We start from the raw sequence: 144,179 nt of genomic DNA, 5'->3' as shown, positions 1-144,179 counted from the left end.
AGTAGGGGCAGACTGACACCTCACATGGCTGGGTACTCCTCTGAGACAAAACTTCCAGAGGAACAATCAGGCAGCAGTATTTGTGGTTCACCAAGGTCCACTGTTCTGCAGCCTCTGCTGCTCATACCCAGGCAAACAGAGTCTGGAGTGGACCTCCAGCAAACTCCAACAGACCTGCAGCTGAGGGTCCTGACTGTTAGAAGGAAAACTAACAAACAGAAAGGAAATCCACACCAAAACCCCATCTGTTCATCACCATCATCAAAGACCAAAGGTAGAAAAACCACAAAGATGGGGAAAAAACAGAGCAGAAAAACTGGAAACCCTAAAAATCAGAGCCCCTCTCCTCCTCCAAAGGAACGCAGCTCCTCACCAGCAACGACACAAAGCTGGACAGAGAATGACTTTGACGAGTTGAGAGAAGAAAGCTTCAGACGATCAAACTACTCCAAGCTAAAGGAGGAAGTTCGAACCCATGGCAAAGAAGTTAAAAACCTTGAAAAAAAATTAGGTGAATGGCTAACTAGAATAACCAATGCAGAGAAGTCCTTAAAGGACCTGATGGAGCTGAAAACCACAGCACGAGAACTATGTGACGGATGCACAAGCCTCAGTAGCCGATTCGATCAACTGGAAGAAAGGGTATCAGTGATGGAAGATCAAATGAATGAAATGAAACGAGAAAAGAAGTTTAGAGAAAAAAGAATAAAAAGAAATGAGCAAAGCCTCCAAGAAATATGGGACTATGTGAAAAGACCAAATCTACGTCTGATTGGTATACCTGAAAGTGATGAGGAGAATGGAACCAAGTTGGAAAACACTCTGCAGGATATTATCCAGGAGAACTTCCCCAATCTAGCAAGGCAGGCCAACATTCAAATTCAGGAAATACAGAGAACACCACAAAGATACTCCTCGAGAAGAGCAACTCCAAGACACATAATTGTCAGATTCACCAAAGTTGAAATGAAGGAAAAAATGTTAAGGACAGCCAGAGAGAAAGGTCGGGTTACCCACAAAGGGAAGCCCATCAGACTAACAGCTGATCTCTCGGCAGAAACTCTATAAGCCAGAAAAGAGTGGGGGCCAATATTCAACATTCCTAAAGAAAAGAATTTTCAACCCAGAATTTCCTATCCAGCCAAACTAAGCTTCATAAGTGAAGGAGAAATAAAATCCTTTACAGACAAGCAAATGCTGAGAGATCTTGTCACCACCAGGCCTACCCTAAAAGAGCTCCTGAAGGAAGCACTAAACATGAAAGGAACAACTGGTACCAGCCACTGCAAAAACATGCCAAATTGTAAAGACCATCGATGCTAGGAAGAAACTGCATCAACTAACGGGCAAAATAACCAGCTAACATCATAATGACAGGATCAAATTCACACATAACAGTATTAACCTTAAATGTAAATGGGCTAAATTCTCCAATTAAAAGACACAGACTAGCAAATTGGATAAAGAGTTAAGACCCAACAGTGTGCTGTAGTCAGGAGACCCATCTCATGTGTAGAGACACACGTAGACTGAAAATAAAGCGATGGGGGAAGATCTAACAAGCAAATGGAAAACAAACAAACAAAAAAGAAGAGACTGCAATCCTAGTTTCTGATAAAACAGACTTTAAACCAACAAAGATCAAAAGAGACAAGGAAGGCCATTACATAATGGCAAAGGGATCAATTCTACAAGAAGAGCTAGCTATCCTAAATATATATGCATCCAATACAGGAGCACACAGATTCATAAAGCAAGTCCTTAGAGACCTACAAAGAGACTTAGACTCCCGCACAATAATAATGGAAGACTTTAACACCCCACTGTCAACATTAGACAGATTGAGACAGAAAGTTAACGAGGATATCCAGGAACTGAACTCACCTCTGCACCAAGCGGACCTAATAGACATCTACAGAACTTTCCACCCCAAATCAACGGAATATACATTCTTTTCAGCACCACACCACACCTGCTCCAAAATTGACCACATAATTGGAAGTAAAGCACTCCTCAGCAAATGTAAAAGAACAGAAATTATAACAAACTGTCTCTCAGACCACAGTGCAATCAAACTAGAGCTCAGGATTAAGAAACTCACTCAAAACCACTCAACTACATGGAAACTGAACAACCTGCTCCTGAATGACTGCTGGGTACATAACGAAATGAAGGCAGAAATAAAGATGTTCTTTGAAACCAACAAGAACAAAGACACAACATACCAGAATCTCTGGGACACATTCAAAGCAGTGTGTAGAGGGAAATTTATAGCATTAAATGCCCACAAGAAAAAGCAGGAAAGATCTAAAACTGACACCCTAACATCACAATTAAAAGAACTAGGGAAGCAAGAGCAAACACATTCAAAAGCTAGCAGAAGGCAAGAAATAACTAAATCACAGCAGAACTGAAGGAAACAGAGACACAAAAAACCCTTCAAAAAATCAATGAATCCAGGAGCTGGTTTTTTGAAAAGATCAACAAAATTGATAGACCGCTAGCAAGACTAATAAGGAAGAAAAAGAGAAGAATCAAATAGAAGCAATAAAAAATGATAAAGGGGATATCACCACTGATCCCACAGAAATACAAACTACCATCAGAGAATACTAAAAACACCTCTACGCAAATAAACTAGAAAATCTAGAAGAAATGGATAAATTCCTTGACACATACACTCTCCCAAGACTAAACCAGGAAGAAGTTGAATCTCTGAATAGACCAATAACAGGAGCTGAAATTGAGGCAATAATTAATAGCTTACCAACCAAAAAAAGTCCAGGACCAGATGGATTCATAGCCGAATTCTACCAGAGGTACAAGGAGGAGCTGGTACCATTCCTTCTGAAACTATTCCAATCAATAGAAAAAGAGGGAATCCTCCCTAACTCATTTTATGAGGCCACCATCATCCTGATACCAAAGCCTGGCAGAGACACAACAAAAAAAGAGAATTTTAGACCAATATCCCTGATGAACATCAATGCAAAAATCCTCAGTAAAATACTGGCAAACCGAATCCAGCAGCACATCAAAAAGCTTATCCACCATGGTCAAGTGGGCTTCATCCCTGGGATGCAAGGCTGGTTCAACATACGCAAATCAATAAACATAATCCAGCATATAAACAGAACCAAAGACAAAAACCACATGATTATCTCAATAGATGTAGAAAAGGCCTTTGACAAAATTCAACAACTCTTCATGCTAAAAACTCTCAATAAATTAGGTATTGATGGGACATATCTCAAAATAATAAGAGCTATCTATGACAAACCCACAGCCAATATCATACTGAATGGGCAAAAACTGGAAGCATTCCCTTTGAAAACTGGCACAGGACAGGGATCCCCTCTCTCACCACTCCTATTCAACATAGTGTTGGAAGTTCTGGCCAGGGCAATCAGACAGGAGAAGGAAATAAACCGTATTCAATTAGGAAAAGAGGAAGTCAAATTGTCCCTGTTTGCAGATGACATGATTGTGTACCTAGAAAATCCCATTGTCTCAGCCCAAAATCTCCTTAAGCTGATAGGCAACTTCAGCAAAGTCTCAGGATACAAAATCAATGTGCAAAAATCACAAGCATTCTTATACACCAATAACAGACAAACAGAGAGCCAAATCATCAGTGAATTCCCATTCACAATTGCTTCAAAGAGAATAAAATACCTAGGAATCCAACTTACAAGGGATGTGAAGGATCTCTTCAAGGAGAACTACAAACCACTGCTCAATGAAATAAAAGAGGATACAAACAAATGGAAGAACATTCCACGCTCATGGGTAGAAGAATCAATATCATGAAAATGGCCATACTGCCCAAGGTAATTTATAGATTCAATGCCATCCCCATCAACTTATCAATGACTTTCTTCACAGAATTGGAAAAAACTACTTTAAAGTTCATATGGAACCAAAAAAGAGCCCGCATTGCCAAGTCAATCCTAGGCCAAAAGAACAAAGCTGGAGGCATCATGCTACCTGACTTCAAACTATACTACAAGGCTACAGTAACCAAAACAGCATGGTACTGGTACCAAAACAGAGATATAGACCAATGGAACAGAACAGAGCCCTCAGAAATAATGCCACATATCTACAACTATCTGATCTTTGACAAACCTGACAAAAACAAGAAATGGGGAAAGGATTCCCTATTTAATAAATGGTGCTGGGAAAACTGGCTAGCCACATATAGAAAGCTGAAGCTGGATCCCTACCTTACACCTTATACAAAAATTAATTCAAGATGGATTAAAGACTTAAATGTTAGAGCTAAAACCATAAAAACCCTAGAAGAAAACCTAGGCAATACCATTCAGGCCATAGGCGTGGGCAAGGACTTCATGTCTAAAACACCAAAAGCAATGGCAACAAAAGCCAAAATTGACAAATGTGATCTAATTAAACTAAAGAGCTTCTGCACAGCCAAAGAAACTACCATCAGACTGAACATGCAACCTACAGAATGGGAGAAAGTTTTTGCAATCTACTCTTCTGACAAAGGGCTAATATACAGAATCTACAATGAACTCAAACAAATTTACAAGAAAAAAACAAACAACCCCATCAAAAAGTGGGCGAAGGATATGAACAGATACTTCTCAAAAGAAGACATTTATGCAGCCAAAAGACACATGAAAAAATGCTCATCATCACTGGTCATCAGAGAAATGCGAGTCAAAACCACAATGAGATACCATCCCACACCAGTTAGAATGGCGATCATTAAAAAGTCAGGAAACAACAGGTCCTGGAGAGGATGTGGAGAAATAGGAATGCTTTTACACTGTTGGTGGGACTGTGAACTAGTTCAACCATTGTGGAAGTCAGTGTGGTGATTCCTCAGGGATCTAGAACTAGAAATACCATTTGACCCAGCCATCCCATTACTGGGTATATACCCAAAGGGTTATAAAACATGCTGCTTTAAAGACACATGCACACATATGTTTATTGCGGCACTATTCACAATAGCAAAGGCTTGGAACCAACCTAAATGTCCAACAATGATAGACTGGATTAAGAAAATGTGGCACATATACACCATGGAATACTATGTAGCCATAAAAAATGACGAGTTCATGTCGTTTGTAGGGACATGGATGAAGCTGGAAACCATCATTCTCGGCAAACTATTACAAGGACAAAAAACCAAATGCTGCATGTTCTCACTCACAGGTGGGAATTGAACAATGAGAACACATGGACACAGGAAGGGGAACATCACACACTGGGGCCTGTCATCGGGTGGGGGGAAGGGGGAAGGATAGCATTAGGAGATATACCTAATGTTGGATGATGAGTTAATGGGTGCAGCACAGCAACATGGCACATGTATACATATTTAACAAACCTGCACGTTGTGCACATGTACCCTAAAACTTAAAGTATAATTAAAAAACATAAATAAATAAATAAAAATAAAAAAAAGATTTTGGTGGTCAACATGGTTTGGCTGTGTCTCCACCCAAATCTCATCTTGAACTGTAGTTCCCATAATCCCCATGTGTTGTGGGAGGGACCCACTGGGAGGTAATTTAATCATAGGGGTGGTTACCCTTGTGCTGTTCTCATGATGGTGAGTTTTCATAAGATCTGATGGTTTTATAAGGGGCTTTTTCCCCTTTTGCTTTGGTACTTCTCTTGCCTGCCACCATGTAAGACATGGTTTTGCTTCTCCTGTGCCTTCCACCATGATTGTGAGGCCTCCCCAGCCATGTGGAACTGTGAGTCCATTAAAACTTTTCCTTTATAAATTACCCAGTCTCAGGTATGTCTTTATCAGCAGCGTGAGAACAGACTAATACAGTGGTTAAGAACATAAGCTTTAGAGTCAGACACACCTGGTATTTATTTATTTATTTTTGAGACAAGATCTTACTCTGTCATCCAGGCTGGAGTGCAGTGGTACCATCATGGCTCACAGTACCCCTGACCTCCTGGGCTCATGCAATCCTCCCATCTCAGTCAAGACTACAGGCACATGCCACTGTGCCTAAATCTCACTATGTTGCCCAGGCTGGCCTCTGAACTTAAGCTATCCTCCTGCCTTGGCCTCCCAAAGTGCTTGGATTACAGATGTGAACCACTCCACCAGGCGCTACACCTATGTTTTGAACCCTATTCTACTGCTTATGAGGTATACAAAATGAGGAAAGCTTTTAAAAATTCCATTTTTATCAGTTTTATTATATGTAAAGTGAGAATAATAATATCTGTTGCATAGAGTTGTTAATAGTGGTTGTTGAGAACCCCTACATCAGAGGGCTGTGATTAAATGAGATTATATGAAAGGAAGCACTTTTCACGGTACTCAGTCTAAAGGAAGTGTTAAATGGTGGTATTATTACTTTGATAAGAAATGTTGACTGTTGATGCATTTACTACTTCATGTCTTGAAATCATTGATGACATGATTGAACTTTTAAAATGGAGGTCCATCTTCTTACATATAAAAATATATCTGTGATGCTGGGCACGGTGGCTCACGCCTGTAATCCCAGCACTTTGGGAGGCCAAGGCGGGCGGATCACGAGGTCAGGAGTTCGAGACCAGCCTGACCAATATGGTCAAACCCTGTCTCTACTAAAAAATACAAAAATTAGCCAGGCATGGTGGCAGGCACCTGTAATCCCAGCTACTCGGGAGGCTGACACAGGAGAATCACTTGAACCCAGGAGGCGGAGGTTGCAGTGAGCCGAGATTGCACCACTGTACTCCAGCCTGGGCAACAGAACAAGACTCCGTCTCAAAAAAAAAAAAAAAAATTCTGTGATAACTGGTATGTCCACTCAAATACTTATTATCTCCTCTATAAATGCAAGAAAAGTTTCCTCTCCTCTCACTTGCCTCATTTCTGTGATTGAGTAACTGTTGCCACCCCTCCAAATACCTTCACAGCAGTAAAGATAACTTTACATTTTTATAGACTTAAAATGTGACGGCATTAACTCAGGTACACTAGTTCGCTTGTCCTTCACAACTGCCCTGTAATGCAGGTATTATTCTCATTTCACAGGTTAGGAAACACCCTCAAAAAGGCTGGATGACCTGCCAAAATCATGTAGCATGCCAATAGAAAAGTTGGGGCGGAAACACAGGCTTTTTCATTCTTTCCCACCACATGAGTCTTTGACAAAGCAGGAAATACATGGTTGAATCTTCCTTTGACTTATATCTCCCCTTCCTGGTACATAATGTCATCAGCTTCTGCAAAAAGTTGCCCAGTGCATGTATGAGTAGGGAAGCATCCCGTTTTCCATGGATACCAGTGCAGGAAGCAGTTGTTAGTTCTTCATTCTAGACTGCCACTGGGCAGTTGTGGTTTTATCCCTTTTATTTAAAACAGGGAAAACAGGCAGCTGTAATTCAGCATTTGTTAAAAAGGAAAACCGAGTCATTTGTTTTTCACTGATTTCCATTCTAACCTCCCTCTGTGCTGATAGAAGGCAAATAGCTCCCAGACCTTTTGGTGATTCATCCACATATTGGCAGCTAGTCTGGGATTCCAATTCAGTTCCAAGACCACTAATTTCCTATTTTCTCCTTGTTTCAGAAATTACCACAAAAGACTTTAATTACCACTGTGAGCATCCAAAGAAAGGATAAGATCGGGTTGGTTTTGCAAACTGCTAGGCTCTTTCAACCCTGAAGATGGGCCTTTTGGACTGGAGCCTGCAGGTGAAATGCATCACCAGCCATCTTTGTAAAAGGTGAAAGAACCAGCTTCACGGGGACCTGGGGCTCAGACTTCACTCACACTTCTGAGAAGAAGTAAGGAAAATAAAAAATGGAGAGGAAGGAGTGAAGAGGGGAAAGACTAGAAAAGTTAAAGGCAGACAGAAGGGGAAGCCACTAGCTTCGGGTCATCCTCACTGGTTCCTTTCCTTGGAGCAGGGAAACTCACAGGTGCAGGGGCGCTGGAAGTGGCTGTCTGCCTTCCGCCTCCCTCCTCCTGTCCCACAGAGGCTCACAGCCTGGATTGCCTTTAGCTGAGCACTTTCACAACATTGCTTACCAGCTGCTTCCCACTGTAGAGGATGTTGTCAGATTACTTAATATTAATCTCTCTTGATTAGATTGCAAATTATATGTGAAGTTGTTTTAGTGAAGTCTGTACTCTATTTTCATTTAGATTAAAGGGTAAGATTTGTGAAAACATTCCCAACAGCTTTGGTAAAACAGTTTAATTAATTGGATTTGAAAACATTGGCTCCAAGACTGAATTTCAGCCAGCAATAAATGTCTCCAAGGGGCATATAAGATTCTTTAGGGTTCAAGTACATTTGTTAAAAAAACTCTTTTAAATAGTCTAAGACACGCCTAGTGCAAGTAAACTCCCATGATGGCCTAGGTTGTTAAGCCCTTGCATCAGTTTCCTTCAGCTACTGGAAGTAAGAAAAAACAAAGTGCACCCCAGAGCAATCTTTCTGCAGGTGTCACATCTCCTGCATCAACCTGGAGTGGCCATTAAACATAGATTCCCAGGCTCCATGGCTGAACTACTCAATGGGAACTTCTGGGAGTGAGGCCCAGGAATCTGAATGTTTAGCAAGGTTTCCAGGTGGCTCTGATGCACGCACCTAGCATTTGAGAAGCACTCCAGAGGAGATCAGAAAGACAGGCCAGTTTTCCACTGGAGTAAGTGCCAGGGTTTGCCTTCAGGCTCTCTTGTCCAAGTCCAGTTAATTCTCACAGCTTCAGGATCACTACAAACCAATCACTGCTGGAGGGAAAGTGGGATTGGTTTACACGAAGAAAATATAACACTGGCTTCTATTATATCACCAAGCATAACACACCAAAACCAAACATGCAAATGTGGGGGAATTTTCACTTATTGAATCATGTAATAGCTCTGAAATCTTTTATGTGATGCTCTCATTTGACTGCACAGTTATTTATCCATTTTTAACTCAAGGAAAAAGACTTCATAAATATAAAGAATGTTTTATGACAACAAAGGCATATTCTTTCTGCAATCTTAGATTGTTAGTAACCAGAATCTCCTTACAAAATATATACACATATATTTTTAAATTACAAAATAGGCTGGGCCTGTCTGGGTTAAGTCAGTAATTTGGTGGGCTCAAACGACACAACTCAAGCAAGTGCAGCTGTGGTTTTGCCAGCATTTTATTTTCTCAGTCTCTTTGGACTTACCTGATGCAATGATTCTGTCAAGGCTGCTGCAGTGAAGGAAGACATCTCATAAAGCTTCATCTCAAACCAGTTTACCAATTATGTAAACAGTTTTTGAAGGTTGTCTATGTGCCAGACAATTATGCTGGGTACTTATGGATAGAATTAAGCATGGTATTAAAAGAGTGCCTCTCAACTTTTAGCTGTGTGTCAGAACTACCTGTGAAGCTTTTTGAGAATACTAAAGTATGGGCCTTACCACACACCCACTGAACTGGAACCTTCAGGAGCAGCATCCAGGCAACTGAATTTATAAAAATCTCTCCAGGTGACCTTAATGCAGAACCAAAATTAAAAACCACTGTGTTAAATCCTACAAAGAGCCTTCCCCTTCTGAGAAGTTTCAGTCTATGGGAGATATACTGATGTAAATCCATCCACAATAGGACATGTAGTAAGAACACATTTTAAAGAAAACACATCAGTGATAGATAACATCAAATATGACATAGAAACAAATGTATAGACAGAAGAATAAATAAAACTTGACAGAAGTTAGGGAAAGCAAGGAGACATTTCCGGGCAGATTCTATCGTATCTGGTTGGTAGGAGAAATAACAGATTCTGCTATTCATTTTTTTGTAATACTAAATTAAATGCTCAGCAAAAGTTTCCAGTTTAAAAAGCAATGCTTTACTTTTTCAAAATTCTGATATATTTGAAACTATATACAAATTTACAAAGAAATTATCTAGAATATATATACTTTTTATTAAAAATATACATCTTAAAATTTAGGTTAGATTCTACAGATGACTAAGTCCTACATAAGACTGTGTATGTTGTCCAGGAAAAGTAAAAGACTAAACTAATATGCTGTGAATATACATATGAACATGTATCACATCCATGTTTAAATGAATTCCAGGCAGTCGTATATTAAATGAAAAGAAATCAAAGGTTTGCAGTCTGGCTAACGAGAGGTTCTCTGAAGGGCATTCTGTGGAATATGCATTTCTCTTGGCAAGTTGCTGTGGTGGACTCAATTCAATTCTAAGCAGATTTCTTTAATCCTTGTTTCTAAGTGGGTCAGCACCATCTGATTTTAAGTATTATTGCAAGAGACATAGGCACGATGATTGCTACAACCACCCTTCTCTGGAAAGTTGCTTTTCCTTTGATAATGCTTGGAAGACCCAATTCACACAAGTTGAAAAGTCTCAGGTAGGACCAGCACTGTCACAGGAGAGGGGACAAACCGAGTACAGCTGGTGGCTTTCAGACGATAAACATGCCAAAAATTCCATCGAGTTTTTTTTTTTTTTTTTTTTTTTTAAATATGCTGCTTAGGAAAAATGCTTAAGTAGCTTGCTATATTCTTTATATTGGTTCAGGAAGATTCTGTTGGATAATCTGAGGACATGGTCTTGAAGAGAATATTCAGAGTTGGGAGGATAAACATATCATTTGAAAATCAGAAAATCTAAACCAGTTAATTGTGTGGTTAGTCCTTACCAGAGACAATTATCAAGACGAGGGCCAGGGAGACTGTTTCAAGATGGCTGCTGGGTGCTACTCGTCAACTTGGGACCCTATGTGTACACCAGCACTTTCCTGAGTTCTCTAATTGTTTGTAGTTTGTCAGTGATTCTCTTTGGGTTTTTATGTTTATTCCTTTCCAAGTTTTTTGCCTCTACATTCTTTCACTTGTTTAATTGTATTGGCTGATATTTCGAATACAGTGTTAAATAGTAAATTGTAGGAGCGGCGGGCATTCTTGTCACGTTTCTCTCTATCAGGATGCTGCCAGTGTTGTGTGCCCACTAAGGATGCTGCAAACTTTTTAGGCTATGATGCATTCCATCCTCAGATAAAATTACATTTATAGATTTTATGTTATGGGACCATCCATGCATTCCTGAAAAAAATTGCAGAGTTTACAAATGTAAGTGGCATGAGGCCAGCTGGGCCTAAGAAAGCCGAAGTACGAATTTCCCAAGTAAATAAACTAAAAAACGGAGGATCTTATTTCATTTGCTCTTGGGATTTCTCGACTGAAAATTCACCACAGCAAACATACTGTATGCATCCCTGTATCCACAAATATTCATTGCCCAAATGTGCCCCGTTTGAAACATTTTCCAATGCCCTTAGTTCTTTTTAATTGGGTCTTCAAGTCATAAAGCCAGATTACCTGGAAGAGATCTCCAAGCCCTCAGACACTGTCTCTCACAGACGCCCCAAGCACCCCCATCAGGAAGACTTCTGGCAGTCGGCGGGCCCCTAGAGCTGTATGCGATTGCCCTTTTCCATCAGCCCCATCTCTCTCTGCCCGTTTGCAGTAAGTCACCTTCCCGATTAGTGATTTCCACAGTAGGACAGCAGCATCTATTCTTGTTTATTGGGCTTCAGAAACTGAGAAGTGTCTACAGGCTGAGGTTTATACAGAGGACGAGACGCCAGAGAAACCTCGAAGGCAGGATTTGTGACTCACCTGGGTATGCAGGTTAGGGGTATTGGGGAATAGGAAAGGGCGACTCGGCAAGAAGGAAGGAATGGCAGCAAGGAGTGAGGCTCCCACTGAGCTCTGCCAGTAAGGGGAGGCAGAGACATCAGTTTACCAGGTAATTCCATAATATTCTCTGGTTCGATGGTCTTATGTTAAAAGACATGTGAAGGTTTTTTTTTTTAAATTGTAAATCAACAATATCTATAAAATATAATGTATAATTGTATATGTTTATGAGTGCAAAGTGATACTATAATTTATGAATACCATATGGAATAATTAAAGAAAACTAATTAACATATCCATTACCTCATGTGAAGGTATTTTAAAGTACATAAATACTAGCACCTATTATTTAATAGTAAGATAGTGATTAAGAGCCCTGACTTTGTAATTGGACAATTCTATGTGTGAGTTCTGGCTCTGTCAATTACCAGTTGTGTGATCTTGGACAAGGGTCTTAATTAAGCCTTAGTTTTCTCTTTTGTAAAGCAGGGATAATACACCAACCTGTTTCTTAAGCTTGTTGTGCAGACAAAATGAGAGAATGTAGGTAGAGTGCACAGCACCACAGAAGCTCAGTAAATGTTAGTCACTATGATTTTCTCTTTAGGGTTCTATAAGCTAATAGGAGGATTCTTTTTATATTTCACATTGTGAGGACTAAAAACAAGACCTCAGGGCAAAGAGGGCAGCTATTCATATCCCTCTAGTTCTTAATGCCATTTAGAACTCTAATACAACTTCCCATAACATGTATTTCATCTCACAGCCAAGGGAAATATGGCTCAGAATGTTGAGAACCAAGCATATGGCTCACAGACTCGAATAAAGTCTAAGAGGCCACGATTTCATAGCAGCCATGAGTCCCTGAAGTAGGTTGCAAACCTGATATATATATATGAATAGAATAATAGCTATGACATGGTCATACAAAGCAACATTTAGTACAAATGAATATAAAATGCATATGCATGTACTAATGTGGACAGTTAGGCTATTTTGGCCCATCTTATATTATGTTTTAGACATATTAGTGAAAACCCAGGAGTGGGAATTCCTGTACGTAAAATAGCAAGTGAAATATTTATCTCACAGTATGACTCATTCATCAAATCCAAGGATCAGCAAACTTTTTTCTTTAAAGAGACAGAGAGTAAAGATGTCCCAACTCGTCAACTCTAATGTTGTAGCAGGAAAGCAATCAGTCATAGACAATGTGTAGACGAATGAGCACGGTTGTGTTCTTAGTCAAAAATCACCCTAGGTAAAAATCATGCTATCAGTGATTCTTTTTGAGTTTTTAGTTTTATTTACAACTTTACAAAAACAGGTGGCAGGCCTGATTTGGCCCATGGGCCATAGTTTGCTGACCCCTGCTCTAAACCATATATCATACTCCAAATAACATGACTTACTGAACTATTCAGAAACAAGCTAAAGTAAATCTGGTTTCTGTACTATTTAACAATTTGTGCACTATCCACAAATGAAGATACTTAGTTATATATTTATATACTTATGTATGTTATATGTAATTGATATGTTATAAATATTTGATAATTTTTAAATGTTTTATATAACTGTGAAAAAGCTTAAAACTATTGTATTTATTTTTATGTCCATATTTTCAGTTGTTGACAGTTTTATATGGTGTTCTTTTAATAAAAAAATAAATACAGTTAAGCTGGTCTTTAAATTGTGAGGTCCTAGGAAGTCATATTATTTGGAATATGGTTTAATAGTTTTAAAACAATAGTTCATCTCTCTTCCAATGTTTCTGTTTTGTTGAATGTACAGTATAATTTTTTTAATCTTCAATTCAATTCTGAATTTCTTTCACCGTTACAAAAAATACTCAAGTTGTTAGCACTGAATTTGACTGGAAATTTATAATTTACATATGTCAAAGCCCAAGTCCTGCAAGACAAACTACCAACATATTCTGAGATTTTAACTAAACCACACGATTCAGAAAGAGCCTTAAGTACATCTTCTTTGTGCAATCCAGTTGATGATCACTAGTAAAAACTGGTAAAAATGAAAATTCTGGTATAAAAATATATAAATATAGATGATAGGTTTTGGGTACTACAGAAAATATTGGAAAATGACGCTGTTAATTGTCATTTGGAAAATAAAAGCTTATGTTTAACAGAGGGCAACTGTTAAAAAAAAAACCAAAACCTGTCAGCTCTTTTTACCACCCTACACCCTATAATTTATATTGGAGAGATTTTTTTTTTAACCATGATAGTCAGAAACACTGCACTGCACTATTTTTCTACTTAAGCACTTGGTTCCACTATAGGAAGTGAAACTGTTTCTTGCTGATTCCATCAAGCAGCTTGACAACTGTACTTTACTGAAGATAGATTCAAATAGATCATTTTATGGGAGCAGAAAATCAATAGAACTTTAAAAATTTTTAATTAGCATTTAGTATTTATAAATTCCAAAACACAAAATATAATGATGTGCATGTGGCTCAGACGGAGCTGTCAACAAAAAAAGTCAAACTCTGCAAAATATTCAAAGAGATTTATTTTGAGTCAAATATGAGTGACCATGGCCCATGACACAGCCCTCAGGAGATCCTTGGAACATGTGCCCAGGGTAGTTGGGGACACAGCTTGGTTTTATACATTTTAGGGAGGTATGAGACATCAATCAAATACATTTAAGAAATACATTGGTTTGGTCTGGAAAGGTGGGACAACTCAAAGCAGGGGCTTCCAGGCTACAGGTGAATTTAAACATTTTCTGATTGACAATTGGTTGAGTTTGTCTAAAGACCTGGGATTGATAGAAGGGAAAGGTTCAGGTTAAGATAAAAATGTGGAGACCAAGGTTCTTTTGAAGTCTTATAGTGGCTGCCCTTAGAGATAATAGATGAAATATTTCCTATTCAGATCTTTAAGAAGTGCTAGAATTTTAGTTAATCTCCTTAGGTTTGGGAGGGCCTGGAAGAAAAAGATCTAGCTATGTTAATAGAGATTCTTTACAGAGGCAAATTTTCCCCCACAAAAGATAGCTTTGCAGGGCTATTTCAAGACATGGCAAATAAGCATGTTTTGGGGTAAAATATTTTGATTTTCTTCCTTGTCTCATAATGTTATGCCAGAGTCAGGTTGGCAAGTAAGTCATGATATATAGGGTTAAATAAAACCCATCTGATGAGAATTTATGGTTTGTAGGCCATGACTCCCCAGACCCCTTAGATAGGAATTTGGACAAGATTAAGAAAAAAAAAATCAGAGCTTAGTCCTCAGAGTTCAAGAGGCTTATAAAATGCCATTGCATGTTTGGGCTACAACAATCTCAGTACTCTGAAAGCAGTTCAAGAATTTGGAGCTGAGAAAGATCTAGATTTTTACTGAGTTGTTTTTGAGACATCTTGATCCAAGGCTAAAAACCTGGTGTCTTCTGAAAAAAAGAATGAAATGTCAATTAATTTTTTTACAAACCAAACTTGAAGGGAATTTAATTAATAGCCAGTGTGATTGAGTTCATAGATGCATAATCTTGTAAATCAATAAAGAGCTCACTAAAATTTGCTGAGTGAGAGATAGAAGCAAAGTGCTTAGAACAGTACCTGACCTAATGAGTTCTCAATACAGGTAGCTATGTTATTAAGATTAGCATTTCTTGTAGTGTACACCATGTCACGGGATAACAGAAAAATCACAGGCTTAGAAGTCAGACTGGCCTAGGTTCACATCCTGACCAATCCAAATTACTTAACCTTCCTTGAATAGTTTCACCATGGGCAAAATGGAAATATTCTGGATTCTTTGGAATAACACTTGTAAAACTTGTCTTAATTTTCATTTCCCCTATTTCTGCCATTACTCTCATTAGGAGGTCTTGTAAGAAGTCATCTACATACAGGCAAACTTACAGGTTTAGTCTTTACGTTTGCCTTTCGAGTATAGAACTCGAATTGGGCTAGCTTCCCAATTGGGTTTCAGAGAAGTAGATTAGGAATTTTTCCCAGACATTTTTTCATTTGTGGGAGGAATGATGTTTTGAGCTCTTGGTCTTCGAATAGGAATATAATGTCATCCGAAAAAAAGAAACAAAAAAACAAAAGAAATAAAGAAAGGGTTGTCACTGTATGTACCAAAACCAAATTTGTGTGACACTTAAAAAGAAAGCCTGACTGATTAGACAGATGAAATCACTTTCAAATGATAGGTTATATAATTTTTTTTCTTTTTTTTTTGAGACGGAGTCTCACTCTGTCGCCCAGGCTGGAGTGCAGTGCCGCGATCTTGGCTCACTGCAAGCTCTGCCTCCCAGGTTCACGCCATTCTCCTGCCTCAGCCTCCTGAGTAGTTGGGACTACAGGCACCCACCATCACGCCTGGCTAATTTTTGTGTGTGTGTGTGTGTGTGTTTTTAGTAAAGACAGGGTTTCACTGTGTTAGCCAGGATGGTCTCGATCTCCTGACCTCATGATCCGCCTGCCTTGGCCTCCCAAAGTGCTGGGATTACAGGTGTGAGCCACTGCGCCTGGCCAGGTTATATAATTTTTGAAACAAATTATTCTCAGTCTAAAAGATACAGGGGCATTAGTGAATACTTCTTTCTGTTTTGCAGAAAAAAATCTGTTGACTTTTTGACAGAGGTACAGATCTCTGAAGTTACATTAAAAGTACACTTTGAGGACCTTTTGTAGTTCATAAGTGTGATGATTGGGGTTTCACACTCATGTGTAAAATGTGCCTCCCTCAAACCTTGTTACAACATCAGCACATTGCCCATGTGACATGAGGAAAAAAGAGTACACTTTGTGTATATATATATATGTGTGTGTGTGTGTATATATATATATAAAACAGTACACTTTGCGTGTATATATATATATATATATATATGGTTGTGTGTATTTAAATTAGCATAATAACTTCAAACACAGTTAGTGTTTTAAAACTTGCAAAATCTATTTATGAAAACTTTAGCATTTCCATAAGATAAATTCAAAGAAGTAAAGTAGCTGAGTCAAAGGACGGTCAAGATTTCAGTGGGCAGACACTGGAAAATTAACCTGAGAAAAGTGACACTAATTTACACACCAACCAAATGTAAGTGTGCCCTGAATCCCAAGGATTTTGCCAACTCAATTTGCTTTTGAGTTACACTCAACCCAGTGAGAGCATATCATATTAGATGCCTTAGATGCTCTCCGTATCTGATCAACTAATAAAGCATAACGTCCATTCTGTCAAACGAAGGCTGAATGCTTTTAAGTTTTAAAATGCCATTTTTTTCCCATCTGCTCCCAGATTTTCTTTTTTTTTTCGAGACAGAGTTTTACTCTTGTTGCCTAGGCTGAAGTGCAATGGCGCAATCTCAGCTCACCACAAACTCTGCCTCCTGGGTTCAAGCGATTCTCCTGCCTCAGACTCCCGAGTAGCTGGGATTACAGGCGTGTGCCACCACGCCTGACTAATTTTGTATTTTTAGTAGAGACAGGGTTTCTCCATGTTGGTCAGGCTGGTCTCAAACTCCCAACCTCAGATGATCCTCCCACCTCGGCCTCCAAAAGTGTTGGGATTACAGGTGTGAGCCAACTGCACCCAGCCTGCTCCCAGATTTTCTTTCTTCTCTAGTCTGAACCCATGGTCCATGTTTTCTCACTCAGAACCCTTGGTTCCTCAAACTCTAATTTTTTGCTGTGTCTATCCTAAAAAATTCCAATTCCAGGAATGTTCCAGTCCTCCACTCTCCTGCCTTCTTGTTCACTGCTGAAAAACATCCAACAATTCCATGCCTTGCCACTGTCCTGACTTTGAGCTGCAGCCGGCCCTGAGCACCAGGCCCCACCAGGGTCATTTTACGGTCATTGTCTCACCTAACCTTCTTCCACACCTGGGACTGCTGGCCTGTCTTCCCTGGGTTCCAAGCCTATTTTGATTTGCTTTCCCAGGTCCTCCATACATTTGTAGACCATTCTAAGTGACCCGGTTCCTTGCAGTTGGACTATAAACACCAATGTATATTCTTAAATTTCTGAGGGAAAAACTTAGAGCATAATGGAGAAGAGCACAGACTCTGAAGCCTAGTTGCCCAGGTCCTGGCTCAGCCCTGCCTGCCACTTCTGCACTGGGCTAGGCAATCTCACTGTCCTATGTGTCTTCATCTGTGAAAAGAGACTCCTGTGTGTATCTGTGTGATCTAAATGATCTACTGAGAAAAATGCTTAGATAACAAACACTAGAAAATGGCATTTATTATTATGATTCCTAATCAGGAGCCCTAGATCATGGGACAGCAAAATAAGTACAGATATAGAAATAGACTGGGTTCAATCCTGATTGAACAATTGGGCATGATTTGGGCATATTATTTGGGCAACTAAGCTCAGCTTGTTGGACTATGTGTTGAATAGGGCTAATACTATTTTAGATACCAGAGTTATTATACAAAGTAAGAAAAATAGAATGAAGCAGCTTGCACAATGTCCAGCATAGAGCACGTAGGAAGTGACTGATTTTTAGTTGCCATTATTTTTAGACTTTGTAATTATTGATACTAGATTGTAGATCAAAGATGACATACAGGGCTCTGTTTTGAAATGTAAATTGGAATTTAGCTCTACTAGTATGTAGAGCTGCAGTGGCAGTATAGCCTTTTTCACCAGCACCTAAGAATTCCTACAACTAGAAAAATTACCATACAGAAAAAACGGTCAATAAAACGGCTACAGTTAATACAGTAAAAAACACGCATACACATATGTGCACACGATGAGCTGAAGGCAGGCCACTGTCAAGGCTCCCGAATTTCAGAAGTCTAGTTCAGCCCCTTTTGAGCACTTAGACCAATATACTTAACTGTTGAGCCAGAAGTTCAAAAGAATTTTAACTTTATACAACACATCCTTTCCTTGGCTTTGCTTCGTGGCAGAATTTATAGTCTGTTCTTTTAGGACTATGCCAATATACATCAGATAAATTAGTTTTGCTGGTTATTCTTTTTTTTTTTTTTTTTTGAGACAGAGTCTTGCTCTGTCGCCAGGCTGGAGTGCAGTGGCGTGATGTCAGCTCACTGCAACCTCTGCCTCCCAGGTTCAAGTGATTCTCCTGCCTCAGTCTCCCGAGTAGCTGGGACTATAGGCATGCATCACCATGCCCAGCGAATTTTTTGTGTTTTAGTAGAAATGGGGTTTCACCATGTTGGTCAGGCTGGTCTTGAACTCCTGACCTCACGTGATCCACCCGCCTCGGCCTCCCAAAGTACTGGGATTACAGGTGTAAGCCATCGTGCCTGGCTGGTTATTCTTATATTTGTAACATTTGATTCATACATTGTCAACCCATATTTGTACACAACTGTTGGGATATTTTTAAGTCATTATGATGCCTTTGGTATATACACAGCAAAGTGGCCATATTCTAAATTGAACTATCTTCCTAAGGTATCATGAGATGCTCTGACTCAAGTGGTTCAGTGAGAAAGTCATCTTCTGATTTAAGGACATCCCCTTCGGTTCACAAAATGGTAAGATTTTTTTTTTTTAATCACGAATGGGCATTAAACTTTTATCAAATACTTTTTGTTGTTGCTTCCCAGCTATAGGATCAGCTTCTGGATGTGATGGCCCCTCTTTTAATCAGTGCTGCCCAACAGAACTTCCTGCCATGATGGAAATGTTCTGTGGCTGCCCTGTGAAATATGGAAGCCACCAGCCACATGTGGCTATGGGGCACTTGGAATATCACTAGTGCAACTGAGGAACTAAACTTTAAATTGTATATAATGTTAACTCATTTAACATAAATAGTAACCTGTGGCTTCTGGCAGCTGTATTGGACAGCTCAGATCCAGATCAGCAGCAGAAGACACATTTTAGATGAAGTTCACAGTAGTTTTGTATTAAAGTCTCCTAAAAGAAAATCATGGATACGGCTCTTCTGATTATTCATTGTATTATTTTGGAAATGGGGAATGACAACATTTTCAGAATAATATAAGTCATACTATTTTAGCTTTAATTTAAAATTGGCTTCTATTCTTGGACTTTTTATACAGGGAAATTCTGCTGTTCATTCTTGGAAAAAAATGGTATGTAACCAGATCTGACTTTTCCAAATAAATCTGATAATATAACTCTCTGAGAGGACCCACTCACTAACTGCCAGCTTCTGATAGTATTATGTTCTATGCTCTACAAGGATAGGGAGTGTTTTTTAATTGCTATTTTGTGTCTACTATCTGGTATAGTGATGGCACATAGTAAGTTGCCATTAATGTTTGTTGAATTAAGTTATAAATAAATGTATACAGTGCAACCCCTAACTTCATGTAAGACACAAAAATCTTTGAATATAACAACCCAGTAGTGATATCACATTTATGTTTCTAGTAAGACAGGAGACTGGAAGCCAAGAACAACAGCCCAGTGATCCTGGCAGGGAGTTGAGGTCACAGGATGTAAGCTATTTCAGCAAAGGACACTTGTGTGTCAAAGCGTGTTTGAATGCAGCCCAGCTGGGAATCAGGTTTATTTACTTCCTTTCCCCAAAAATATTTTTCTTCACAATATGCTTAAAGGTGGTTTCTATGGTCTGAATGTGTCTCTCCAAAATTCATACACTGAAAGTTAATCGCCAATGTGATAGTATTAAGAGGTGGGGCCTTTAGAAGTTGATTAGGCCATGAGGGCATCATCATCACCAGCAATGAGATTAATGCCCTTATAGAAGAGGCTTCACACAGCAATCAGCCCCTTTTGTCCTTCTGCCTTTGACCATGTGAGGACATAGCATTCACCCTTCTGCCATGTGAGGACACAACAGCAAGGTGCCGTCTTGGAAGCAGACAACAAGCCCTTGCCAAACACCCAATCTGCTGGTGCCTTAATCTTGGACTTCTCAGCCTCCAGAACTGTGATACACAAATTTCTGTTGTCTATAAGTTATCCAGGCTGTGGTATTTTGTTATAGCAGCAAGAGTAGACTAAGACAGTGGTCACGTAGTTTTTGCTTTGAGTGTGTCCCTAATGACTGATAGATCACAAGGTCATGTGTTCCATTTTGAACTGTTCTAATTGTAAAATGAGTTCTTTATATAAAGCAGAAATGTGCCTATTAATCTTAGCTTTTGCTCGTATTTTTTCCCAAAGGAGCAAATAAATAGTCTAATTTTAATCCCTATTTGCTTGCAGTATTTGAGGACAGCTGTCATGTCCCCAATTTTCCTCTTTTCCAGGAGAGGCACCTCCAGTCTTCACCTATTCATCATGTGATTTGGTTTACAGATTCTGGCCCTTCCCTACCTTGTCCAACTCCAGCCTCACCTTTCCCAATTCTATATTCACAATAAGTCACTAAAATTTTGTTAATTATAGTTCCTCAACATTTCTTGAACAAGTTCTCAGTGCTCCATCATCACTGCCAACTGGTATATGTCTACATTCTTCTTAAATTACACATTTAATTATTACACGTTATACTTCAAATGTAATCTGACCAATGACAACTTCAATGTAATTCCAAGGGAGCCTGGTAACATTGGGGAAGCTCTGAACAGTGCTGGACACATTATTTTATGAGGAGCCTTATCTGATAAAAGCTTAGCCCAAATAAGTTTATGAGCTTTAAAAAAAAAAACACCCCTCTTCAGCATCAAATGTAACTTAAAAGAGGGGCAAGTGGTGAGGAAAGAAAAGACCTATTCAAAGGATAACCAAAAGAATGTGTAACTTACACAACCCACTCAACTCCCTCATGCTAGAATATTTTTGTCTTTATCACATGAAGTCTTACAGGATCCCAAAATAATGTAGGGCCTTCTCTAGATTAGGCATTAAATTCTGGAGCTAGCTAGAACCACTTTGTTGTTACAAAGCTAATTACAAATATTCAGTTAAATATTTAGTCTCACATCTCCAGGGTGTCCCTTGAATGGTGCTGGTTTTGAAGGAGGCAACAAAGTCTGACAACCAGTCTGCAAACCCCAGTGCTGGGTGGAAAATTTTTTCTAACTTTAAATTCAAGGCATTTATTTAAATGAATAAATTTCCATAATATGTAGCATGCATAGTTTTTTTTTTTTAAAGACTTTAATTTTGAGGTGAGTTAAATCTGACAGTGTATTCCCCAAGGGATCTTTGCGACCTTTTGAGGAAGGATCCTATGAGGAAGGGATGTAGCCAGGTAGAATAGGACTGGAATAGTCTGTGGTATAAAGTGAAAAAGAGGCTGGGCGTGTGGCTCACGCCTGTAATCCCAGCACTTTGGGAGGCCGAGGCAGGTGGATCACCTAAGGTCAGGAGTTTCAGACGAGCCTGGCCAACATGGTGAAACCTTGTCTCTACTAAAAATACAAAAATTAGCCGAACATGGTGGCGCATGCCTGTAACCCTACTTTGGAGGCTGAGGCATGAGAATTGCTTGAACCCAGCAGGCAGAGGTTGCAGTGAGCTCACACCACTGCACTCTAGCCTGGGCGACAGAGTGAGGCTTTGTCTCAAAATAATGATACTACTACTACTACTACTAATAATAATAAGTGAAAAAGAAAGAATGTCAAAGTAAAAAGTAACTTACAACAAAGAGATACTGTTCAGGTGCCACCTTCTCCTACTAGCTATATGGCAAGTCTTTGAAGCCACTAAAAGAGAGTTCAAAACATCTACTCTGCCTTTCTGAGGATCATGAGACAGACTATATCAAAGTGCCTCAAAGCACATTTGTAAAATACTTAACAAGAATAAATAAGACAGTTGAATGTATATATCAACTTGGGAGAGAACTGCCATCTTTATAATTCTGAACGTTTCAATCTACACAAATGATATATTCTATTTGGTTATTTAATTTATGCCAAAAATATTTTGTATATCTCAGATGTACATCTCTCCGTATCTCTCCTTAGATTTCCTATGTATTTGATGTTTTGATGTTATTTTAAATAATATCATTTCATAAATTCCATTTCCTGTTTGGTGTTAATATAAAAGTGACTTGTGAATACTGAATTTTAAGCAGTTTTTTTTCTAAATTCACCTCTAATTCGAATTCTAATAGGTTATAAATGCTTCTAAATTTTCCATGTAATAATTGTATCATTTGCAAACAATGACTATTTTATTTCTTCTTTTCCAATATTTATGCCTTTCATTTCTTTTTCTTGCCTTATTTTATGGCTAGAATCTCTAGTACAATGTTGAATAGAAGTTATAATTGTAGGTATTCTTGTGTGATTCCCAATCTCAGGGCCAAACCTTTAAATATTTTACCACTAAATCGTTGCCTGAAGAGTGTTTCTCTATCAGTTTAGGGAAGTCATATCTACAGTTTGCTAAGAGCATTTTTAAAAATCATACATAGCTGTTGAATTTTATAAAATCTTTTTTAAAATTTGCATTTATTTATTGAGATAGTTATACTTTTCTCCTTTTAAGAAAATTAATGTGGTAAATTATGTTGACTGATTTTTCAAATGTTAAACCACTTTTGCACACACAAAAAAGTCACCTCACTTGGTAGTAATATACAGTTATTTTAATATACTGAGAGTTGCTTTTCTGTATATTGTGATGTCTTTGTCAGGTTTTGGCATCAAGGTGAGGATGAACTTACAGAGTTTGGAAGTATTCTCTTTTTTTATTTACTGGAAGAATTTGCATAAGATTGGGGTAATGTGTTCCTTAAATGTTTGAAAGGATTCACTGTTGAGGCTTTACATTTTCCTTGTGGAAATGTCTTAAATAACTGATTCAATTTCCACTAGTAGACGGGGACTCTCCAGATTTTTTGTCAGTTTATTTTGTTCTTAATTTTGTTCTTATTCAAATTTTCAAATTGGTGTTGTTGTTCATTATATCATTGTATCTTTCGATGTTTGTAGAGTCTCTAGTAATGTTTTTTTCATTCCTGATGTTATTTTTCCTCTTCTTTGATTGATTAGTTTTACTGGGGGTTTATCAATTTTCTTAACCTTTTCAAAGAATCAGTCCTTAGCTTTATTATTTTTCTTTAATTTTGTTTTGTTTTACTGGTTTCCAGGTTTCACCATGTTGGCCAGGCTGGTCTCAAACTCCTGACCTCAGGTGATCCACCCACCTCGGCCTCCCAAAGAGCTGGTATTACAGGTGTGAGCCACCGCGCCCAGCCTCTTCTTGCTTCTTAAGATAAAGTTTAATTGATTTTAACCTTTCAACCTTCCAAGACATGTAGTGAAGGCTAAGAATCTCTCTGCAGGCATTGCTTTAGCTGCAGCCAATTTTTGATATGGCACGTCTTCACTACTGTTCAGTTTGAAATATTTTCTAGTGTCTGTTATTTCTTCTTTGATCCACAGATCATTTAGAAGTGTGTTCTGTTTAATCTCCAGGCAGTTGAGGATTTTCTAGTTATCTTTTGTTACTGATTTCTAGCATAATTTCCCTAAGGTCAGAGAGCATATTTTGAATAATTTCAACCCTCTGAAATGTTTTGAGGCTTTCTGTGTAGCCTGCTTATTGTCAATTTTGGTAAAATTTAAATATGAGCTTAAATGAGATACGAATTTTGTCACGGTTGACAGGGTTCTCTGTATGTCAATTAGGTTAAGTTTATTAACTGTGGTCTTGATTTTTATTTTTTGTTTTTTATTTTTTTGTCTGTTCAGAGGTGTGTTAAAGTAACCCTTATGATTGTGGATTTGTCCATTTTTCCTTTTAGCTGTCTATTTTTGCCTTATATATTTTGAAATAATCTTATTTTGAATTTTGAAATCTTCTTCGTGGATTGACTTCTTTATCATTATGGAATATCTCTATCTCCAGTAATCCTCCTTGACTTAAAATCTGTGTTATCTGACATTAGTGTGGCTATACCAGTTTTTTCATTGGTTGCAAGGTGTATCCTTTTCAATCCTTGCACTTCCTGTGCACCTTTATTTAAGGCGTGTCTCTTCTAGACAGGATGTAGATAGATTTTGTTTTTTTCCTAGTCCAACAACAGTAGGTTAATACTCAGAATGTTTGGTCGATTTTCATTTAATGTGATTACTAATTTAAGCAGGTTTATATCTGCCATCCTACTATTTACTTTCTATTTAACCCACTGTTTCATTTACCTTTTTTTCTTCAATCTTGCCTTTCTTTGAATTACCCCAGTATTCTATTTTCCCCTCTTTTAACTTCTTTTTGATGTTACAAAACACATCTTGATAAATTTAATACAAATTATTGCTTTTACCACTTTTTTGATAGTGCTAGAACTTTATAATACTTTAACTCCAGCTTTTTGCCTTTTCCATTATGGCTGTCATGCATTTTAATTCTGCATAAATTTTACACTTCTCAGTATTAGTATTGTTTTGTAACAGTTGATGTTCATTATATTTACCTTTCCTAGAGGTCTTCATCCTTTTCTTTCTTTCTGTTTTGTTTTTTTTTTTTGAGTTTTGCTCTTGTTGCCCAGGCTGAAGTGCAATGGCATGATCTTGGCTCACCCGCAACCTCCGCCTCCCGGGTTCAAGCGATTCTCCTGCCTCAGCCTCCCAAGTAGCTGGGATTACAGGCATGCACCATCATGCCCAGCTAATTTTGCATTCATCCTTATCTTCATTTCTGTATTTCCACCTGGGATTATTTTCCTTCTATCTAATGACCTCCCATCAGAATTTCAATTAATGTAAGGCTGCTGGTAACTAATTCTCCTTTCTGTCTGAAAACATCTGTATTTCACCTTAATTTCTGAAGGATATTTTTACTCTAGATAGAATTCTTTTTCCCCCCAGCACTCTAGAGAGGTCTCCTAGGTAATGGGGTTTAAATGCTTCCTTGCTGACATTCATAACAGTGACATAATAAAAATACTGCAATTGCTTAATGCAGTGATTTTAGATTTTCAGCACCTAGAAACATCTTTTTCATTTTAAATTCAAAGGCATAGACTCAGGCTCAGAACTTGAAAGATTGTACAGACCATCTATCTCAATTTCCTACCTAATAATAATCCTGGTAGATGGTTACTTAGTTTTTGACTTAACGCTTCCCGGTTTTGAGGGAATTCACCAAATCAGAAGATAATGTATCTAAAAACAGTCCTAATCATAAATGGCATCCTTCTAGAATACTAAGACGAAACCTGCCAACCTTTACCTCCTTCTGTCCAAAGGAGCAAGGAAGCTGGGAATCCTTGTTTTCACTTATGCTATTTGTCCTCAGGTTTCCATGGTAAGCATCCCTTTCTCTACGCTTCCCAACGCCACATTCACAGTGAGTCACTAATCCCTGTCAATTGCGTTTCTAAAAATAAACTGGAATTTAGGTCATCATCCCCACAGAGGGTGGCTTAATGAAGGACCTATTTCTCACCTGGATTGCTGACCCTTTTCCTGATTATGCGTAGAAGCTAAGTGATCTCCTTCAAGCTCTATTCCACATGCTTACGTCTTCAACAGCTCTCCATCACAGCACTGTTTTCTAAACTGTTCTTCTGGGACAGAGGGTGGAGGGGTGGACTTGTTAATTCTGTCATCTGTTGTGTTGTTCTCTCATTAACAAAATTTAACCTACAAAACTCACTGCAACCCAGAACTTCAGCAATTTTAGACACAAAGGTTTTAATTAAATGAATAAACTTTTATACATACACACTAAAAATGACATTGGAGTTGGGATGAGATAACCCTTAACTTCAATTTCCTTGCAACTAGAATGAAAAAATACAATCTGAAAGTATATGATTTATAGCAGCTCTGGCCTAAAAATGAAGATGAAGGAATTTAGAAGTGATACAGAATTTATAATAAAGACACCTGAGTTGAAGTCTTATCATCCTTTCTTATTAGGTATATGACCTATGGTAAGTTATTTAACCTCTTTGAAGTCTATTTGCTTGTCTGAAAAAGGCAATTAAGAATACCTGCTGTATTAGTCGGGGTTCTCTAGAGGGACAGAACTAATAGGATATTAGGAGAGTTCATTAAGTATTAACTTACACAATCACAAGGTCCCACAATAGGATGTCTGCAAGCTGAGGAGCAAGGAGAGCCAATCTGAGTCCCAAAACTGAAGAACTTGGAGTCTGATGTTCGAGGGCAGGAAGCATCCAGCACGGGACAAAGATGTAGGCTGGGAGGCTAGGCCAATCTCTCCTTTTCACATTTTTCTGCTTGCTTTATATTCGCTGGCAGCTGATTAGATGGTGTCCACTCAGATTAAGGGTGGGTCTGCCTTTCCCAGCCCACTGACTCAAATGTTAATCTCCTTTGGCAACACCCTCACAGACACAGCCAGGATCAATACTTTGTATCCTTCAATCCAATCAAGTTGACACTCAGTATTAACCATCACAAGTCTGCTGCTTGTCAACTTGAACCCATACACATCTCCTGAGATCATACATAATCTTCAAATAAAGACAATAACAAGGTCATAATTACACTTCACATAATACAACTATCCTTCGTACAACCGGAAATGCACCAATCCCCAACCCAAATACTATTACATAAAGTTAACAATGCTTAAATGCTGATATGAAGTCAATAAATCTTATGTCACATGACAAAGGAAAAGGTTTTTGTTTGTTTGTTTGTTTTTGAGACGGAGTCTTGCTCTGTCGCCCAGGCTGGAGTGCAGTGGCGTGATCTCGGCTCACTGCAAGCTCCGCCTCCCGGGTTCACGCCATTCTCCTGTCTCAGCCTCCCGAGTAGCTGGGACTACAGGAGCCCGCCACCATGCCTGGCTAATTTTTTTGTATTTTCAGTAGAGACGAGGTTTCGCTGTGTTAGCCAGGATGGTCTTGATCTCCTGACCTGGTGATCCGCCCTCCTCAGCCTCCCAAAGTGCTGGGATATAGGGGTGAGCCACCGTGCCTGGCCAAAATAAAGATATTTTCTTAGTACAAGTGCATACATTTAGCAAAAGAAGGAGGAAATACTCATGACAATTATAGCCTTCCTTCTACAGCTGGTCACATGGTCATAGCTGATGACTATCTTTTTCTACTACCCATTCTGTATTCCCTTGCTTTCAGCAAGCACCTCAGCAGGTTGTGTTTTTTTTCCTGGTGGAGTGACCCAAACCATCATTCCTGAGGGGTCTGAGCCATTTGTAGTCCTGCCTGGATTGGGCTGCTGTAGTTTCCTATTGACCTTAATCACAGAGCATGGTAATACTAATGGACGCCCTAATGGATCTCTTGTGTTCCATGCATACTCTTTCTTACTTCTGTTGTGGAGTAGTAAGACTGATTTCATCTTGATAGTCCAGGTCAATCACCCCAGCCAACATTGTAACTCCTTTCATAGCCTGTTGACTTAAAGGCAGGAGGATCCCAAAGTGTCCAGGTGGCAATCTTAACTTCCAGTTTAATGGAATTGTTGTTGTGTCTCCTGGTGGCAGCATTCCTCCCTCTGGAACTAAGACCTCTAGGCCAGCAGAACGTAATGTCGCGGGAAGAGGAAGCAAGAATATTGCTAGTGAGTCACTAGGGGTGATGGTGAGTCGTGCCACTTCCAATTCCACCCCTTGATTCCTGGACCCGTGAATCCTGGCTATGGGAGAAAGAGTAACATATATTGGGTGCTGATTCAGAGCATACACGGCCTTCTGGAGAACTTTGCCCCAGCCCTGCAAAGTATTGTCACCTAGTTGGCATTTTAATTGTGACTTCAAAAGGTCATTCCATCATTCTATCAATCCAGCTACTTCAGGATGATGGGGAACATGATAAGACCAGTGAATTCTAGGAGCATGAGCCCACTGCCACACTTCTTTAGCTGTAAAGTGAGTGCCTTGGTCAGAGGCAATGCTGTGTGGAATACCATGATGGTGGGTAAGGCATTCCATGAGTTCACAGATAGTTGTCTTGGCAGAGTACTGCATGCAGGATAGCAAACCCGTATCTGGAGTAGATGTCTATTCCAGTGAGGACAAACCTCTTCCCTTTCCATGATGGAAGAGGTCCAATATAATCAACCTGCCACCAGGTAGCTTGCTGATCACCCCAGGGAATGGGGCTGATCATCGAGGGCTCAGTGTTGGTCTCTGCTGCTGGCAAACTGGGCACTCAGTAGTGGCATAGCCAGGTCAGCCTTGGTGAGTGGAAGTCCATGTTGCTGAGCCCATGTGTAACCTCCATCCCTGCCACCATGGCTACTTTGTTCATGGGTCTGTTGGGCGATGAGAGGGGTGGTTGGGGAAAGAGACTGAGTGGTATCCACAGAACGGGTCATTCTATCCACTTGATTATTAAAATCCGCCTTTGCTGAGGTCACCCGTTGGTGAGCACTCACACGGGATACAAATATCTTCACAGTTTTTGGCCACTCAGAGAGGTCCATCCACATTCCTCTTCCTCAAATATGTCACCAATTTTCCAATCATGCTTCTTCCACTGACTCAAATGTTAATCTAGTGACTTGATGACCCATAGTCAAATATTCAGTTTCCACCAAAGCCCAGTAACAGGCCAAGAGTTGTCTCTCAAATGGAGAGTAGTTATCTTCAGAAGATGGCAGGGCCTTGCTCCAAAATCCTAGAGGCCTCCACTGTGATTCACCTATGTGGGCCTGCCAAAGGCTCCAAGAAGCATCCCTATCTGCCACTGACACCTCAAACACCACTGGATCTGCTGGGTCATATGGCCCAAGTGGGAGAGCAGCTTCCACAGCAGCCTGGACCTGTTGCAGAGCCTTCGTCTGTTCTGGACCCCACTAAAAACTGGCAGCCTTTCAGGTCACTCGATAAATGGGCCAGAGTAACACACCCAAATGAGGAATGTGTTGCCTCCAAAATCCAAATAGGCCCACTAGGCATTGTGCCTTTTTCTTGGTTGTAGGAGGGGCCAAATGCAGCAACTTTTCCTTCACCTTAGAAGGAATATCTCAACAGGCCCAACACCACTGGACCCCTAGAAATTTTACTGAGGTCGAAGTTCCCTGAATTTTAGTCAGATTTATTTCCCATTCTCTGGCACACAAATGTCCTACCAATAAATCCAGTGTGTTTGCTACTTCTTGCTCACTGGATCCAATCAGCATAATGTCATCAATGTAATGGGCCAGTGTGATATCTTGCAGAAGCGAAAAGCGATCAAGGTCTCTGTGAATAAGATTATGACACAAAGCCGGAGAGCTGATATACCCCTGAGGTAAGACAGTAAATGTATATTGCCAGCCTTGCCAACTGAAGGCAAATTGCTTCTGGTGGGCCTTATGGACAGGAATGGAGAAAAAGGCATTTGCCAAGTCAATGGCTGCATACCAGGTACCAGGAGATGTGTTAATTTCCCCAAGCAATCAAACCACATCTGGTACAGCAACTGCAATCGGAGTCACCACTTGGTTAAGCTTACAATGATCCACTGTCATTCTCCAAGATCCATCTGTCTTCTGCACAGGCCAAATGAGAAAGTTGAACAGGGATTTGGTAGGAATCACCACCCCTACATCTTTCAAGTTCTTGATGGTGGCACTAATCTCTGCAATCCCTCCAGGGATGCAATATTGTTTTTGATTTACTATTTTTCTAGGTAGAGGCAGCTGTAATGGCTTACATTTGGCCTTTCCCACCATAAGATCGCTCATCCTACCAGTCAGGGAGCCAACGTGGGGGTTCTGCCAGCTGCTAAGAATGTCTATGCCAATTGTCCATTCCGGCACTGGGGAAATGACCACAGGATGAGTCTGGGGACCCACTGGACCCACTGTAAGTTGGACCTGAGGTAAACTCCACCTGATCTCCATAAGCCCCTACTTTAACTGGAGGACCACATGACGTTTTGGGTCCCCTGGAATCAATGTCAGCTCAGAGCCAGTGTCCAGTACTCCCCGAAATGTCTGATCATTTCCTTTTCCCCAATGCATGGTTACCCTGGTAAAAGGCCAGAGATCTCTTTGGGGAAGGATAGGAGAAAGATTCACTGCATAAATTGCCAGTGATGTAGTGGTGTCCTTCCTCAAGGGGATCTGGCCTCCCTTTCATTCAAGGGGTTCTGGGTCTGTAAGCTGGCTCAAGTCTGGAAATTGATTGAGGGGCCATGATTCTCTGTTTTTATAATTCAAATTAATATTTTGTCCATTCAACCTAGAAATTTTCTGCTTGTATAAATTAAGTAGGAATGCAGTAGGCTTCCTATCCATTTCATTTCTAGGAACACCATGATTAATTAGCCAAGGCCAGAGCTCTAGACACGTCAGACTATTCTGATTGCCGCTTTGCCTCTGCTATCCATTATGGTAACTACACCCACCTTGCTTTTGATGGTTGAGTGTCACCACTTCGCCCCCACCACCTTGGGATCCAATTATTCCCATTGTATTTAAATTTTGTAGTTGAGTGACTGCAGTTCCCATCATTAGATCTGATATACAGAGAAGAGCAATTACAGCAATTACAGGGCTCTTCAAAGATGCAGGTGCTGCACTTATAAATCTATTCCACAACTCAGTGTCCCTAGTTTCATCAGGGGGATCTGGTAGCCCCACATGTCCCCATTCCAAGTTTCAGGGTCCCATTCTTTTCCAGTAAATGCCCTCACTTTAACAGTAAACACCTGGTGCATGCATCTTTTGTTACAAGTCAGCCACTCACATGATAAGAGATTGTGTTTGTTTTTCCACAATTTCAGCTCTTTTTTTCAGGAGATAAGATTCTCACTCAGGGCAATCTTAGCAGATTTGAGACTCAGTATCTGTTTCTGAAGCTGGGAGACAGAATCCCTGAGTTCATAATTTTCTTTCATCACTTTGTCCACTGAACATAGGAACAACCAACCAGCTTCATTATGTTCCTTGGTTCTCCACATATGGTGAAAAGTATTATGCATAGAGTCACTAAACTCCTTGACTGTCACAAGTAATGAATCAGGAGGGTCAAATGCATTTATTTTGCATAACTCTCTAAACAGTTCACACCAAGGACTATCAGTGTTCTCCATACTATTAGAAGTAGAGTCCTTAACATTTTGGGGTCTAATCACATTAAGCAGCCAACTCCAGAAACCCCAAACCAATGAAAGAACTCCATTCATAATATTCTGTTCCTCTAGAACCACTCCCAGTACCAAAATCTGTATTAGTCAGGGTTCTCTAGAGGAACAGAATAGGACACACACACACACACACACACACGGAGAGTTTATTAACTTACACAATCACAAGGTCCCACAATAGGATGTCTGCAAGCTGAGGAGGAAGGAGAGCCAGTCCAAGTCCCAAAACTGAAGAACCTGGAGTCCAATTTTCAAGGGCAGGAAGCATCCAGCATGGGACAAAGATGTAGGCTGGGAGGCTAGGCCAGTCTCTCTTTTTCATTTTTCTGCCTGCTTTATATTCGCTGGCAGCCGATTAGATGGTGTCGGCTCAGATTAAGAGTGGGTCTGCCTTTCCCCAGCCCACTGACTCAAATGTTAATCTCCTTTGGCAACACCCTCACAGACACAGCCAGTATCAATACTTTGTAACCTTCAATCTAATCAAGTTGACAGTATTAACCATCACACCTGCCTAAGTAAAGATTAAGTAAGATGATCATCACAACGCATATTTGTTGTTGTTGTTTTTTAAAAAAGTGAATGGGGGGCCAGGTGCGGTGACTCACACCTGTAATCCCAGAACTTTGGGAGGCCGAGGCAGGCAGACCACTCGAAGTGAGTAGTTCGAGACCAACCTGGTCAACATGGTGAAATCTTGTCTACTAAAAATACAAAAATTAGTGGGTGTGGTTACGTGCATCTGTAATCCCAGGTACTCGGGAGGCTGAGGCAAGAGAATCGCTTGAACCAGGAAGGCAGAAGTTGCAGTGAGCTGAGATCGTGCTACTGCACTCCAGCCTGGGTGACACAGCAAGACTTTGTGTCAAGAACAAAAAACAAAAAACAAAAAAAGTGAATGAAGGGAAAAATAGATTAAGTTTTCAATGTGACATTGTTCATAGTAGGAAGAAAACCTGAAAGCCACCTAAATGCCCACCAACAGTGGGATTAATAATACATTGTAGTATAAATACCCAGTAAAATACTTCAGTTTTTTAAAAAAGGAAAATAAACTATAGTTACACTTGCATAGGTAGCTTTTTTTGTTTTAAAGCCAAGGAAGGATTAATATAAAATTCAAGATAGTGGTTACACCTGCTGTGAGAACAGACAGGCATGTGATCAGGAAGGGGCATCCTGGTGGTTCCTTAACATCCTGATAAGGGTGTTAGGGTCAAATGGGAATTCGTTTTATAATCATTCTTTAAATGATACATGTATATGTACACACTGCTGCATTTACAACCCAGTTTTAAAACAAAAAAATCATTTAAAACTCTCATTGAATCTTAACCATGAGACTTATCTATCTATACTTGGAGATGGAGAATATGTAGACCTTGGTTCACCGTCCTAGTCTCCTGTGTTGAATCACAACACATTCAACTGATCTTTTTGGCAACTACTAGACGAACTCTTACAACTTTGATTAAAATAACTGATACAGAAAATTTTTGATTTTGCTGGCAGTAGATCTCAAAAAGCAAATTTCTGGTATAAAATGATCTACAGAGAATTTGGCAGATGGCAACTATTGTATGTCAGGTCTGTGTCTACAACTGTAAATAAGATCTTGCCATTCTTATAGTCAGGCCGTGTTACAGTCATCCTGATTTTTAATTTTTTTTTTTTTTTTTTTTTTGAGAGAGTCTCACTCTGTCACCCAGGCTGGAGTGCAGTGGCGTGATCACGGCTCACTGCAACCTCCGCCTCCCAAGTTCAAGCAATTCTCCTGCCTCAGCCTCCTGAGTAGCTGGGATTACAGGCATGCACCACTACGCCTGGCTAATTTTTGTATTTTTAATTGAGACGGGGTTTCACCATGTTGGTCAGGCTGGTCTCGAACTCCAGACCTCGTGATCCACTTGCCTTGGCCTCCCAAAGTGCTGGGATTACAGGCATAAACCACTACGCTCGGCCTGATTTTTAAATTTCAGTGCTGTATTCACTTATCAAGGAGCAATGCCTCATTGGTAACAGTCACTATTCATCTCGTTTCCAATTCTGTCGACACTATAAAAGGAAGACTTACGATATCCTGTAACGAATGGGCATGACTGCATCCAGAAATCTGAGACAGGTTTTCATATCATGTACAGCTTTTTCTTAATTGTTTAAAGCTGAACTCAATAAAACTTGTAACTCAGAAGCATAGTCAATTAGTCATTTAATCTATTTTCTGAACTGCATGCTTATTTTATGTATGCAGAGTAGACTGGTTGAGTGTGAGGACACTTAAAAATAGCATGATACAGTTATTGTAGGAAGTATTAATATTTAAAAATTGTGTTACAGCCAATACCAAAAAGTGAGAACCATAATTCAATATTTTCTATAAATTTCATAAATGTCTATGTTTAAACATTCCTGGTAAATATGTATAATCGTACATTTTTAAACTTTCTCTGATGAATTCAGTAAGTATTCAATAATTGCTCATTATCAAAAGGTTGTGAATTTGTCTCTCTTCCAGCCAGATGACAGGAGCCTAGGATTCCAATGGTGTGCTCAGGACTGACATCACTGGGGTCAAAGATTCAGCTGCATGGTCCAGGCTCCAGGCTGGGGAGGATGTTAGGGACTGGTGTGGTCAGGACCAATGCTGCTATGACTGGGAATTTATTTGGCATATTTGGGACTAGGTGTGATGAGACAGCAGCTGGCCTTGTCAAGAGGTTGAGGGAGGGAGGAAGAATGAACAAATTATTTAGGATTATGGGAGTCAGGTTTCTATGAGAGAAGGAAGTTACAAAGATGGAAAGGGAGACTAGATTAACCCCAAAGGGTTGAATTGAAGGGGTCAATGTGAACTCAAAGTTTTCAATACGTATGTATATAAATACATATAGAAGTAGGTGACTATTCTTGAATGTGTGTAGACACACGTTTTTCTTTGAGCTGTTCACCAATAGGGCAGTGAGCCTTTCTCAGGTCTTCATTTCCACATACCATTCCCCATTTAAAGAAACTAGGGCTCCTTGGAAAAAAATGGCTAATTCTAGAGTTGGGGTAGGGAGTAGGAAAAAGTGTAAGATGAGCTCGTAAAAAAAATAAGAGGCGAAAAAGCAATGAGGCATCTCTAAGGAAAACAAGTCAGCTTGAAGAGACTCCCAAAAACCAAATCGGGGAAAATTTCAGCATGAAAATAAGTGACAGTAATACACTGTCACTGAATAAAGTAGGCATTCATGAGTCTGTATTGATTTAAGTGAATAAAGGAATAGAGAAGGAAGAGTTCCTCCTTACAGTAGTAGAATGCCAACCAAGGCAGAAGCCACGGACTCACCATTTGACAACCAAAATAGTAATTGGTTCAGTCAAGAATTGTCAATAGACTCAAACTAGCCCACGACAATTCGATGAGAAACAGTACATTTACAATCTTTAAGAATCTCCTCACAAAGTACTTCCTAATTATAATTTTACAATGGAGAAACCTGGTATATACTATTTGAACCAAGTGACCAAAATTAATACCATCAGGTATAAGACAAATTGACATTGTGTGCATCCTGGCATGACACATTTGAGTATAGAGCATCACTTCTGTAGTATTGGACAAAAATGTCTGTCCTAAACCTTATGGGTCTTATCTAATGATAAACCAAAACTGAGGAACTTTCTACAAACTGGCCAATCCTCCTCAAGTGTCAAGGTCAAAGACAAGTCTGAAAAGCTGTTCTGGACTGAATGAAACAAGAGATAGGACAACTAAATGCACCATGTGGTCCTGGATTGGGATGCTGAAACACAGGAACATTACTGAGGCAATCAGAATCAGCAGATTGAATGTGGTCTATGGATTAGATATCATGATATCAATGTCAATCTCCTAAGTTTGACGGTTGTACTATGGTTATGTAGGAATGCCCTTGTCTTAATGAAATACACAGTAGATAGAGGTAATAATGGGATTACATTGAATCTACAAATGTAAATGAACATCTCTACATGACTGAGTCTTCTAATTCGTGTACATTACGGAGTGTTACATTTATTTAAGATCTCCTCAAATGCTTCCTGACATGGTCTAACATTTTCTCCATGAAGATCTTGTACATCTTTTGTTAGACTTATTCTTAGGTAGAGTATTTTGTATTTTTTAATGATATTGAAGAGATCTTTCTAAAAACTTCCATTTCTGTTAGTTGCTGATATCCAGGAATACAACTGATTTAAATACTGATTGTGAATGTAGCCACTTTGCTAACTCCTAGATGTTAACTGAATAGTCTACATATATAATCATATCAACACATCACCATAATTTCCTGCCTGTAGGAAAGAAAAACCCACAGAATTCCACTGACTATAAGTTACTTAACAATATACAATGGTTGTCATTTAGAGAGATGTTTCCAGTTGTATAAACACTGTAAGTAACACAACGATAGCTGGGAATAGTGTAGCCATAGTACCATCTTTAAATCACCCAAATAACTGAGGTACAATTCTACCTGCTTATGAGTTCACTAGGCAACAAGTCTCAGGGATCATATAGTCTTTGTCTCTGTATCAAAACAAATACACTGCCTAAGGTACACTAAAAGTAATTTAACATACTGTACTCATAAATTCTAATTAAGCTCTCTGTAGGTAAAACATGGCTAGGGAAGTTATGATCAACCCTTCAGAAACAACTTCTTCTGAGTCGTTCGGACAATACGCATCGTCTTGGACAATACACCTCCCACGAGGCTTCCTGGTGTTCTGGCAGCACTAACAGGGCTCCCGCTGTTGCCCTTTCCTTTTGCTCACGTATCTTTCCATGTCGCAAAAAACAACTTCTGGATAAATGATTTCCACCCCATTATCAGATAGCACAACACAGTGCACACTGGGATACTCTAGAAATAGAAACCTCTTCTCAAGAGATACTTGCCTCAGGGCCCCAGGAAACTAGAAAGCATCTAGAGGCTTAAGGCTCTAAGCTGGACAAAGTGCCAGGGAGCCCTAAAGGCAGAAAGGACCCAAAAGTGAAATTCTCATTTTTGAGCTGTGAGGGAAAACAGGGAAATGAGTTTATTACACAATATAACCTTTGGGTGGGCTCCATATATTAAAAGAAAACTGAAGAAGTTTAAAAGTACATTTTCTAAGTTTTAGTATAGGATGATGATAATGTTCTGGAGATGAATAGGTGCTCATGGTTGCAAAACAATGTGAATATACTTAATGCCACTGAACTATATGCTTAAAAACGGTTCAAACAATATACTCAGAAATGGTAAATGTTATGTGTATTTTACCACAATAAAAATTTTTTAAAGTTGCATTTTCTATTGTTAAAAACTACCAGATATTATTTAGTAATCACAGTCATTAAGAGCACTAACCATCAAAATCTGACAGCCCTATGTTTGAGATTTGACTCCACCTGTTACACCTGTGGAACATTGAAGCAAGTCATTTAACTAAGCCTTAGTTTCCTTATCTGTAACACAGAAATAATAACATGCTTACCCACCCATTATAGGTTGCTGTGAACTTGAAATAAAATAATCTATGTAGCAACTTGGCAAAGTTCCTGGCACACAGAGAAGGCTCAATACACATGGGCTCTAATTTTCTTTTTAGGTATTCATAGCAATATGATTATTTTATATTTTGTACAATGAGGAGTAAAAACAAGGCTTCAGAAAAAAAAGGACTGGTTATTGCTCCCTAGACTTTTACGTCACATAGAACTATAAAACAGGTTTCCATAAAATTCATTCCACATTGTAGTCAACGGATGTATGATCCTAGATGTTGACTTCTAAGCCAATGGTTAATAACCTTAAACTCTCGTACTGTAATAGGCAACAATTGAAAAGAAGCCATGAGAACGTGAAATAATTTAACAAGTTGATATATATATATATTATCAAGTATAACACAGTCATACAAAAACATTTAGTAGAAATATAATTCACACATAAAAACAGCCTACTTATTTTTTGTCCCTTTTATATCCTATTTTAGACAAAATGATAAAACTCAGAAAATAACAGGAATGTACTAGTCCTAAAAACTGGACATTTTATAAATGAAACAGATCCGATCACCTATACCTTCTCTCAAATTCCAAATAATGAGGCTTACTGACCTGTACTCTCAGAATCAACTTAAATAAATTTTAGCTTGATTTGGATGGAATATATACTTTCAGTTGTTGATAATCCAGGTAGAACAAGTACATAAAATGATTCACAAGTCAAAACATTTCATACAAAAGGAATGGTTTTAACTCGGACAAATCAAGAGGAAATGCACTGAATTTAAAAACTTCTGAAACAGGCATTTTTTGGACCATTTATAAAATACTAAAAAGTTCAGAGCTGCTGAAAAACAAAAGTTTATATAAAATAAAGCCAAGGGGTGAAAAACTACCAAATGTATTAAAACCATCTAAAGCCAAATATAATATAACTGAATATATAATTTAGAAACAGGTTTAAGTGCATTTTCTTTGTACAATTGACTATCACATGTAAAAACTGGCAATTAATTAAAATGCAATTAAATACAGATTTGCAAGCCTTCCGGCCACTATGTAAACATTTGAAAATTAAGTGAATTGCCAATTGAAAAATAAGAGCTTACATATGTATCTTAAAAAAGCACAAATGGTAAAAGATGCACTATAAAATTGTGTGAAAAAACATATTCACACCAACAAAGATCTTTTTAGGCACTTGCATTCAGAAACATTCCTTTTATAAATAAGCACTTATAATAGTTTCACTCCAAAAAATAAACCTGATTTTCCCAAATTGCACCTATTAGTTGAGAACTATATCATATATTAGGGATGCATTCAAATGGACCATTTGGTGGGGAAAGTCAACTGAACTTTAAAAAATATGAATCCACTATCTTATTCACAACTTCAAAAATACAGAATTTAAAGATAATTCCAGTGAGGCACAAACGTGACCCTATCAAAACATTCTACCATTCAGTATTACCGACAGAGGATAATACAACAAAAGGCAAAACCCATGATTTGGCAGTCCTATACAAAAGGGGCCCTGTCAAAACATTCTTTCACAAAACAAGCACAATACCACAAAGTAACACAACAACAACAACAAAACCCTGAAATTTGACAACCCTACACAAACTGTGGAATTTCATCTTCGAGGTCTTCAAACTGTTGCATTCGTTTTAGCCTCGGTCTCTGACACGTTGGATTCACATCAGGCAAGCCAAGCTCCTCAGAGTCTTCTTTAGGTTGACCAGTTGCTTGCCCAGGACAAGCTGATGCTTTGTCTGGGTCTGGCATTGACTTCACCATGAGACTCTGGGGATCGTGAGCTGTGCCAGGAGGCACTGCTGCTGAGGGTGAAGCTGGCTTCTCCTCATTCCCCCTGATACTGATGGTGGGAGCATGTGGTTTATAAAATGTTGTCCAATGTTGAGGCTGCAGTGTTCTGGGTGCTCTGACAGGAGCGAGAGGGTAGGAATCCGAAGACCGTCTCTCACATGCCTCTCTCACTGACCTGACTGGCTCTGCATATGGCTTACTGGGTTGAGTGGCATTGACAGAATGGTCCCCACTAATCTGGAGGCTTGTTGTCACTCCTTTTTCCTGGAGTGCACTGGGCATGATCATTGTAGTCTTGGCAGTTAGGCTGTTTTGTTCATACTGTTTGTCCTGAATTTTCTGTAGAGTTTGCTGGTCAAAGCCATTAAATTTGGAACAAACAGTAGTAGCAGTGTCTTTTCTATTAACTCCTTCAAAGGCAGGATTCTTGCAAAACTTGTCTAAATTTACATTTCCCATATTTCTGCCATTTCTCTCATTAGGAGGACTTGCAAGAAGTAGTCTATCTACAGGCAAACTTACAGGTCTAATCTTGGTCCTTGGAGTATGCCTCTCCACATTGTTTGTTGACCTATCAGATTTCAGAGAAAGTGGCTTAGGGGTTTTACCATCTTCTGTCTTTTGGGATGCTGATTCAACCTCTTGGTCTAGAAGCAACTGTGCTTTGTCTGAAAATGAAAGAAATCTATTTAAGTTCGTGGCACATGGTTAATAAAGGAGTCTGAATGAGTCAGAGATGAACACTCTATCAAGACAATATGAGTCTTACATATTTTTTCCAAAATAATATTCTCAGTTATCTATGTGGAGGAGTTAAACATCTGCACAGTATTAAAGGCGTATATTGAATTTAAAAGTTCAAATTTTTCACTCATTTAAATCAATATGAACAGCTACAAAATACAAAAAAAAACACTTGCTGAGTAACTTCCTTTTAAGTGCTGTGCATGAACAAGTACTTTCTGGGTCAAAAGACTATCACAATTTCAATAGGCAGACATTGGAAAATTAACCTCAGAAAAGTGACACTAATTTACACACCAACCAGATATAAGTGTGCCCTGAATCCCAAGGATTTTGCCAACTCACTCAATCTGCTTTTCAGTTACACTCAACTCATGAGAGCATATCATATTAGATGCCTTAGATGCTCTCCATATCTGATCAACTAATAAAGCATAACGTTCATTCTGTCAAATGAAGGCTGAATGCTTTTAAGTTAAAAACTGCCATTTTCCCCATCTGCTCCCAGATTTTCTTTCTTCTATAGTCTGAACCCACAGTCCATGTTTTCTCACTTAGAAGCCTCAGTTCCTGCATCTATCCTAAAAAATTCCAATTCCAGGAATGTTCCAGCCCTCCATTCTCCTGCTTTTCTGTTCACTGCCGAAACACATCCACCAACTCCGTGCGTTGACACCATCTTGACTCTGAGCTACAGCCGGCCTCAAGCACAACATGTAATCCTTTCTCTGCCACCCAGTCCTTCACCCACATCTCTTAGGCAGTGGTTTGCAGACAGGTGCCCACCAGAGTCACTTTTTGGTCGTCGTCTCATCTGACCTTCTTCCACACCTGGGACTGCTGGCCTCTCTTCCCTGGGTTTCAAGGCTTTTGTTTTGTTGTTTATTGAGACAGAGTCTCACTCTGTCACCCAGGCTGGAGTGTAGTGGCATTATCTTGGCTCACTGCAACCTCTGCCTCCTGGGTTGAGGTGATTCTCTTGCCTCACTCTCCTGAGTAGCTGAGATTACAGATGCCTGCCACCATGCCCAGATAATTTTTGTATTTTTAATACAGACAGGGTTTCACCATGTTGGCCAGGCTGGTCCTGAACTCCTGGCTTCAAGATCCGCACACCTTGGACTCCCAAAGTGCCAGGAGTACAGGTGTGAGCCACCACACCTGGCCCAAGGCTCTTTTGATTTGCTTTCCCGGGTCCTCCACACATTTATAGAGCATTCTAAGGGACCTGGTTCCTTGCAGTTGGACTCTAAGCACCAACATATATTCTTAAATTTCTGAGGGAAAAACTTAGAGCATAATGGAGAAGAGCACAGACTCTGAAGCACAGTTGCCTGGGTCCTGGCTCAGCCCTGCCTGCCACTTCTGCACTGGGGTAGGCAATCTCACTGTCCTATGTGTCTTCATCTGTGAAATAAGACTCCTGTGTGTATCTATGTTGCTGTGTGATCTAAATGATCTACTAGGAAAAGCGCTTAAAATTATCTTGTATGTAATAAACACTGGAAAGTGACATTTATTATTATTACTGTTCCTAAGAGCTTCATAGGATAGTGAAAAAGGTTAGGTTTAGTAATCAGAACTGGGTTCAAATGTATTAACAACTTTTGGCATTACTTAGTCTCTTTCAGACGGTTAGTTATGGGTTGAATGAGAATAATGCTATTTACTTTATAGCACAGAACTATTATGAAGATCAAATAGAATCAAACAAATAAGCACAGTGCTTAGCACAGAACAGGCAGGTACCTGGTGAATGTTAGTTCCTTTCCTTTTTTTTTTTTTGAGATGGAGTTTCACTTGTCACCCTGGCTGGAGTGCAATGGCACATTCTCGGCTCACTGCAACCTCTGCCTCTCGGGTTCAAGTGATTCTCCTGCCTCAGCCTCCCGAGTAGCTGGGATTACAGGCGCCCACCACCACGCCTGGCTAATTTTTTGTACTTTTAGTAGACGGGGTTTCACCATGTTGGCCAAGCTGGTCTCAAACTCCTGACCTCAGGTGATCCACCCGCCTTGGCCTCCCAAAGTGCTGGGATTACAGGCGTGAGCCACCATGCCCGGCCTTCCTTTCCTTTTTAGACCCTATGATCACTGATACTTGATTACACATTAAATTTAACATATATGGCTGCAATGTAAAAAACTGGAATATAGCTTATAACAATGTAGAAATGACAATACAAATGGAAGCTTTTCCACCAGCTTAACAACTAGCAATGACAGCAACTAATATTATAAAGAGAAAATAAGTGAACAAAATGACCGTAGTCAAGGAAATAAAAAAGACATACACATCTCTGTGTTTAATGGGTTAAATGTAGGCCACAGGTAAAAAGCATGTCAAAAAAAAAAGTAGGACTCTAAAGTTTTTGAATTTCAGGAGTATAGTTTGACTCCGTATGAGCAGTTAGTTCAATACACTGAACTGTGGAACTGGAAGCTGCTAACAAATATCACATTGCTCAACACATTTCTACCTTTTTTTTACATGGCTACTCACCACTGAGACATGCATCACATTTTTCTAACGCATTTTGCTTGCGTTCTGATTCCTCAAATGATGTAGCTCGTTCAAAAATTTTGCTTTCACTCTCTGAAGTATGGATATCCTGTTGATGCAAGATAATTTTTTTAAATGGAAGAAGTAAAACATAATCTCAAAATAAACAGTTCAAAGATCTTTAACTTATTAACATAAATATTACAAAGTTCTAATATAATTCCATAAAGGTCAAACTCACTTCCTTTGAAGAAAAAAATAGTGACTTCATGGAACGTTCAATGTCTCTTTCTTCTGGTGATAACAGAGGCTTTGGAAAACCGCCTTGATCAACCTGAGGTGAAACACCACCTATGCTACACATAACATCTTGTGGTTGTAGGGACCCATCAAAGATCTTCTGTGAATAAGTAATGAGGAACTCTACCAAGCGTGCTTGATTTGAATACTCTGCAAGGGAGGAGATGGTGATAGGAGCAGTTGTGGGCCTTGGCCTAATGAGACTTGGTCCAAATATCACCCCCAAGTTTTTGGAGTTCATCTTGTTTTCTTCTGCATGATCTACTACCCTGCAAAGTAGAACACAGAAAGTTGTATGAGATTTGCCTATTAGAGTTCCTTGACTGTAGTTTACTATGGAATAGAGAGGGTGGAGGGAAAACGAGCTGCACAAAAATACTAGGGGGAAAAAGTCTAGGAACAGGTTATATTTATTTGATTAAAATATTGACCACATGCCAAATAGAGTTTCACAGTTTCACAGTATTGGAATAAATTTCAAGTAAGTAGAAGGAACTACTACAGTTTTACCAGCAGAAAGAAAAAATACCCCTAAAAACTGCTCCCATCTCAGTATATGGTATATCCTCCCAAGTCCTTACACTGGGAACCTAAACATCATTGTCAGTTCTCTCACTACCCATCTCCAGTCTTCAAGTCTAGATGATTCTCCCTTCTGAAGATCTCAGTTTCAACACCATCCTCACTCCTCTGGCCTCACTTCAAGCTCTTACCACCTTTTATTTCTATGATTATTCAAGGAGATCTGAATTGTAATAAAGGCCTCCTCTCTAACCTAGTTTCCATATTGCTGCCAGAAATATCTAAAAGGCAAATCTGAGCCTGTTAAATTCCTAGCTCAAAATTCTTTACTGGGTACCAAAGGAAGATGGTCAGCGCACCTGCCAGGCATGCAAGACTTTATCAGGCCTCTACCTGGCTCAGTTTCTGCTACTGCTTGCTGTATTGCAGCCTAACCAATTCACTTATATTTCTCAGATGCACAATGCGCTCGTGTCTCCATGTCTGTGACTTTGTGCCTGGAATGCTCTTCTGTGTAATTTTGCCCACCAAGATACTACTTGGTTCTGTAAGTCTGACTCAAGGGCTATCTCCTCTGATTTATGCCTCCACCACACAATCTTCCTCTGCATGCTGTGCATAGCTGTTAGAACAATGATGCTGTACTCTGTTTGTCTGCAGATCTGTCCCCGCAGTTGATGAGACCAACAGATGGTTGAAACCCTGTTTTCATCCTTGTTTAGCCAGCCAGAGCCTGGCACACAGGAGGCATCTGAGGGAACTATGTTAGCTGCATGTACATATATCTTCAATGTCTCCCTTTCCCTTACACAGATTAGAAATGAAATGTTCATTTTAAAAGTAACATTGCAACAATATGAACACACTTAACACTTAAGAATGGCTAAGAAGTGCCAGGCGCAGTGGCTCACGCCTGTAATCTCAGCACTTTGTGAGGCTGAGGCGGGTGGATCATGAGGTCAGGAGTTCGAGACCAGTCTGGCCAATATGTTGAAAACATCTCTACTAAAAATACAAAAATTAGCTGGGCATGGTGGCGTGCACCTGTACCCCCAGCTACTCAGGAGGCTGAGGCAGAAGAATCGCTTGAACCCAGGAGGCGAGGTTGCAGTGAGCCAAGATAGTGCCACTGCACTCCAGCCTGGGTGACAGAGTGAGACTCTGTCTCAAAAAAAAGAAAGAATGGCTAAGAAAGTAAATTTTGTTATGTGGATTTTACCACAATGAAAAACAAAAAACAAATCAATTGCCCATTAATAAATGTTCTAGTTATATAAAATTCTTACCGCTTTAGATGTACTATAAGGAAATGAAGACTGTTAAAATTTGATGCTGGCAATTGTCTTAGAAGGTCTTTGCTTTTTATAAGAATTCGGTTTATTTCTATACACATATTTGGCCATTTTTTGTCTTCAAGACTATCCTTTTTTGTCTCTTGTTCTTCATTTACATGTTGGATCTCTTTTGCAAGGTCTATAAATTCCTTGTACAATCGAAATAAAATAAATGGTTCTGGGAGCTAAAGAAATAAAATTACATTGGGGTGAGCATTCTATTTTTTTCTGTTAATAATCAACTATTACTAACAGTTACAGAGTGATTTAGCAAGTCCCTTTACATTAAGAAGATTTAAAGTCAATCCACATTTAGTAATGTAAATGTTTGCTACAGATGTGGTCTATAAAGTAAACCTGGAATCATCATCATAAATTGCATCTGTATTAAAAACAACTTAACTGATAATCAGTAAAACTAAAGCTAAAGCTGCATGATGGAATTTTACAAGTCTGATATATATCCTATAGCAATTGCATTCACGACTCCCCCAAAGTTAGTATGATCTTCAACTCTTTTATTGAAATAAAACCCAGGATAATGCACAAAATAAGTAAAATTAGCTAAAAAGGTGAATAAACTGAATTTTCTTGATATGAGAGAAACAGCAAGAAGACACTGTCAACATTTTATTTATCTAATTTTTTAATACACCTTGAATTGCCACAAATAGGTCAAAAGAAAAAGTACCTTCTCAAACTAACAAAGGGCATGCCATTTTGATCTGCCCAGTGTCATAACGAATTTCAATGTTTCCACTTGCTCTGTGATGAAACACAGGGTACCTCTGACTACTACCTGATGTCCTATTTTATCTGTGGTGAGTCAGGAGGTAGGTGCCCCTTTCTCTGGTTTCCTCTGCTGATCCTAGAGAGGGGCAGCTTTGAGATCAATTTCTACCTACACCACTCTGGGATCTGAAGGAAGTCACTTAACCTCTTGGAGCTGCAGATTTCCTGCACAATAAATGAGTAGCATGAAGGCTACTCTCTAACATTGTTTTAAGAATGGAACATGGTTTCCCACATGAAAGTCTCGGTCACATAATATTCCTGAGACAGAATGAGAGCTGATAGTATTAGACCCTATTCATTTCCTCTCCTTGCCTGGCTAGAAGAGATAAAGGATGATTCATTATGAGATTTATAGTCATTCAAAGGTATTTGGCCTCCATTTTTCAGCTGAGAGTCCTGTTAAATGTGATTAAAGATATACCAGTAGTTTCCTGGGCTAACGTGGTAAATCCAACAATTATACCCAATTTCTTTTCCTGTAATCCCACTAAAATACAGTAAGCCCACAGGACTGCGAGAATAGGAGAGGAGACAAAAGCATTACTTCGTAAGCTGAAGAGTTGAAGAGCAAATGAACAAGTACTAACTTAGCAGCTCTGAGAAAGCTGAAATCTCAAACTGTGAACCAACATGACTGACAGAATCCTAAGGAGACTCAGGGACTGTCAGCACTAGGTCTTCTGATTCTCCTGGAGCATGGGCTATCTGACAAGGCTTAGATCTGTAGATCCCTGTTGCCACTTCACGCTTCTGAGCAGCCTGTTCCCGAGAAGTCTCAAGGTTTCTTCTCCGGACAGTATAAAACCGAGTCTCTGGATGGGCAATGTCAAACACAAAGGACAGATGGGCAACTATCTGAAAATGGGGATTTAGTGACTACACATGCTATTCTAAATGTAGAGATCCTGAGGCCTTCTTAGCCTGCTTGGCTCTTACAGGACTGGTACCACACTCTAGGCAAGGAAAGACCCTTCTCTGGAGTATCAGACTACCCCAAGAACAGAAACCTACAGAGATAGAGGCATCAAGTGTTTTCCAAACAGCCCACCTAGATCACCCTACAATAAAGCTCAAAGTCTTCGAAGACTTCATGTGTTCAAGAGCTTCGAAAGAGATTCAGTTTTCAACTCTTTCATTTTAAGCAGACAATCATGGAGACAGAAATCAAAATGAGTAGAAAAAAAAAACACAACATAAAGGTCTAGGACTGTGCTATTAATATGGTGGCCACAAGCCACATGTGGCTACTGAGCACTGGAAATGTGGCTGGTCTAAACTGAGATGTACTTTAAATGAACAAAACATAGCAGATTTTAAAGACTCAGTAACAAAAAAAGGTAAAATTATTTCATTAATAATTTTAAAATACTGATTAAATGTTCAAATGATATTTTCAGTTTAAGTAAAATATTAAACTAATTTCACCTGTTTATATTTATTTATGTGGCTACTAGAAAATTTAATATTGTACATTTGGCTCACATTAGATTTCTATTGGACAAGGCTAGAGAATATGCCAAGAAAAGAATCCTTAAAAAAAAAACAACTATAAATATCCTCAGATACGGCAGTCATTAAGAAAGGAAGAAAGCTGCAAAAAGAACAAAAACTACAATTCTGGGAAATTGAAACATGATACCAGGAATGAAATAGTTAATAGCAAGGAAGAAAGATAAAGCTGAGGAAATCTCTTAGAAAGTGTTGTAAGAAAACAAAAAAAGAGAAATGAATGATAGAGAAAAGATAAGGGAACTAGAGAACCTGTCCAGGTTGTCAAGTATCCAAATAAGAGTTCCAGATGGAAAGCAAAGAGAAAATAAAGGGGAGGAAATGAGCAGCAAAATGGGAAGTTCCAAAAACTAAAGGACTAACCAGGATTGGCAGCGCTCATGGAGTGCCCTGAATAGTGGATAAAACATACCCACATCAAAACACATACTTATAAAATTTTAGGATAACGGGAAAAAAAGAAGATTCCACAAGCTTTCAGAGACAAAATCATAGGCCACATACAAGGAGTTAGAAATGAGAAGGATTTCAGGCTTCAAAGAGAACAAAAAAATACCTTTGAATTTCTGAAGAAAAATAATTTTCAGCCCAAAATATTAGAACCATACACACTATCAACACTATGACATTTCCATTCAAGAGGGTAGAATATAAAGACATTCATGGATAAATAAGGTTTTAAATATTTACTCCTATTCTACCTTGCTCAAGTATGGGCATGACCAAAACAGGAGAATAAAACAAAACAAAACAAAACAAAAAAAAAAAGGGAAGACATGACAGGCATTTCCTCATAAAAGAGGAGAAGGTGGAAAAGAGATATCCCAGGATGGCAGCTAGTTACCATATTTTTAAAAATCCAGTACAAAATTATAGCTAGATAAGGAGGAGTAAGTTTTGGTGTTTTATACCACTGTAAGATGACTGTAGTTAACAATAATATATTACATACTTTCAAATAACTAAAAGGAGGGTATTGAACGTTCCCAACACAAAGAAATGATGTTTGAGATGATGGATGGGCTAATTACCCTGATCTGATCATTATGCATTATATGTATCAAAACATCACTGTGTACTCTATAAATATGTACAATTATTATATGTCAGTTTAAAATATATATATATATTTTAAAAAGGATCCAGCTAGAAGCAACAGAACTGCAGAGATTGATATGTTGAGGACTATCATTGCTATTCTCTCTGACATTACCTCTTCATTTTCACCCGAGGACAGAATAGCAGCTAAGCTTGGCTCAGGTCTTTTTTTGTACTTGTCTCATGACAATGTGCTCATTAAGTTCTTGCAATCCCTCCATGAGCTGCTGCTTGATGCTACTAGAGCCATTTACTTCATCCCACCGAGTAGGTCTTTGGACCTACTCCTGCAAATTACAGGTTTAACAGTGAGAAAAAAAAAAAAGAGAGAGCAGTCTACTGCCTGACCATATTCCTGCTAGAATGTGCAGTACCCAGCTTATAGGACAGTCCTTCCAGATGTTCCAAATGTAGTACATTACGTGTTCCCAGGACACATTCATAATCTTGGCCACTAACCTATCACAATGGCTATTTTAAAATATCAATGAAGGCAAAGCCAGCCTATGATCCAGACACTGTTTTACTTACTTCATATAACTGTGTGGATACTGGGATTTCCTTACACAGCTAGATTTATGCTTTCAAGTCAATTTTCCAAAGCTTAACAACACATTGTTTAGGAATAAATAGCAAGTATTAAGAGAGGAGAGAGTTATGATTATTAAAGACCTCCTTGGTGGAGTTAGGGGGATGTCACTTGGAAGAGGAACATAGGGGTTTTTTATAAGGTACAGTAATATTCTATTTTCTTAAGGTGGGTGATGGGAGATGAATTTGTTTTTATTTTTCTTTAAACTGTACATGTATTTCATATACTCTTTGACCTATGCACTAATAATCAGCAAGATACCCATACAGTCTATGCCAATGAAAAAACGTGTAGCAAATGTTATCAGCAAAATACAAATCATATTTTTGCTGTTTTTAATTTAATGGTGGGTTTCAAGGGTAAAAATTTTACCTGCCGAAGGTATAATTTCAAGACGTCACAGATATCATGTGAACTAAATTCTGAAATGTCTACCAAGTGCATTCCATTTTCCAAAGCTTGACACAGTTTTTCAGTTTTTATTTTGTTTCCACACACACGATAAATTCCCTTCAATAGAAAAGAAAAAAATTTTGCAAAATTCTTCTTTAGTACAAATGGCTAAATGCAGATATCTACATATATTTGATTTTCAATCTTTTCACTCTATTTCAAATTTTATTATTATTTTAGAAAAAAACTATTCAAGGCCAAATGAGGTAACAATTCCTACAGAAATCTGAAAAAATTTAGTTATTAAAGATTGTTCATTGGCCAGGTGCCTGGGAGGTGGAGGCAGGAAGATCACCTGAGCCTAGAGTTCAAGACCAGCCTGGGCAACGTAAGGAGACCACATCTCCACAGAAAAAAAATTTTTTTTTTTAATTAGCCAGGCGTGGTAGCACGTGCCTGTGGTCCCAGCTACTCAGGAGGCTGAAGTGGGAGGGTTGCTTGAGCCTGGGAGGTCAAGGCTGCAGTGAGCAGTGATTATGCCACTGTACTCCAGCCTGGGCAACAGAGTGAGACCGTGTCTCAGAAACAAAAGAAAACAAAAAAAACCCCTGAGCATTATTTTCCTTTAAAGTCTCCTTTTCATTAGAATAGGTTACACAGGCATTTATGCTTTTTAAAATTTTAAGAGTTATAATATACCTGTAGACACAAAGCTCTATTTTCAATCTCTGAGGCACATATTTTGAGTATAAAAGGGATACCATCTGGTTCCTTTTTTGCAACTTGTGTGAATTCTGCTCCAAATAAATGTATTTTTCCTGTAAGTTTCTGATGACCACAAATAATGACTAAATTTTCCAAACACTTTCGATGACAAACAAGGAGACACTACAAGAAAATGATAGTTTGAAACTGGTTAACCTTAAAACTATTCACAACTGGGCAAACTGCAGGTGGAAGGTAACACAACAAAAATGAGTTTAAGAGGTATTACTTGCGCTATTTGAAACAGATTTAACAACAAAACAAAATATAAAATTATAGAAGGCATACTGTAGTACAATTTATTAAACATATATTTGCAAAAGATCCTAAAAAATAAAAACAAAAAAGTATAAAACAAAAAGCATAAAAGGGTCAACACAATTCCACAGAGATCTTACCTCTTCACATTCAACACCTTGGAACACTACAATGCCTTCACAATCCCTACATTTCGTGGGGGATCTCAATTTGCGAAACTTGTGTGTGAGAGCTGCCTTTGACATCAATGTTTTCTTAAATGTTCCAAGGGAGTTGGGTCCTTGCAAGAGAAATAGTTTATAAAAATTGTAAAATGATAGAAAAATTATACCATGTGATATCATATTTTGAATAATCTTTAAACCCTGTAATCATTCATATGTTATAAAAAGCTTTGAATCTCTAATATCAAAATAGGTGCTTAGCATCCAATTTATAGGTCTAATTTATAGATCTCTTAAAAGGCACATTTATCAAGCATTTTAGCTATGAGTAAAAATCGTCACCAAGTCACTGCTATGAATAATAACATGACATAACGTTTTCAGAATCAGCATATTTACACTGTTATTAATATGCTCTTTCATAGAGCTGGGAAGTGTGTTCATAGGTGGCATTAGAAAAAGCCCCTCTAAACAAAGAAAAATAGCTGTATGAGGTTAGATTGTGAGCATTATCTGCATTACAGATAAAGCTATTCTTAATTCACTATAAAATTATAGTTAATATTAGCTAGTTACATATTAATATTATACTGGAGGTCACATATTCCATTAATTTAGGAAATGATGCCAAACTAGGTATCTGTAGGCATTAAACACAAAACGAATTTATATGAATCTAATTCAAGTCGTTAAGGTAACTGATTTAACTTTATCCTTCAACATCCACAACTTCCTTGTCCTCAAGAAGTACACTTACTTAGTTTTCTTGCATTGTTTCTTTTGAAGGAGCTTTTTAGAATTTCTTAAGCACCACAACCCTTTTAACACTAAGTCACCGTATTAGGTTTATGAAAATGCACAATATCTAGCCTGTTATTTTAGCACCATGCCAATACATTTTACATCTAGTAGTTTTGCTGCCTATTCTTATATTTGTATTTGTAACATTTGATTAATACATTATCAACCCATACTTACACATAATTGTTGGGATATAGTTAAGTCATGGTGAATTTTTTTTGTTTAATACACAACAAAGTATTGATTCTTTAAAATTATACTATTTATCTAATATCATGCAGTGCTACTGATTGAGCTGGTTTAGTCAGGTAAATACAATACCAGTTTCTGAAGGGGAAGGTGGCTCTCTTTCATCTAGATCATCTGCAGAGGACATAGTTCCACTGGATGGTGTTCGTGGAAGTTTTCGATGAAAGTCTCCTAGAAGAAAATTGTGGATACAATTACCTGACCATTCATTGTAGAATCTTTGAAACAGGAAATGACAACACTTTTGAAATAACACATGTCATACTATTTTATTGGCTTCAATGTAAAAATTTGCTTCTATTCTCATACTCTGGGTAACAGGGAATTTTGATACTCATTCCTGGGAACAAAAAGAAATTTAACCACATCTGACTTTCCAAAACAAATTTAAAACTGAGGCTCATGTAGTCCAATAACACTTTACTGCCAACTTCTGATGGTAAGTATTAGAGACTGTAAACTCTGCAAGTATAGCTGATATTTTCCATTCATATCTAATACCTAATATGTGACCGAGTAGCTGGCACAACAGTAAAGTTGTCATTAAATGTTTGCTGAATTAAGTTATAAATGTATACAATTAAACCAAAAGCTTTCTACAATATACAAAAATCTTTGAATATAACAACCCAACAGTAACATCACATTTGTTACTGGCAAGACTGCCGACTGGGAACCAGTAACAACAGCCCAGTGATACTGGCAGGGAGCTGAGACCACAGGATACAAGCTATGTCAGCAAAGGACACTGCCATATGTATCAAAGCATGTTTGGAAGCAGCTCAACTGGGAATGAGTTTTACTTCCTCCCTCTGCGTAGGCCTATATCTAAGTGGAAGAATTCACCTTAACGTAAGGCCTTAAAAGTTTCAAATTCAGAGTTAGAAAAGCCTTTACAAATGATTTTAAAGAACATCCTCTTCACCAAAGGATTTTTCTTCACAATATGCTTAAAAGTAGCTATCTAGTTTTCACTTTGAATGTGCCCCCAATGACTGATAAATCACAAGGTTGTATTACTCCATTTTATAACTATTCTAATTGTAAAATGTATTTCTTATATTACTGAACAGAAATCTGCCTCCCTATAAATCCCAGCCTTGGTCATATTTTTCCCAAATGGAGGAAACAAGCACTCTAACTTTAATCCCTTTTCACTTCCAGTATTTGAGGACAGCTGACAGGTCTCCAATTTTCCTTTTACCCAGGCAAAGCATTCCCAGGTTTTCACCCATTTATCAGGTGATGTGGTTTCTAAAATTTTGCCTTTACCACATCAAGTCTTATGGGATCCTAAATAATTTGGGGCTTGCTCTAGATTGGGTCATAATTTCTGGAGCTACCTAGAACCAGTTTGTTGTTACAAAGCTAATTACAAATATTCAGCTCAATATTAGGCTCACACTTCCAGAATGTTCCTTGAACAGTGCTAGTTCTAAAGAAGGCAGCAAAGTGGCAGGTGATAATCAGCCTACAAACCCACTACTGAGTGAAAACAGTTTCCTAAATTTAAATATAAGAGATTTATCTAAATGAGTAAAACTTCTGCAATATGTAAAAGAAGAAAAAGGCCTTGGAATCTGAGATGGCTTAAATCCTATCATCTATTAAGATCCTAGAAGAAAGAAACGTTGCCAGAAAGAATGGGCCTGAAGCAGTCTTTGGTAGAGGTGTAAAGAAAGAATGTTGGATGTAAGAATCTCATGGGTTCAATTGCTACCTTCTTCTCCCGCTAGCTGTATAATCTAGGCAAGTTACTCTCTTAGAAGCCACTAAGGGAGAATTCAAATTGCTTACTCAATTTCTCTCTGGGGATCATGAGATAATCTATATTAAAGTATCTTAAAGCACATTTGTAAAAAATTAACAAGAATAAGTAATTGCAGGCACAGAAATAGCAAAATGACATTGTTTACTATAGCAATTAAGTACCAAACAATCCAAAAGATGATAGTTATATTCACAGAATATACAGCAGTGAAAATAAAGGTGGCTACCTACATTCACATAGATCTTAAAAAAAAATACATGAATGAAGTCACAATAGCGTAATTCAATTTGTATAACATTCAGAAGAGAGCAAAACGTCAGATATAGGTACTAGAAACATTTAAAATAGCTAGGGAATGTTTTTAAAACATTTCAGGATAATGGTTTATTCTGGTGGCAGATAGGGCAATGTTACCAAGAAGGTGTACACAGGGGGCTTCTAATATACTGATAATCATCTATTTCTTAGGCTGGGTGGCAAATATATGAGGGGTTTTTAAAAACTATTTTTTAAACTGTACACTTTCCTCTCTATTATGTGTGAAAGTTCACTGTAAAAACAAGGTAGTTAAAAAATACCTAAAAAAGGACTGATCTTTCAATGCGTTTTCACTGCTAGACTTAAATATAGATGTACCTGGACTTATAGATTCTGAATCCAGAGATCTAGATTCGCTGCTCCCTCCAGTACTCTCAGAGTCACTAAACATCCCAAATGTCCATGATCTTATAAAGGAAGGACCTTTAATAAAAAGAATAAAGTCAAAACTTGGCTATAGGTGGATTTCATAAGGTAAAATACTGACATTCTATCAAGTGAGACAATTCAAATTTCTTTAACAATAACCAGTTATCAATGTTAAGACAGGCACCATGGTAACAACTGTGAATAAGACCTCATAAACTTACAATCTAAGGCCTGATTTTTAAATTCCAGAGCACCAATTAATTTAACAATCACATGTGAACAATCTTACCTTTTATAAATTAGCACTCTCTTTAGTATGGAAAACTACCTGTTATATCTGCACTGTTAGAGCATCTGTCCTCTTCAATTTTATTAGAACTGTCAGGAAGGCGTACAACATCCTCTAAAGAGTTGGCAGGTCCAAATCCTGAAGGTTGGGAACTATTTAAATGTTTATTTACATTTCTGAAACAACAACAATGACAAAAAACAAAACTCAACACTTCAAAGAATAACTAATAATCAGTCTATTTCATTCTATGTTTAGAAAAATCTATTAATTTAACAATCATAGAAGAATTCAACTAACTAAATATTAAAAACAAACCATACTACATGGTTCAGCTTCTTATAGGAGATGTAAATACTTTTTAATTATTTGTGCTTATTACAGTGAAAACATGGGAAGTGAAGAGCAAAAGTATAGTTAATTCATGTCATGGTTAAACTTTTCTAGCATGACCTCTGTGAAAAACATAGGTTAAATTTTGTGGACCTTCAAAACACGTATGGCCATCATATGCCATTCCCAAAGGATTTTTAAGTCTTAAATAAAGGAAGTCTGTGTCAAAATGGAAAGGCTTACTGTTAGTGAACTACCTCTATTCTTTAAATATATCTACTTCGATACCATAAAATCATATTTAAAGAACTCAGAAAATTTTTAAGTTAATTTTGTCAGTTAGAAAAGACACCTCCTTGTACTAGATAGAAACTTAACAATTAAGTGTTTTATATTTTGAAATAATTTTGTCTGTAGATTAATTCTCACCCATCAACTTTTTCTTCTTCAGTTGAATTTGTGGCCTTGACAAATTCACTGTACTCTTGGCCTGGGTCATAGAGTTTGGCACTATCACAGAGAGACTGTAAACTGTCTGCAAGGGAAGCAGCCTGCAGATGCTGCATGTGGAAGAGGTTAACTGTTACCTATAGACACAGAGACAAAAGGCAGAGTAACTCATGGTATACAGAATGCTATACAAACATACATTTATTTCAATGACTGTACCAATAAAAATGCCATACAGTGAAGCATACAACACTGAATATCACTCTGAACATACTATGATGCCTGATTTTGCATAATGTCTAGATTAGGGAGAAAAGTAGTTTGAATCTAATATTTAGGAGAAATCATTTCCAGCAAAAGGGGCTTTTAGCCGAAAAATTCAACAGTAACTTCAAAAACTCCATGCCCCAACTGGTTCATAATTTTAGGAGATGGATATGTTTCTGAGGATCCTCATTTCTATATCCTGATGGTCTGATCACAACTGCCTAAACTCTTCAGAGAAAAACATGGGGAAAACACTTCCAATCAAAGAACTATTATTGAGACTGTTTTCACTTTTTCAATCCTATAAAAATAGAAATGCTTAACTACAGTACTCAGTTCTTATAATTAGATATTACCTTGAATCTATTCAAAATAACATTATTCCACCGAGTTTCACAAATGCCTAAATATATTATCACTATCATCACTTGTACTAACAACAATAGCAGCAGCTGACAAGTGTGTACAATATGCCTGACCAATTCTCAGAGTCTTATATGAATACACTAATTTGATGTTCACAAAAACCTAGGTTTTGGGTATATTACAGCAAACCGATGAGATACTGACCCTCATGGACCTTTACGTTCTCCTGAGGGTGGTATGCGAGAGAAGTAACAAATTACATAAATAAAATACTTTCTGGTACTGAAAAATGCTATGAATACTATATAAGAATGTCAAATTATGCAGTATGACCAGGTACGTGTTTGTGAAAGGGTATTTCCAACATGGTAAATTAGGGAAGGCCTCTCTGAGGAGGTAACATTTGAACTGCAGGCCGATGTAAGAAAAGCTTCATGGAGATCAATCCAAACGAAAGGAGGAGGTAGTGCAAATGTGAATGGGAAAGAGCTTGTCATGCTCAAGAAACAGATGAAAGGTCAATATGGTTGAAGTATATGGAAAGAGCTGGAGCTCTGGTTTAAGATAAAGCTAAAAAAAGAAGTAGTCATCTAAACTATGGCAAGGTGTCTGAATTTAAGTGCAACAGGAAGCTGGTGGAGCATTTTACACAAAGCTATAACACGATCTGATTTATTCTTTAAAATGACACTCTGGCTTCTTTGTGGGGAAGGTATTTAAGGGAAGCAATCTGAATAAATGCTAAATTTCGATTAGCTTAATGTTATTTCAAAGACTGCCATGTTTCCTCTTCATCTCTCTTGATATACCAGATGATAGGATAATTAGCCTCTAAGTCCTTTTCAGTGTAGACAGGCATTTCCCTAAGGATACTTGACTCTGCATAAATAGTATTTGAAAAGTACAGATAACAGAATAAATAGCTTATTTGTGCCCTAACTTCTTCAAGAAACAAAGAAAATTCAAACTGCATAAGGTACAGTTTAATTCTAGCAACTGGCTACGTTAGAGCATTCTCCAGCTGAAGGTAAACTGCTTACTCTCTTGATCCTAAAGGTAACTTGCACGCTAGGTGACCTTCATCAAATTATTTATAATTTATTTAAACCAGTGCATTGAAAAAGTTAATGTGCAAATGAATCACCTTGGGGATCTTGTCCAAATGTAGATTATGGTTCTAAGGATCTGTGTTGAAACCCAAGATTCTGCATTCCTCATAGGCTCTCAAAGTAATGGCAATATGACTGGTCCAAGGACCACATCTTGAGAAGGCTTTCTAAACTTTAGTTTTCTCATCAGTAAAATGGAGCTAAAAACTTGATAGGATTTTTGTGAGAATTAAATGAATTAATGTAGACCATGAGCTTAATACACTGGCAGGTACGTAGTCAATCTTAGCTATTATTAGCTATTGTTTGAGGTGAAGAGAATTCGTCAAAAGTAAATGGCTTAAATGACTTCTAAGGTAATTTCAAATCCTGGATTCTATAATTCTTTTAAATCCTTTCGTGATTCTTTAAGTAAATAATATATTAATTAATCAAAATTTGGAAAATAAATGAGATACAATTTTAAACACTCAAAAACATTTTAAGGAAGTTTTCTGGTTCAGATGCAGTAAGCTAACTCCCCCGTCTCCCACTGAATTCATCTAAAAATCTGAACAGAATGCACAAATCAAGACTCTGAAAAGTAAATGGAAATAAACTACAATTCAAGGTATGACCAATCCAGTGATAGGTCTACTCCTGCCCTCTTTTCCAGCCCATGCTCAGCTCCTACCCAATTCTTCAATTCCCAAAGTACAAACTGAGTGCAGACAGAAGGAGCTCCAAGAGAGGTCCTTTCTGGCCCAAGGAACAAAAGCAGGGAGGGGTGATAGGAGATGAAACTAAAACAGTAGAAGAAAACTCCCTGGTTTCTTTTGTATATTTATTTTCTCTCCTGCCCTAGACCCCAAGCAAGTCCAAATCCCTAAGACACAATCCTATGGGTGCAGCAATGATGGCAGTAGCAGCTGAAGAGATGCCAAAACTCTGATGGAAATCCTCGTTTATGACCAGACGAACTGTAGTCTAGAGTGAGAGGGGTCTGAAATTTCTGTTACTTTTTTCTCTTTATCCTCCCCACACTTGGCCCTGGAGAAGAGCAGAATAGGCAGACCTAAGCCCCCAGCCAGAAGATTAGGAAGGGACTCACGCAGAAGCTGGAAAATGAACCTAACTGTATCAAATGGCTGCTAAAATTGAAAAAAAAAATTAATGTTCAATATAGGTTATAAACAGGACCCAGAGTCAATAAAGTAATAGTGAAAATATCTAGGATATCATTCAAAATTACTTGTCATACAAAGAACCAGGAAAATCTCAACAACTCGCAAGACAAAAGACAATAAAAAGACACCAACACTGATACAGCTCAGATTTGGGATGATCAGATGAAAACTCTAAAACAACTATTACAAAGGTTTCAAAAAAGTAGAGCAAACAATCTTGAAACATGGAAGAACAGAAGAAGTCTCAGCAAAGAAACGTAAGATATAAAGAAACGAAAGGAAAATTTATTGCTGAAAAATAAAATATCCAGAACAAAAAATTTACTGGACGAACTGTATGGGAGAATGGGGATAACCAAAGGAAAAGAGACTGTGAACTTGAAGACAGATCAACAGAATACTATAAACAACCAAGAGGAAAAAGCTTTGGGGAAAAAACAGAGGACCTCCAGAACTGCGGAAGATTAACAAAAGCTCTAGTGTTTGAGTCACTGCATGTCAGAGAAAGAGGAAAAAGAATACTACAAAAAAAAAATTGAAGAAACACTAGTTGAAAACTTCTCAAATTTTTCAAGAGTCAGACTTGTAGATTCAAGAAGTTCAACCAATCCAAAACACGAAAAACAGCAAAAACCACGTCTAGATACGTCTTAAACAGATAAAATCCAAAGACAAAAAATATCCCACAAAAACAGCCAAAGAAAAACACACGCCACAATTGGGGAATGATAATTCAAATGATTACTGGTATCTCATGAGAAACTATGGATGCCATAAGGCAGCGGAACAATATTTTTAAAGCAGTGAAAGAACTGATTTCTGTATTTAAAATTCTATATCCAGTGAAGGTGTCCTTCAGAAATGAAGACGAAATAAAGACATTCTCATATGAAACACAACCAAGTGAATCCATTAGCAGCAGACCTGCTATAAAATAGTGGTAAAGGAAGTTCTGTAGACAAAGTGTTACCAGAGGAAAGATGGAACCACTAGAATGCAAGAAGAATGAATAGAAATAGTAAATAATAGACTACTTTTTTCCTCTTAACCTCTTTATAATATGTATGACTTTTAAAAGCAAAAATTATGAGAGTCTGGAGAGGTTTTCAACGTATATGGATGTAATTTACATATATCAAATACAACCCAGATTAGGTAAAGGAACTTCTACGGTGGTGATGCTTCTGTGTTCCACTTGAAGTGGTAAAAAACTAGTTCTAAGTAGACTGTAAAAAAATTAAGTGTATGTATAAATATGGATAAGTGTGCAACCATTTTTTTTAAACTTGGCTATTTATAGAATAATCTATTTTAGGCTGAATTGTCCTAGTATATGTTTTAATGCATCTAGCATTTTCATATAACTCTGGAAGCCACATTAAATGCTCGGCTTCTTCAACAGTTTTTCACAGTTCATTACTACATTTTCAGGTAACTAGTAATCTTAGAACTTCTATTTCTGTTCCATGAAAGAGATAATTTTTTTTACCAGAATGCTTATTTTGTATCTTAATGACACAATATCCATTTTCATATATGACAGAATCCATATATGTACTACTACATCTGTATGTTCTTAGTCACATCAGGCTGCTACAACAAAAATACCATAGACAGAGTGACTTGACAGATTTATTTCTCACAATTGTAGAGATTGAGAGATCAAGACCAAGGCACTATCACATTCAGGGTCTGGTGTGGGCCTCAATTCCTGATGCGTAGACTGTTCTTTTCTCGCTGTGTCCTCACATGATAGAAGGGGAAGGGTCATGAGGGCTCCACCTAGTCACCTCCCAAAGGCCCCACCCTCCAAATATCATCACATCATCACACTGGGGATTAGGAACTCAACATGCTAATTTTGCAGGGGGTCATGAACAGTCCATAGCAACTCAGTTCAACCAAGTCTTAAACAGATAAAAACCAAAGATTCAACCAAGATTGTGAGGTTCTAATGATAATTTACAATGTTAAATGATCTCAAAAACCATCATGTCTTGATATATACTGCTTAACTGGTTGACTCTATATAACATAAACAATCAAACACATTTTTTCATTGGTCAAGCGATGTAGTTTTATATTTAGCTTCACTGAAAGTAAATGTAGACAAAAGTAAAAAGTAATAATAGAAGTCTACATGCAACCATTGTGGTTATCAAGGCAATGTAAGTTTCTAAATGATAATTAGAGGGAGATTTTCTCAGGTTATATAAAAAGATAAAAATTGAATTTCCTAACTGGAAGCTGGCCAGGAGTAGTTTGTAACTGCTATATTCTCTTGAAAAAGACACTGTAGTCATTAGAACAAGAGAAGGGAAGGGAAAGAGTTCTACCAAACAAAATCTCAGTTTTGGTTCATTTATTAAACTTCTTTCTCATTTTATAAGAACAAAGGTGAAAAAAACCATTCTGGTGATTGGACCCATGGGCCAGGCAACCCAATATTCAATTGACACTGAATCCAAGACACTGCAAGCAATATTCAATTTATGACAGTGGTGCCAGGGGAGGTGTTATGAGCATCCACACTATTTTTTCCTTCACAATGTTTTCTTCAGAAAACATTTAGAAATTAGGAATATAACTTGAGCTACTATAGCTTCTTAATAACACAGACATGTGCAACCAATTTTTTAAAAAAGGTATATGAAGATACATAATAAAAAACCCAGTAGACAAATTAAAATATATGTCTAGAAAATTATCAATTCATCCAAAAGAAGGCAGCAAAAGGGAAATAGATTAAGGAAAATATCATAAGGCATAAACAAAAAAGAAAGAAAATGATAAAACTAAATCTGAACATATATTTACCTTAAATATAAACGGTCTAAACACTCCAGTTGTAAGATAGTGCCAAAATAGATTTAAAAAAAAAAAAATCAAGATAGAAGTATATGCTCTCTATATGCTATATAAGAAACTCACTCTAAATATGATAAAATTAAAAGAATGATAAAAGATATGCTACACTCAAAATAATCAAAAGAAAACTGGAATAACATATCAATATTAAATAAAGTGGAATAAAAAGCAAGGGAATTTATCAGTACAAAAAGAGACACATTTCTAGGGATAAAAGGATCAATATACCAAGATCATATAATAATTGTTACTGTGTAAGCAATGGAGCTTCAAAATACATAAAACAAAAACTGACAGAACTAAAAACACACAATATGTTAGAGACTTCAAAACTCCTTTCTCAGTAACTGATAAAAGTAGCAAAAGGTAAATCATCAGGAATACAGAAGAAATAAATTACGTCTTAAAACAACAGGAACCAATTGATATTTATAAAACACTCCAGTCAACAACAGAACACACATACTTTTCAAGTGTACACATGGAAAATTCATCACTGATCTTTTCAAAGAAACAGCTTTTAGTTTCGATTTTTCCCTGTTTTTCTAATTTTACTGATTTCTTTTTATTGATTTCTGCTTGTTTATGACTCACATCCTGGGTCATAAAATAAACTACGTAACAAATTTAAGAGAAATGTAATCATAACCAGTATTTCTCCCACCATAATAGAATTAAACTAAAAATCAGTATCAGGAAGATATCCAGAAAATCCTCAAATACCTGGAAATTAAACAATAGACTTCTACATTATCCACAGATCAAAGATGAAGTCTCAAGGGAAATTAGAAGATATTTTGAACTGAATATAAATGAAAATACAAAATTCAAAATTTGTGGGCTATACATAAGCAATGCTTAGAGCGGAAAATTTAAAGAATTAAATGTATCAGAAAAGCACAGGGAGGTCTCAATAAACAACATAAGCTTGTGCTTTAATAAACTTTTTTAAAAAAGCAAAAGAAGCCCAAAGAAAGTAGAAATAAAGAATAAAATGCAGAAATCAGTAAAACTAAGAAAAAGAAAAACTGATGAAACTAAATGCTATTTCTTTTTTAAACAGATAATAACACTTATAAACCTCTTGCCAGATTGACCAATGAGAGAGAAAGAGAAAAAAGATGCAAATTACCAGTATCGGGAATGAAAGAGAGGTTATTACTACAGCCCACTGAGACATTAAAAGGTAAGAGAATACTACAAGACACACTGTGCACATAAATTCAACAACCTAGATAGAAAGGACCAATTCCATGAAAGCCACAAGCTACCAAAAATCACCCAAGAAGAAATAACTAACTTGAATAGGTCTATATCAAAATACACTGAATATGTAGTAAAAAAAAAATCTTCCAAAAGAGAAAATCCCAAGCCTAGATACTTTCACCGGAGGAATGTTATCAAACTTTTAAAGAAGAAATAACACAAATTTGAAACAATCTTTTCCAGAAAACAAAATAGGAGGAAGCACTTCCCAATTCATTTTATGAAGCCAGAATCACCCTGACACTTTCAAAACCAGACAAAAACATTTTTTTTAGACATATCAATCTTTCACTGAGAGAAAAAGAAAAAATACTCAACAAAGTAGCAAATTGAATCCAGCAATATATAAAAGAAAACAATTCCTCATGACCAAGAGGGGCTTATTCCAGGGATGCAAAGCTAGGTATACACTCATATATTAACGTAATCCACTATATTTACAGGCTGAAGACAAAACTACACGTATCAAATAATGCAGAAAAACATTAGATAAAATCTAACCTTTATTCATGATAAAACTCTCAGCAAACTAGAAAAAAGAAATTTCTTAACCAGATAAAAGGCATCTTCAAAGAACCTACAGCTATCACCATATTTTATGATGAAAGACTGAGTGCTTTTCCCCTAAGATGGACAATTAGGCCAGGATGTCTTCTCTCACCACACCTATTTAACAGTGTACTAGAAGCCATAGTTAGGACAATAAGAAAAAGAAATAATACAGATTGGAAAGGAAGATATAAAACTGTCCCGATTTGCAGGTAACATAATTTTCTATGTAGAGAATCCCAAAGGATCTACAAAAAGCTCCCAAAACAAGTAAATGAGTTTAGCAAGGCTGCAAAATATAAAACCAACACACAAAATATCAAGTATATTTCTAAATATTAACAAAACAGCAAGCCACGGTGGCTCACGCCTGTAATCCCAGCACTCTGTGGGGCCAAGGTGGGTGGATTCCTTGAGCCCAGGAATTCAACACCAGGTTGGGCAAACATGACAAAACCCAGTCTCCACAAAAAATACAAAAATTAGCTGGGCATGGTGGCATGCACGTGTAGTCTTAGCTACCTGGGAGGCTGAGCATTGCTTGAGCCCAGGAGGGTGAGGCTGCAGTGAGCTATGATCACACCACTGCACTCCAGCCTGAGTGACAGAGTAAAACCCTGTCTCAAAAAACAAAAACAAACAAAAAATCCCCTAAACCAATTAATGATGGGAATTTTAAATAAAGGAAATCTATACATATGCACTTATGTGTACATATAGACCATTCACAATAGCCCCCCCAAATAAACACATACATATATAGGATTAAATCTAACACAACTTATTAAAGGTATGTTGAAAACTACAAATTGCTGATTTTTTTTTTCTTAATCAAAGACCTAAGTAGTTGGAGAGACATAATATGTTCATGTGTTGGCAACTTTATATTGCTGAGATGCTACATATACAGTCAATGCTCCCCAGTCTGATCTAAAATTTAATATCAATTCCAACCAAAATGTTGGCAAGAGTTTTTTGGAGATATGGACAAGCTGATTCTAACATTTTTATGGAAGGTCACAGGACCTTAAATACTCAAACAATTCTATAAAAGAATAAAGCTGAAAGACCCACACTGTGCACCTGATTTTAAGACTTGCTGTAAAGCAAAAATAATCAAGACACTGGGGCTTTATAAAAAGGACAGCGAGAACCAAACACCGCATGTTCTCAATCATAGGTGGGAATTGAACAATGAGATCACTTGGACACAGGGCAGGGAACATCGGGGCCTGTCGGGGGGCTGGGCACTGGGGTAGGGATAGCATTAGGAGAAATACCTAATGTAAATGATGAGTTGATGGGTGCAGCAAACCAACATGGCACATGTATACATATGTAACAAACCTGCACGTTGTGCACATGTATCCTAGAACTTAAAGTTTTTTTTTAAAAAAGACAGCAAGTACTTCAGTGCAACAAAACAGAAAATACAGAAGTAGACACCTACAAATATGGTCAACTGATTTTTACCAAGATGCAGAGGCAATTTAATGGAAATGGCATAGTGTTTTCAACAAATGGTATCAAAACAAGTGGATATCTGCATTTACCATGTTTTTTATTTTCTCTATTTTATGCAGTTTTGACATCTTAAAAAGCATGCTGGCCAGTGAGAGACTGACTCTCCCTGGGCTAGCTAATTCCTCGAGATAGCCAAGGGCACAGCTAGGATCACAGCTTTCATGTGCAAAGCAACAAGTCTCAAGTCTATAGATCCAGCCACCTCCTTCTCTAACTCTTACACACAAAGCCAATTATTTCTCTGTCCTAAATCACCCCGGGGCCAGGTACCAAACAACTAGAGACCATCCCTATGCTCCAAAGTCCATGGAAATTCATACTAGCCAATCCTAAACAGTTTACCTTGCCTTTCCTGAGGAAACCCCAATAAAAACTCTACTCAGCTTTCTTTCATCCCTGCTTATGCTTGCCAAAACTGGTATTTCCCTTGTGGCCCTGTGTGGATTGACGTGTCCCCTTCTCTTGGGAAATTTAAATCCTAAGTTTTTCTTTCAATGGCACTGACCTCTCTGTGTCACTCCGATAAAGTAAAATCCTGTGGGTATAATTTTATTATAACATCCATATACTAAAAATGAACCTCAACCTGTACCTTAAACCTTACACAAAAATTAACCCCAAACGGATCATATATCTATATGTAAAACTATTGAAATTTTAGTAGAAATCACAGGATGAATCTTTACGATCTTGGGTTAGGTGAAGCACTCTTAGATATAACCAAAAGCATGACCCATAAAAGAAAAAACTGGTAAGTTGGCTTCCAATAAAATTAAAACCTCTTGCTCCCCAAAAGACACTGCTAAAAGAATAAAAAGAGAAGCTCCAGAATGAGAGAAAATATACGCAAGCTCAACAATAAGAAAATAAACAACTCAATTTTTAAGATAGCTAAAACACAGATTGTCAATAAGCCTTTGAAAAGATGCTCAATATTGTTAATCATTTTTAGAAACGCAAATTAAAACCACAATTAGATAACACACCTATTGGAACAGCTAACATTTAAAAACAATGACTGATACATGTCAAGGACACAGAACAACTAAAACTCTCATACACCGCTGGTTAGAATGAAAAATATTATAGCCACTCTGGAAAACAGTTTGGCAGTTTCTTATAAAGGTAACTATACATTTAGCACACCAGCCAGTAATCCCACTCCTGGTATTGACTTGAGAAACAAGAAAACTTATGTCCAACAAGAATGTATAAGAAAATATTCTGTAGCTCTACTCATAATCACCCCAAACTGGAAACACCACAAATGTCCAGCTAGTGAATGGATAAACACTGTAGTACAGTCATACAATGGAATTCTGCAATAAAAAGATACAAACTATTGATACATGCATAACACTGATGAATCTCAAAGGCATTATGCTGAGTAAAATAAACCAGTCAAAAGGTTATATACTGTATGATTTCATTTATATGACAATCTGGAGAAGACCAAACTAATAAGGCAGAGAACAGATCAGTACTTGCCAGGGGTTAGGAGTGGGCAGAGAGTTGGACTACAAAATAAGTAGCATGAAGGAATCATTTTTAAGTGATAGTATTGTTCTGAATCCTGATTGTGGTAGTACTTACACAAATTTGTAACTGTTAAAACTTGTGGACTATACACGAAAAGGTTTTCCATGTAATTAATTTTACGAAAAACATTTTAAAGAGTAAATAAAAATACTTCAGGACAGAATGCTTTGTCTCCAAACAAATAATTTGGTTCAATTTTAATATTTCATTTACTCCAATTCTGAAGAATATATCTCAGAGCACTGGCAGATGATGTCAGCAAAGCCAAGAAAACTGGTGGCTTAGAGGCAATTTTAAACTCTCAGACTTCAATTTTAACCAAACAAATCATCAATCCAGAGAACATGGGGAAAGGCAGATCAAAAGAAATTCAAACTGTATATCACTAAGAAAAACTGAAAATCAATCTGCAAACTCAACACATTTCATTAATCTCAGAATCTAAATCCCACAGGAATTGTATCAGGCATACCTTCCCCTTCTGCAGATACAGAGACTTCTCTTTCTTTCTTTTCCCTCCCTCCCTTCCTTCCTCCCTCCCTTCTTTCCTTCCTTCTCTCTCTCTTTCTTGATCACCCACTCTAGAGTGGGTAATCATAATCGTAGCTCACTATAACCTCAAACTTTTGGGCTCAAGTGATCCTCCCACCTTAGCCTCCCAAAGTGCTGGGATTACAGGTGTGAGCCACCATGCCTTGCCTGATGGTCTTTTCTTCTTGCCTTCAAAATATTGAAGAAATTACTTACAGCTTTAAGGGTAAGATCACACTGGAAAACAAGTGTCCGGAGTTGTGTTAAAATTTCTCTTTTGGTATTTTCTAGGTCATTTCTTCTTTCTTCAACATTTGTCACACAAACTTTGTAAAGTTCATTTGCTTCTTCTACCTTCACAAATATCACAGAAAAAAAAAAAACACTAGAATTTATATTTTAAACAAATATTTACTATAGTAAAGCTAAGCTGAAATAACTGAAAATTCTGAAATATTCTGTTTTCAAAATAATACTTCTAAAGTTAATCTGTTCTAGTCAGTGATTCAAAGGCACTTGATTTTAATGGACAGCCATTTATAATTAGTACATTGTCTATAAAATATTTGCTTCTATTTGAAATAGCATTTTATATTTATATTTACTATATTCCATATAATCTTACAGAATTTGTTTGTAAAATTACATTTCATCAATAATACAAAGCTTCTGCCTATCCTTGCTATCAGATGCCTGAATTAGTACACATATACACACACTTGCCTAAAAGGTGAACCTTCTTGTCAAGTAAAATATATATTAAACTACTGCCTTCTCTAAGATAGTCTTTCACAAACTCCAAAATTCAGGTCTCAGCATAGTGGTTCTCAAAATGTGGATCCTCACCAACAGCATCAGCACGACCTGAGAGCCTGTTAAAAAATGTTGACCTACTGAATGAGAAACTCTGGGGGATGGGCTTAGCCATGTTTTAACATGCCTTTCCAGGCAGTCTTGGCAGACGCAGAATTTTGACACCAAACTCCTGGCAGATTACTGCTAATTCAACTTGCAAATAAAAAAGAAAAAGATCGTTACTTTTTGGAGAGCCTCCTCTTCCAACCTTCGCTTTTTTTCTAGTTGCTTGTTGAGATTTTTTGCTAATCCGCCACTTGAAGACAGATGTTCCTCTTCTGCACGAAACATGGAAGACTTTGCTTTCTCATATTCATCTTGACGTTGCATGCATAATAATTTTGCCTTTTTGAGAGCATTCTCTGCTTCAAGCTACACCGAAAAGAGTATTAAACACAGAATATGAAAGAAATCCTACTGAACAAGCGTTTTTAGCATATTCTGCAAGATAATTAAGACAATATTTTAGAAAAATGAGAGCAAGGAAAGTCAGTATATACTGCAAATTATTTTAAATGTTCACAAATAGGTACATGAAACTCCATTTTAATACTAACCATTTTATTTTGCTCCTGTTTCCAAAGTTCTTTTATTTCTTTCCTTTGTTTTTCCATTTCATTTTTCCTCCCAAGTAGAGGCTGTGAAAGGTATTTAAAATGGAAAAAGAAAAAAGCAATTTTCTAATGGCATGCCATTGCTTAAAAATAAAAGTGCATTATACAAATAAATTAATCTTTACCTGCACAAATTTGTTAGCCTGGAGAGCTGCAATTGTTTGTTGTAAAAGGTGACTGCTCTCTATATCATTAAGAAGAGCATTAGTAAACAGAGACTGCAGTGGCATGAACTCCTAAAATTTAAAATTGAAAAGTAAATTTTACAATAGAAATGACACTAGAATTCCAAACACATCACTACCCTTCTTCAAAAAGGGAAAGTAAGTTTAGACCTTTGCCCCCAGAAAAATAACTAGCCATAAACATGACTATGAGAAAAATATAGAAGAAAATTAATTATAATTAATCATAAAACTGGTTAGTAAAAGTAGTAGCTATCAAGACAATCAGTATTTGTATAAAATTGTAAATTTCTGGCTGGGAATAGTGACTCATGCCTGTAATCCCAACACTCTGGGAGGCCAAGGTGGGCGGATTACTTGAGCTCAGGAGTTTGAGACCAGCCTAGTCAACATGGTGAAACCCCATCTCTACAAAAACATGCAAAAATTAGCCAGGGCATGGTGGGCACCTATAGTCCCAGGTCATCAGGAGGCTACAGTGGGAGGATCGCTTGAGCCTCGGGGGACAAAGGTTGCAGTGAGCTGAGATCACACCACTGCACTCCAGCCTGGGTTACAGAGTGAGACCCTGTCTTAAGACAAAAAAAAAGTATATTTCCTAGATTTTTTCATAATGGACATCCATCTAAACTTAAAATAATTTTGTCAATAAAAAGATCAGCATTTAAGTGCTTTCCTATATTAACTGAAATAGTCTGATTTTGCAAATTATTGGGAGTTCATGAGTAGTTTCTTATTATAGAACCCCCGAAGTTCACAGAACACTTACCTGAATTCCAATGTTAGTTCTAGTTGCCTCTGCCAACTTGACCACATTTCTAGTGGACTCCAATTCTGAAAAGTTCAAAGAGGGTATCAGAAGATAAAATCAATTTATTTTCCCCCCTGTATACTCTAAAATTACTTGTAGTAATTCCACAATTAAGAAGTGATCACAAATACTAGTGTGTATCAAGATATAATACAGCAATACTTCTTTTTTTTTTTTTTTTTTTTAAAAAAAAGAGACATGGTCTCACTATGTTGCCCAGGCTGGTCTCAAACTCCCAGGCTCAAGTGATCTTCCAGGATCAAGTGATCTTCCAACCTCAGCCTCAGGAATAGCTGGGATTACAGGCATAAGCCACCATGCACAGCTCTTAATGCAGCATTTCTTAATTGTTAGTGCTCATCAGAATCAACTGGGAAACTCTTTCAGAATATATTTGCCTCCATTTCACCTCTCTGAAGGATAGGACCTAGGCTTGTGTACTGACCCTCTACAAGACTATTCAGGTGATTCTGATTAGCATTCTCTATTGTAAGCAAATAATATAGCAGAGAGAGCATAGGCTTTGGGTAGATTCTATATTCTTCCAGTTATGCTACATGACTTTAAGCAAATCTGCTATATGACCTTAGGAAATCTCCTGTCTTGTCTCTCTCAGCTGTAATATAGGAAAAACAATTCTTGTCTTGCCTACTTCTCAGAGTTTTTGTAAGAAGTAAATAAGATAATGACTATGAAAACATTTTGACAACTGTAAAACACTGGGGAAATATTAGCTATTAAAATGTTTCTTCTCTGCTTCCATTGCCTTCTACTCATACATCTATTGTTGCTATTATCTCCTGACCATACTATCTGACTGCATTTCTTTTTACCCCCTAGAGTATGACTTCTTTGAAGGCAGAGACAGTATTCTATTTGTCTTTGTGTCCCTAGGTCTAGTAGTTGGTCCACAGTAAATATTCAATAATTCCATCTAGTGTAAGAAGAGTCTTTTCTGGATAATGGTTTTATTCATTATAATGAAACAGGTACTAATTTGGAATTCTATTACTCATAATCTGAAAAAAATGAGTTAGAAACAATTTAATTATTATTCTCTAAATCAGATGCTTTAAAAGGCAACTCACCCAAGTTAAGCTTTTTTTCAACCCATGAAACTATGTTCTTAGTATATTTTGACCAAGTTTTAGCATATGACAAAGCCAGCTCGATAGAGTCAGTGTTCTTTAACAGCACGTTGTCTAGTTCTAAAGGGGAAAAATTTCCTGAAAACAAAAATATCAAGGTAAGTATATGTTAAATGTGATCACATCATAACTCCAAACAAAGAAGCACTCAGATCCTAAGATACTAGTCAATAAAAACTAGTTTTTTAAAAAAATACAAATGACAAATTTACAATTAAAAGGCCAGAGTTTAAACTTAAAATGGTTTCAAACCATAACGTATTTTTATCTTAAAATATATTTCTATTATTCATCAAGTTAAAAGCTTTACACAATTCTTGATCTCATATTATCTATATCTCATATTATGTATCTACTCTAGCAGGTTATTTCCCTTAAGCTTTATATGTAAAACTTTATATATCATTTTGCATTAAAAATGAATATACTAGGTTACTAAGCAAGAAGAGATTAATCCAGGACATTTATAGAAAGTAACTACAAGAAGTTTGTGAAAAGTTATAAATACCTTGAGCATTACCTTTTTCACTGGATGAGTCCACTGATTCCACAGAAACATTTTCAAACGACTTACAACATGGAAAAAGATAAATTTAAAATTAGAGAAGAACACAAATCTTTGCTTCAGAATTTTTTTGCCCCAATTTGTTACTCTGACATAATTCCTGCTAAAGAATTTCAAGTATTTAAAACTTAAAGGCCTTAGAAGTCTGTTTAAGTGCCAGAACACTTCATAAGAATTTCATAGCTTTTTACAACAGGAGTTCCCAAGATCCAAGAATGAACAATCTCACTGTTACTAACAGCATTAGTTAACATTAATGAATCCATTCAAAACTTTAAATTTTGCAGATAACAAAAATATTAGTCAAGAAGTTAGAGAAGCAATGCAAACATATTGCTATCTAAACAGAAGACATAGATCTGTCTCTTCCAGTCATCTTTTATCATTTTACTATATGATACGCCATGTCTCTGAATGTCTATTAGATAGATTAGCACAAAACTTTCTATGATGATGGAAGTGTTTTATATCTGTACTGTCCAATAAAGTAGCTAATAGCTCCATGTAGCTACTTGAACATTTAGTAAGTGGCTAGTGCGACTAGGAAGTGAATTTTTAATTTTATCTAACTATTATAATTAAATTTAAAGAACTACATGTGACTCGTGCTACTTTATTGCATTGTGCTGGAAAACATCATTTACCAAAATTTTGAGATCTTAAACAAATTTAATCGATTTAAGTTGGGCAATACAGGGTATACAGGGATTCAATGCAAAAATGATCGAGGAGACCTGGGTCTGAAGTCCAGCTCCATTATTACCTGTATGACACTGGGCTACATATTTTAAGTTCACTAACTTTGTAAGTCCTTCTGTAAAAGAAGGATAAGAACACTACTTTCAAAAGACTGTTTTAAGAATTAAGATGATGTAGGCCTAGCGCAAGGCATGGTACATAGCAACCACCATTAAACATATTGCAACAGGCCAGGTGTGGTGGCTCATACCTGTAATCTCAGAACTTTGGGAGGCTGAGGCAGACGGATCACCTGAGGTCAGGAGCTCGAGGCCAGCCTGGCCAACATGGAGAAACCCCATCTCTACTAAAATACAAAAATTAGCCAGGTGTGGTAGCACATGTCTGTGATCCCGGCTACTTGGGAGGCTGCAGCACAAGAAGTGCTTGAAATCAGAAGATGGAGGCTGCAGTGAGCCGAGATCACACCACTGCACTCCAGCCCAGGTCTCACTCTGTCTCAAAATATATATATATATATTTAATATTATATATATAATATATAGTTGCAATATGTATATATTCAAATGAGGCAAATATATATATATACAGAGAGAGAGGGAGCAACTTTTATTTATTTATTTATTTATTTATTTATTTATTTATTTATTTATTTTTGAGACAGAGTCTCACTCTGTCACCCAGGCTGGAGTGCAGCACTACGATCTTGGCTCACTGCAATCTCCACCTTCTGAGTTCAAGTGATTCTCGTGCCTCAGCCTCCCAAGTAGCTGGGACTACAGGTGAATATCACCCTTCCTGGCTAATATTTGTATTTTTAGTAGAGACTGGGTTTCGCCACGTTGGCCAGGCTGGTCTCGAACTCCTGCCCTCAGGTGATCCACCCACTTCGCCCTGCCAAGGTACTGAGATTACAGGTATGAGCCACCATGCCCAGGCTGCAGCTATTATTTTTAAAGGGTATTTTTCAAAACTGTTGATCAAAGTAATTTTATTATTAGGATTATATATCATCACAGCTTTTTTATTCCAATCTCTAAAACAAATTAAAACCTTCAAAAAAAAGTACAAAAGAAAAAAGTATTTTTTCCTGTTAAGAATTAGTATAATATGTATGCACAATAGAGGTACAGAAACAGGAAATATGATTCACACCTAAAATTTAAATTGTTCAGTGTCTTGCCAAACAGATAAAATGTGTTATCTTCTGAAGTAGTAGCAACAGTTTGAAAAGATAAAATTCAGGAATAATCATGAATAATAGCAAAATATTTAAACATCTTACAACTTTTCATCATTCTCCTTCATTTGTCAATAGATGGCTTCAGTAACAGTCATAATTTTTGGTAATATTGTAATACATATAACAAATGCCTTCAACAGTCATTTTTATTTTATATAATTTTAAGAAGGACCTGAAGCTTTATAATAATATAATTTCCTGGCACATTTCCAAATATTTGATTTTTTTTTTGTTTTTGTTTCTTTGTGTTTTTTTAGAGACACAGTCGCACTGGCTAGAGAGGAATGACACAATCACAGCTCACTGCAGCCTTGAACTCCTGGGCTCAAGTGAATCCCCCCTCTCAGCTTCCCTTTCAAGTAGCTGGGACTACAGACTTGTGCCACCACATCTGGCTAATTTTTTGTAGGGACAGGGCCTCAATCATGTTAACCAGGCTGGTCCTGAACTCCTGTCCTCAAGTGATCCTCCCACCATGACCTCTTAAAGTGCTGGGACTATAGGTGTGTGCCACCACACCTGGCTAATTTGTTGTAGGAACAGGGTCTCAATCATGTTAACCAGGATGGTCTTGAACTCCTAGCTTCAAGTGATCCTCCCACCTTGGCCTCTTAATGTGCTGGGACTATAGGCATGAGTCACTATACCTGGTCCCAAATATCTGTTGAAATTCTTTTTGGATTTGATCATCCTTAACAGAAAACGATCAACATAGGTCCCTGATGCAGTTTTTTAATGTATTTTGTTTGCATTCAGCAAAAAAGTTTAGTCAATTAAAAACCTTACTACCATAAACTTTAAAGAAATATTATCCATACATTCCTCATATTCTGTTATTTCATAGCAATTTTTCTTTTTTTCTGGAGACAGAGTCTCACTCTGTCACCCAGGCTGGAGTGCAGTGGTGTGATCTCAGCTCACTGCAACCTCCACCTCCCGGATTCAAGCAATTCTCCTGCCTCAGCCTCCTGAGTAGCTGGGATTACAGGTGCCCACCACAATGCCCAGCTAATTTTTGTATTTTTAGTAGAGACGGGGTTTCACCATGTTGGCCAGGCCAGTCTCAAACTCCTGACCTCAGACAATCCGCCCACCTCGGCCTCCCAAAGTGCTGGGATTACAGGTATGAGCCACCACCCCCGGCCTAAGATTAGGCAATGGTTGAAACATGAGGTTAAAAACATTAAAGACTTTGCTTTCACACAAACTTAGCTTACCTTAGTTTCTCGAGAAACAGGCAGTCGCAATAATGAATCATTGCCTACATCTCCCATAAGGAAGTTTGTAAGGCTATCCAGGGAGGTTAAAAAAAGAAAGACAAATCATTACACTTCTTTGTGACAGGGTTTACATTCAACATGTTATCTAAAATAATTTTTTAAAAATAAGAACCTTAGAAATAAACCCCTAGGAAACTGTTCACATAAACCACAGTCACTTGCAAACGGATGTTGCTTCTAAATAGCTATAAAAATATCTTCGAACATAGTAATAAGGCCATACAGAAGGTAGTTTTTCCAAAGTTGTAATATTTAATACCATTTAATACTTCATTTCCCATGTATCTTACTGGATAATGCAACATACTCTCACTAAGACACCTAGGACTAGTTGCTTTAAATGACAGTTCTCTACTTACATATTTCCAAAGGTAAATGCCAAAGTTTCAATAGAAGAAAACACTTCCTGGAAGAGATCGTTTTTGTTTTCTTCATTAACTTCTGTGAAGTTCACAGCTGTAAGGAAAAGTTGGTTACAATAAGGAAAAACATACTTTAAACTAGATTTATACAGAATCATTTAATCCTTTAAAACTTCATCATTAGTTCAAGAAGCATTAGAAGATTCAGAAATTGAAAAGCCTAACATACAAAATGGACATGATGTTCAAATTCTTCATTATGAAATTCATATAAAAGAATCAGCTTGCATAAAAGCAGTTAGCATTCCAAACTGACTACTCCATGGATTACATAATTTGACACATCTAAAAACTGACTCAATGTGAAATCCATCAGAGCTGGAGTCATATAGTCCATGTTACACCACACCTCTCAATTATTAACAGTGTTCTGTGCTATTTTCTCTTCCTTACTGCTTTCTGGCATTGTAAAAAACAGCTAAATACACTGTAGCTCACTGAAGGCAATATGAGGTACATTTTTTAGTATGAATTACCAATAATTAAAGTCATAAATATATATATACATATACATATATTTGACACAGCATAAAACCTGTAACAAAGCACATCACATTAAAAAAAACACCCAGTGATTTGGAAAATTAAAATTCCTATTTACTTATAGCCTTATTTCTTATAACAGGCTCTTGGGCTCTGAGGTCCATGTTAATTGACATACAGCTAGCTGCCTTTTGTTTACAATAGAGATATTCTAACATTTTGCATTTTGTTAAAGCAAATTATGAAACAAAACTGAAAAAGATTTCTTATTTTAACTTCTGTATACACTCTTGTTAAAAGCCCAAACACGGTTTACCAAGACAAAGTCTGAAAGTGGAATTGGTAATTTTTTTAAAGTAACTGGTGCTTCTTGGGCTGGGTATAAAGAGTAACTGGTTCCCTATATGACCCCTCCCTAATATTCTTACCAATAAAGGGAAGGAAGAGAAACCTTTTGAAGAAGTCATTCTCTACTTTAAAACAGAGTTGTCTTTAATCTCGGCTGCACATTAGAATTACCTGGGGAGTTTTATTAATAAAAACAAAGTCTGGGTCCCACTAATCAAAGATTCAGATTTCATAGGTATGTGGTGAAGAATATATTTTGTTGCAAGCTCTCTCATGTGATTCTAATATACAACGAGAGTTGGAAAGCAAGAACGCCTAGGTGGGAGTGAATTAAACTTCAAGCCTATAAATCCCATGAAATTGCAACCAAAATTTTATATGCATAAGCCTCTGTAGATTGGCAGGCGGGAGGCTAAGATCCATAACCTTCATCAGATTCTTCTAAATATCACTGATACAAACAAAAAGAAAAAGTTACCATTGCAAATATGGTTCTTAAATAATGGGCATTTAAAAAATATTCTCAGACTTCTGCTCTGACCAAGATGGAGAAACAGATTATACTTCTACCTGAAACAACTAAAAGACACTCGAATAAAATATAAGAAATAGGCTGGGTGTGGTGGCTCATGCCTGTAAACCTGGGGCTTTGGGAGGCCAAGGCAGGAGGATCACTTGTGGCCAAGAGTTCAAGACTGCAGTTAGTTATAATTGCACCACTGCACTCCAGCCTGACAGAGCAAAACTCTGTTTCTTATTTAAAAAAAAAAAAAGATTTCTATACAAAGGACATTACCAGGGATAAAAAGAGTCATTTATAATTATGAAAGAGTCGATTCATCAAAAGGACATAACAGCCAGGCGCAGTGGCTCATGCCTGTAATCCCAGCACTTTGGGAGGCCGAGGTGGGCAGATTGTCTGAGCTCAGAAGTTCAAGACCAGCTTGGGCAACATGGCGAAACCCCATCTCTACTAAAAATACAAAAAATTAGCCAGGTAATGGTGACGCGTGCCTGTAATCCCAGCTACTGGGAAGGCTGAGGCATGAGAATCACTTGAACCCAGGAGGCAGAGGTTGCAGTAAGCTGAAATCATACCACTGTACTCCAGCCTGGGCGACAGAACAAGGCTCTGTCTCCAAAAAAAAAAAAAAAAAAGGACATAACAATTCCATATATTTATGTACCTAATAAACAGAGCTTTAAAATACTGAAAAACTGCAAAAAACACATAAATTCACAGTTGTAACTGGTGATTTCAATAACCCTTCGCAATAACTGACAGAACACGTAGACGGAAAATAAGTAAGCATAGGGAAGATGAGAACAACACTATCTACCACCTTGACAAGACATTTATATGACACCCTACCTGACAAAGCAAAACACATGTTCTTTTCAAATGCACACTGAATATCGTTACCAAGATAGACTACATTATGGGCCATAAAACAAGTCTTGATGAGTTTAAAAGGATTCAAATGAGGCAAAATATTTTTGTGATAACATGAAATTAAATTAGAAACAACAGAAGGATCTCTGGAAAATCTCCAAATATTTAGAAACTAAATAACACACTTTTATTTTTTTATTTTTATTTTTTAATTTTATTATTATTATACTTTAAGTTTTAGGGTACATGTGTACAATGTGCAGGTTTGTTACATATGTATACAAGTGCCATGTTGGTGTGCTGCACCCATTAACTGTCATTTAGCATTAGGTATATCTCCTAATGCTATCCCTCCCACCTCCCCCCACCCCACAACAGTCCCTGGTGTGTGATGTTCCCCTTCCTGTGTCCATGTAAGTAACACACTTTTAAATAACCCAGGTGTCAAAGAAGAAAAAAGGAAATTAAAAAGTATTCTGACCCAGCACTTTGGGAGACCGAGGTGGGAGGATCACCTGAGGTCAGAAGTTTGAGACCAGCCTGGCCAACATGGCGAAACTCCGTCTCTACTAAAAGTACAAAAATTAGCTGGGGGTAGTGACGCACTCCTGTAATCAATCCCACCTACTCAGGAGGCTGAGGCAGGAGACTGCAGTGGGCTGAGATCACACCACTGCATACCAGCCTGGGTGACAGAGCGAGATTCCATCTCAAAAAATTAAAGAAAGGGATTTTGCAGAATAAAAATGAAAAAACAACATATCAAGATTTGTGAAAGGGGGGACCAAGAGATACAGGTAGAATGATGACAATTTCACAGGAGTATGATGCATATGTCAGAATTTTCAAATTGCACCATTGTTTATTATACAATCATACCTCGATAAAGCTGTTTATAAAAATACATTGTAAAGTAGACTTTAAATAGTAATTTATAATATAATACCATCAAAAATGTAAATCCTACTTGTATTTCCTAACTTTAAGCTGTTAAAAAATAGTTTATAACCCTATCCAAAATTGTATAATTATTCTTACTTTCTTGTATTTTTTTATCACACTAAACATGACTGGGAGATTAAAAAATAATAATTGTAACAACTGTTGAGTAGTGAAAAGAATAATTATTAAATCAATTCAACATTTGAACCATCTTATCTTCATCCCCACTTGAGCGAAGTTATAGCCATCTAATGAAAATTCCTATTCCTAATGCCTTTGCCTGACTTCAAAACAGCCCTATATTTCTAATATCTAATATAATTCTCTTTTTTGCTCCTGCTCAGTGTTTCAAACAAAAGTCTTTGGCTCCTTTCCAATAATAAATATACCTACTCTTTCCTACATTCTCCAAAACCCTATACCAACTTTACTTCTCCCTCACAGCTTCATTATCTCCTATTCAATTGACATTTTTTCTTATGGTACTAACATACTCAAATCTTTCCTATATGAAAAAAATGTTCATTTTACCATATTTCTCCTTAAAGCTACTATTCAATCCATTTACGGTTTCTTCACTACTGAACAGAATTCTATAAATAGGTCATGCCATGGCCTGCCTATATTGCCTTCCTTCCCAAGTTGACCTTAAATTCAAGATTTGGCTTTTCACCCACTTTAACGATTATCAGAGGCTGGAAAACTTTTTCTTTTCTTTTTTTTTTTGAGACAAGTCTCGCTCTGTCGCCCAGGCTGGAGTGCAGTGGTGCGATCTCGGCTCACTGCAAGCTCTGCCTCCCGGGTTCCCGCCATTCTCCTGCCTCAGCCTCCCGAGTAGCTGGGACTATAGGCGCCCACCACCACGCCCGGCCAATTTTTTTTGTATTTTTTAGTAGAGACGGGGTTTCACCGTGTTAGCCAGAATGGTCTTGATCTCCTGACCTTGTGATCTGCCCGCCTCGGCCTGCCAAAGTGCTAGGATTACAGGTGTAAGCCACCGCGCCTGGCCTGGAAAACTTTTTCTATAAAGGACCAGGTAGTAAATATTTTACACTTTTCAGGCCATACAGTCTGTTGTGACTACTCAATTCTGTTGAAAGGGGCCATAGATGATACATAAATGAATAAGACTGTGTTCCAATAAACCTTTATTTATAAAAACAGGCAGCTGGCCAGATTTGGCCCACCTGCCTGTGTGCCAACCCCTGGTAAAGAGATGGGTTCCGAAGTCAGTCTACCTAAGTTAAATCCTAACTCTCTCTCTTACAATGTTATATAACTTCACCCCTCTGTAACTCAGTTTCCTCATTTATAAAATGGGGATAATTACGTACTTCGAGAACTGTTGTGAAGATTAAATGAACTTAGAACAGAGCCTGTTACACAGAAGATGTTCAAAAATGTTAGCTATTATTATATAATAACACAAAACACTGTCAACAATAACCTATCAGTCAAAATTAGATGTCTTTTTTCTTCTAAGTCTTCAAGCTTCTAAACCTTTTTGCAAGTTTCAACAACACTACCACTTAATATGTATGTTGGACAAACTTCTCTCTATGCCTCAGTTTCCATATCTGCAAAATGAGAGGTGATATAACAGTAATATATACTGATAAAAGGCTTTGGAGTTTCAGCCCTGCATTCAAATCTGGTCTCTACTACTTTGTGTGTTAGTCTGGACACATTACCTAATTTCAATTTCCTCATAAGCAAAACAGCATATTATTGAGAGGAATGACTGAGAAAACAAATGTGAAGCACCCAGAGTACAGTGCTTGGATTCAGTAAACACAAGCTCTGTTCCTCTGTTCAATATCTATCTGTACACAGTCTGTACTTCATAGAGCTTTCTCCACTTAGCCTCTATAGCTCTCATTTTGGCTTTCTTTAAATACACTATCCCTACAGAATCTCATCCACTTCCATACCTTTGAGAGAACAAATTCCTAAACTACATGTCTAGTTTTAACCTCCGAGCTCCAGATTCGCATTTCTAATAGGCTGATATATTTCTTCTCCTACTTTCCACCTATTTTCCATACAATCCTTAGCTCATTAGCTTCACTTTCAAAAATGCCTGTAAAATATTTTTTCTTCCTTTCCATCCCCATTGCCATTGATTTAATTCAAAAGCCCACGTTTTACCTCTAGTCTGAACTATTTAACAACCTAACTGGTGTCTCTGTCTCCACTCCATCCCCTCTATTAATAGTTCTTCAAAAGCTCATTAAAATGTTGCTTAAGGTTTAAATAATTGCCTCCCTTGGGTTCCCTACTAAATCACAATACCAAGTCCTAAGACACGTTTAGTATCTCTTCAAGAAATCACCTGAATAGCTTTCATTCATACAACCTATTAGAGCAGCAACTTTCAAATGTTTTTGACCACAACCTTGGGAAAAAACACATATTGCATCATGACTGAGTATTCTATACACACATAATAATAATCAGTTATATAACACCTATAAAATTTCTGACACATACGTAAGTTTTATATAATGAGTGTTGCTTCTGATTTTTCTATTCTCTTTCATTTTTTAAAAATGCTGGTCACAATCCACTTACTTGATGTCATGAGTCAGAGCCCACAGTTCAAAAACCATTCAATTAAAAGATGCAATGGAAGAAAAGCATGAAAAGGAAAAAAAAATAGAAAAGAATAAAATACATAGGGAAAAAAACAAAAAAGCTACAAGACCTACCTAATGAAAACTTTCAGTTGCTTCTGAGGAACACAAAAAGACAACTTCAAGAAACAAAGTACATATTATATTCTTGGATAGAAATACTAAATATGTATATTTTCCTTAATTTAATCTATAAATTTAACTCAAATCGTCAAAAAAAAAAAAAAAACCAGTAGATATTTTTTAGAACCAAACAGCCAATTCAAAAATCTTCATGGAAAAAATAAAATTCTAAACAAGCTATCCCTACCAGATACTAAAATGCCACAAAAACTATAATAAAAACAGTGTGGCCTGGGCATACAACTAAACAAATCAATGGAACAGAATAAGGTCCATAAATAGATATATGTGAGAATGGAGTGTATTTATGATAAAGGTGACATCTCAAATTAGTGGCAAAAAGATGAATTACCTGATACATTTACTAGACACTTAGATACTTTACAATGTTTCTGAAGACTTAAATTCAACAAATGAAACCATGAAACATCAGAAGAAAAAACATTCAAGAATTCTATTATAATCTCAGAGCGGAGAAGCCTTTCCTAGTACTCAAAAGCCAGAAACCATGAAAAAGACTGAAAAATGTTAATGCAAAAATAAAAGATAAAAAATGAAGTAAAAAAAATTTTCAACATTAATCAAAGACTAAAGGCTAATTTTACTTATACAGGGTTTCTACAAATCAATACTAAAAGAAGACCTAACAGCAAAAGAAAAACAGATAAAAGGTCAATTAACATAAAAGGATGTAAAAACGGTATTGAAACAAATGAAATGATATTCAACTGTACTCAAAATGAGGGAAATGCAAATCAAACCTAGACTGATACCACTTTTCACTATCACACTGGATAACAGAGCTTTGTAACCAGTTCTGTTGGCAAAGGTGCAGGAAATCAGCCTCTTCAGCACTGCTATCAGAAGGGCAGAACCTATACTGAAGGTATCTGGTAATATCAAAAAATATAAACACACATGCTTGCTGATTCAGCAATTATTCATCTAGGAATTTGCATGGCTATTTATTGAAGCACTGTTTGTAATAGGAAAAAAACTGGAAATGATCCAAACATCTATTAGTAGTTAACTGATGAAATAAATTATAGTACATCAATATAAGGGATTACCATACAGCTTTGAAGAAACAAATAATAACAAAAGAATGAGGAAACCCTTTATGTGCAGGTAACTCATGACAATGAGCAAGGGGCAGAACTCTAACATCTGTGCAAAAAGGAGGTTAAAAAAGAGAACACATCCGTGTATTTGCTTGTATATGTGTATCTCTGAAAAAACACACAAGAGACCAATAAAGGTTGTTGCTTATCTAGGTAAAGGAATGAGTGACTAATGGTCAAAAGCAACAAAGAAACTTCATCGTTCAATACCCTTTTATACCATTTGGCCTATTAATAAAATTAAGTTTTCAAAACAAATACAAGGCTTCTACAATCTTAGAGGCATAATTACGACTTTTTTCTTTTTTTGTTTACCAATTTTTAAATATAGGGTAAAATGCAGAACATAAAAAACCTAAATTAAGGGTTATTTTCATTTATATTAGAAATAAGATTGACCAAAATAACTGAAAATAATGAAAACAAATAGTACATAATAAATTAGTGAGTTCTGAAGATACCTTTATCTCCTTTAAAAATAGGCTGTATCTCTTTTACCATATTGCAAATATTTTGTCAGACTGAATTTCCTGCTTGGAAACAGGAGAACACACAGGAAATACAAATCACTACTAGAATGAATGGGAAAAAAACTAAAGATTTTTCTTTTAAAGTTATTAAAAGGTAAACTCCACATTTAAAATAAAAAATATGGGTAAAGATTCCAATTTCTCACTTCTTATACAGAGGAAGCAGACACACTTCATGCATTCAAACCTGTGGTAATACAAATAAGATTACACATCCCTGATTCTAAAGTTATTCTGTATTTTTTTTCTATTGTTTGGTAGATTTGAAAAAATGCATTTCATACTTAAGGTCTCCAAAGTAAGTCATAAACCTAGGTCACTGCTGTTTTTTAAACATAGTCAGAGTTAAAATTAAATGATAGGGCCGGGCGCAGTGGCTCATGCCTGTAATCCCAGCACTCTGGAAGGCCGAGGCAGGCAGATCACTTGAGGTCAAGAGTTTGAGACTTGTCTGGCCAATATGGTAAAATCTCATCTCTACTAAAAATACAAAAATTAGCTGGGTGTGGTGGCACATACCTGTAATCCTAGCTACTCGGGAGGCGGAGGCAGGAGAATTGCTTGAACCCAGGAGGCTGAGGCTGCAGTGAGCCGAGATCATGCCACTGCACTCCAGCCTGTGTGACAGAGACACTGCCTCAAAAAAAAAACACTCAATGATGGACTAGGTGTGGTGGCTCATGCCTGTAATCCCAGCATTTTAGAGGCCAAGGTGGGAGGACTGCTTGAGGCCAGGAGTTCAGGATCAGCCTAGGCAACATAGCAAGACCCTGTCCCTATGAAAAATTTTAGAAATTTAAGAATCAGCTGGGAGACTGACAGCTCACATCTGTAGCTCCAGCTACTTGAGACGCTGAGGTCGGAGGATTGCTTGAGTTCAGGAGTTTAAGATTACAGTGAGCTATGAACATGCTACTGCACTGCAGCCTGGGCAACAGAGTGAGACCCCATCTTTTAAAAACAAACAAACAAAAAAACTGAAACCTTAAATAATATAAAGGATCTCCATATTCCAGACAGCTTTCTGTCCCAGAAACTTTTCCTTTCTGAAACAGCTACTACTGTACATTTATAGGTTTTAAAGCACTTAGACTGGCTGGCACTGAACAGATACTCAAAATGGTTTCTACTTACCTTCTGCCTTTCCAGGTTTTGAAAACTAAATTACCATTAAATGAAACCATTAATTAAGTTGATTTGACCTCAATTTTTCAAGTCGCTGAATATTTTTCAATTGGGGTATCAATGATATTTTTAAATGGCCTCAAAAGTGAGAGATGGGGCAGGGAAAGAGGTTTTATTATAAACCATATAAACTTAACACAAAGAAAACACAATATTTAAAGTGTTCTAGTCTCATAGAGTTCTACTGAAACAGAGGAAGTTTCCCAACAACAAAATAATCTTCCCCTTTTAAATGTCATCCAGCACAAAAGTAAAACAGTAACAATAATCCCAAGTATAAAGATAGCAATAGTGGAAAATAATATTCAGAAGATTGCTTTTCCTCAAAGACAAAAAGATCTTCAAGGTATCTGAGAGAGCACTCTCTTCAAGTTTGTTTCTGGAATGTGGACACCAACTATACACAGGCGCACTCCTTCCCCAGGACATCCTGACTGCACACAATAGCTACTGACAACAATTGAACTAGGTCGCTATTTCCAAGCATGGAAATTTTACTATCTATAGACACAAATTTCCCTATCTAACTAAAGTTAAATGGTACTTGTAAACAATCTATTTAGAAACAAATTTGGTTACTAAGCACATTTTTAAAAGTCAGGACAGAAGAAGCTATCCATGTTTCCCATTTAAAAATCATCTACATTTTTTTCAGTGTTTGAAATACAGAAAAAAGGAAACCACACAAACATGATAAATCTATGTCAAAAAGTGCTGGCAGGGGTGGTTTCCTTAAGTATATGAACTATATTTTGTAGACAAGGTTTTTATTTTCTTTTCCTGCTTCATCCCTTAACACATGCCCTTTAGCCTCTCCAAATATGATCCTGTTCACCAATCTCATCATGTTCTTCTCACCCAGAGTTCTTGTATCACAGCCCCATCCCCACCCAGCCCAGCCCAGTTAATGCCTACTTGACCTTTGCGACTCAGGACCGGCAATCCCTTTCCCCAAAATTTCCTTTCCTCATTCAGCCTAGAGTGAGTTCCTCACTCTGTGCTCCCATGGTGCCTAGGCATCCTTCTATCACAGAATTGCTCACAGGATTGCTGTTACCTTGTCTGTCTCTGATTGCTACATCACTGCTCCCTAAAGGTCACTTTCTGTAGGTTTATTACTTTGAATCCATTTACCTTATCGGTAGCATTTAACACTGATAATCACTTCTTAAAACCCTGCACTTTTAAAATTCCATGTCACCTCCTTACAGGTCCATCTCCCTACCTGTTGGGTGTTTCTCCAATTCCTCTGTATCTTCTCTCTGTCCCTGGGATCTCACATCAGTCCTCTACTTACTGTGCACACTCAGCTGATGTCATCCTTTTCCACTGCCTATACATCAACAATTCCCAAGTCCACATCTTCAACACCAAACTTCTCCATAACCACTAACATTCAATCTGTGTTGTTCTGTCAAACTGACATCCATTTCTTCTTATATAACAAATCGCATTCTACCACTACCACACCCCAGCTTGTGCTCATTTAAGCTTCAACCCTCATCTAGCCCCTTATTCCTAACCATCTCCTAATTTATTTCCCTGCCTCCTGTCTCATTTCTTCTCAAATACTCACTTTGCTCTCAATCCTTCTTTCATATACTGCAACTCAGAATAATTCTCACAACTTTGAGTGGCAAGTCATTTCATCAGAGGATAATGGTCCAATTCTTCATGCTAAGTTTTAGCACATATATGCTACAGATACACACACACACACCCATACATATGTATGATAAACTTATTTTACAATTTTAATTTCATTTTCACATTTTAAAATAAGGTCCCAATTAAGCCTTCTTTTTCTCCATTTGATTCCCTCTTTTAAGTAGTCACTACAGATTACCACTCTCCAACATCAATTTGTCCTCACCTAACAAAGACTTCTTGTACACCAATCACCCTGAAAGAGCATGCACTCATTCATAAAAAACTCAAATTTTAAACATCAGTTGTGTGGTTAAAGTTAAGTCTTTTTAAAGTATCTGCTGTCAAATAAAGTTAGTTTATAAAAGGAAGAAAGCTTTAGGTGTGACTTAGTGGGAATATTTCAATATCAAAGTATATATAACTCCTTATTAACATACATCACACAAATGCAATGAGAGGAATTGGCTATATATTCACTATAGACCAAAATATATCACTTGGCTCCTTTTTGCCCACAGCAACCCACTTTTACTATATCTTCCTTACCTTTCACTTTTGCAGTGAGCATTTCTGCAGCATTTTGAAGATCAACAGAATTGAGGTTCTGATGCTTATTCATTATAGACTTTAAAACACAGAGCAGTTCCTCTAGACGTATATGAATAACTTCTCTAAAACAGTCTTTAAAAAGAAAAAAAAATTAATTTATTTCCAGAGCAAAGTTCCACAAATCTCAACTACAAAACGTCATCTGAGGCACATTTCAAGTAGAAGCATTGGTTACACAATTTTTGCCTACTATACATTCATTTCTATCTTCAATGTTGCAATTATATACAATTTAAAAAGCCTTCAGAAAATCCTTAGTCATTTTAATTCATTAAGGATTTCAAAGGCTCTCACAGTTATGGTCAATTTAAGTACTTCATTTTTCAGTTTTCTGAGTCTTAATATGTGCTCCAGACTTCCCTTGAGCCAACTTTATAAGGTAAGTTTTTCTTGCCTTATAGTTTTACTATCATATATATTTTTTAACATATCCAGTAACTCTTAGGCATATAAAGACCATCATTTAGCCTATACATTTTAAAAATTATGATATAATTTACCTATGATAAAATGTACAGAGCTTTAATGAGTTTTTGTGCTTTTTAGAAAAACTGAATTAGTTGTCAATGATGAAAAATTGAGGGATCATTACACATATTCTAGATTTTGCCTACTCCTGAAAAATCAAAATCTTTTACACTCAGGGCCACATTCCTCCTTGGCCACAGTAGCTGGAACAGAGCAGTGCTGCTCTCTTAGATAGATGAGCTTCTTCTCAGTGCTCATTGATTTTCTCCCAGCCTACTCCACTCATTTACATCATCCTAGGTCAGAGCGATGCAGTTTTATTACCCCTTAAATAAGATGACTATACAATTTATCATTCAAACCAAAATACTTTCACTAGTGGAAACGGGGATGCTACTCACAGTCATGCTAGCACAACAATCACATTCTAGGATCTTCATCCCAAGTAAATCAGAAAGTATAATCACCCTACCTTTAAAACCCCTGAAGTAATCCTCAAAAGTCTGACAAGACAACCACTTTAAGTACAGTACTCTTATATAATCTTCCTTTCTGTAAACTTACACAGCATTGGTGTTTAATAAGAGTTAATATCTATTAAGCACTTACTATGTGCTAGGCACTATTAAAAACAAAAGGATATTATTTCATTCAATGTGATACTGAATACTGTGATGGATCATACTCATTCAGTATGACCCACGTATGTATATACACATATTTCTGTATGCAGTCATCTATATTATTTATATAAGTATATATTTTATACATATTTATATATTTTATACATATTTCTGTATGACTACGTATAGAAATATTTGTGTATATAAATATATATACATATGTACATATATACATACAAATGTATGTGCACATATGTATATATGTATATATAAATATATTCATGAAAATGTACACATATGTATGTCTATATAAATATCTATATGTAAAAATATACATACATATATATGTATATTTCTTTGCTTTGTTAGTTGAGAGGGCCTAAAAGAAATGATACTCAGTAGCAACAAGCACACCTAGTATCCAGATCTTGGTTTCTAATACTATTCTCCAATGAAAGTAATCAGGTCTCCTTAGAGAAATAGCTGATTCTAGGACTGGGACAGAAATGTTCAAGATAAGTAACAAGCATCTTGTAATGCCAGAAAGGAAGGAAGAACTTTAAAAAAAAAAAAAACTAACTAAAAGAAACAACAAAAAACACCCCACAGTGAGGAGGGCATGTCAAAGGTGCACAGGAACCAACTGAAAGTTTCCAATGGCCAAAGCTGGAACGATGTGAGCAACAAATAAAGTAGTATTGGATTATAACTTAAAGTATATAACAAATGTCCATGAGTCCATACTGACATAAATGATTGAATACATTAGTAAACAGGGGAAAAGAAACAAATCTCTTGTGTAAAAGAACTGTAAAAAATGTGTGCAAATACTTTGCTCTCAAGAAGGTGAAACATAACTCTCTTACATATGACCTATGCAGGCTAACTTCTTCCAAAGAGTGTAGTATGGAAGGGAGGACAAAAAGAATAACTTGACAGTGGAGAAACTTGACAAACACTACTGAAGACAGGTGACCAAGGTCAACATCAACAGTGACAAATCATGTTCAAGGTAAATATCCTTGCTATAAAGTGATGAAAACAACACTTTACATCTGTAATCTTCCTCCCAATATCCCATAACCCCAGTCTAATGTGGAGAAAAACGTCAGGCAAATTGTAATCAAGTGCCATCCTACAGAATACCTAATCAGTATTCCTTAAAATAAAGATGAGGAAAGTTTGAGAAGCTTACAGCCAAGGAAGACCTAAGGAGAAAAAACTAAATGTAATACGATAGGATCCTGGAAGATAATAAAGAATATTAGAGGAAATCTATGGAAATGTGAATATAGACACTAGTTAATAATAATGCATCATTATTACTGGTTATCAAACACTAGCTCACTAACTGTAAGAGATGTAAGATATTAATACAGTGTATAGGACTATATGGGAACTTTGTATTATTATCTCAGTTTTTCTGTAAATCTAAAACTGTTCTAAAAAATAAAAGTCTATTTATAAAATGAAATACAAGTAGGTAGAAGATTTTAGGAATTTTATGTGCTGTTGAAATTTTCCCCATAAACATAATTTTTTTTTTTTTTTTGAGATGGAGTCTTGCTCTGTCGCCCAGGCTGGAGTGCAATGGCGCAATCTCCGCTCACTGCAAGCTCCACCTCCTAGGTTCACGCCATTCTCCTGCCTCAGCCTCCTGAGTAGCTGGGACTACAGGCGCCCACCACCACGCCCAGCTAATTTTTTTTGTATTTTTAGTAGAGACGGGGTTTCACTGTGTTAGCCAGGATGGTGTCGATCTCCTGACCTCGTGATCCACCCGCCTCGGCCTCCCAAAGTGCTGGGATTACACCGGCGTGAGCCACCGCGCCCAGCCCATAAACATAATTTTAAAAGTTCATTTACAATTTTTGTAATTCTTAGGGAAAATGAATATGCAATTTAAATAACTGTCTTAATTTAATAAGTATCACTATTTTATCTTTTTTTTTTTTTTTTGAGACGGAGTCTCCCTCTGTCCCCGAGGCTGGTGTGCAATGGCGCAATCTCGGCTCACTGCAAACTCTACCTCCCAGGTTCACGCCATTCTCCTGCCTCAGCCTCCCGAGTAGCTGGGACTACAGGCGCCCGCCACCACGCCCAGCTAATTTTTTTGTATTTTTAGTAGAGACGGGGTTTCACTGTGTTAGCCAGGATGGTCTCGATCTCTTGACCTTGTGATCCACCCGCCTCAGCCTCCCAAAGTGCTGGGATTACAGGGGTGAGCCACCGCCCCCAGCCTATTTTATCTTTTTTATAACTGGTAATGTTAGTTTGGTAGGTTTACTTAATTGAGGCAATACAGTATAGTGGTTGAAAAGCATAGTCTCCGAAACCAGACTGCCTGACTTTGAATTCTAACTCCATGGCTGAGAAACCTTGGGTGAGTTACTTAGCCCCTCTGTGCCTCAGTTTCCTCACCTATAAAAAGAAGATAAGGTAGCTAGTTCACAGGGTTGTTGGGTTAAATGAATTAAAACACATAACGCACTTAGAACAGTGGCTGGAACACAGTAGGCCCTTCATAAATGTTTGCAGCTATTTTTAGTTGGTGCAAAAGTAATTAATTGCAGATTTGGCCACTAAAAAAACTATATATATATACATACATATATTTACATATATATGTATGTATATAGCCAAAACCTCAATTACTTTTGCACCAACATAATACTTTATGCACTAGTAGAAATAGGTTAATGATATAGGTTAGCTCTGAAATGAAATCTAGTAGCTATGAAATAAAGGAAACTTCTGGGAAAATAATATAATTTGAATAGGTGTAAAAACATTATAAAACCTTCCTTTTTTTTTCTTTTCTTTTTTTTTCTTTTTGAGTTGGAGTCTTGCTCTGTCGCCTGGGCTAGAATGCCACGGTGCAATCTCAGCTCAACGCAACCTCCGCCTCCCGGGTTCAAGCAATTCTTCTGCCTCAGCCTCCCAAGTAGCTGGGATTACAGGTGCTCGCCACCACACTCGGCTGATTTTTTTTGTATTTAGTAGAGACGAGGTTTCACTATGTTGGTCAGGCTGGTCTCGAACTCCTGACCTCAGGTGATACACCGGCCTTGGCCTCCCAAAGTGCTGGGATTACAGGCGTGAGCCACCGTGCCTGGCTTATAAAACCTTCCTGACGTGCTATTTTTTCCCCAGTTTTGTACAGCCAAATCTCTTATTTGGCACATACATAACTAAATAAAGCTGGTATATGCCAGTACTTCTGCTGACTTAACCAAAACCAAGGTGGAGTGATTATCGTCACAGAGAGTTACACTGCCCTCTTTTTGAAACCTAATAAATCTTAGTCTTAGAAAAGAAAGTTATTTCTATCCCCTATTCTAATGTTTTACAATAAAATCTTCAGGTATTAATATACTTAGGAAACATTAAATCTCAGGCCAAAAGAGCTTGATTTTCAGAGTGCCAACGACAACCATCAATATTCAAAATTAGTGTTGGGCAAAAACTACAAAATACTAATGGCCTCAATGCCTACACAAACCAAAGTAATACTGTAGTCTTCTCAGAGTCAAGGAAATTAAACATGCAGAAATCCATATATTTCTAAAATTATTAAATGCTTTTCAATTTTCTCAGTTTTAATTTCTAATAGATACAACCCACATAAAAACTCTTTGGGATCCTCAGTAATTTTTTTTAACAGTGTAAAAAGGTCCTGGGAGTCCCTGCTATAGTTTTTCTTCAGAATCACTATATCCAATCTGTCCCTGGATTTCAAGAAAAATTAAAAAAAATCACCGCAACTGCAAAACACTCCAATAACTGGTGGCAGCACAAATGGTCTACGAACTTGCAATTCCTTTTTTTCCTACAAGGTAGCCCTAATAAACAGATCTTGAAGTTGTCCCCAACTAACATACTAAAAAAATAGCATCAGAATTATTTTCGTAAGAAGTTTCAGAAGCTCCTTAAGTTACACTATAAAGAATTCCAATTCCTGAAATTAAATACATTGCTGAAGCCCACAAATCAACAGAAATGAACATGATGACTAAATAAAGAAAATGCTAATCACAAAGGTTCATAAACTTTCCTATATATTTGGGCAGAAGGGTAAACTACTAGGTCATGAGCATGTCCTAATAATATTTCAGTTGGAACTTCATAAATTAGCAAGCCCTCAACTAGCTGTGTCATAAATGGTTTAAAGAAAATTCCATTTTTACCAAAACTGAAGAAAGTTAAGTGGCTGCTTGATGCAGTAAAAAACAATAGATTTAGATAGAGAAACCTGGGTTCCAACCCTTGGTCAGCTACTTCCTTGAAATGAACACATAAAAAACTCTTAGCTTCTCTGATCTCAGATTCATCCTCAGTAAAAACACAACTGATAATACCTGTTTTACCTATCTTTTAAGGTTGTTGTGAGTATCAAATAAGTAGAAATAAAGCTACTTTATAGTCCTAATATACATAAATGGCAATTATTACTAGTAAATCTGTAAGCCATTCAAACTACCTTTGAAAACAGATTTGCCTCGCAATCATGTTCAATAACAAATGCATTTATAGCTAGATCCCACAATATTTTGACTAAGGAAGAAAAGACATTACATTTAAGTTTCAATTTCATTTGCTGTGTAAAATCTAAATTGGTGAATTATCTGAAAATGAAGCAGTCATTCAGGATATGTTTTATTAAAAATTTCTGTATCTCTCAAGTTATAGTACTTAATTTAGTCATATAACTAAATACAAGATAATTTTTAAATACCATGGTGGCCATATTGTAAATGTAATGAAATTTAATTTATACTACAAAGTTATTACAGATGTGAATATAATAAAATTCAACCAAAGTCTTAATACTAGTCACCTAGAATAGTAAAACTCCTGTATCCCAATGTTTGCTTGTTTATCTACTCACTCTGTAATACAGTAATCTGAATTTTAATTTATTGTTTCACCCATCTGAGCCATTTATTTTCTGCTTCATTCCACTTATCAAGTGAAGACAGATTAGCCAGCTCCACTTTTTGTTCTCATGCATTAACAAAATACCACGGTGTTTATATTGCCAACACTTCATGGAAATGCCTAAGTAAATAAATGAAAAAACCATGATGTTTGCTTTCATTAAAAAAAAACCCTGACAATAATTTGAAAATCAATCTTGTTAATTCAGCTTAACCTCTTTAGGGAAAGCAATGAAAATAAGGAGAAAAAATGTTTCAGAACTTATCACTAGGAAACTCCTGAGTTTTGTTGTAATGGCTTTTGAAGTTGCAGGATAAAAGTGAAGCCTGAGAAACAGCAACTTACTTTATTCAGCTACCAGGGATTATGAAAATAATAACAACTGACATTTGAAAATGCTTATTCTAAGAGCTTTACATATATAAATTCATTTAATCGTCACAAAAACTCCATTATCTCCTTTTAATAGACACAGAAACAAGTATAAAGGAAGAAGATAAATAATTTGCCCAGGGCTACAAACAACTAGCAAGTGGCAGAAAGAGGATTCCACCTCAGGTATCCTGGGTCTAGAATTTGTGCTCCTAATCACTATGATATATTGCCACATGGTTGAAGAAATTAAGCTTAATGACAAGTACTCTGCGATCTGCAATTTAACAGGCTTTAACTTCCAATGAATATGCTAGTTACTACTATAAACATTGTTAAATGATATAAACCATTCTAGGCAAATGCAGAAGAGGAATCTAATACACCGAGAACTGGTACAGGTGTAATAAATGAGCTACTTGTATTTCATACTTCGTTTCTCAAAGACTCATTTCATACCTTCTAGTCACTAAACAATAATCTATTAACATTCATATTAACTTCTAAGTGATATTCATTAGAAATAACTTCTAAAAAGATTTATTTCTAGGATAAGACAGAGCAGTACACATCTGAGGCTAGCAGCTTAATGTTTCTAATATTTCACAAAATTTCTGGCACACTGTAAAGTTAAGTAGGAGGCATCAATGGTAAAAGTAACAATGCAATTTGTCTGAAAAAGAAATTTACACATCCTCCTGTACATTCTCCCTGGGAAAAGAAATGAATTAATCCACAAGACAGGATTTCAATGAAGACTTTGCAAATTTATGCAGAACCTCTCATAACAGAACATATTATTTAATGGTATTAAACTTTTCATTTAATGAAAAGTTCAATAAAAACATTTTATTCAACCTAACTGTTCAATGAAATTTGTTTTAGAAAGTTAACATACTACTTCTGACTACAGTCCTGTAAAAACAATTCATCAGAAGCTATCACTTATGAGGTCAGCATTATTTTCTTTATAAATAATATAAAGGTGATATACTCTTAAAATTAGAAAGCATCTTTTAAAAATAAGAGAACTTGACTAGTTCATCTGAAATTGGCCATACATTTTTATCTTCCTTTCCAGCCTATTTAAAAACCAAACCAAAAAAAAAAAAAAAAGAAAAAGAAAAACAAGGCACCATAGTCACAAACCAAAAAATCCATTTAAAAATAGTACTATATAATCAAAAAACTATAAGAAATTATTAGACTATTGATTTTCCCTCAAATATATTTTAAAATGGCAGTTAATATTTCCAAGCACTGAGTAGCAGTACAATTAGATATTCTATACTATTCTTTCTAGCCCAATTAAAAGGCCTTTACATTTTCCACATTCCCAGATTTTGAGCTTCCTTGAGTGATATTCCACATGAAAATGGGGAGGTATGTCACAATGGCAGACTTAAAAAATTATTATATAAACTTGAAAAGCACTTATGAATCTGTTATTTAGAATTCAGAACGCATTATTCCACGGGGAGGAAACCATAAACCTGAATTGGTACTTACACTGCACATATATTAATCTACAGTGTTATAATTAAACACAACATGCAAATGCATAACTGAGTGCTTTCAGCATTTTCATATAAGATAGAACATTTACCTTGTAATTACTCCTAATGTACCTTAATGACACTGGATAGAAATCTAAAACTTCAAATTCCACATCTGCTACTCGTATAAGACTACAAGGTAACCTCCTCCTGGAGGTTAAGTAGTGGAAAGAGAATTACCAAACTGTCACTTAACTTACCCCAGCAAGAATAGAATATTTTCAGTCCTCCAATCTTCCACATTAAGCTCTCTATTTTAATTTGTAAGTTTGAAAATTAGAGATAAACCGTATATATATCTTAACCCTGCTGGGAGTACAGAGCTCTTTGGCAGACATTTATATTTTTTCTAATCAGTTCCTCAATGACAATTACAATATGAGCTTCATAGTCTCACTTGGGAAATTTTCATTAATTTGTTTTCATACAATTTGAAAACAAATACTTAGCTGTCTTCTTAGGAACAAACTGCCAACATTCAGAACAATGTATAATCTCCAACTCTAATCAGATTTTGAATCACAGATTCGTAAAACTGATAGCATCTAGCACAGTGCCTCATTCTTAACAAAAAATTAAATGAATTAAGCCATATTCCAAAGCTAGTCAGTAGAACTAGGCCTAGAACCTACATTCTGATTCTCTTTTCAGAGCTTTTGCTGCCATCCTTTACTACCAATTTAACCAAACCGTATAACCTGGCCATTATTTATCAGCAATAAGACGTTGATGAAATCACAAGTCACACATACATCTCATCTGTGAAACGGAGCTAAAGGTACCTGCCTTTGAGGGGCCTGGGTGATTAAGCTTGTTTGTATGACAAAGTACTCTGTAAAATGAAAAGCGCCATATACAATTATATATCATTTCTAACTACTTGGGGAAAGTAAAATGTGGCCATAAACCAATCACGAAGCTGTTTATCTAAGACTAGTCTCAACCTATGATTAAACATCTGCGGCAAAAGTGACTGCACATTAGTGCTTCAGTTAGTAATAAAGGTTTTAACAGATAAAAGTTATTACAGAAAAAATGTATTCTGATTAAACCAAAAGATGATTTAATTGTACATCTACATTCTTTATTCTTAAGAGCTGCCTTTTTAGCTTAACAAACATGAATTAAAAGGTAATAAACAACGCCAAAAATATGGCATTTTCCTCTTAAGGAGACAATACACAAAATATTGGGAGGGCTACTGAGAAATTACTGACAAGGCTCTTCCACTCTAAAAGAAAAACAGTGAATGAAACGGCTCTTTGCTGTTTGGCCACAGTTTAACTTTGTGGTGATAACTACAGAAAACAAGTCCAGGGATATTTCTCAATACCCAGAGACAAAAAGCAGGGCTCATGACTATAGGGATACATGTAATAATACCATCTTAAATAGTTAGAGCATTTTAAACATTTTACCTTTCCTGAAGATTACATCTCATGAGATCTTTGTAATACTTTTATTAAGTAAATAAGGAATAGTCTGATACTCTAAGAAGCTGAAAATCATCATCAAAATTAAAAACAAGCACAATATTATGTAGCATTTTCCTTATCTTTTATAATGAGGTCCATTTATGTTTATAAAACAAAAACGTTCCATCAACTCAAATTAACTAGTTTATTTCTAGATTTTGATAACGATATTTCAAAGACAAAAAATCAACCCAAAGGTAAATAATGAACATCCTCTGGCCATTGCATACTACTGAGTTGGTTATCAAAAAAAGTTTATCCATTTTGTAATTAATTTGCTGGCCATAAATTGCAAACTTTTTGATAACGTCCTTATGAATTTTTAAAATTAAATTTCAGTGAATGTATTTCCATACATATCCCTTTACCTCAGGGGGTAGTCTCTTTCTGTATCTTATTTTTTTCTTTTCTCACTTAGGGTCAACTTTCAGTCTTCATCCTTCAGTATTCTCTGAAGTGTCTGCTCACAATTTAAAACTCTTATAAAAATTTTTTTTGGAGATAAGTAGTCCAACTTGTTTTAAATTACTATCATTTTAAATCCATGACATAAGGATAATTATGTAAAATGAAGATTTTTAAGAGACATAAATCTTTTAAGGAAAGTAACTAAAAACAAATAGAAATCTTAACTAGAAATCTTAGTTATACTAATAAAAATGCATTTAAATTGATGCATTAAATAAAATCAGGTTTTACACCTTAAATCAAGGTAAATGACTTGTCAACTAATACATCATTTTAAATTTCACCTTAAAAATCAACCCAGTTAATGAACTGCATATCAAGAAGTATAAATTTTATTGTTTATAAATTTAAAAAATTAATCTAGTTAAGAACAAATTGTTATTACAAAGCTATGCTTCTTTAAATAAACGGCAAATTTATCATTTTGGTAAATTTACTACCATTATAATACTTAATGTAGTTAGGATATCTTTCCACAATAACTTTAGGTAACTTTACTGCCATTTAATCATCCACAATCAGACTTCAAAATCAAGCTATTAAAATGAATGGGAATATGAACAACTTTTCTAATATGTATACATTCTCAAAAGAATCACTTATGTGATTGTTGTTTTAAGGAAAACTCAAATACTAAAACTTTGAGGCTTCAATCCAGTCATTTTGGGCATTTCAACCTGAAAATAACAGATTAGAAATAAACTCTTAAATTTAGTACAAGCACAAGATACAATTTTAGTTTTTCAAAATGTCCATCAGAAAATAAGTATTTAACTTATATACATACATAGAAATATTTATTGAAATCTTACAAATTTCTATAAAGCCCCAAGAGGTCTCATATAAATAACACTGAGAATCTTCATTTTTATATCTAGACATACTATTATGAATATGGAAATGAAACTGCCATTTATCACAGAAGAATAGGAGCTGTTTTTGTAACTATTTATTATCCTTGCCATCAAATTTAGACCTAAGAGGCACTAAACATTGAAAGACAGGTACTAAGAACGAGTCAGAGATATACAATCTTTTACTTTAGAGGAACAGTCTCATGCTCCATTATCCATTTCTAACTAGACAGAGAATTCTGTGATTAGCCCGTAATTCAAGATGTTACAGATCGGCAAAACAGAATTAAGTCTGATTTTTGTTAAAACAAAACAAAACAAAACAAAAACTTAAATGCAGTCATTTTAGACACCAAAACTTCATCTAAAATGCGGAAAGGTGAATTTAGGTAACAGTGTCAACAATGTAAATTATAAACATTAGTCTGCTTATTTAAGACCAATCAATGCACTGTTACCATTAACAAAAAGGTTAAAATTCCAATGATCTCAAATTTTCCTACGTCAAATGGACCCAACCACAGGAATCAAAGATATTTTTCTTTTTTGTATTCTTATTCCCTCACACTGAAGTTTCTATTAGGTATTACACTATTATCTGATTATAAAATAGTTTATACTGTAACCATCAAAGATTTGGGGAGAAAAGCACTAAAATAACTAAAGCAGAATACCCTGTTCCTACCACTGTGTACGAACTTATCTGCTAGGCCAGCATTTAAAATTTTACAAACTATCCAGTAAGAATGCTAATAGAAAAGTGACAAACCTGAAAATATGGCTTCTTTCAAATATAGTAACATGTGGGAGAATTTCCTGATATCATTCACCAACTCCTTGATGTAATCCGGATCAAAAATAGAGTTGGAACTTAAGGACTTGAGCCCCATTTCAGAAGTTGTAACATCAGTAGAGAGTTGGCCTGATGCCCAAGCACGTTTTTTCTTTGTCTTTTTCTGTTTGTGAGCAATCATCCTTTCACGTAACAGTCAGAAAAACTGAAATCCTTAAGAGGGCAAGAAACAAAATAAAAACAAGCGGGGAGAGAGAAAGAAACACAAATACTAAATCAGCCAGGGAAATATTACACTAGATTTTCACAAACAGCCCACAGCCCACAGCCCACCTTGGTATCCTGTTTTTTAATTTTTAAAAGTCAATAATCAATCACTGTATTATTGATAACAGCAGTTTCCATTTATTAAATGCCAGTAATTCTGACAACTCTGACATGCAAACTACTGTTCTTTACATTTCACAAATGAGGAACCTCAGGTTTAGAGGTTAAAAATTTGCCTTAAGCTCTCAACTGATAATGAACTAGGACTTAAACCTGTATCTGCCTTGATGCCAAAATCCATGCTCTTAATAACTTCCTCTTGATTCCTAGGGCATAGAATTTTATTTAATTGTAAAAGTTGTTCTGAAACATCACTTAGTAGAAGGTCATATTCTTCTCCCATGACATCACCTTCAAAAATAAAGATGAGATATGGGCTTTGAAAAAAGAAATACCTGTTCTTAAAATCCTCCTCTGTCACTTACTGTATGATCTATTCATCTCTTTACTTCAGTATGCTCATTTATAAAATGGGAGTAACATCCTGACAACACCTATCTCAGGAGATTATTGTAGGGATTACATGACACGATGATACAGAAGTGTCGAGAACATAAAAGTTCAATTACAGTTAGTTTTTCCTAATAATGCATATACATACATATACACAGACACACACACACACGACACATCCTGGATTACCAAGTCTCATCAAGGATATTTCTTTGTTGAAAACAAGTTACAAGGGTGCCCACTAATCTGACATACTCTGACTGGTTAAATAAATAAATGTGTGATCATCAGAGCAATATTTTTGATAATCTCAGGATGGTAGTAAAAAGGTAATCTTTTGGTATTAGAAAAATTTAGATTTGAATCCTGGCTCTAATATTTTCTAGATATGTGACCAGTACAATTTATTTACAGGCTTCTGTGAGGATTAAAAGGGATCACAAAATTAGAAGACTTCATATGTTAAAACATCTAATACTGGCACATAGCTGGAACTCAAGAAAATCATAGTTATTTTCTTCTTCACCCTCATTTTGCCTTTCCAGAGTTAAAAGTTCTAATCTTGTTTGTATCTCTGGAAATCAAAAAGGAAATAACTGGAGGAATTAAATTAATTCACACTTTATTATTAACACTTTTTTTCAAGTATTTTGTCTTGAATATTTGGCTACATGGTAGATGACTAAGGACTTCTATAAAATTTACAATAGAAAGTTTTTTGGGTTTTTTTTTTTTTTTTGGAGGGGGGAATGGTTGAGTCTGGGTCTCGCGCTGTCACCCAGGCTGGAGTACAGTGGTGTGATTATAGCTCACTGCAGCCTCAAACTCCTGGGCTCGGGCCATCCGCCCGCCCCAGCCACCCATGTAGCTGGGACTCCAGGGGCACAACACCACACCTACCTAGCTAAAAAAAAAATTTTTTTTTTTTTGTAGAGACACAGTTTCACAATGTTGCCCAGGTTGGTCTCAAACTCCTAGGCTCAAGTGATCCTCCTACCTCAGCCTACCTAAATGCTGGGATTACAAGCATGAGCCACCATGCCTGGCCCACTAGAAAGTTTTATGTAATATCCATTTCTAGTCATATGTAAGATATATTATTGTATCATTTACTCCTTCCTATATCTCACCCAACTCCATAGTTCATTTTTCTTTCTGATCTACAGGGTTCTCTAATCAACCCACTTCTCTCTACTGCTACCACACTAGTGAATTACCATCATTTCTTTTCTGAGCTACTGTACTACTTTCCTAATGATCTATCTGCATCCATTCTTGTCTCATCACAAATGTAGTGAGCGAATATTTCAAACATAAATCTCATAATGTCATTTCTCTACTGAAAACCCTTCCAAAGGATAAGTGAGAAGCTATCATGCTCTACAAAGCTCAACATGAGATCTGGCTCCTACCTACCTGTGCAATGTCATATGGAGACACACCTGCTGGCTCTCAACACTCCTGCCACACACACACCTCCTTCTCATTCTTCCAACAGTATTTGTTTACGATGACTCTCACCAGGAAATAATTTTACATAATGAGCTAGTATACATGTTAAGTGTATTATGTTTGTGTGTGGCACGGCTTCTGGGTAAGGCTCCATGGGATGTATGTGAATTTTTAAAAATTCCATCCCATTTCATTTTTTAAAAAGCTGGGTGCAACTCACTAACTTGGTTTCATACACGTCATAGGTCATGACCCTACAGTTTGAAAAATACCAACTGTTCAGCTCAGGGTCCTGTCTATGTGTAATTCTATTTGCCTGGAATATTCCTTCTCCTTTGTTTACTCATCCTGATCTCAGCTCAAAGCTTACCTCCTCAAAGAAACGTTCCTGGACCATCCCCATCCCCCAGCAAAACCACTACCACCAAACCACAGTAGAATCTCCTGTGAGATGTTCTATAGTATCCTCTACTTTTCATCGCTGCTCATACCACAGTTCAAACAGATCATGTCTTCCTAGCTAGAGTATAATCTCGTGGAAATCAAGACCATGTATGTCTGTTTGCTAACCATGTGTTCTCTGATCACAGCACAATGCTTGGCATATGAGGAATGAACTACTTAGAACTAACTGCAGATAGGCTTATAAACTTATAAAGTTTCAATTAATTTTTATAGAAACAAAAATAACTCTGGGTTGTTGCAATGTTTTGAAGTGAAAATACAAATTTTTTAAAAACTCTCTAAAATGGTATGTTTCAAAAAGAAAAGCATATGAAGCTGAGGGATGATTACATAAAACTGAAATCAAAGTTGGATTTCTATTATTGCTCCTCCTGATTATTAAACTGGGGGCCACACTTTCTAATTTTTAAAGTTTGTTTATTCACTGCCCTTTTGTCAATCTCAAATTATTTCTGAGAATCTAACTTCTACATTTAAACTAGTTTCAAACCTATCTAACATTAATCCTTCTATGTGTACATCATTTCTAAAATGAATCTTGGGCAATTTTTGAACATTATTATTATATCTAAGTCTTCCTTCCCATCAACAAAAACAAAACAAAAATTCAAAGTGTCTTGTTTGGGCAGCTCTTTTACAAATCACTAACCAAAATGCCTATTAGCCTAAGAAAACATCACTCTTGTAGTTTACTTAATAAAGTCATTCTGTTTAGTTATGACAGCTTTTAAACTTAGTAAATTAGAGAACTGGTCACTGTCACTGGTAAAGATGGTTACAAAAATTAAAGACATTAAAACAATTTACCTATTTTAGCAGAAATAATTTACTTTAAGTAACTACATGTAAAATAGTAACCCAAACTTTTAAAGTGTTTCAAAACTGCTGGAACATTTTTAGACAAGACTTAAAAAATCTGCAAAAAACAAACACAGCAACAACATCAAACACATGGCAAGGAGAAGAGGAACTCTTCTCCTCTTATAAAAAAGGATTATACCCTACCTCTAGCCAGCATTATAATGATTAATGTGCTGATTTTGTTATATATTACTACTTTTCATATTCCAGAGTAAAAAAGGAAACATTACAATTGAAAAAACGTTTAAAATAACAAACTTAACCCAAGCTTTCATAAATGAACTATGATAAGAGAAGCTGGGACAATATACACTTTCCAAGATCATATACACTACTTTCTCATGTGCTAAAATGAATATTCTCTTGTTGGCAGTAACATAAAACGTAGTTACTAACAGACTGCAACTGGCAACTTAATCAGGTAATGATGCATGCAAAGTACTTAGCAGAGTGCCTGGTTCATCATAAAGATGAACCATAAAGAAAAGTCATTATTACTAGCAGTGCTTTATTGTGGGAAATTGTTTTTGAACAAGATGTGGCTTCACTACAATGCATTAGTGGATTGTGAGCAAGAAATACAGGACTGGAGACAATTGCAGAAACTTAACTGACTCTGTGGAAACCTACTAAAAAGCTTCCAAGTGAAATTTGAACTGTGCAAATAGACTTGTGCAAAATATTTGTGACACACTAATTCTGGTGCATCTCTTTCAACTTCAAACCAACAATATTAAAAACATGTATTATCCACTTCTCAAAGAATTCTCTAGCAAGTAGAAAATTACCGTGCAAAACCACTTTCATTGTATGTTGTAAATCTAAGTATTGTGTGCATTAGAAATGTAGACACAAACTTCCTATCCCCCACGACTTCAGGAGCCTGTGTCAATCAAATGTCCGCTGCCCCACGCATACCCCCTGCCAAATGCACATTAGGCAGTAGTTTCATTTTAGGCTCTCTAATTGAAGTGTAAAACTGCCCCCAAACATCTATACTTACTATTTCCCATTTTACCATTTCTTCTTGAGGAAAAATTGCCAGATATTTCAGAAATCTGCTATTTCAGCACAATTTCAGATTTGGCAAGAATCTACTTTAAGATGCTAAAAAGATTAGATGAGCTCATCCTGAAACGATGATTAAATCTTTATGGTTTCAAAAAGCACTCTCCACAAAAACAGAATAGGGACATGTGAGAAAGAGTTTTATCAAAACTATGCAAACAATTTTTAAAGGAAGGCATGCAATACACATGCACTTCATTTCTGTACAGTTTGAACCTAGCACGCTTTAAAAAGAGGAAGCTGCCCAGCATCCCACGCCTCCAGAATGTCTAGCATTCCTGGCAGGCAGTACTCTCTTTTGACCAGCCAAAACTACCCTTTGCCAAAGAGCAAGTTCCTCATCCAAGAATTTAAATAAAGAGGGAAGAATGGAGCAACCAAAATGGACAGCCGACGTTGGTAACGACGGACAAAAGATAAACTATAGACAAGAGATACAGTCACAAAGACAGATGGAGAGAAGGGAAGGAGAGCTCAGCTCCTGCCATTAGCAAGTAATATCCTGCCCTCCGAAAACATTTGGGGCCAATACCCTCTGAGAAACAGTTTTAAAAAGATCAACATAGAGAGAGACAAGAGGCTCGTCAGTCACGAGGGCTCCACCTTGAAACGTCCAACTCCAGCTTACCCGTCCAAAAAAAATTTTCTTTAATTAAAACTCAAACCCCAAAACACGTCCACAATTGAACTGGGACAAACCTCTGAGACTGAGGAAAACTCTCAACGAAACCCAAAAGACACAGACCAGGAGAAAATGCACCACGGAAATCCTAAAATATCTCAGGAATGAGAGCCCAACTGGAGTGAGGGCTGCAGTCAGGGCAGGTGGGAGCGGGAATAGAATCCAGGCAAGAACACAGACCCATAGTGGTCAGGAGCACGGATTCGGGAGCAAAAGCGCCTGGGTTTAGGTCCTCACGCTGCCAACCACTAGTCTGTGTGCTTGGGAAGGTTTTTAACCTCGGTTTCCCCGTGTGAACCGAGTCGAACAATCATAGAGTGTTCTGAACATTAAAAGAGTTAAAATGTGCAAAGTCTTCAGAACAGCAGGCGGACCCGTTGTACGCGCTGTGTTCTAACTTTAATTATGATCGTCACCGTCTGCTCCCGGCCACCGCTGGCGTCCTCCCCAGCTCCTCCGCGCCTCCCTCGCCGGGCGCGCCCCTAGCCCCGGCCGGACTCTTCCCGAGGACTTCCAGTCCTGGCTCGAGGGCACCCGTCCCCAGCGCAGCCTGCCACCGCTTCCACTCGGGGCCGCCCCGCGGGCCTCCCAGACCCTGGACATCAATTCGCGGGCGCTCGCGCGGGCGACCCCAGCCCGGAGCCACGACCGCCGCGGCCGGAGCGAGCGCCACCTCCTCACACTCACCTCGGCGCTCCATATCGCGTCCCGGACGCGGACGCCCGCCCCACACCTACGGCCGCCGCCACCGCCGAGGGCTGAAGCTCGCTGCCCCCATCCCCCACGGCCTGCGGACGCCCGGCCAAGCCGCAGCCGCAGCCGCAGCCACAGCCACAGACACCACCACCACTACAGCCGCCACCGCCCCTGCAGCTACCGCCACGGCCTCGCAGCCCGCCCGCCCCCTGGAGCCCAGCCCGCCCCCTGGAGCCCAGCCCATTGGCCCGCGCTCCCGGGGGCGGGGCCGGCGACCGCGGCAGGTCCGGACCACAACTAGTTCGCGCGCAGAACGCGACCGTCAGCTGCGCGCGGCCGGACGCTGTCCCAGCATCACGGGCTGCGTCGGCCCCCCTTTTGGCTTGCAGGGGACAGGCAGAGCGACTCAGAGAAAAGTCACCTGAGGACTAGATGCGGCTAATGGCCAGATGAGCAGCTACATTTCTTATGAGACACTTCTGTGGATGGCCGTTTTCCTCCCTCTTCCAGGGGTTAGGGCCTGGGGAAGGGCGCCACACGTCTGAATGAAGAATGAACTACCTCAAAACCAGCCATCTACTCTGCCCCTCTGCCCTCTATAGAGGGTAATAGTTTCCACTTAGGCCTATTTTTTTTTTTTTTTTTTTGGAGACGGAGTCTCGCTATGTCGCCCAGACAAGTCCAATGGCGTGATCTCGGCTCACTGCAACCTCCGCCTCCCGGGCTCAATTGATTCTCCCACCTCAGCCACCTGAGTAGCCGCTATTATAGGCACCCACTACCACGCCCAGCTAATTTTTGTATTTTTAGTAGAGGCAGGGTTTCGCTATGTTGGCCAAGCTGGTCTCGAATTCCCGACCTCCCGACCTCAGGTGATCCACCCGCCTCAGCCTCCCAAAGTACTGGGATTACAAGCATGAGCCACTGTGTCCGGTTCTTTCTTTCTTAGCTCCACTTTCAAACTCACTTCATAATGAGAAGAAAAAAAAAAGTCTGAGAAAGATGGAATAATTATAGCAAGCAGGGCTAGAAAGCACGTAGCCCCTATATCACACTACTCGCTGGAACAAGCGATGGCACTTACCTCAGTGCTGGAACATTCAGAAAGAACTCATAGAGAAACAGGAAAAAACACAGGGAGGGAGACTGCGGGTAGTGCTGGGGTCTGAGAGAAAAAAGTCCACACAGGGGAGAAACAGAAAAAGACACAGGAGAATGTGCTGAGGAAAAGTGGAAAGAAAATGAGATGCAGACACAGGAAAAGGGAGGAAAACCAAGGAAGGCAGAAATAAGTGAAGACAAAAAGAGAAAATAAGGAAGAAAAATAAAAGGAGAGACTACCCACTTAACAAACAGAAAAGGAAGTGAGCATGACAGAACCAAAAGTAGGGTAGTGGGGCAAGAGAAAAACTCATTGACAAAGAAAGAGAAGAGGGACATCTTACATAGACATATCTTTGAACCCTTACAGGAAAAACAATGCTAAGAAAATACAACAAATTTGGCTCCTCAGGTGCTACTTAGAAAAGATAAATAAGAAAATTCAGCTCCTTGGTTACTTTGGCACCATACTGGATTTTTTGGACTCAACTTACACAGATTTTCCCCTCAAACCCCCAAAATAATAGTACCAAGGTCCTGCCACAAATACTCAGGAAACCTCAAAAACCAAAATTCCTTCTAATCGTGCTGAAAAAGAAAAATGCACCAAGGACTCTCACCATGGAAACCAATGATGCCTGAACTGAAGCAAACTAATAAGAGGAGACAAAGGAGTCCCCAGGCCAAGAGGAGGCTGAACAGTGCAACTACGATTTAATCATAAGTAAGGTTTTTGGAAGGAAATTTTTGAGGAAGTCCCTCAACCTCAAACACCCTCTTAAGTCTATTTTAAAATATATTATTTTGCACTTATACACCATTTCCCTTAATAAAGAGGACTGTGTTGCTGACTAAAATGGAACTGGAAGCATCACTGACAAAATCATGAATAAGTTCCTGATGGAGAGAGAGGGTGTACGGATGGAGGTGGGGGTGTGACAAAGAGAAAGGAGCTCACAAGGAGGAGAGAAAAGCAGGGAAAGAGAGACAAAGGGAAGTGTGAGAAGGAAAGAGAGACAACTATAAAGGAGAAAGAAAGACAAGAGGGAAAGAAGAAAGAAATATGCAGAGACAAGGGGAAGCAGAGAAAGAAAATGAGATGGAGAGAGATAAGGAAGATAAAAGAGACAAACAGAGGTGATAGAGACTACCCACTGATAGGGAAAAGAAAGAGGGTCATTTCTCACATGCAAACAGTTCTGGGGGAAATGAAGCCAATTAGGCTCTGAGGTTGTTACCTTAAAAATATAAATATAAGAATCCAAGGCTCCTTGATTACCTGCTTCCACAATTATTTTTCAGACTTAATTTAAAAAATTTTTTCCATTAGTCCTCAAACCTAACAGTACTAATATGACAAGCAGTACTGAAGACACCTAAAAAACAAAGACTCCTTCAAACCCCACTGGAGAATGATGCACCATGGACACTCACCCACTGATGACTCAAAACTGAAGGACATCAGTGGGGGATGAAGAAAGAATTCTGAAGGCCAAGGAGAGTGGGGTTGGACAACTCTCAGGGAGCTCAAGGAAGTAAAGTCTGTCCCTCATAGCTGCTCTGGGTTATTCTCAACACCCCCTAAACCAGAACTACCTCTAAACCATCCCCAAACAGCCAACTACTGTGCATAGGATCTGACACAGAGTCACAATAGTTGGCTATTTGGGAATCGAGGAATGTTACTTAGATGGTTAAATAAACTATAAGTAAGGTTGTCTAAGAGAAATTTTGAGAAGTCTCTCAATCTCAATCCTCCTCTTAAACCTTTAAAAAAATACATTATCTGCCATCCTTCATCCAGAGAATGATGACATTTGGAAATATTTGCAAAAATGGTAGCTTACTTTTAATTTAAAAGGGTTATTTTATTAATCTCCCCTGACTTGATTTTGTTTGAAGTAATTTATCACACAAATACACTTTAAATATGAAAAGCACATTAATAGATGCAATAATACCTTTCTGCAAGTCCGAAATTCTTGGTCTATAATAAAATTGTAGTGTTCAGAAAAAAAGAGTAAAACCATCAGTATATCTACTATAGCAGTCCAATATCTTAAGTTTTTCAACAAGTTGCAGAAAAACATTTCTGGAAGCAACATATAATTTTTTAAAATACTTGTGTTTTTACCATTTATATTACTATTGCTTCTAGTATTTTTTCCTTCTCAAACAGAAATTCACATCCTCTATGATACTGTGCAAGTCAGCCATTCGGTGCAGCCTTAACTTTTATATTCCCCAAATCTTCCTCATGTGTTCTCTTCAAAATGTTTGTGGTACCAGACTGCACAGATTAGTATTCTTTCTATCTGCAGTGATGACATTACCAGTACTGTTAAGTTTACTTCATCTTCCTGAAGACAATTCTGTAGTTTAGGTAGCCTACTTTTCATAGCAGAACATGGGTCTAAAAACATTTGACAATATCTGGAGACATTTTTGGTTGTCATAACTGGGGAGGGGGATTCTACTGACATCTAGTGGGCAGAGGCCAGAGATACTGCTAAACTTCCTACATGCATAGGACTGCCCTCATCCCCAACAAAGAATTATCCAGCCCAAAAGGTCAATAGTGGCAAGGTGAAATACCCTGTTCTATATCCAACTACCACTTTATAAAAAACTATAAGACCTAGGAACATGTTAAATTATGCCACAGTATATACCCAGAAAAATCTGGACTGTGGGCCATTTTATAGGCTAAACATGATTTCTTCAACAAATAAACTGCAGGAAAAAAGATGGAAAGAAAAATCTCTAGATTATCCTTAAAAGATATATCAAATGCAGCCAGGCGCGGTGGCTCACGCCTGTAATCCCAGCATTTGGAAGGCCGAGGCGGGCGGATCACCCGAGGTCAAGAGTTTGAGACCAGCCTGGCTAATATGGTGAAACCCCATTTCTACTAAAAATACAAAAAATTAGCCGGGCGTGGTGGTGTGCACATGTAATCCCAGCTACTTGGGAGGCTAAGGCAGTAGAATCGCTTGAACCCAGGAGGTGGAGGTTGCAGTGAGCCAAGATCACACCACTGCACTCCAGCTTGGGCAACAAGAGCAAAACTCTGTCTCAAAAAATAATAATTATATATATATATAAAATCAAATGGAGGAATAAATAAAAAGACATACTCTTCCACTGTAGTAAACAACTAGAAAAATGGACAAAATATATATTGTTTTCAGACACTGAACTACACACAGCACTGGGCTCAGGGCTGTCATCTCTGAGAGATGGGATCATAAACAAATGAGGTGAGCCCCACAATTACCCCAACTTTCTGCCTAAAGTCACATTCTTGACCATGGCACCCTTGACAACTTGAAGAGACAGAGATCATAATTCCAGGAGATTGGAGTCGCCAGAATCTGTAGGACAGAGTAACAGAGACTAAGGATGTAGAAAAAGAAAGAGCTCCAGAAATTTGCATAGGGAATTTCTTAATTATCTTGCTGAACACCAAGATGCACATGTATACAGCAAAACACAACAAGGATTGGCAAAGAACTTCCAGAAAGCTATAGATGGACAATTCCCAGGTTTCCCACAGGGCTGGAAGAACTCCACATTTTCATCAGCCAGAGTAGAGAGACCTACTGAACACCCCAGGGAGACCCCAGGGCATGCCTCATAGTACATCTAACCTAGCTTTAGAGAAAACTATACTCTAGCCACACCCCAACAAAGCTTCAAAACAGGCACATTTTATAATTTTTTTAAAAGCTGATGTTTAAAACAAAGTAGTAACAATATGTTGTGGCATTTATAACATATACAGAAGCAAAATCTATGACAATAGCATAAAGGAGGAGGAAATGAAAGTATACAGTAAGGTTCTTACATTATAGGTAAAGTAGTGTAATACTGTTTGAACGTATACTGTAAGTTAAAAATACATACTAAAATCTCCAGAGATAAAGTTAATTAAGCCAATAGTGGGCATAAATAGAATTTCAAAAAATCAAAAAAAAAAAAAAAAAAAAAAGGCAGGACAAGAAGAAAAAGGAAACAACAAATGGAACAAATAAAAAAACAAACAGCAAAGTAACAGACTTAAACCCAATCATACCAATAATTACATTAAATATAAATAATCTAAACAGCCCAATAAAAAGGCAGAGATTCTCAGAGTGAGTAAAAAAGTAAGACCCAACTATATTTTTCCTATTAAAACACAGACTTGAAATATAATGACATAGATATATGGAAAGTAAAACAACAGAAAAAGACACACCATGCAAATATTAATCATAAGAAAGCCAAAGAAGCTCTATAATATAGGTATCAAAGAATTTTACCAAGGATAAAAAGCAACATTTCACAATGATAAGTGAGTCATTTCATCATAATGACAACAATCCTGAAGGTATCTGTACCTAAAAATAGAGGTCCAGAGTATGAGAAAAAAACTGAGAGAAATGTATGGAAAAAATAGACAAATCCCCAATGACAGTTAAGATTTCAGCATTCTTCTCTCAGTAATTGATAGAATAACAGAAAATCATTAAGGATCATTAAGGACATAGAATACTTGAACAGCACTATCAATCAACTTGACCTGATAGACATTTACAGAAAATTCCACCAAAAAACAGCAGAATATGCATTCGTTTCAAATGTATATGGAATATTCATAAGATAGTCCATATATGGGATAAAAAGAAGTCCCAATGAACTTAAGAGGACCGAAATCACACAGTGTATGTCCTCTAATCAAAACAAAATTAAATTTGAAACTAATAACAGAAAGATAGCCAGGAAATCCCCAAATATTTGTAAATTATAAAATATAACTTTAAAATAACCAATGGGTCAAATTTCCACAAGGGAAATTTTAATATATTTTGAACTGAATGAAAATGAAAACCCATTTCAAAATGTGGAGATTACAAAGTAAAAGTCATGGTTAGATAAATACACAGTTTTAGATGCTTTATTGTAAAAGAGAAGGGTCTAAAGTCAATGATCTAAGCTTCCACTTTAAGAAGCTAGAAAACAAAGAGCAAATTATACCCAAAGTAAGCAGAAGGAAGTAAATAATGATAAGAACAGAAATCAATGATTTAGAGAACAGACAACAGAAAAAAATCAATGTAACCAAAAGCTGGTTCTTTGAAAAGATCAATTAAATTGATAAGTATCTAGCTAGACTGATCAAGAAATAGAGAAAACACATATCACTAATATGAATGGAAGAAACGACATCAGTACAGACTCTACAGACAAAAGGATAAAAGGATACAAGAGAATGTTACGAAAAACTTTGCCAATAAACTTAACAACTCAGATGAAATGGAAAAATTCTTTGAAAGACACAGATTACTAACCCTGACACAAGAAACAGAAAATGCGAATAGCACTACATGTATTAAATAACTGAATTCATTATTTAAAATTTCCCACAAAGAAAACTACATCTACATGAGCTTCACTGATAAAATTCACTGAACCAGATAAAATAATCCTATACAAACTCTTGGAAAATAGAGGAGACAAGAACACTTCCCAACTCATTCTATGAGGCCAGCATTACCCTGATACCAAAACCAGACAAAGACATTACCAAAAAAAAAAACAAACAAAAATACACACACAAAACAAATTTCTTAACACAGTATTAGCAAGTCAAATCCAACAATATATAAAAAGGATAATACATAATGCCCAAGAAGGGTCTGTCCAAGGAATGCAAGCTTAGTTTAACATTCACTAGAAAAAAACCATGTGATCATCTCAAAAGATGCAGAAAAAGCATCTGACAAAATTCCATGGCCATTCATGATTAAAACAGTCAACAGCGTAGGAATAGAAGATAATTTCTTCAATCTGATAAAAGGCATCTACAAAAAAACCTACAGGTTTTTTCCTTAAGATCAGGATTAATATTGTTACTGAGGGTCTTAGCCAGTACAGTAAGACAAGAGAAAGAAATAAAATGCATTCACATTTAAAAAGAAAGAAGTAAAATACTCAGAGATGATGTGTTTGTGTACCTAAAAAAAAATCTTAAGAAGCCTATAAGTTAGCTACTACATCTAATAAATGAATATAGCAAGGTCACAGAATACAAAGTTAATACACTATAATCAATTTTATTTCTATACACTAACAACAAACAATTGAAAAAAAAATTTAAAACTTCTGCTCTTTGAGAGACAGTGTTGAAATAAAATGCAAGCCACAAATTGGGAGAAAATATCTGACAAAGGATTTGTAACCAAATATATCAGGAACTCTTACAATTCAATAAAAAAACAATCAAATAAAATAATGAGTAATGAAGTGAACATACACTGCACAAAAGAAGATACACAACTGGGCAATAAGCACATGAAATATTGCTCAATACCATTAGTATCAGGGAAATGCAAATTTCAACTTCTATGAGATACCACTGAATAGTCACAAGAAATTTTAATTTCTGCTAGACTGAAACACTAAGTGTTGGTGAGGATGTAGGGCAACTGTAACTGTAATACATGCTTCTATATACAAGGTATACAATCACTTTGTGAAACAGCCTGGCAGTTTCTTACACAGGAAACGTACATTTAACATACAACCCAGTAATTCTCCTTTTGTATGCATCCAAAAGAAATGAAACCATATATTCACCCCTAAACTTGTATACAAATGCAAGTTTTTTCATGATAGTCAAAAACAAAACAACCCAAACTCCATCAACAGATAAACAAACTGTGGTACAGCCTTACGATGGAATACTATTTAACATTAAATATCCATGACATAGGAAAAAATCATAGATGAATCTCAAAAGCATTAAGCTAAATGAAAGAAGCCAGGCACACACACATTGTATACCTTTGGTATGATTCCATTTACATAAAATTCTAGAGAATATGAACCTAATCCTAAATGACGAAAGAATTTCAGCGGTTGCCTAGGAATGCAGTGGTGGTGTAGGTGTGGGGGAAGTTGCAAGAAGCCTTTCATTTCCTCCACTAAAAATAAAGCATCCCTCTACTTTCCCATAGGACATTCAACATACTTGGGAAACTCATGATATTATACCTTGGGCCCCATCAATACTGTCTATTGCTACCGAAGATGCAAAGGTTCTACAGGACTGTCTACCACAAAACGGGATCAGACTAAATTTTCTTAGTGAATGCTGAATGAATAAGTGATACGAGAATGAAAATTCTTTAGGGTGACTTCTGGGCATGAACTTTGTTCAATGTGGTTATACTAACCCCCGGGACCAAGAGCAGTGACTATAAAAGCCCATGTTCCTAGGCCAAGAGCCTTTACATGTGAGGAAGTGAAGGTGCTTACAACTGAGGTAGATATTCTATTTTAAGGAGGTGAGAGGAGCAGTAATGATCAACCACTATACATTCTTAGGCAGCGCTTTTCTACATCTCAGCCAAAGTTCTATTTCCTGCCAAATTGGGGAATGAAACATTTTCTACTCAGGCTTATTCTATTTTCTTCAAGTTCACTCTTAAACTCTTCTCAGAATCATCAGACAAGAACTGTATACATACTGTAAAGCTTATGAAGCTTAAGCATCAGGGTTGCTCACTTACACGGTTCCTGTAACAAGGAGGCATTTTGAAATAAGCATTTCTGGCAAACTGCGTAAAGAAATCACTACAGAAAGGGACCTAATCTCCAAGACTCCCATAATTTTGTTGTGATTCACTCATTCTGAATATTCACTTTCATATCTAATTTTGAAGTATTTTTCTTGAAAGGGGAATCTCCTCTCCCAAACTGAATGAGGACGAAGCGAAGCTAATTCCCAAAGATTAATAAAGAAAAAGGTAAATGTAGAACAAAAAGCTACTTAGAACTTTCATAAAACATCTCCTAACATGCCCCTTCCCCCCGCCAACCCCTCCATCCCCCGCCCAAAAAAGATCCATCTTTAGAAAACAGAGGATGTCAAAGATCCAAAAAACACAATGTGGAACGCCACCCTTGGTCTTTAAAGAGGGGTGGTGGTGAAAAGGTGAGATAAACTCGGACATATCTGAGGGGCTGAAAGACAAGGGAGGAACTTCCTTGGCTGCTCTGTTTAAACCAAGGCAAGATCCTCCCTGGGAACACCAGGTTTCTATCACAGACCGGGTCCTGGGACACCTAGTGAAACAAACGCACAGGGGTCCGCTCTCTAGGTGGTAGCTGCAATCTCCCAGCTTGTCCCTTCCTATTTTGCAGAGCACACGACTTGCCCTAGAGCCATGGCTGGGAAAAGGTGGAAGGGCGAGACCGGGCAGTAATGAGTGGGGAGAGAGAAGGGGAGGAGTGGGGAGAGAGAAGGGGAGGAGTAGGGAGGGAGGGAACGACAGAGACGCTCCAGGAGGGGCACACGGTGAGAATGCGCAAGACGGTGTTTCACAACCTTAGATCTCCCTCCCCCAAAGTAATAAATAGCCAGGGTCTAGGTGAGGTGAAGTGCAATAAGTAAAAGTAAATATGGAACATGAGATATCTGTTTTACTTAGCCTTTGCATGTGTCAGACTGAAATTTCAGAAAACGTCACCGAACTTCCAAAAAGCAGTCCCAGTGAGAAAGACAGACTTGAGACCCAGTGAAGAAAACCAATGGGGTAAGGGTAAAGGAGCCCCTGAATTCCGCAGTGAGGCGATGAGGGCTGGTGGCTAGCAAAGAGAGCGGGGCTGAGACACACTCGGGAGGTCCTGTAAGGGGAGGAAAGTCCACCCGGCCAGCTTCTCCCCGGCTGCCCGCCGGCGTCACACAACTCGGAGCGCGCACCCGCGGTCCGCGGCGTACCCCCAGCGCCCGCCCGCGTCCTCTCGCTCATCCGCGCCTGCCTCGCCGGGAGCGCCCCTAGCCCCGGCCGGACCCTGGACGGCAACTCGCCGGCGCCAGCGCGGGAGACCCCAGCCCGGAGCCACCACCGCCGCGGCCGAAGCGAGCGCCACCTCCTCACACTCACCACGGCGCTCCATCCCGCGTCCCGGACGCGGACGGCCGCCCCACACTTACGGCCGCCGCCACCGCCGAGGGCTGGAGCTCGCCGCCCCCATCCCCCACGGCCCGCAGACGCCCGGCCAAGCGGCAGCCGCAGCCACAGACACCACTACCACCACTACTACCACCACCGCAGCGGCCGCCGCCCTTGCAGCTACCGCCACTGCTGCGCCGGCCGCCTGCCCCGCCCCTTGGAGCCCAGCCCATTGGCCTGGCCCGCGCTCCCGGGGGGCGGGGTCGGCGACCGCGGCAGGTGGGGGCGGCTGCTCGCTCGCGCGCAGAACGCGGCGGTCAGCTGCGCCTGGCCTGAAGTTGCCCCAACATCGCGGGCCGCGTCCGCCGCCGTTTTGACTTGTAGCAGGGCAGGCGGAGCGACTTAGAGGAAAAGTGACTTTTTGTACCCTCCTGCAGGGAGCAGGTTCTCTGTCCTTGTTTAATTAGACATTTCTCAGGTGGACACTTTGAATTTCTTCCAGTCAAGACTCAGGTGTTCAACTTGTTTTGTCGGCCGTCTTCCTCCACCCTCCTTCTCCCATTCAAAACAAAAGTACATTTTGTGCTTGACTTTAAAACTCCCCCCACTCTTTTCTGTCTTCAACTGATTGTCACTTTCAGCAAACTAAATAAATTACTCAAAACATCAGCTATTATACAGTCCCCGACACATGGAAGTGCTCAGTAGATGCTAGTTGATTGCATGTCCCCTAACCACGCTACCTGCTTCTTACCATTAAGTGCTCCTTGAGTCATGGGACTGATCAACACGGTGGGGGAAGCCGCAACCAAAATAAAACATTTATCTAGATGTTGGATCACACATCATATCATGTTTGGAGGAAAACAAAACACTGCATTTATATATAATATATATTAGTAACACTTACCAACTCTACTAAGAATACCTTTCCTGTCACCTGTGCTGACACATAAGCACTCCATGAATATTAGCTGATTAATGGGTAAAATTATGGAAAGGGAATTTGGAAAAATCACTTAATGGCATCTTCCCTTTAAATATTTTTCAAAAAGATTAAATATCTGTCATATTCTTCACCCTTGTTCGTTAGGAGAAATATATTTGAAAACATTCTCAAAGGAAGATGGTAGTTTTTTGTTTTGTTTTGTTTTAGAGAGAGACAGGGCCTTGCTCTGTGCTCAGGCTGAAGTGCAGTGGCACAGTCATAGCTCACTGAAGCCTCGAACTCCTGGACTGAAGGAATACTCCCATCTCAGCCTCCTGAGTAGCTGGGACTACAGGCTTGTGTTCACCACACCCAGCTATGTTGTTTATTTTTATGTTTTGTAGAGATGGAGTCTTCGCCATGTTGCCCAGGCTGGTCTCAAACTCCTGGCCTCAAGGGATCCTCCTGCCTCATCCTCCCAAAGTGCTGGGATTAGAGGCATGAGCTACCACACCTGGGTCATTTTTATAAGTAAATATGATTATTAACTGAGAAAGAGTGAATGTCAAACATCTGCTATGTGGGACAAATGGCTGTGTTGGGCAAAGAAACTAAAAAATAAAGGGCAATATCTCCACCAAATCCTCTAACACTGACTCAGCATGTGCCCTGAATCATCCTTATAAGCCAACTAGGTTTTTTACCTATAAATGTTTCTTCATTAAAGTGGCCCATGATCATGGTTTTGGAGGACGAGGACTAACAGACACACAAACAAGAAATCAAAGGCATAACTGGATAGTGCATTAATAATGAAGCATGTATGACAGATGATGTGGTATTGTTATTTTATAATTACAGTGTATATTAACACATATCCACTCTGCTTATTGAAATATTTTTCATTCCTCCCATGACAGAGAATCCTACCTCTGCTCTGAAGCCTTTCTGTTCGCTCCAGTGAAAATTAGTCATCCACTGGGCACGGTGGCTCACGCCTGCAATCCCAGCACTTTGGGAGGCCGAGGTGGGTGGATCACTTGAGGTCGGGAGTTCGAGACCAGCCTAACCAGCATGGAGAAACCCCATCTCTAGTAAAAACACAAAAAATTAGCCAGGCTTGGTGGTGCATGCCTGTAGTCCCAGCTCTTGGGAGGCGGAGGCAAGAGAATCGCTTGAACCCGGGAGGCAGAGGTTGTGGTGAGCTGAGATTGTGCCATTGCACTCCAGCCTGGGCAACAAGAGTGAAACTCTATCTCAAAAAAAAAAAAAAAAGAAAATTAGTCATCCTATTTGACATTATATTGTACATAGGTTACTATTCTTGTGGCACTTATGGTTTTGGTGCCATGGTTTTTGGCAGTGTTTATGCTAATTAGATTGAAAGTTCCACAGTACTACATTAGTTAGGTCTGTATCTAATACAGAATGGGCCCCCACTAAGAATTTTCTGGAGGGATGTTGAGGGCATGATCGGTAGGTCCAGAAGTAAAAATTCTTCCAGTGTGATTTTTTTTTTTTTTTAAATCACAAACTGCACTCAACTTGGTTGTATCTAGTAGAACCAAATATGATGGTCACAAAAACCTCGTGTCTAAAGCAAAGCCTATCCCAGATATCCTGTTCCCTGAGGTGAAGGGACTGATCACAAGTGTGCATCTTCCATGTCGGTGGTGGAGGTGGGAGCCCAGCCCCACAGGGGAGCAGAGTGGACAGGTGCTCTTCCCCTCTGCCACACTTCAACAGCAGTCTATTTAGGAGGGACCCACATTGTCCATCATGTCTATTGTATTTTTATTGATTCCACAAATATTTACTGAATACCTCTAATGTGCCAGACATTGTTCTGAGCACAGGGGATATATCAGGGAATTTTAAGTCCACTCTCAGATTCTCCTCAACCATGATGAATAATGCCTGGCAGAGGGGAAGAAATAATGGAAGCCTGCACGGGTGACCCCAAGGCAGGCAGCCCTTGGACTCCCTGGACTGCGGCTGTCCTTGACCTCACTGCTGGGGCATGTAAAAGGAACGACTCAGAGCCTGACAGGCCACAGTGAGTACAAAGCCTCCAGATTCCAAGGTAGACAAAACTCACCAAGCAGGTTATTAATCTTGATTCCATGATGGGTGTAATTGAGAAACAAGGAATCAATTCAGACCTCATGCTGGAAATGAATGTGAAAGACGTTACCAACATCCAAGAATTCTGTGCTGTCATAAGGACAGGAAACTAAGATTGACAAAAATAAAGAAATATTTGAATATATAGATAAAGATATCATACTCATGTTATGTCCAGATTAAGTTACATTTCGAACTCCAATTTTTAATGTGTTTTAAACTTTCTTATAAGACTTTGATGATATCAACCTCTGTGCTTGAGCCATCACATACCATAACCCTACCTGATGCCTTAGTAACATGTATAAGGTAATTCCCCTAATAATTAATGGTCAGTGCCAAAAATAATATTAGCCTTAAAAATGCAATTACTGATACTACTGTGAATAAAAAGATTGTGGTGGTAGTAATAATAACTAGACATTTATACTTTACTCCGTGCTAGTAAACTATAAATGGCTAGTTATTGTGCTGGTGATACACTTTTAATTATACTTTACATTTCATAAATTATTCAGTCCTCGCAATAACCTATGAAGTGCCATTATCATAGCCATTTTTTTTTTTTTTTGAGATGAAGTGTCGCTGTCACCCAGGCTGGAGTGCAGTGGCGCGATCTTGGCTTACTGCAAGCTCTACCTCCCGGGTTCACGCCATTCTCCTGCCTCAGCCTCCAGAGTAGCTGGGACTACACGTGCCCGCCACCACGCCCGGCTAATTTATTGTATTTTTAGTAGAGGCGGGGTTTCACCGTGTTAGCCAGGATGGTCTCGGCCTCCCAAAGTGCTGGGATTACAGACGTGAGCCACTGTGCCTGGCCTATCATACCCGTTTTATAAATGAAAAGCTGAGACACAGAAGAAGTTCAATGAAGAATTTCTGCTGGACTTTATAGAAATTGACATTAACATGAAGTTAAGTTTGACCATACTGCTCTTAGAAAAAGATATTAGGAAATGACTCCTCTTATTCTATCTCTGTGTCTGTGTCCTTCTCGCTCTTCCCCAGGTTCCCCAAAGTCCCTCTTGCCTCAGGACTTTTGCCTTTGCTGTTTCCTCTGCCTGGAATTGGCTTTTCCCATACATCTACGTGACTTGTTCCTTGCTCCCTTTTCCTTGTTCCTTTCTGGTCTCTCCTCAAATGGTCCAGATTATTGACATGTTCCTTGACTCCTCCATGAAAACAGCATCCCCCTTTTTGATACTCCCTTTCTTCCTTACTCTGCTTTAATTTTTGCACTTATCCCTCTACTGACCTGATATAGATTTATTGGTTTATTTACAGATTTTTTAAATGTCCCCTTACTAGTATGGGTATGTTAAGTTCTATGAAAGAAGGGACTCTGCCTGCTTTGTTCACCACTGTGTTTCCAGCCCCTGGAAAAGTATTTGGAATTCATCAACAAATGAAAGATTTAAAGAAAATAACAATACATATACCCAAACATTAGAGTTATCTTTTGAAAAGATTAATTTGTTAACATTTTGAGAGTCTTAATCAGATAAGAGAACTATATTACTTTGTTTGAGAATGATTTTACTTTAGCTGCTTGTAACCAATATACTAACATATGACAAGTTTCATGACTTCACCAAATCTTTATCTGAAAGAGCCATAAGTAACTCAAGAATCTTACATTATAAAGTTCTACTTATAGCTTTGTTCCCTTTCTTGGGTTTCTGGGCTCTGCTAGTTTAGAGTTTAGTAACTTAAGGAAGAATGCTTCTTCCAAGGAACACAATTTTATCATAGAAGTAAAAGTGAAGCCTCTGGTCATTTGCCTCTGCTGCTTTCAACAGGCAAATAAAGGATAGTTACAGTGTTGGCTGGAGTGTTTGTCCAAGATCACATTGTGCTGTAGAGGCAGGAGAAGTAGTCCAGGGAGTCCTCAGGCAAACCTGCTGACATTCAGGGGCAGGTTAGTAGATAACAGCAGCCTGACCCTGCCCATGCTACCAAGGGTATACTTACATCAGTAATAAAAGTTGGGATCATGCCAAACAACCTAAACAACCCAATCAGCCAAAGTTTTAGAGTAAGGGAAAGGGAACAAATCCCCATGGCCTCGTAAGTATTCTAATAAAAGTTCTCTAATGAAAAAAAAAAAAAAGAATCTTAAATTATTTCCTTCCTTCTTTAAAGTAGAGGGGTAAACATTTTCTGCGATTGTTTTTTTCTTTCATTGATTCACCAAATGCTGACTAGATAAGAAAGCAAATACTGCTCCCCTTAACCTGTGTATTCTTTGATCCTCACAAAATACCTATAAGATAACAAAATGAGATCTGTTTTTCTGATAAAATTTCATAATTTTCAGAATCAAAGGGATCTTAGAGATTATTTACTTCATTCTCCTTTTTTTTTTTTTTTTTTTTTTTTTTTTTTTTGAGATGGAGTCTCAGTCTGTTGCCCAGGCTGGGGTGCAGTGGCGTGATCTCAGCTCACTGCAATCTCTGCCTCCTGGGTTCAAACAATTCTCCTGCCTCAGCCTCCTGAGTAGCTGGGACTACAGGTGCATGCCACCTCACCTGGCTAATTTTTTGTATGTTTAGTAGAAACAGGGTTTCACTGTATTAGCCAGGATGGTCTTGATCTCCTGAGCTTGTGATCTGCCCATCTCGGCCCCCCAAAGTGCTGGGATTACAGGTGTGAGCCACCGTGCCCGATCCATTCTCTTTTATTTTATAAGGAAATCCCAGCCCAGCTTTCCCAGGGCTTACAGTTAGTCATTGGCCTCACTAGACTGGAACCAAGACCAGGGCCCTTTCTACACTAATGTTTTAAAATTTCTGTAAATCTATGAAATTAAATGAGAGCACTTGCCTCAATCATTCTTAGTTTAATGAGTAAATATTTGAGCTATACTAACATGTTTAAATATGAAATTTGTTCTACAAATTTACTCCTATTATTTTGGAAGTCTGACTTATTGTTACTAAAAATTAATGGCCCTAAACAATGGATGGCTTAACATAGAACCAGTGAGGAGCTTGGGTTGCTCTTGAAGTAGAAAGTTGTCCGCAGGCATCTGGAATACACACACACGCACGCACGCACGCACGCACGCACATGCAGACATTAAGGCTTTTCTCTAAGGGAGAAGGCTGGCTAGCTTTAGGAAGGAGTAGAGCCCAATGGAAACATTACTAATCTTTCTTTATCTACCCACTGAGCAAGTACTACTGAACTCTCTGAGAAACAATGCTACCACTAGTGACTTAGTGACTTCAGTGAGTGTTTATCTTTCTAACTACATATTTATATAGGGGTGGCTGCCTGTGGCATGCTTGCCAGAGAATTGAGAAGTGACTGCTTGTAAAAGTTGGAAAATATTTGGTTTAGAAACCTGTTTTTAAATTCACTCAAGATAAGATTACATTTTATAGCATTAGAAGAATTATTATCATCCAACCATTTAGATACCCAGATTTAAATGATTTTATTCTGAAATTATCTCAATAGCTGACAACATGTGTCTTAAATTAGAAGGCAAATACAAGATAAAGTAGTACTATGAGTTAATAATTCTATAATATTGGTATCTAGAAATGTCTATAGATGCTTTTACTTCAAAGACCTTCAAAAATATTGATTGTCACTGATGGATTGACACCCTTTACCTTATTCTTCTTGATGACATATTTAGTTTAGGATACTCATGAATGCAATTAAATTTTGTCTGGGAGCTACATGGTACTAGAATATATGAGGTCACAGACATAACCATATATCCTACTAGCCAAAAAACTGATGAAATACCTGTTACATAACATCACTGAAACCATCAGCTTAGTAGATTCAGGGTGGAGAACAGATAGAATGGCAAACAAGGTATGAAGACCGTAAGTTGCCTTGCTTAGGAGTTAGCCTGAATTGGCTACAAGGTGAGAAATACTTTAGATCTCCTCTGTGAGTCCATGAAGGCAATACTGCTTGGCAATCTGACTTCTAGTAACTTCCTCCTGGGTAATGACTAAGAACCAAGAGGAGGCGAAAAAGAGCTCCATTCAGGAAAAATGACTAAAAGGTAAAACAAGCCTACTAAAAAACCAGAATCTAAGGAAATGAGTAGACCAGTAGGCAAGTGGTCTTATCCAGACCTTGGAGTTGCTTAGTGAGTCAAAAAATAGAAGCATAGGATGTGTGTCAAGGGACAGTGGATTCCAGAAGGACCCTGTGAAGATGTTTCACAGAGAGCTGGCATTTTAATTTACACAGATTTTCTTGAACACCAACAAGTCAGTGAAATGGAGCTGCCAGATGCCAATAACAATGTTGTATTCATGAATCAGTATTTGAAGTGCTATAAAAACTGAAGGTGGTTTTTGGTAGTGGGGACAGGACTTTGGGGAAGAGGAAAAGACAAAGGACATAAAGATCACAGCTTAGGGAAAATTTCTTGAGAACAAAGTAGACTACTGATTTATCTAACAATGTGTTATAGGTTGAACTGTGTTTGCCGCCCCCATGCCACCAAATTCATATGTTAAAGTCCTAACACCCAGTACCTCAGAATTTGACTATATTGGACATAGGGGCTTCAAATGGGATACTTCAATTAAAATGAGATCATTAGTGTATGCAGCCCCTAGCCAATGACTAGTGTCTTTATAAGAAGAGGTGATTAGGACGCCAGCACACACAGAGGGAAGACCATATGAAGACAGGGAGAGATGGCCATCTATCTACAAGTTGAGAGAGTCCTCAGAAGAAACCAACCACGCTGACACCTTGATGTAAGACTTCTAGCCTCTGGAACTGTAAGAAAATGAATTTCTGTTGTTTAAGCCTCTCAGTCTGCAGTACTGTGTTATGGCAGTCCTAGCAGAGTAACACATAAGGCAACACCATTTAAATTACAGGAATTAAATAATAACAGCACTGATGGGTTCTAGTTGGATCCAAGACCATCCTCTTCCCTTCCCTGTAGAAATGTTAGTCCAACTGTGGCTGAAAATTGCCATTATCCAACTTGTTAAGTGGGGCATTTCTTTCTAATATTCACAAGTCACAATGAGTCAGTATCACTCCTACTCTGGGGTGTGGCCCAGGATAAGGCATCACATCCATTTTAATACTGTCATTAAAATGAGAAGGCAGGATGTTTACAAGCCTAGTGTTCTGTAAGTAAAGAATTTTCAGTGGGAGGAGATTGATTCGTTTCTGCTCAGAGTTGAAGGGATGCCCTGGTCTCTTCATTTGTATCTAAGAGAGGAAGAGTTAGTGTGGCAGTTTTAGGGATACTGTTGCTGCCATTGCAATTGGTACTGGTGGTTAGTTAATAATACTAATTCCATCACCGTGCTTGGTTTATAATATGAGCTCAATAAGCATTAGCTTACTTTTCTATTCTTTTTTGTTTCTATAGCATTTCACAGTATACAAAGCTCTGCTGCACACATTAACTCAGTCTTCAAAACACGTCTGTGAAATGTGAATTATTGTTATCATCCTTATTCAGCTACTAAGAAACCTGTATCTCAAGGAAGGTGAACTATTTATTCAAAATTACACTACAAGTTAATAGAAGAGACTGAACTCAAAGCAACGTCACCTGTCTCCTCAAGCAGGACTCTCTCCAATACACCCACCAGCTCTAGGTAGTTAGTTCTATTCCTCTCTGTAAGTTTTAAATAATCCATTTTAATCAAGGAATGGCATTTTCTGTATTCATCAAATATTCTTGATAATGAAGAGCTTTGATATTTATTACACAGATTGTATCTATCCTACAAATATTACATGAATAAACACTTTGCACATACAAATGGGCAGAGAAGGAAAATGCCCCCAGAACCCCTTCATAAGTTACCTCCCTTCTACTGAACTTGGGTCAGAATTTCTTAAGAATAATTGCTTAGAAGATACTTTCTCTTACATAAATACAGAGTTCCAATTTAACCAAAACCGGAAACAGATTTAACAGTACTAATCTTTTTTTTTTTTTTTTTTGAGACGGGGTCTCGCTCTGTCTCCCAGGCTGGAGTGCAGAGGCGCGATTCTCGGCTTACTGCAAGCTCCGCCTCCCAGGTTCATGCCATTCTCCTGCCTCAGCCTCCCGAGTAGCTGGGACTACAGGCGCCTGCCACCACGCCAGGCTAATTTATTGTATTTTTAGTAGAGACAGGGTTTCACCGTGTTAGCCAGGATGGTCTCGATATCCTGACCTCGTGATCTGCCCCCCTCGGCCTCTCAAAGTGCTGGGATTACAGGCGTGAGCCACCGCGCCCGGCCAACAGTACTAATCTTTATATATTCTATGGTTTACTTTTTATTTTACTTTGTGTATGTTTGTGTGTGGGATAGGGAAGTAACATTGCTCCTATAGGAATATACTTTTCAGGTTTTTAATGCTAGACTTAGAAGCAAACTTTTTAAAACATAATTCATTCATTGGATGGAGGCTGTTTGAAAATTAAGAATTTTCAAAGAATTGATTTATGATCCTCTCAAACCAATCCTTTTATGATTCAGAAGACACTTCAAGAATCTTGGCTGGGCCGGGCATGGTGGCTCACACCTGTAATCCCAGCACTTTGGGAGGCTAAGGCAGGCAAATCACGAGATCAGGAGATGGAGATTATCCTGGCCAACATGGTGAAACCCCGTCCCTACTAAAAATGCAAAAATTAGCTGGGCGTGGTGGTGTGCGCCTGTAGTCTCAGCTACCCGGGGAGGCTGAGGCAGGAGAATCACTTGAACCCTGGAGGTGGAGGTTGCAGTGAGCCGAGATCACGCCATTGCACTCCAGCCTGGCAACAGAGTGAGACTTTGTCTCAAAAAACAAAAAAAAAAGAATCTTGGCTGGGCGCAGTAGCTCATGCCTGTAATCTCAGCACTTTGGGAGGCTAAAATCGGAAGACTGCTTGAACCCAGGATTTTGAGACCAGCCTGGGCAACATAGGGAGACCCTGTCTCTACAAAAGTAAAAAAAAAAATTAGCTGAGCATAGTGGCACATGCCTGTGGTCCCAGCTATTTGGGAAGCTGAAGTAGGAGGATTGTTTGGCTTGGGAGGTCAAGCTTGCAGTGAGCCCTTATTGTTCCACTGCACTCCAACCTGGGTGACAGAGGGAGATCCTGTCTCAAGAAGAAGAAGAAGGAGAAGGAGAAGAAAAGCTTGCAATGTATCTATGACACATGTGACATTATCCCAATGATATATGCCCTATAACAGCAGCAAGGACTAGTTAATAGGCACTGGATGATGACAGAGTGTTGCCAACATTGTATAGGTAGTCTGTGCCCTGTTGGAAATCTTATAAGAACCCCTGAGAGCACCTGAATGAAGTCCAGCATATGGACTGATTTGATAACTCACTCCATACCTTTTCCTTCTTAGAGAAGGAAGATGATGATAGAAGCCCCGATCAGGGATGTTGGATTCTGGTGTTGGAGGAGCAAGTATTAGGTATGATATGACAAAGTATTAAAATAGAAGCTGAAAACTCAAAACCCTAGACAAACAGAGAGACAAGACCTCCTGCAGGAAATATCCATTCCTACTTAGCTCCAGACCACTGGGATCATGGGTAACATGACTGTTCCTAATTTGCCCTGGACAGTTTCAGTTAACACTAATTGTTCAGGTAAAATTATTAATAGACCCTCCTCTCACTCTCAAAAGTGTGCCAATTTGTACATTACAGTAAATGTGCCCTCTAGTTATAGGAGAACTTATGCTCAGTATTGCCTGGTCTCTCAATTTTTTAAGCCAGAAATTTGGATTTTTATAGAACATTTCTGAATTTTTTAATGTGGGCAATAAATTCCAAATTTTTAAAATTGTCCAGGCCAAATAAAAATCATGAGAGGTGGAATCTGGCCTGAGAGCTGCCAGTCTGTCTCCTGTAAGTTAGAAACTCTAGCTGATACTACAGTGTTCTTTGCCTTCCCTCTTTGGAGACCTTAGCTCTCATGGGCTGTTGAGAGAGGGTCTTAGGGGGCTCCCACAGGGGAAAGCCTTCTGCTTTAGGCAGTTCCAGTGGTAATCAGGGAAGGGTCCAGGAGACAACAGGCCTGATAGGCGCAGTTTAGGCCAGTTGTTTGAGGCCTTAGTAATGATTATAGCTAGCGCTTCCCATGTAGTAAGGTCTTACATAGATTATCTTATTTACTCTTCACAATCACCTATAAGGAAGACATTATGATCTCCATTGCTTTAATGAGGAAACTGAGACTTAAACAGATTAATTAGTTTGAACAAGGTCACCCAGCTAGTAAGTGGCAAAACCAGGGATCTGAACTCATGTCAGACTTGACTCAAAAAACCCACATCTTTATCCTCTGTGTCTGCTGCTTCCCACTGTAGAGAGATCAAGTTTTTCTTTCCCTTGTGGTGTTTTTCATTTGGGTGAGTCATTTTTGAGCTCTTGTCACCATGGAAAATCATAAAGTATTGACTCTGAGTCTGCAAGAAGATATTTTCTTGCTTTCATTCAGGTATGTAGAACACAGGCCAAGTGGTTCAGCCCAAATCTCTAGAACGGGGCGGGGGGGGGGGGGGGCAGGCAGTGGGGTTTAGGGCCAAATTCCCAAGGAGTCATAAGCAGTGTTCTTTTACTAGGTGTCTGTCCCTTTTGCCTAGATTCCTTGGAACTCTGCCAGTGATGGGCAGCTGGTCAAAGATTTGAGGTTTCACAATTCCAGTCATCTCTGTGACCTGTATCCATTTTAGAAATACAAGTAATGAATATACCTCATCCAACAGAGACTAGGAAAAGCATAGAATTTTTGTTGTAGTATTAATTTGACCAAAGATTGGACACGTTATAGTGGATCAAAAATGTCCCCATAAAATGCATGTCTTTCCAGAACTTTAGGATGTGAGCTTGTTTGGAAATAGGGTCTTTGCAGATGTAATTAGTTTAAATGAGGTCATGGTGGATTAGGGTGGGACTTAATCCAGTGACTGTTGTCCGTACAAGAAGAGAAAACAGAGACACAAGGGGAAGATAGCTGTATAAAGGAAGAGGTAGAAATTGGAGCAATGTACCTGTAAGCCGAGGAACACCAAGGATTGCCGGCAACCATCAGAAGCTAGGAAGAAGCAAGGAAGGATTCATCTCTAGGGACTGCCTTGCCTCCAGAACTGTGAGAGAATCCATTTCTGTTGTTTTAAGTGATGCAAGTTTGTGGTAGTTTGTTAAAGGAGCCACAGGAAACTAATACACATGATAAAGAAAAAAATTTAAATACTAAAATGCCCTTTCAAGATGGAACAGAAATCTGTGTTGAAAGTTTAAATTTCAAAGCTCCCAAGTCAAAAGTTCAGAAAGCATTTTCTGACTCACTGTTGGCCGAAGAATGAACTTTTCAGAGGAAAAGTGTCCTCCCTGCATAATGCAAAAGTCTCTATGGAGTTTCTGTAGAGGACCAGAGGCATTCCGTGTGTTGATTCAAAATGGCTTAGTTCTGATCTAATCTTGAGCAAGACTTGCTTGTGTTTAGGAAGTCCATCTACCAATGTCTACCACAATTTGCCATGTCATCACAAGCCTAAAATCTGTTATGCCTGGGGCGAGCCATGGACATTCAAGTGTGCATTATATGGTAGCCTTTTCCCATTCTCTGCCATGTTTGCCCTGTCTATCTGAGGGGCTTCTGGCTCAATTTCCCTTTTGAGACTATGATTCTGACAACCAAACCAGCTTTCATTTCTCTAAAAACAGATCCGTTCCTTACTCTTACCCCCGGAGGGTCCCTGCCTCAAATCTGATGGACTCTCTGCATTGCAGAGGTATTTCTTACACTTTCAGTTTTGGAATGCCCATAGCAACTCTGAAGAAAGCTGGTCACAAGCTCCTATATCCCATCCTCAGTTGATTCAATCAAATTTGGGTGTCTGGTCCAAGAGCAGCTCATCTGTAGGCCTGTCAGTGTTCTATGGAGTAATCTGGCAAGGAAGCTTTACTTAATGAAGGAAAGAATAATCAATAGCACTAATAGGACCTTCTGTCTTGGAGAGTTTAAATAGAATGCTTTGTGGGGGTATGGGGGAGTTGCTGTTGGTAGTAGGTAGAGAGATTGGAAAGACACACAGAGAAAGAAACCATGTGATAGCAGGCGCCATTAGTGAGCGGAGGCCATGAGACAAAGAAAAATGAAGGAAGTTGGCTGGTAGTGGCAGGAATAGTCAAACAGAGACAAAAACAGCTGCATCATCATAAAAGTGGCAGAGCATTAAGGCAGCTGATGCTGATGTCTGAGGGCCCACAGGATAACTCAAACTGCATTGTGTTCTAAAGCAGCTTCTGTCTTGTAAATTATGTTCTGGTCTCTGTGAGGCATAGCTGTGCAGCTGTTGAGGGTTTCCTGACTTCCTTACATCCTCCTGTGTATCCCTGCAATGCCACCTTCCTAATTCTGCACCTCCATTAACTAAGGTAAATGTGTCTCTGTTCTTGAAACATTAAAAAACCAGGCCATGAAACCACCATCTCTGCTACCGAATTCCATCAGATTGGACTTCTTGGAAACTATCCAGAGATTCTGAATGTACAATCTCCTCTTAGACATCAACACTTGGAAAGTTCCTTACTATTGCTTGGCCAGACCTTCTTACCTCAGCTCTGTTGCTTCCCCTTTTCCAGTTTGCCTGCTGCAGAAGCTCAGACATGCTTTATAAATCAAGGCACATAGGTTATTATAACACTGATCTCATTTAATGCAATTTCATCTCCATAATTGAACATAATGAAGTAATAAACACTTATTTGTGTTTACTATCACAAGTTTAGGTCTCATTTGGCTTCACTGTATTATGCGTGCAGGTCAAGTATAGCTACATCTCAACAAAATTAAGACGATTTTGTAGTTTAGAAGTAAGGTTAAGATTTGGGGTCTTGAAATGATCTTATGCCTAGAAAACTCCATAGTCTTGACCTGAAAGCTCCTTAAGCTGATAAATAATTTCAGCAGTCTCAGGATACAAAATCAACATACAAAAATTACTAGCATTTCTATTCGCCAACAACAGTCAAGCTGAGAACCAAATCAGGAATGCAATTCCATTCACAATTGCCACAAAAAATAATAAAATACCTAAGAATACAGCTAACAAGGGAGGTGAAAGGTCTCTACAAGGAGAACTACAAAACGCTGCTCAAAGAAATCAGAGATGACACAAACAAATGGAAAAACATCTCATGCTCATGGATAAGAAGAATCAAAATCATTAAAAAGGCCATATTGCCTAAAGCAATTTATAGATACAATGCTATTCTTATCAAACTACTGATAATGTTCTTCACAACTAGAAAAAACTATTTTAAACTTCATATGGAACCATAAAAAGAGCCTGAATAAGCAAGGCAATCCTAAGCAAAAAGAAGAATGCTGGAGGCATCACACTAGCCAACTTCAAACTATACTACAGGGCTGCAGAAACCAAAACAGCATGGAACTGTTACAAAAACAGACACATAGACCAATGGAACAAACAGATTTCTGAGAATAAAGGCCACACACTTACAATCATCTGATCTTTGACAAAGCAAGCTGACAAAAACAAGCAATGAGGAAAGGACTCCCTAGTAAATAAATGGTTCTGGGATAACTGGCTAGCCATATGCAGAAGATTGAAACTGGACGCCTTCCTTATACCATATACAAAAAACAACTAAGGATGGATTAAAGACTTAAATGTAAAACTCAAAACTATGAAAACCCTGGAAGACAACATAGGCAATACCATTCTAGATATAGCAGAAGGAAAAGATTTCATGATGAAGATGACAAAAGCTATTGCAACAAAAGCAAAACTTGACAAATGGAAATTAAACTAAAGAGCTTCTATACAGCAAAATAAACTATCAATAGAGTAAACAGAACCTACAGAATGGAAGAAAATGTTTGCAAACTATGCATCTGACAAAGGTCTGATATCCAGCATCTATAAGGAACTTAAGCAAATTTACAACAAAAAAACCAACAACCCACTTAAAAAGTGGGCAAAGAACATGAACAGACATTTCAGAAAAAGATATACATGCAGCCTATAAGTATATGAAAAAAAGCTTAACATCACTGATCACTAGAGAAATGCAAATCAAAACCGCAATGAGATACCATCTCACACCAGTCAGAATGGCTATTACTAAAAAGTCAGAAAAAATGACAGCTGCTGGCAAGGTTGCGGAGAAAAAGAAACATTTGTACATTGTTGGTGGGAGTGTAAATTAGTTCAGCCATTGTGGAAGACAATTTCTGTAAGATCTAAAAACAGAACTACCATTCAACCCAGCAATTCCATTACTGGGTATACACCCAAAGGAATATAAATCATTCTACCATAAAGATACATGCACACATATGTTCATGTGCAGCACTAGTCACAATAGCAAAGACATGGAATCAACCTAAATGCCCATCAACGGTAATCTGGATAAAGAAAATGTGGTACATATACACCAAGAATACTATGCAGCCATAAAAAAGAACAAGATCATGTCCTTTGCAGGAACATGGATGGAGCTGAAGGCCATTATCCTTAGCAAAGTAACATAGGAACAGAAAATCAAATCCTGCATGTTCTCACTTATAAGTGGGAGCTAAATGATGAGAACACATGGACACATAGAGGAAAACAACAGACACAGGGGCCTATTGGAGGGTGGAGGTTGAGAGGAGGGAGAAGATCAGGAAAAATAAATAGGTAGTAGACCTGTTTATAATGGGTGACGAAATAATCTGTAAAACAAACCCCTGTGACACAAATTTACCTATATAACAAACCTGCACATGTACTGAACTTAAAAGTAAAAAATAATAATAATAATAAAGGTTTGGGGTCTTGTGCATCTGGTTTTCATCTGCAATCAGAAAATGCAGTGCTCTAACAATGTTAGACATCATGCAGACCATGTACTCATGCATAATTATGAAATATCACATGAGGAGGCAGAGCCCTTCAGTGTAATGAATTCCATTCCCTTCCCTATTTCCCCTTGGGTTTTACATAATATGTTTATGTTTTCTGCTTATAATAATACAAGATTCATTTTAGAAAATTGGTTAGAATTCTAAAATAATGTATAATATCACTGTCCGTGATAGTGACTATTAATACCTCAGTATTTTTCCTTTCAGTCAATGTTTTCTCCTGTGTGGATATATGTAAATTTTTCACAAAATTGAAATTATTCCATATGTGCCACTATGTACTTTGGTTTGTTCTGTCATTTTTCACTTAGCTTTTATAATATAAACATTTTTCCATGCCATTCAAGAGCATGATTTAACGTGGCCACATAATAGTTCATTTTCTAGAAGTTCCTTACTTTAGCCAGTTAAAAGTTCTCTACTATTGAGTGCTTGTATTGTTCCCAATGTTCTTTGGGTATAAGTAACACAGTGGTGAGCATCCTTGTAATAAAACCGAGCTTGCATCAATCCTATTTCCCTAGTTGAGATCCCTAGAAGTGTAAGTTTTGGGTCAAAGGCTGGGTATATTTTTATAACTTTTCGTACGTAATGCCAAATTGATCTCCAGAAAGAACAAACTTATTCACAATCTTGGCAGTAGCATAATGGCAGTAGCTGTAGTGAGATAGCGGTAGAATGGCCATCTGACTATGGCAGACCTTGATTTCTTTCTTCCATGATTTAGCACAATTCTCATTGAGCCTCAGGAGTTCTTTGGTTCCTCTCTGAGTCTTTCTGCATTAGATTCTGTGTTAATTCTCATCTCATCTCCATTGTTCATGGTTGGTGCTCAACCATCCAAAGCTTGCACCTTCCGTCCCAAGACTGAGAAGACTCCATTTGGGAAGAACATCAACAGCCCTCCCCTACTAGTCAGCAGGGGTCTGGAAATGGTCTTTGGCTCACAGGCTGAAACCTAAGACACAGATGCTTTGGTGTGTTTGGGCAGTGGTTCTCCCTAATGCCCCTGGATGCCCATCTGTGGCTGCCTTCCACTTGCTTCTTTTGGGCTCTTGAGTTCACTCAGGGGAGTCCCATCCTGTGTTCTACCATCAAGCTGATATCTGCTTTCTCTGCATCATCTCGGCCTGCCTTATTACCTGGGGCTGGGTCACCTGGTTATCTCATGCTCTTCTCCACCTTCTACTAGATAGACTTCCCTGGATGATTTAGCTTTGCATGTCACAATCCTCCATCTCACCCCATCCCCGGTCTTTGCCAAGGCCACTGAGGCCATTCCCTTATGCTGATCTCCTGTATTAGTTGTTGCTTTGACTTTGACACCTGTGAAATGGGGCTATATTTTCTATGCATTTGTTTAATCTTGGTCTCTTATTGCCACCCCTTCCTTTGGGTTGCCACTTCTGCCCTAGCTTTGCCCCTGACTCTGGTGACTCCCCTTCACTTTGGCTCAAGGCTTTACTATTCCCAGCATGCCCTGGCCCGTATGTTACAAGCCCAGTGAGAAACTGATACTTCAAGACTTTGCTTCAGAATATGAAAGGAGTGTATTAATTATGCATAGAAGGGCCATGGCAGTTTGCCAGCTGCATCTTAACGAACTCTATTCCACTCCCCAGACATCCCAGCCCTTCCCTACTTCTGTTAGGTCCTTCCTGACTCATTTTGTTGGAGCTCCATCTCTGGCTTCAGCATCTTGACTTGCCTTCTGACCTCTGGCCCACCATATGATATCTCAGTGCCCAGTTTGGCTCCCTTTCTGCCTTGGCATTGCTGACCGGGTCTGGCTTCCCTGTGAGCTGAATCTATAAGCTGCCCTGGCAGGCATGACCTCACATTCCTGATGGGCCTGCTTCCTCCTTGGCTCTGGCCCTGCTCCAGAAGCTATGTGGATAGGATATTTTAACCCCTCCAATTTCAGTTTTCTCCTGAGAACATGGGGCCTCATATGTGAGTATAGGCAGACCAGTCTCAGACCGTCCTTTTTCCAGCAAATCCTTTCCAGGGACATGCCTTGGGAAGGAAAGTGGATAATAGGGGCAGTCACTCAGAACTGAAAAAACTCAAATAAACCAGCAATTATTGCCTGGAATGCCCTGATCATCCCTCTATAGCGTATTCTTACCCAGTTCTATGTTAACAATTTTGAAAAGCTACCAAGGTGCTTTTATCTAACAGTTGCGGGGGTCTCCCACCTTGCTACTGCTTCTGCTCCCCAGACTCCAGTGACTTTTTCCTTAGACCTATTGCTGAATGTCTGAATCACCCTGCTTCAAGGGTGGGGGTGACTGGTCACCTTAGTGGGTTCTACAAGGTGAGAGGCTGTGGGGGCTATTTCACCAGAGGGAATGGGGGAGCACCAAAATCAAAAGAGTGAGGAGATGTTTCTTGGTTCATGGGAGCCAAAGTCCAAAAATCCTTGAGTGTCTGGTGCCCCTCCACTCTAGCAGCTGCTATAGACTTGGCATAGAACAAGCATGTGGATGCAGAGAGACTGGGAAGAAACATTGCTTTTGTTTCTGGCCTATTTTATGAGCCAGCAGGGCAAGGCACATGGTGGTGTTCTTTCTGGTCAAGCTGCATTTGATTAAAGGAAACCAAAACCTACTTAGGGTTCAGGAGATTGGAATAAGAGGAAGAACTGGCCTTTCTACAGCAATGCTAGCAGGAAAATAGAAAATGACAGGCAAATGGACTGGCACGTCCAGAGCAGTGAGTCAGCCAGGCTCAAAAACCAGGCATGGAATGAACGCTGGTCGCTGTCATTCTGCTCCTTCTATGGCATGCTTATTCCTTGGATTCCTCCTGATTACAAAAAGACTAGGAACTCCTGGGGCCCGTGCTAGTCCAGAAACTCCTCTCAGCAAATCAATATTCTCTCACCTCCAAATTATGTTGGGGAGTTATCAGAGCTTTGAATGGAGTTCTGAGTCTCTCTTCCTGATAGGGACTAATTTTTTCTGAATAGTGTGCTCACTGTGCTAACTGAAAAGCTAACTCCTTCCCTCTTCCATCCCTTCTCTCCTTCCCCCTTCATGAACTGAGCCCCTTCATACTATGGCCTTTGCTTCTTTTCACCTGCATTATAGTGGGGCTCAGGGTGTAGAACACAGAGAGAGGCTGGGAGAACCAACTCATTCGCATAACTCTGGTTCTAAAGAAAACCATTCAGGTGGAGTACCTGTTAATCCATCCTTATTAAATTCATGGTAACTTACCTCTTAGTATTCATAGCCTCTCTAGCACTGAAGTTTTCCATCCTAAGTGCCTCGAATCAAACTTTCTGATTGCCTTCACGTTCCAGAGACACATACACAAATCAACTATTTGCGAAAACCAATCATTATCTCCTAAAGGAGGCACACCCACTGACATTCTTAAAGCTTTACAACTTTGAACATCTTACATGTGAGGAAACCAAGGCTCAATGAGGCGAAGTGACTTACTTGCCCAAGGTCACATGAGTTAATGGTAGAGCCAGGACAAGAAGTCAGATCTGCTCTCAATCCAGGGATCTTTCTATTATGCTATCATGCCTTCCTCAGGATTTTGCTCATCTTTGGCTTATGCAACACTGTATCTTAAGTTGAAATTACTCCCATAGCTTAGAAATAGGACAGTTGCCTCATTCGCATTTTCTTTCTGCCTTTCTACAAAGGAGTCTCAAAATACTATGGACTGTTAAAATAGAAAACTGGGACCTTATGGGGCCATCTTAGCTCCTCAACAGGTGTGTTAGTAATCCCAAATTCTTGAAAGTCATTGCTGGTGTGTTCTCAATTAAGATGTGGTCTACAGTTTTGGTTTCCAAAGGCTACAGTGTCACAAGTCTTGCATATGGATTGTGGCCATGAATATCCTTGAGTGACCTATGTTAAATACTGGGATCAGGTAAAAGTGCAATGTGACTGTCAAATCCTATTTTCATTTTTCTTTCTGTCACTCAGTTTTCTCATTCATAAAACGAGTATTATTTGAGATCACTGTATGAAATAATCCAGGAAAAAGGCTTAACACTGAGCATATCTAATAGTCAGTGCCTCCCAAATAATAGTTGTGAGTGAAAATTTAACTCACCTATGTTTAATCTTCCATTGTATACATGAATGTAACAATAAAACATTGTGGAAAGGTAGAATAACATAAATAATTAAATAGTGGGCTCCAGTACCAAACAAATCTGGAATCATATCCTGACCTGGCCACTTGCTAACTGTGTGATCATGGGTAAATTACATAACTTTTCCAAGACTCAGTTTTCTCACTCATAAAATGAGTATTACTTGAGATCACCATATGAAATAATCCAGGAAAAAGGCTTAACACTGAGCATATCTAAGAGCCAATGCCTCCCAAATAATAGTTGCATTATTGCATTTCTTTGAACTACCCCAGTCTTCACTATATAATAAGAGTTGGATGCTCAAGCTGCTAGATGAAATAACTACATTTTTTTTGGCATATTGGTGGTGCTAATATTTTTTCTGTTACTTTTTCCCCTTTCTGTAGCTCTCTTCATTATTTTTACATGGTAAACAAAAACTTCTTCTGATAAAGAAAAAAACTAGTAAATTTCATTATAGTTCTGTTAATACATTTATTTTTAAAATTAAGTGTGCCTGTTTTAATTCAGATATTCATTTTGAATATAGCCCTTGAAACTCAGTTTAATTTAAATATTTGTATTATATGGCAAGACCGATAGACAATATTCAATACATTGTTTTCAAAGATATCCGCTTTACTAAGTCCCTTCTCTTCTTTAAGTTTTTGTTCAAATCTTACTTTCTTAACAAAGCTTAATCTGATCATCTTATTCCACAAGCTTCTACCTTCTCCTACACCTACCACTCCCCAGTTCCAGGAACTTTCACCCTCCCCTACTCCTGCCACATCCCCCCAGCACACATACACATTGGCATCCCTGACCCCACTTTATTCTGCTCAATTTTTTTTTCCACAGCACTTACCACTGTCTAATATACTGCATAATTTTTATTGTTTATTGTATGTTTCCACATGGGTAAGGGTTTTTGTCTCTCTCTGTTTCTCTTCATTAATACTTTCAAGTGACTAGAATAGTGCCAGGGACATAGTAAGAGTTCAGTAAGTACAATAAGTATTGGTTGAATGTTTGTTGAATGAACACACTGGCATATTTATTAAACTAGATCTTCTTAAATTATCAAATGACTATCTTCTTCTTATTCTTTTTAGAAACAGGGTCTTGCTCTGTCATCCAGGCTGATCATAGCTCACTGTAACCTTGAACTTCTGGGCTCAAGAAGACATATCTATATATATATATATACACACATATGATATACGTAGAGAGAGACAAATCCCTGAGCCATTAACTTCTATTTGTCTTCCTGCTAAGCCTAACTAAACTTTAGTAATGACTATTTGTGTATGTATGCATATATATACACACATGTATACATATATAATATGCATAGAAAGGCACATCCATATACATATGTAAGAAGGTTATATTTTTTAATGGTGCAATAACTTTTAAATCTCTCAAACAGTATAGTATTTTTTCCTCTTTTCTATCTTGAGGGAATGTTTATTTCTAAAGAAATAGCTATTTCATCACATATCCCACAGAGTAATGAGTGCCCTAGGATTTCTCTGTTTTTACCTAAATTAAACTTGTTAGTTGCTGCTTAGCCCTGACTGGATTCATTTGATTGATTGATTTGTGAGCATTCATGTAATTAACTTATTCACGTCCCATTATTTGTCAGGCATTGTGCTAGGTTCTGCTTATATATGATGAAAGGACAAAGTTCCTTCCTTTAAAGAATCTAATCTAGGGGAAGTAACAGACAAGTTTAAACTGTGATTATAATGCAGTGTAAGTGCCTCATTATAGCTGACAACAGGATGCTGAAGGAACACAAGCAGTTAGAAGATACTGATAGTCTGTAAGTAATCTAGACCACCGCCAAGTTCACCCTGAGACAGTCAGGTTTTCAGGATAGGACCATTCATTTTGTCTGCTCTGAGATGGTAATTGCTTGTGGTCAGAAACAGAGGGAGCAAAATATATCATTATTATTATTACTATTAATATATTTGTAATAACAATGATGGTAAAGAAAAGGCAGTTTACAGAATAAGAAATTCAGTCTTACTCATAATTGAAGTAATGCAAATTAAAATAATACTGCAATAGATTCATTCAATCATTGAGCACCTACTGTGTGCCAGGCATTGTTGAAAGTGCTGGGGGTATAGTAGGGACTAAAGCTGACGAAATCATGGTTCTCAAAGAGCTTGTATTCTAGTTGGGGAGACATAAAGTCAACAAATGAATAAATAATAGGTAAGTGCATGAGCTTATAATTAGAGTTCTGGTTGAAGCTCCATTTACTGGGGGGTCCACTGGGCCCGTGAATCCAGATAGAGGTCATTTTCATAGTCCCCAGTTATAAAATTGAGATCAACATACATGAAAATTGGAGAAAGTCAATGGGATGGACAACAATATTACAGTTTTGCTCCAGGCTATATTAACTATCCTAATTATTTGTCATAAAATATTCTGAAAAAGAGAGCTGCACAATACTGACTTCCCTCAAAACACTATGACATTGATAACTTCATGCTGATCAGGCAAAAAAACAAGAGGTGGTTAGCATGCTGGAGACCTTGGTCAGATACATACGCTCTAGAATGTGGAAAATAAACTCTATCAAGATTCAGGCATCTGCCACTTCAACAAAGTTTTTGGGGTCCAGTGGTCATAGGTGTCCTGGGATTGCCTCCAAAACAAGAGATATAGCACTACATCTTACCTTCTCTACTCATTAGGAAGCACAGAGTCTGATGAGCCTTTTGGGTTCTGGAAGTAACACATTTCACACCTAGGAATATTGCACCACCCATATACCAGTGTCATAGAAGGCTGCCAGCTTTTACTGGGGTCCAGAGAGGAAAAAAATGCTCTGCAACAGGTCCAATACAAGCAGCCGTACTGCTTGGGCCATAACTTCTGGCAGAGCTATAATGGTGGACATGTTGGTGCTGGGAAAGTGGAGCTGATGGTAAGTCCCAGGAAGAGAATCACAATGAAGGTCCCTGAAGTTGCAGAGCATTGCTATGCCATCTGCCGTGAAACATTATGCACTTTTTGAGAAATAGCTCTTGATGTGTGTAACTGTGCCCTGGCAGACATGGAATGTGTGACCATAGGATACCAGGTACCCAGAACTACCCATTATGAGTTGGGTTATTTTGGTGCTGCCATATCATACAGTCAGACATTCCCAGCAATAGTCCATTAAAAGATGAAACTGGTACATCCAGTATCCAGCCCAAGCAGCACCAGAGGGCCAAGTAAACTTCATGAGCAGGCGGCCCAGGACCTCATGACCACAGCTACACCAGCACCTCTCCCTCAGTTGGCACCTATGCCATGCAGGGATCCCTACATGATCAGCTTAAACAGAAGGAAAATGCCTAAGCTTAGGTTATAGACAGATGAGCTTGGCATGTGGGAGCAAGTAAAAAATGAACAGCAGCTTCTTTACTGCTACCATCAGAGATGAACTTGAAAGACAACAAAGAAAGTAAATTTTCCCAATGGGCAGAGCTGCCAAGCAGTGTACTTGAATACCCACTTTGTGAAGACAGAGAATGGCCCAAAATGGGAATATATATTAGTCATCTATTGCTGCATTACAAATTACTTTAAAATGTAGGGGGTTGAAATAACACATAACTCACTGTTCCTGTGGGTTAGAAATCCAGGTGTGGCTTGGCTGGTTCCCCCAGCTCAGGGGCTTTCACGAGGCTGCAACCAAGATGTTGGCTGAGCTGGAGCCATCTCCAGGCTCAACTGAGGGAGAGGATCTGCAACCAAGCTCTCTCATGTGATTGTTAATGGGATTCAGTGTCTCACATGATGTTAGACTGAATGACTTGGTTCCTTGCTGTCTGTTGGCCAGAGGCCTCCTTCAATTGCTTACCACATGGGTCTCTATAGGATAGCTTGCTATATGGCAGCTGGTTTCTATGACAGTAAGCAAGTAAGAGAATAAGAGAGGATAAGCAAGATGGAACCAAAGCCATTTTGTAACTAATCTCAGAAGTGATGTTCCATTACCTTTGCTTTGTTCTATTTGTTAGAAGTAAGTCACTAGGTCCAGTCCATACTCAAGGGTAGGGGATTAAATAAGGACACCAATACTAGTAAGAGAAGATTTTTTTTTTCATTATTTGATAGACACATTTATTTTCTATTTTTCATTTTTGTTTCTCCACATAAGAGAAGATTATTAGGAGCCAGATTAGAAACTGTCTACCACAAAACACATTCCTGGGCAATGACCAGTAGCAGAGGCCCATTAAAACATTGAATGGCTTACTGAACATGCAGCTCAAGTGCCAATTTGGTGGCAATATCCTACAGATGGAGTGCCATCCTTCAGGACACAGGACCTCTTCATGAGACTGTATCCCCTCTATGAAGAATACAAAAGGTGGAACAGGAGTATTCTCACTCACCATTACTCTGAATGACTCATTCTGGTAATTTTGGACTCTTCAGGATTCGAAGTTCTGGTCCCCAAAGGAAGTACTCTCTTACTTCCTTTGAAGTAAGGGGACAGAGCAAAGACTTCCACTGAAGTACAAGGTACAGCTTCTACCTGCACACTTTGGAACCTTTGTGTCCAGAGGCAAGTAGGCAAGAAGTGCCCCTATCTTGGCAGGAGTAATTAATCCTGATCAGCAAGAGAAATGGAGCTGCTTTTAGACAATGGGGGCAGGGATGAGCCCAGGTTATCCACTTGGGGACCTCTTGATAATCCCTCACTCAATTTTAAGTGTGAAAGGTCACAGACAGCAGTCCTGGTGTAGGAAGTCTATGAACACCAAGAGCTCAGATTCCTCAGAGAAGAGGGTTAGGGTTAACCACCAGGAGAGCCACCAATGCCTGTTGAAGTAAAGGTTGAGGGTAAGAGAGACTTAGCCTGGAGAGTAGAGGAAGGAGAGGGTGTCACTTTGGCTCTAAGACTAACTGTGGAGATGGGACTATAGCTTGTCCCACTAACCTACTTTTTCTAAGATTCTCTTCAGGAAGACAGGACTATGGGAACCATGGTGGAGCTGCTCCTTGAACTTGTGTGGAGAAGAGGATCTGTGAGGTGAAGGCTAGACTGTGGTGACCATGAAAGTGTATTGCTCAAATCTCCCTTCTGGAGAACCGGCTGCAAGGAGGTAGGCAGCCAACAGCCTCCAGCTGCTGTGTCTTTGAATACATCCAAGCATTCACTTCAAGGTCACAGTCTACCTAGGCTGGTCCAAGCCAATGATTGAAATGGGAAGTACTACAGCTGGGTCATTTATGCCTAACATGACACTCCTCTGATGAATAATCTCAGCTCTGGAGCTCTCCACTGGCCTGGATGAGACTTGTGGCAAGTTGCATTGCAGTCTGAGTTTCCTTCTTCACAATTCTCCTTCCCCTTCTCTCCTTCCACGGAGGTCAGACCTGCATCACAGTCTGAAGGCTCTTCCCACCTACACCTGCTCCTTACCCCTGTATCCTTCGTGGGCTTTGTCCCCAGTAGATCTCATGCGTGTCTAATTCCTTTTTGGCGACTGCTTCTTGGAGGACACAAAATGACCCAGAGCAGAGGGACCTTATTTCTTGGAGTCGAAGATACAATTCCAGAAAAAAAATCTTCAATGTAGATAGATTCTAACTCAACATATAAATGTCCCAATTATACAAATCCAGACTGCAGTGTAACTTTTGGAGAATAGATTTATACATTAACAAACACCGTAAATTCTTGTTGCTATGGTCAGTTGGACACTGTGACCAAGCAGGTAACTCCTCAGATGGATAGATGAGTACTTAAAGGAGTGAAAGTAGGAGTTGCCTCCTGCTGTCAACTCCTGTAAGACAGAGTCTTGATCAATGCCAAGACTTTGGAAATCCTGAATACTGAAGGGAAAACTGTAACTCCATTTAAGCTCCATGATCAGAATAAGAAATAAGTAAACAAAATATCAAATGAGTCAGAATGCTGTCTTCCTTTGCACGAGCTACTCTGCAGTACTCTGCAGGACGTTTTTCTGATTCAAGGGCTTAAGCAATTTATTTTAACAAAAGTGGTCAGTGAGCTTTCCAGCAATCAAAGTTGAAAGTTAAGTAAAAGATACCCTTGGAAATTCTTGGCTTGGTGTCTTATTTATCACTCAGAACTTTCTTGATACAAAAAACCATTTGATATTTTCAGTGTTTCCTCCCACACTACTCCACTCTCTGCATTTTTCAAAGAAATTTAATAGAACTGCTGTGGCTTTTGGTTTCAGAGGCAATTGAAATAATATGTAAGATAGTTACACAATTAGGGGATAAATGTATAAGAAGTCAAGCCGTACTTCCACCTATTATGACTGAAGCTTGTGCAAAACAAACATCTCATATCACAGCATGTTTATTAAACATCTAAAAGATATTGCCTTGGATTTTTTTTATAGAATTAGAGAAGTTTTTAGTCTTTTTTTTCTAAGAAACTGAATAGTTTAGTCACCAAAACCTGATTGAACCCTAAGTCTTTCAAATGTCAGTGCCTCCATTAAGGCTAGGGAATGCTCTGGCTTTATTTTGATTAAAAATTTAAAGAGCAGATGAGCAGTAGCATTTAAAAAAAAGACAAGAAAGAATGTAGGCAAATTTTTTAAAGTTATAAAAATAACAGTTAATAGTTACTGAACACCTAGTATGAGCAGGTTTATAGAGATTATCCCATTTATTCCAAAAAAGAACCCTGTAAGACAGGGTGTCATTATTATCCCCACTATCCAAATAAGAAAACCAAGATTTAGAGACGCTAAGCAATGTGCCCAACATGTCACACAGTCAGTTCCACATGATTCTAGGGCAGGAGTTGGCAAACCCTTCTGTAAAGAACCAGATGTAATATTTTCAGCTGTGCAGGCCTTACAGTCTCTGGGTCTTCATTGCAACTACCAAGTCTGTTGTCATATCATGAAAGCAGCTATCAATGATAACATAAATGAACAAGCATGACTGTTCCAGTAAGACTTAATTTACAAAAACAGGCCAGCTAGATTTGGTTAGTGGGCCTAATCACTGTGAATGTTTCTTGTTCTTAGGTGGGACCGTGTTTTAAATTGCAAAGCACATAAGTTTCTTTCAAAGTCAGTGTATTTTAAATCCTACAGAGAAATTCTGAGTTGAATCTAACTAAGCTACAAAACTTATTCATTCAGCAAATACCAGTTGAGTGCTTATTGCTGGTATGTTGGCAATTTGGTAGTCACAGAAACCTTAATGGAGTCTAATGTGGGAAAAAAGACAAGTAAATAGAGAGTTATTGTTTCCATACACTGTGATAAATGCTATATTATGGGGCAGGGATTGGGATACCAAGAAAACATAGCAAAAGGGCAACAAACCTGGCCTGGGCAATTAGGAGGCCTCTGGCAGTACAGGCCAATGGTCCTTTGCCAACTCTCTGCTCCCACCACCCAGCTCCACTCTCCAGGAGCAAAGGTTAAACAACAACAGCTGGAGCATGGCTTCAGCTTGCTGTCCAGTCTCCATGGGCTTCAAGCTCATGCCCTTTACAGTCTCATGAACCAGGGCCTGCCAATGTCACCTGGAGATCTGTTCAAAGAAATCACCAGTTCGTTTTTAAGGGTCTTGTTTTCTCTAGCTTTGCCTTGAATCCTGACCCTCTCTAAGAGGCCATAGTGCTCAAACTCAGTTGTCATCTACTCACCCAAAGAGCAGCATGTAGAGCAAGTGGGTAAGCCTGAATTAACCTACCAGGGGTTCTGAAATCTGGCTGTCTATGAGCTACTTACTTGAATAGCATTCTAGAACTCTGAGCCTAGCAATTTAGAAAGTACTTGTTAAGTGGATGAGAATCCAACTTTTAAACAAGCTCCACAAGTGTGTCTGGTGTGCATGAACCATGTTTGGAAACTGCTGGCCGGGAGGATTTCTAAAGATGCATTTAGCCTTTCCAGCCAACTGTTTATTGCCATGGCTACATTTGCAAACATCTTACTAAGAAGGAAGGGAAAATTGGAATGGTTTTAGGGATGTTTACCATGACTTTTACCTTCCCATCACTACCATGTAAAGACAATGGTTTGTTTGATAGGCTGATGTGTGGGAGTCAACTTTGTTGCTCCAATATGTTGAAGAATGGTCAGGAGTTCCTCTTTGTTAGGTAACAGAACAAAAATGTGAATCTTGGATGGATGATGCCTGTGTGCTCAATTCAGGCATGCTTTACACAGTAAAAGAGCAGTAGCTGTGTATAAATTGAGCCTAGCAAAACACAGGAGAATTCTTCATGCCTTCAGGTTCAGGACAGGTGCTGGTTGGCAGTCTTCTTAGCCCCAGCGTTGGTTTAAACTAGTGTCCAGTAGGGACACTGAGTTCCAGTTGGCAAATGTTATAAGTAAAGGAAGGAAAAGAGTTAAAAAAAAAAAAAAAAAAGGAACGTATGAACATATAACAGAGTGTGTTAGAAAGCAACAAGGAAGAAAAGATATGTTGGAGTGGTAGAAAGTTTCCTATTTCCTGATTATGCTTTAAAAATTAGATCAGTTTTTGGGTTTGGGGTTTTTTGTTACTCCAAAGACCTAGAATTCTCAGCTTCTATCACAAATCAGTGCATTTGGGTAGAAACAGAGCTACAAGATTAGCAGAAGTGTTTTCAACCTTAAAAGAAAAAAGTTTTGGGGCCGGGATTGGTGGCTCATGCCTGTAATCGTAACACTTTGGGAGGCTGATGTGGGCAGATTACTTGAGGCCAGGAGTTCGAGACCAGCCTAGCCAACATGGAAAACCCATCTCTACTAAAAAATAGAAAAATTTGCTGGGCGTGGTGGGGCACGCCTGTAATCTCAGCTACTCGAGAAGATGAGACATGAGAATCATTTGAACCTGGGAGGCAGAGGTTGCAGTGAGCTGAGATCACACTTCTCCACTCCAACCTGAGTGACTGAGCAAGACTCTGTCTCAAAAAAAAAAAGTTTTGGAAGCTATGTGGATATTAAGTTATTGCTGAACTTCAGAGCATAGGATAGGGGAGCATCTTGTTAGACTGCAGAGATATTAATAAGATGGTCTGATGGGGCACTCTCAGAGATATCAAAGGATATTAAGCTATCATTGTTCATATATAGAGCTGGTTTTTAGATTTCTTTTTTTTAAGATAGAAGCATTAGAAAGTCCTGAGTCTCAAGCTGGGCATGGTGGTTCGCACCTGTAATCACCTGCCTGTAATCAAAGCACTTTGGGAGGCTGAGGCAGGCGGATCACTTTAGCCCAGGAGTTTGAGACCAGCCTGGGCAACATGGCAAAATCCCGTCTCTACAAAAAATACAAAAATTAGCTGGGCATGGTGGCGTGTGTCTGTAGTCCCAGCTACTCAGGAGGCTGAGGTGGGAAGATCACCTGAGCCCAGGAGTTTGAGGCTACAGTGAGCTATGATTGTGCCACTGCACTCCAGCCTGGGTGACAGAGAGAGACTCTGTCTCAAAAAAAAAAAAAAAAAAAAAATACTGTGTCCCAATTCTCCATTCACTGTAGTTCCTATTACTAGCATATTGGAAAAAAGTTCTCATCCTGTATGTTCCTTAATTTCTTTTTTATAAAATGTTGTCACCTGGCTCCTGGGCACTGCAAAGGGCCAGCTTACTTTACCTAACAAATATGACTTAAGCTTCTTCGCGCTATCCAGCCTGTGGGTGTAACTCCCCATAGCTGTGACCCCGAAATTGTTACTGAGGCCTTTATGAATACAGCAAAGGAAAACAGGCCTGCTTCTAACCAGTTGCGACACAGCAGGAACTTTCCCAAATAGCACATTGGCTGTGGAGCAGAGTGCACTTTTTCATCTTACTTTGGAATGGATTTTTATCCTAACATTGAATATGGATTCTCTAAAATGCTGGGAATTCAAATGGACTTTAAATAAAATAGTGTTACCATTCTCAGAAGATCTTGTTCCTAGGAAATTGGAAAGCAGGCCAACTTCTCATTCTTAAAGATGAGTTAAATATGCAGAGGGAGGGAGTAATGTCACAAAGAAACGGAAAAGCAGATTTGTCATGGATTTGGACGATCAACATTTGGCTGTACTGAATGAGACAGTTCAGACCTTATTTTCCCTCAGATCATGCTCCCTTCCACATTACTGCTCAAGGTAAAAGCAAATGCCTACTTTTACCATTTTAAATATATTATAAAAAGTATAATGTAAGGAGTATTTTAAATATATTATGAAAATTATTTTTTGAAAGTACCAATTATTTTATAGGTGGATCAGATTCATCATTAGTATGGAAGAGAAAAAAAAAATAGAGGATTATACTACCCAAGTCTGACTGGGAAGGAGGAGGACCATTCTATTTTAGCACATGAAGAAGTTAATATTTTAGTTTTCCTCTTTCCTTTTCTCTGCAATTCCCTCCTCCTTCTCCATCAAGGTAAATTTTCCATGATGGGATTGGCCTGACACAGTGATGGCAGGAAGAAAGGAAGAAGAATAGGCTAGTGTTTTGCTTTGCCCTAAGTCTAAGATCTTTATTGGAGAGAGGCAGGTTGGTGACAGATAGTCTCCATCAATTGCTGATGGGTTCTCTAAGGTATAGCTACTGAAGGGAAAACAATTCAAACCCTCAGAAGCAAAGGGGCTAAGTAGTTTTTGAAAAATAGACACATCTCAGTAGCTTTGGATTATCTACACATTTTGTCGGTATATTGGCCAGTTAATAAAACCTTTCAAGTAGGCCGGATGCAGCGGCTCATGCCTGTAATTCCAGAGCTTTGGGAGGCTAAGATTGGAGAAGTGCTTGAGGCCAGGAGTTTGAGACCAGCCTGGGCAACATAGCAAAACCCTATCTCTACAAAAATAAAAATTTTAAAAAGCTAAGTGTGGTGGCACACAGCTGTAGTCCTAGCTACCCAGGACGCTGAGGCAGAGAGATAATTTCAGCCCAGGAGTTGGCGATTATAGTGGGCTATGATCATGGCGCTCCATTCCAACCTAGGCAACAGAACAAGACCCTGTCTCTAAAAAAAATAATAATTATTATTAAATTTTAATTTTAACTTTAAGAAACTCTTTCAAGGAATATTTCTGCATACTGATAACATACCCAATTCTAATTCTACTACTTGCACAAAGCCATCAGACTGTTTGAGATTCATGAAATGAGATTCACGTAAACATGTGTTTTATGGAGAAGGAAAGAATAACCCAGAGATACTCAGTGATTTTACCAAGGTTACACAGTTAGTAGCTGGCAAATCAAAGGCTAAAATCCACACCTGGTGCACGTGTATGCAGGTGTGTTTCTCACCACATCTAGGGAAGAAATGTCTTGAGAGACATTCTGAAACTCATTAAAAAATTAACTTAATGGAGGTTGAAGTTGAGGATGTCTTAATTAGTTATTAAATTTATTAAACCAAAGTCTCTGCTGAGGTCCCTCAGGATACATTCACATTAAAATATTTCAAGCCATATAAAATCCTGCTTTAATTACTAAGTATGCATGCCAGCCTGGAAAGATGGGTTTTGGATCAACCCAACTGTCAATAAATACAAGCAAATGCTTAACAGCTCCAAGCATTAGGGCTTCTCCCCTGGTATAACTCCTGTTCCTCCTTTGGTTTAGAGAAATGCACAAATATGATTTCAGTGATCATTAGGAAAAGTACTAACATCTGATGCATAGGAGAATAACCTGGTATTGATCAATTTACCCTTGTGAGGAATCAAAGTAGTGACTAACAACTTGTTATTAATCTGGCTAACATTCATCTATAGGTGTCAGACGACAGTGTCTTACTTTCTAGCTTCTTTGATCCTTTTGGCTAGGTTCACTATAATTCTTCTCCCGGTTTCCTTTGGTCCATTAACATGGTGGTTCCCAACAAGCAGCTGTGAAGATCCTCCAGATGGTTAATCTCCAGCAGCATTAGTATTTCTGTGCAGTTAGTGGACAGCTGCTTATAGTATAAAGCAATGCTTTACTTGCTGTGCAATTCCATGCCCCTTTGTCTATGCTAGACCCTCTGCCTGGAATGCCCTGCCTCTCTTC

The 144,179-nt window shown here is 38.2% G+C and overlaps 1 protein-coding gene and 1 non-coding gene across 5 annotated transcripts; one reads left to right on the top strand and one right to left on the bottom strand.

Moving 5' to 3' along the window:
• The first annotated feature begins 16,328 nt into the window (after nucleotides 1-16,328).
• On the top strand, nucleotides 16,329-16,432 carry LOC112131486 (small nucleolar RNA U13). The gene has a single exon (XR_002913548.1). It is a non-coding gene; the product is annotated as a small nucleolar RNA U13 (small nucleolar RNA).
• Nucleotides 16,433-37,479: 21,047 nt separating this feature from the next.
• Nucleotides 37,480-112,361, bottom strand: ARHGAP29 (Rho GTPase activating protein 29). Of its 4 annotated transcripts, none has more exons than XM_024233255.3 (23): nucleotides 112,119-112,361; nucleotides 96,057-96,293; nucleotides 84,471-84,605; nucleotides 73,454-73,550; nucleotides 73,032-73,104; nucleotides 69,828-69,876; nucleotides 69,248-69,385; nucleotides 68,118-68,182; nucleotides 67,289-67,399; nucleotides 67,107-67,187; nucleotides 66,733-66,921; nucleotides 65,911-66,048; nucleotides 54,489-54,646; nucleotides 53,766-53,902; nucleotides 53,387-53,491; nucleotides 51,052-51,150; nucleotides 49,906-50,045; nucleotides 49,442-49,630; nucleotides 48,722-48,859; nucleotides 44,308-44,540; nucleotides 42,441-42,768; nucleotides 42,200-42,308; nucleotides 37,480-39,621 (listed from the first exon to the last, which is right to left on the bottom strand). In XM_024233255.3, exons 2-23 carry the CDS (start codon nucleotides 96,259-96,261, stop codon nucleotides 38,741-38,743), a joined length of 3,798 nt encoding a protein of 1,265 aa, XP_024089023.1. In that variant the 5' UTR covers nucleotides 96,262-96,293; nucleotides 112,119-112,361; the 3' UTR covers nucleotides 37,480-38,740. The 4 variants fall into 4 exon arrangements, with proteins under 4 accessions (XP_024089023.1, XP_024089006.1, XP_002810636.2 ...); XM_024233238.3 differs by having other exon boundaries at nucleotides 69,816-69,876; nucleotides 112,119-112,251; XM_002810590.5 differs by lacking the exon at nucleotides 112,119-112,361 and adding an exon at nucleotides 102,076-102,302.
• Between the last annotated feature and the right edge of the window lie 31,818 nt (nucleotides 112,362-144,179).

This window comes from Pongo abelii, chromosome 1 (assembly GCF_028885655.2).
Source record: "Pongo abelii isolate AG06213 chromosome 1, NHGRI_mPonAbe1-v2.0_pri, whole genome shotgun sequence".
NCBI lineage: Eukaryota > Metazoa > Chordata > Mammalia > Primates > Hominidae > Pongo > Pongo abelii.
The sequence above is the reverse complement of the archived record's forward strand: the minus strand, read 5'-3'. Positions and strand labels throughout refer to the sequence as shown.

Excerpts from the sequence above, each read along its gene's own strand:
- ARHGAP29 (XM_024233238.3), bottom strand. The coding sequence starts at position 96,261 with ATGATTGCTCACAAACAGAAAAAGACAAAGAAAAAACGTGCTTGGGCA. Across the intron at positions 69,877-73,031 it reads CTGTTTCTCGAGAAACTAAG|TCGTTTGAAAATGTTTCTGT; the intron begins GTAAGCTAAGTT and ends CCATGTTGTAAG. Across the intron at positions 49,631-49,905 it reads AAGGTGTTGAATGTGAAGAG|TGTCTCCTTGTTTGTCATCG; the intron begins GTAAGATCTCTG and ends ATTTTCTTGTAG.